Source organism: Anser cygnoides, chromosome 2 (genome assembly GCF_040182565.1).
Source record: "Anser cygnoides isolate HZ-2024a breed goose chromosome 2, Taihu_goose_T2T_genome, whole genome shotgun sequence".
Taxonomy (NCBI): domain Eukaryota; kingdom Metazoa; phylum Chordata; class Aves; order Anseriformes; family Anatidae; genus Anser; species Anser cygnoides.
In genome coordinates this window covers 2940872-3085050 of record NC_089874.1, presented here as the reverse complement: position 1 = coordinate 3085050, position 144179 = coordinate 2940872, and the positions used below count along the sequence as shown (strand labels likewise).

At 44.7% G+C, this 144179-nt stretch overlaps 1 protein-coding gene across 5 annotated transcripts; it reads right to left on the bottom strand.

Annotated features, from left to right (window-relative positions):
• Positions 1-28328: 28328 nt before the first annotated feature.
• On the bottom strand, positions 28329-122010 carry WNT3A (Wnt family member 3A). Of its 5 annotated transcripts, none has more exons than XM_013182511.3 (6): positions 112887-113061; positions 111126-111195; positions 110659-110781; positions 72743-72984; positions 40183-40448; positions 28329-36960 (listed from the first exon to the last, which is right to left on the bottom strand). In XM_013182511.3, the coding sequence occupies exons 1-6, from the start codon at positions 112909-112911 to the stop codon at positions 36481-36483; spliced, it is 1206 nt and encodes a 401-aa protein (XP_013037965.3). In that variant the 5' UTR covers positions 112912-113061; the 3' UTR covers positions 28329-36480. The 5 variants fall into 5 exon arrangements, with proteins under 5 accessions (XP_013037965.3, XP_047918402.2, XP_047918403.1 ...); XM_048062445.2 differs by having other exon boundaries at positions 111126-111209; positions 112887-113058; XM_048062446.2 differs by lacking the exon at positions 110659-110781.
• Between the last annotated feature and the right edge of the window lie 22169 nt (positions 122011-144179).

The following is a 144179-nucleotide window of genomic DNA, read 5'->3' as shown; positions in this document are numbered from 1 at the left end:
CAGATATTGATTAACACTCCAAGATGTGGGATGTCCACTGATGCTGCTATGGAGCTGAAAGGTCATGAGGTCTCCCCAGTCCTGTTCCATGAAACCCAGCATCCAGGATCTGAGTTTTCCTCCAGGCTCAAGGCTGCTCACAATCATTCAGCTGGGTCCTTTTGGTAAGAGCAGTCAGGGCTGGGGGGCACAGCATAGTGTAAGCTGCTATGGATGGAGTTAGGTAGGCCTAAGTGTAGGCCTCATTGTATCATAAGTATGTGCAAACTGGGAAACAGCCAGACTTTGCAAGGACAGTATTAGGCTGAAATGCTAAAAAACTCAGTGACTTGCAGCAATAAAAAAACAAGTTAATGAGAATAAGAAGCTGGAGATCCAACTAGCTCCAAGTAGGCCTGAAGCTTTAACCAAAAATACTTGCACAGAGGAGCTCTGACTAATGCTCAAGATGTTTGTGAAACTGAATGCGCACAATTGCTGCATGGCAAGTGTGCGTGTAGGAAGCGTGAGAACTTGTGTAACCAAACTAGAGGACATCTAATACAGTGGGGAAGGGCCTATTTTGTAGTTTAAGGAACCTACAGCTGGGAGAACTTGGCAGATTGGTGTTGGAGGGTTGCACTTACAGCTGTGTCTGTGAGAGGAGCAGAACTCCTACAATAAAATAAAGTTTTCTGTTTCAAGCCCTGTGGAGCTGTAGGCACCTTTTAAAGAAAGACACTGATGGAGCCACTTGTCACTTCAGTGGGAGCCTCTCTAGAGTGCATTACCTGCGTGTGTGTATCAGCTCTAGCACCTCCACCTGCCTAGGCCTTATTGGTCTCTGGTAGGATGAAAGGATCTATTGGAAATATCGCTCTGGACTGGTTGTACCAAGAGTGTGAAACTTTCCAGAATTCCGTGTGCCTATGGACCATGAGGTTTTTCCCTCTGGTATCAGACTTAGATGCATCCAAAGAGAACTGTGGCTCAATGGTGGGCAGGCTGTGGTGGGGAGCACCAAGGCCCCATGATGCAGCAATGGGTCAACAGCCGCTCCCATCTCTACCTGAAAAATCCTTGGGTGGAACCATACTTGAACTGCTCTGAGACACTGTTTTTTAAAGACCCTGGCTTATTTGAACCCTACAGTGAAGGAGAAGATTGAGGAAATACACTCTGGTCCCTGCTCCCTGCTCCTGGCCTGGTTGTTGCTGCCACCTCTCTTGGACGCTGGCCCATCCCAGCCAGGCACACCACACTCTGGAGTGGACAGACACCATGAGGGTGATGGACTGAACAACATCTTCATCTTCCAGCTCCTTTAGCCTGTCATTTTGCCTCTGCTAGGTGTAAGTATCACCAGGGATGGGCCTAGAAAGCTTTTCCTAGCAGCACAGAGAAATGTTTGTCCAGCATAATGCCCCATCTGCCTATTTACAAGTCCTGAATGCTATTCATATTCAGTCCTGTGTTTGTCTCAGGGCCATATACTTCATATACTGATAGTTTTATTACATTCCTGTGAACTGAGTTGTACAGAGAGCTATGTAAAAATGTGAGGGAAAGGAAGACAACAGGGTAAAATATGAATACCGAAGAATTTTGACTGGGGAACTGAACCTTATGGATGTTTGTTCCTCCTACTGTGGGCTCTGGTCAGAGCAGCTGACCGAATGGGGCACGTGGGTTTCTTTGGAATTCAGCTGGCACCTCCCCACCCCGAATCGTCATTCCATGCCAGACCAGCCAGATTGCCCAAACTAACCCTGAGCACGTCACAGGAGTGAATCAGTTGATATGACTTGATTATGACTGGGTAGATTACTCTGCTTTTTAAATTATTATTATTATTATTATTATTATTATTATTATTATTATTATTATTTTTCTTCTTGAACTCTTTGTTTTTAATATTAAACCAGTTTGCTGGTATCCTGTGATGACACAACCCTCTCTGTTGACTTTTTCTCTTAATTATACAGGGATTACTGTAGAATTAAAGGTGCATTTATAAGGCTTTTAGAAGGAGCCTACTCCCTGTCACTGGCCCTGAAGATGAACCAATATAGTGACTTTTATCTCCTTCCCAACCAATGCAACAAGCCTCTTTTCTCTCAAGCTTCTAAACCTGCCCATAAAATAACCCCCTGACCCCCCTCCTCCCTCCCTACACTCCTTCCTCCCGGTTTTCTTCCTGTAATAGGTCTGAAAAGGTTGAAAGGTGCTGAACTCTTGTGTGGGGAATTCAACTTTAAAGCCCCTGAACTTTTGGATTCCCTGAGGGGTGCAGGAGGAAGGAGGAGGAAGGGGTGGTGTCTTGTGCTTTAGCACCGTGACCTAACTGATACATCTCATGTACATGTCATGTCAAATGTCATCTCTAGGGCTGGGAGTACTCTGGATAACCTGTCTGGTCAGTAGGGGTGACTGAAAATACTTAGCTGCGAGCCATTGCTTTGAGAAAGCCTTGCTTTTTATACTTCCTTCACCATTTATTTATGGGTTGGGGATTTTTTTTTTCTCTCCTTGCAAAAAATCCATCAACTGTCTTTTCACAGGCTGCAGAACTTTGATGAGCAGCAAATGGCAGCTGCAAAATAAGAAAGAAGCAGTGAACTTCATTACCAGCAGTTTTGGGGGGCAGAAATCAGAAACAGTGCCCAAGAATGACAGCTGATGACAGCTCGGTCGCTTTTGCTTGGCTGGGGCTCATCAAAGAGGAAGACACTTGGCTGGGACCCCGCACAGGAGCTTCAACCCTGCTTCGTGAGAAGCCACGCAGCGGTACTAGCCACATGGCCATCTGCGCCTCTCACTCCCAGCCCTCCTCCCCGCTTCCCTCTGCCTTTTAGCCTCTTACCACCTTTCCCGAGGAAACTCCTGTTGATTTTCCAAAGGAAAGTGTTTAAAGGTGCCCTTGCTGCAGCTTTCCCAGGAGAGCGAGTGCTTCCTGCTCAAGGGCTCTTCGATCTGCTGGGGAAGCACCCAAAAAACAAGCAGTGGGGGATGAAAAACAGATTAATTCAGAGTAGAAATAAGGCAGAGTTGCCCCAGGAGGGTGTTTTTCAGACCACCTGCTTCTCTCTAGCAGCTCAGAAAAGCCTTGTCAGCTCAGATAAATGTCCAGTTTTTAAACAGGTGAGGTTTGGGATGTCCTTAAACAGACAGGTAAAAGATGCTGCAGTGAAGCCCAAGGACATCCAAAGACATAGCCTGACAGAGGGGTCCTTTGGCTTGTGTTGTGCTGGAGAGCAAAATAAATACACATTTCAGCCCCTCAGCCCCTTTCTGAACTTCATTGTTTTTTCTCTCAGCCATCACTGCCTGCTGAGTCCTCCTCTGCACCTATGGTGCAAACAATGGCAAAACAAATCAGTGCAAAGCAAGAATTATTTACTGAGAATCTTCCTACTGCCTTAGTTTCCTATTTACACTTCACGTGCCTCTTTCTTGTATTATTTTTATTTCCTTTTTTCTCTCTCTTTTTTTTTTTTTTTCCTTCCCCTAATGATAGTACCTTTAGGCCAAGTATCTTCACCTAGATCTATGTTCTGATGTATAACTCCTATTTAAGGCACCTAATTCCCATCTGCCCTTTGAGGGTCTGGAAATGTTTATGTGCCGGGTTGGCTTGTGCTCAGCATGGCCTGATCTTGCACAGGCAGGTCAGGAATACTGACACAGAAATAAATTTGGAGATGGGTATTACAGTCTTAGCATTGACTTTGCACCTTTCCAGGGGGAAATGCAGGTCTCCATCTCAGCAAAACTTTGCTGTGTCCTGACAGGCTGGCGGAATCAGGTGGTGGGGTTATTGCTACTAGCAGGTTGGCTAATATATATATATATATATTTGATCAGGGTGGTGGGAACTCAAACCTTGGAAATAACAAGCATGTGAACTTCAGCTCATGAGCTTAACCCCGCTAGAGCAAGGAGGTGGCCAACAGGGTTTTATCCTGCACCACTTTTCCTGAGAACAAGCAAGTTTTTACAAAACAGCCATCTGATCACTACTTCTACATGGCAGGGATTTCCAAGGCAAGACTTTCCCTTACTCAGTGCTGCCTTTTGCCCTTTTGCCAGCAGGATACGATTCATACTTGAGGTTTCAAGCAGGAACAAGAGGCTAGATTAAGCCTTCACAGCAACTCGGATTAAAAAAGTTTGTTTTGTTTTGTTTTAAAGCGTACATCTACATTGCAAGGGAATTCCCTCGGCTTTTGATAAATGCTTTGAACTCCCAGCTGTTCTTAGGGAGAGAAGAAACATCAAAGACATGTCTGCAAAGGCTGTTTATGTACCTGAGAGGAGCAGAGCTCCATTCTTCTCCCAGGGTACATCATGAGGCTGTGAGCCAAGTGCACCCAAGCACCTTCAGCCACTACAACGTGAATTTTCATATTAAGAAGGCGGTGTTGTTTCTGGGATTGCACAGAGCTACAGAGCAGGTCTTCAACCCCAGTCCCTGCTGGACATCTGAATAACAACCCCAGTAAACAGCTTTCCTGAGCATGCCCTGCTCGTTGAGAGGTCTACGTGTACAAATTGGGGTGGGTTTTGGTGAGTGACCTGCATGCAGAAGTCATGGCCTTGGTTAAAGAAGACCACAAGAGAAAGATGGGAACCACCTGGGTCACCTGGCTGTTGTGGCTTCTCCGGGGAACCCAGGAGAATTTTCTGTTTCCCGTGATGGACTGGCCTTTTTATCAGATTTACGGAAGATGTGAAGCACTATTCCTTTTATCACTGAACTTGAAAGCCCCACAACTCTGCCCCTGTTGTCTCAGATGCATGCAGGACCTCTGCTAGGTCCTTCCACAGACACTTGAATGTATAAATATTAATATTTTGAAATGCCACACAACAACCTTAAATTGCTGAGAAAGACAACCAAAGGATGGCTCTGAGTTTGGGGCAATACCTACGGGTGAAAATAACTCTACTTTCTGCCACAGATCTCTTGGATGGCCTTGGGCGGGTCACTTAAACTCAACCATTGATTTTAAACATTGGAGCTTGTTGGTTTCCTTGTCTCAGAGAGGCTGAATGGGAATAAGCAGGTGAGGCCAGAGGGTTCAGACAGGGAAGATGCTGGGCTGTGAGGGGGCTTGGGCTGGTGAGGAGCCATCTCACTGCTGCGTGAAGGCAGTGTTCCCCCTGCAGAGAGCTGGCCACAGCTCCCGAGCCTTTGGTCCTGTGTTTTTTTTGGGGAAGAAGAACTTATTTCTGCAGCTAGGGAAACAGAAGTGCATGATTTATCATGGGGAAAATCCACAGCTTCTCCTGCTGTTGCTTAAATAATTGCTAAGGCTGTCGTGGCACAAGGTAGGAATGAGTTAGAAAACGGCATCTATTTCTTTTGAAATCAGAGCTTCAGCAAATGCTTCCTGCGTGTTGTGACTGGAGAGATGAGCTGCCCTTTTTCATTTTTGGTTCCTTTCATTTTCTCCTTTTTATTTTTCTTCATTTCGTGAGAAGAAAGTGTTGCTTGCAGACAATTAAGAGAAATCAAACTAGGGGATATGATAGTTAAGGGATCTGATTATGCACGTGAATTACTTCCCAATTCCAGGGCTGAAGTGACTGGGGAAAGGAGGAAAGTGGACAAGCATGTGGGGCTTATTGGGAAAGGAAAGGTGTTCAGGGATCTGGAGCAGGTCTGGGGAGAGATGCTAATACTGGGTTGAGACCCTCTGCTCAAAGAGCCATTGCAGAGCCACCTTGGTGTTTCCTGACTCTTTTTCTTGTGCCCAGCCTCAGGGAGGGGAGTGCTGGGTAGAGTAGGGTTAATGCACAGCTTGGCAATGGGGTCTTGAGGAAAGCTTGGGGTGTGTTGAATTATTTTGCCCCTTTTCATAGGGAATGGAAGATGGAATGGTTGAAAATGAGGGGAAAGAGCAACAACCTTTGTGTTGGAAAAGGCTTAAAGACAAAAAATAAATTAAAAAGGCAAAAAAAAAAGCAAAGCAAAACAAAAGAAAAAAAACAGGTGAAATATTCTGACTTGGAAAGGGGTTGAGGACAGGGAAAAAGAGGAAGAATGCAAGAGGTAGGGGATCCAGCCACCTGGCAGGACTTCCCAAAGCCCCGGTGACCTCTGAGATGTGTATCCACACCTGTGCTGTGCTGATGGGTGCTGACACCCACAGACTGCAGCTCACGGCTGGGCAGCTATGCCCACCACCACTTAGCAGTAAAGAAAACAATTTTTTATTCTCCCTGCCAGAATGTCTGGGTTGGGCTGTCACCATCAGAGCAATTTTTCAGGAGCAGATGCACCAGGTGCAGTTCCTTATACCTTCCCCAATAAGGTTCTACCTAAATTTGGGGTGAAGAGGAAGGAGAAAGGGGTGGGAAAAGGGTGTCTGAGTTACTTGGGATGCCTGAGTCTTCACATAAAGCATATGAAGAACCCATGTGGATCCAGGAGGTTGGATCCCGGGTGGTGGATCTGACCTCCTGGGCTTTGTGCAAGGATACATTTGTAAATTTGATGTCTTTAAATGATACATGGGGTTGCTTCATTTAGCAAAAGTCCACCCCCAAAATAAGATAAAAAACACTAACAAGGACTGTGGCTTTGAGAAAAACAAAAGCAACGTTTGTAATCAGCTAAATGAGTGGAAAGAAAAAAGCTCGAAACTGGTGGATATAAGGTTGGTTAGTTTTTCCAACCATTTTAGACCTTCATTATTTTAAAAAATATTTGTTTAAAACTGAAAAAAAATATTTTTTATAACCAAAATGACATTGAGTCTTGTTAAAGATCAGAATCTATATCTCATTCATTGGAAATGCTGGAATGAAACATTTCCATTTTCCTGTGATCACCCACAAACAGATATTTTTTTCCATACAAAACATAATGAAAAAACAAACAAACAAACAACAACAACAAAACAACACACAAACAAACAGAAAACCCAGATATATTGACCCAACCTTGCGATGCATTTCAGGACCAGGGATACGGGTTGGAAAAGGATGTTGGCTGAAAAAAAATGAACTTTGCTGGGCTCTTGCTTTTGATGCAGGAATTACCGACTGTCTGCAGGAAAGCAAGAGGAATTTTGCTACAAAACTTTTGGGTTTGTTTTATTTGGGGACAGATATTTGGGACAGCTGGCTGCTGTGCTCGGACATCCCCAGCCCCTGCGCGGCATCCAGCGATGCCCGCCAACATCAAAGGCCGAATTATTCGCCCCGGAGTGTGACATTTGGGAGGAACAGCCCCAGCTTGGGAAAACAGCTCCAATAACCCCTGCCGCAGCGGTGGGCATGTATAGATATGCAGGAACGCGGTCCCACCGGGCTGCCCGTTATGGCCGTGGGGTTTTGTGCACGGGGTGGGATGCGGCACAGGGAGCTTATTGCCGTGAAAGCCACCCTGGCCCTTTTATATGGTCATTAGGAGACCTGAATGGGGGAAGCTGATGGGGCTTCTCACGCCTCCAGCCCAATCCAGCCAGCAGCCCCTCTCTCAAGTACCTGCTAACAGGTCGACTGCCTTTGGTCTCAGTCAGGTCCCAGCGGAGACCCAGCACCATTTCCTAGGCTAATAGGTGTGAGGGGAGCCAAGAATTTCACTCTTTTTTTTTTCGGTCTTTTCAAGGAAGGCTATAAACCTCTTGTGTTCCTCCTCCTTCTCTGGGTTTGTTTTTCTGCTTCCCCCCCACACACTTTTTTTTTTTTTTTTTTTTTTTTTTTCCCCCAGGTGGTGTTAAAAGCCAACAGGCTTCTTTATCTCCCGTTCTCTGGGGATGCTGGAGCAAATCCACATTGTGGGCAGTCTGGCCTCCTTTGGGTCTTCCCAGGTCCTCACAGGGACTTTCCCCACCTTTTACTACGGCAGATGATGCCCAGGCTTGGGACAGGGTCCCCGTTAGGACAATCCTCATTGTCCTTCGGGTTGCAGGAGGCTACTGTTGAACCACTGGTGGTTGGGAGGGAGGACTGGACTGGACTGGAGCCTAGTGCCTGGCTGTAAACTAAAGCAGCAAAACCAGGAGAGTGGACATCTGATGAGCAGCCTGGCATGGGGATGGTTCTGCTCTTCATCTGGTTATTCCCAAAGTGGTTGTGAGCTGTTTTCCCAGTGCATTAGGAGCAATGAGGACCCAGGCTCAAATTTGAGTGGCAGGGAGAAAAAATCCCTCTGTGGCACTTAGAAAACCTCAAAATGTCCTCCTAAGCAACTTTTGGAGACGTTTCCTACAGAAAGGCTTAGACCTTGTAGAAAAAAATCCAGTCAAAAACTGCTGAAGAACTTAAAAAATGTATAGTATCAGGGAAGCCTAAAGGAGTGCCTTTCTGACCTGGGTAAGGCAGGTCTCGTGACAGCAAGGGACACTCTGGGGTTGAATAAAAATATAAAAATAAACTCCTCTAACTGCATCTCTCCCCCAGAAGAGAAATAAGCACTTTCCATTTGCCCTTGGCTTCCCTCATCCATTTAGACTGGAAGATCCTTCAAAGGGCTTAGATGCTGCCTGGTTAGGGCCATGCAAGATAACACCTTTGGGAACATGAAGCCAGGGACACTGTCCCTTAAAAAAAAATCAGAAAAAAAGAGGGTGGATTCTTAGTGGGGCTTTTAAATACCATTTTCCAGCAGATATTAATGTTTTTCTTGCTTGCTGCCTGCAGAGCAGCAGATCTCACCCCGGTTTTGCTCCATGGACTGGGTTTTGTTCACCTCCGTGGAGGTGAATGGGATGGGTGGTGGCTGGGGAGCTCTTGGGGAGGCGCTGTCTGGGGTGCGGTCTGCAGGGGGTTAAATGTATTAGGGTGAATACCTGAGGAATTAATAATGATTTGCTGCTCATCGGGCAGCCTTCCTTGAGAAATGTAATGCAAGAAAAAACACGTTGGGAAATGCCAGAAAAATGCAGTGAAAGAAGGAGCTGTGTGTTTGGGGGGTGTGAAGAAGCAGCCGGGGATCTCGGCTGGGCTTGGCCAAGAAGTCTCAGTGCCTGCTGGATGGGGCCGCCCAGCACCCCCAAGGCCTGACTCTGCCCTCGGTGCTGGGAAGGAGAGGCACGACCGTGGTACAACAAGCATTCGTGCCAAGGATGGGTCATTGGCGTTCCCATCAGGGTGAAGGAGAACGATGCGAGCCCAATGCAAGCTGTGCACAGTCATCATGTAGCCTTCCCATCTGGGGAACTCCTCGCTGCAAGATGCTGCTGTGCTATTGGGGGGGGGGGGGGGGGGGGGGGGGGGTGAAAAAGAAGAAAAAAAAAAAAAAAAGAAAAAAAAAAGAAAAAAGAGGAAAAAAAGTAAAAATGAAAAGAAAAAAAAAAAAAGAAAAAAAAGCTTCAGAGAATTGATAAAAGCATCTGAAAATGGTGCAGTTTGACAACCCTTTGGTTTCCACCAGTCCCACATCGTCCTCCTCAGGCCAACTTGGGTCCCACCACTGACTTTCCCTAAGGTGGGGCTCTTGTTAGCTTGGGACCCGCTTGCTAACATATTTCAGCCCCAAAAGACAGGACACTTATCGTGCACTTCCCAATGGGTAACTTGTAATGGCAGAGGGGTCCAGAATTGCATGATTTTTTATTTTTCCTCCCTTTCTGGATTTTTTTGAGTACCTTCCCTGATGGCTAGGCAATCCAGCAACACCAGCACAACCTGCTGCTTGCCTCTTGCTCTCTTCTTCCTCTTCTTCTCCCATGTGAAATGTGAGATCTGTCTTGGGCAGGTTGGACACATCTGTCTGTCAGTGTTGAAGCATCCTCCTCGATAGGAGAATATCAGAATTAACTGAATTAACATCCAAGAACCTGAATTGACCTTCAAATGGAGAGATCAGACTTTAGCCCTTGGATTTGCAGAGCTGATATCCTTCCTATATGACTTTTCTTTCAACCACGGGTCCTGTGAGAGAAGCAGGGGGAAAAAAAGCCAGGACAATTTGTGTCCATTTACAGATCTGCGGTTCAGCACTCCAGCTCATTCTCTCCTTTCTAATTGCTACTTTCTTCTCTCTGTTGGCTCCTTTGTTTCTCTCCGCAAGCAGCCGCAGCTTTCCGATGGGCCATTCCTCCATGTGCTGCAATGCTAATTATTCCTTCTGCCCTAATTGGGTTTCACATATCACTCCTGGCCACACAGGCCACGCAGCGCACAGGCGCGCGCTCTGCATTCCCACGATAAAACCTCCCCACGGACACACATGGGATAACACAAAGCCACAGGATCCGGGCGCCCAAGAGCAAAGCCTGGTCTCCGTCGTGCTGCCGTCGCTTCATAATCATGCCATCTTAATTAGAGGGCTTCCTGGGCTAGAGATCTGGTGCACCAAATTTGTCCCGCTCACGCTGGACCTAGCGCTTTTTAAATTGCGGAGATCGCAGTGGTAGCCATGTCCACCGCTGCCTTTCTTGATGTTTATTGTGTCCAAAATACGTTAAGTGGAAAATGCTCAAAAAGGCTTTCCTGTTAATGAATGATTTGCAAAAATCTCCCTCTTCCAAAAGTGACCGATATTCAGTGCTGATGTCATGCAACAGCTCCCATTCAGCCAAGCTATTGAAACCAGTCCAAATTCCTGCAAACTGTTAAATCTTCTTTAATTTCTCCTCTTTGTGTGTATATAAGCTGTGGGGGTTTTGTTTGTTTGTTTATTTCCCTCTTGCGGAGAGTGAGTTTTAATTTCATTTGCATGTTGGGTTGCTGCTCTTTTTGTATTGCATTTAATATATTCAGAGTGTTTGGGGAGCTTGAGGTTTGGAGAGTGAGATTGTTTCCATTGGTGAATGTGGCTTTCAGAAGAGAAATGAAAAAGATGGGGAAAATAAATTCCACAAGTACCAGTCCAGAAAGCTTTTTTTCTGTATTTTTACCAGACAAAATCAGTAAAAAGCCTGTCTTTCCTTCTTTTTATTATTTTATTTAAAATTTATTTGCTGGACAGCATTGGCTTTGATAAAAATAATTGTTATGATGGCAAAAAAAAAAAAAAAAGAATAAAAATCGAAGGGTGAACGTGGACAGGTCCCAAGGAAAGATTAAGCACAAGAATGCATGAAGGCATGCAGATCCCATCCACAAATAGGTTGGAAAACCTGTGCAGAGGGGCTCGTGCAAAGCTCTCCTTGCAGAGCATCGAGTCTTGTGTGTCCGGATGGTTTTGCAAACAGGGGGCTATCCATGAGGCTGAGGGTGCATGGGACTGGGACACATCCGACTACCACGTTTTCTGACATATACAGCATTTTCTTTCTGATTCCTCCTTCCCTCTCCCCTCCCCAAATGTAGTGCTTTACAATGTGGCAATTCTAATTTCACCTTTTGCAGAATGAAATGAGCAATATTTTAACAGTGCTTTCCTGCAGTTTGAGGAAGGATGTGAGCATGTTGAGGATGCTCCTCTCTCCTAAAGAAGGACTTAGTTGGTTTTTTTTTTTTTTTGTTTTTGTTTTTTTCTTAAGGAAAAAAAAAAAAGCACCTACAGGAAGGCTCATTGCTGGGCAGGACGGGGCTGTTTGACCTAACTGTATCCGGCCACCCTGAGCTGGTGTAGTTAAAAGACACATCTTGCTCCCGCGGGAGTCTCTGCGATAGCATTTGGGAACGTGCAGCAAAATTCAGGCTTGTGGACAGCTACAAAACAAATGAGAAATATCCACAGAAGGAACCTTGAGGATTTTTTTTTTTTTTAATGTTTCTACCCCCCAAAAAAAGACCTGGGCGAAGAGCTCATCCACTACATGGCCACGGAGGACCGGAGGATGCTCGGGGCTGCCCGGCGCTGACACGGGACGAGGGCCAAATGCCTGCGTTCCCCACTGAGCCCCGGCCCCGCTCCGAGGTGAATTCCTGGGGACAATACGAGCCCCCCCCCCGGGGAGGATTGCGTCCCCTCCCCGCAACTTGTGTGTGTGGCACAATTAAGAATTGATATGCTCGATATGAATGGGGATGCTTCAAAAACGCCTGAATAGAGCCCCGAGCCCCCAAAAACATTGTTTCCAAAGTCCCCCACTCAGCCTGGGAGGGAAAGTTTGTGTATCAATCTAGTTTTATAATAGTGTAATTTAGTGTCTAGGCCCGGGCTCTGGTGGTGATATTGTGCTGGGATGAATGAGGCGGAGGGCTCCAGGCTGAGCAAGAGCTCGAGGACCCGGCTGCCTCTATTCAGGCCAAACTAATCGGCTTCAGCTCAGCTCTCCGCCAAAGCTCCCCTCTCAGTAGTGGGTTTTTCTCTGGGTTTTTGTTACTGTTTCTTAAAGAGCTCAGCTGGCTGCTGAGGCTGAAAAGAATCAAATTATTAAAGATTTTGTGGAAAATCCAGTGAGAATGGGCCCATGCAAGAATAATAGCATTGTGCCACCGTGGGCCATTCCCAGCTTCCAGTCGGGAGAAATTGTCAACTCTGTCTTTGTTTTCTTAACCCTTTCAATGGAAACAAAATAATATTTAGCTCAGCACAAAATACCTTCTTTTTCATTTCTAATCCTTTCAGTTTTTCTTTTTTTTTTTTTTTACCCTCCTCCTCTTCCTCCCTCCCTCTCTCTCTTCCCCTCTCCTTCGTTTTGCTGCCTTTCCTCTCAAATAAATTTATATACCCCATATATTTGCCTTTGCCTTGCCAGTTGGCCAAAGGGGCATCTGTTATTGGGAAAGCCCCTTCTCTTTTAAACAGGATGTAAAATGGGTGATTAAATCCTTTATTAACAGTCACCACAAGAAAAAGGGAAGAGGAACGGGAAATGTTTTCTTTCAAGCTTCTATCTTTAACATTTCTTAATGGTTATTAAATCATTAATATGTCTTTCAAGGGGCTGGCTGTACAGCATGTCATGTTTCTAGATGTCCATACATTTTAAATTCAGAAGAGTTTTTCATTGGGGTGTTGCAATGTGATCAAAGAACAAAAAGGAAACGTCTGTCTGTCTGTCTGTCCTCCATCCATCGGGGAGGCGCAGACAAGCAATTTAATCTCTCCCCTGCTCTTTTATTTAGGGGCTAAGCAGCTTTCCATTTTTGATTTTCTTGTCACTTTCTCTGCCGCGTGCGCCGATACTCTGTGTGTGGAGGAGCTGCATTGTGCCGGTGCCAGGAGGAGAAGCTCCCCGGCCGCGGTGGGGATGTTGGACCAGGTCTCGCCAGGCATGAGAAGCTTGGCTGCACCCTGGCTCTGCAGCCTGTGGTCGTACGTGCAACGAAGGCAGAGCTGTTGCCAGCTGCTCTCTTGGTGACTGAGCCCAAGAAGGAGGAGGAGAGAGAAAAAAATAATCAGAATAAACATTCTCCATACCAGCCTGCACCAGGTGACTCAAAACCCAAGGCTAGATATGCCCCAGTGTAAAAATTTGTTTTGAGATTCCAACAGTTAGGAGGAGGTGAACCGGACGAGGCTGTAACACACCCAATTATACATTGATAGCAAGCCTGGCATTAGGGTATGGGGGGAAAATTAAGGGACAAAAGGGTACTCACTGTTCTATTGTGGGAGATCCCCCTAATCAGGATATTCTGCCTCAACTTTGCTCCGCTCTAACCTATTGACAACAGAACTAGGTCATCCTGGTGAATAGGGTAGATTTTCTGCCGCCTCACTGTCTTTGAGGCTGGAAGGGATTGTGTGTTCAGTGTTACAAACAGACCTTCTGTCTTTATTTCCCGACCAGCAGCGCGCCGCTGAACAAGGAGAACTGGACCAGCCTTTTTCCCCCGTAACAAATGGAGGGTCCCATCCAAGCTGGCCTTGCCAGTTGGCTTTCGGACAGGGGAAGCTTATTCATGTTTTTAGCCCTCAGCCAAGTTCAGCCAGGAAGCCTGAGATGTTTTAAACTGGGGGGAGGGAGGGCGAGGGGATCCAGGGCTCACTTGCCAGCTAGGAGGAGGGAGGAGTTGCATTATTTTGGTATTTTCGTAAGTTGGGTCTTTTTTTTACACATTCCCAGGGATAGAGTTGTCTTTCTGTAGTGCTGGCATAAGGCTGGCTCGGGAAGGAGGTGCACAAGGGTTTTCTTTTTTTTTTTTTTTTTTTTTTTAATTCTCAAGAAGATAAGTCCACCCCTGCTTGCTTGAATCACCTGCAACGGTGGGAGAAGAATGAAGGATGTGCATTGAGGTTGCTCGTGGTGAGGGAACTCGTAGGTGAGTCACCATCAGTGTAGGTGGATATCACACTATGGTCCAAAACACTAAAATGTCTTGTGATGAGCCAGGCACTGAGAAACTGTTGACTTGCCCTCCTTTGGGGAAGATGCTTTTTCCCCATTGAACCCTAGGATGTTTCTTCTCCATCTGTCTTCACTTCAGAAAAGAACTGAGGAAAATCATCATGCTTTCCATCTGGATGATGATGTGGTGTCTTTGAAAAAAAAACACTTGCACCACCTTTGTTGCTCCTGGCTCTTTTTAAAGCATGAAAACACCCTCATATCTTTCAGGGTAGATAGTATGAATATTCTTGTCTAAGGAATATCATTACCCCATCCTAGAGAGCCCATAGACATTGGATCATGGACTTAAACCCACATTCCTAATTAGCCAAACCTGATCTACTTATTATGAACAAGAGGATGGCATCCTGGATCCTTCTCTCCCCATTTTCAGGCATGATACAGATATATCAGCTGAAACCTCCCTAACAACCACCTCACGTGGATATTCAGGAGAGCCTGTGACTGGTCATGTCCCACCATCAGGTGCCCCATGGCTTTCTCCACTGTGACTCCCACCACTGACCCCACAGCCACTCCTCTCTTCTTCTTTTGGGCATGTCAGAGTTCAGGATGGAGGGGAAACACCTGGATGGAGCTAAGCATGGATGACTGGTCAAACAGCGTTTGAAGAAGCAAAACCTTCTTGAGGACAGGCCTCATCCAGATGGCACCCAACCTTCCTTTTCACCAGCCTGGGGCTTAGATGAGGAGGGTCAGCAGAAGCAGGGATCCTTCTCAGTCTATCCTGTTTCTTGTGGTCATCTCTAACCATCCTCGTCTGTCTGCTGTTGGAGACTGGTTTTGGGGCTCTGCAGACTCTTGGTTTGATCCATTAGAGCTTTCCTTGAACTCTGGGATACTCATAGAGCTGCTACAGCTGGTGTTTAGAATATTGTAATACAGGAGACAATGTGTCCTAAACTTGGCTATATGCCTGGATTAGAAATTAAAGGCAAATAAGGCAACCTAAGCTCTGGAACTGCATCAAAGGCAAAACCAGTCTAAATGGGAAGGATCCAATTTCACAGTTAAGTTTGTTAAAAAGGTGGGTGGTTGTTGCCGGTGGTGCACACGTCCCTTTATTAACAATTTAAAAATGAAAGGTCCCTGCCTGGAGATAAGTGCAGGATCAGACCTTTTCCTGGCTGCCTTGCGACAAGTAATGCTCACTCATGCTAGGTTCCTACTAAAATTGACAGATCTACTCTCACGCAGAAGGACTGTCCTGGATAAATATAATATAGTGGCAAAGATGATGGGAAAATTACAAGGATAGCAATTAATGTTTGGTAGACTCAGCACAGCAGAAAATAACGGATAAATCTATCTCTTTCTCTTTCACTTGTGAGTAGTCTGCGAATGAATAATTCCTAATCAGAAATTATTCATCTGCTTGTTCACACAAACATATTTTTCATTATGAGTAACTTCTGAATTTCATTGTAATAAATTATACCTCAATATGAGCCTCTTGCACAGAGACTCTGCTCTCCCTGAAGCATGCACTGGAGCTTTTGCATCCTGGTTAAGGATGACAATTTGCAGAAGAGAATTTGATTGATTATTTTATTTTAGTTTATTTGGTAAAAATCAAAATGTCATCATTAAGGTGTAATTTGAGTTTGTAGGGCTTCCACTGTCACTGTTGTGATGTATATTTCACTTAAAGCTTGTTCTTTGAAATGTAAAAAACTGCTCTGTAAATCCTTAGAAAAAATAATAGTTTTATTCAAAAAGACTTTTTAAGATTGTTTGCAGTGTTCACTGGACATGAATTATAACAGGTTCCTCCTCTATCTACATCAACATCAGGATGAACAAATATGACTACAAATAAGCCCCTTGTACCACATTTTGTATATATCTTTGTGTGCAATGTAGAATTATCAATACCTTCTGGCTGATTTTTTTTTTCTTGCTTATGGTAGTTTGTGATTATACTGCAAACCTTTTGTGTCTGGACTTTCCTGATGTTTCCATTGTCAGCCATGTGATAAATGAGTTGAAAAGAAAGAAGAAAATCTTTTCCCTGGAATTCTAGTTCTCAGAACTAGGCTTGAGAACAACTCCCACAAGGACTTGGAAATCAGAAAATAAATGACATGAATCCAGCTTGAACTATTTCTAAAATCTCATGACTTTTAAATAGATCTTATAATTTTGGCGGGGAAATGATTGTAGAGGTTGGGCTGCTTGGCAAGTGCAGTACTGCGGTATGGTACATGAAATGGTCCTGTAAACAAAAGGAGGTAATTAAAATACATTTGCCAGAAAAGAGCCCAGATTTCCCATGCAACATGCAATACTCTCTACACAGCAGAGCTTTTCCTTTCTGTGCTCCCCTCAGCTCCTTGGTTTTATCATCTCTCAGTCAGAGGCAAGCAAGACAATAGACATTCTTTGAGAAATTCACTACAGGGGATATGAAGCTAAGGTCTGTGGTGCCAGTTTTACATCTCCTTAGGACTCGTCTTCGTGGCAAATGTGACCGGAATAGCTATTTTTGAATTAGCTTTCTATGGTGCCACTATTCAAGGGGAAAGAGATTTTATTCCAGATGAATTACCCTGTTTAGGAAAGCCCTTGTTATTTCGCCGTTAAAATGTGTATGTGTAGAACAGCACATGATAACGTACAGAAATTACTGATCTGATGAAGGTCAAGAGCAATGTGGCCATATTAATGCCATAGTCAGATTGTGCCCTTATCTGCAGCATCATGGTCATGCACCCAGAAATAATAAGGCATTCCTCATTAAAATGTAGTTGCCTAAAAGTAAGTCATGCAGTGTGGGCTGGCCACCTTGCCTCTCTCTACAGCTAATGGGGTGAGAGGGGCTCCTCCAGGCAGCTGTTAATCTCACCTGTTTTGGAGAGGTATCTTAGGGTGGGCAAACTGCTTTCTGTAGGCATTTGCCTCTCTGCTGATTAGAAAGGAAGCCAGAGCTTAATTTGAACACAGACTTGCAAGAATGGTGATGAAACAAATCCTTCTTCAGGAGACTTCTATTCTGAAACAGGGGGTGGGACTCATCCTACTGATTCAGATCAGGGGACATATCAACTTTTCAGGGGCAACACACCTAAGACTAAAACTGTTGCAGTACCTGTGATAAAGGCTTGAAATGCCAGCGAGCCCTCTGAATCCAAACTCTTTGCACCTTAGTTCAGTTGCATAGCTGAGCTTCTTAGAAATCGCCACCTTCTTGTATATTTCAGCACACATTTACTTCTTGGCAAGCAGTGCCTTGTGTGGCTCAGCTCCCTCCGCCTGCATCCCTTGTGTTAGGTTTAACATGTGTTTCAAAGGATCAATTGTTTTTTGGCTCCGGTTGGCAAATTTGCCTCCATTGCTTGCTAGTGACCTGCCTTCATAATCACCCATCCTAACCCTGGTGGATGTTATCCTTCTGTTTCATCAGTCACATGTGACCATGTGAGTGATAAAACAATACATCATCAGCAGCATCAGGAAGCATCTCTGAACCATGGAACCTTCATGTCACCTGCCCCAAAGGACAGCTGCTTACCTAGCTTCCACCACTTACGCAGAAAATGAGGAATCCTAACAGTTTGTGTTGGGGAACAGAGGGCGAGGGATGCCCTCTAGTTGGGCCCTCAACATTGTGGTGAAAGATGCTCTATAAATAAAAGGGAAAACCAACACTACAATAGGATATAGGGCACTCAGAGTTTGCCAGGAGGGGGAATATCTTACATAGGCCATCTGATACCCCTGGAGCAGAGAGAAGTGCTTCTGGGTACACAAGATCTTCTCCTCATCTAGATTAGTCAAAATTAGGAGAGATCAGACAAATTAAATAGGCAGATTAGATTGTGCCCTGTGGTGGTAAATGGTTTTCAGCCTCCAAGCTGTGACGTAGACAGAGCCTTATCTCATCAAGCTATGCTCAGAATGAAGCTTGGGGCCTTTTCGAGCTACAATTATTTGTACCAGCTCACCTTATTTGAGAAAAAGTTCCTAAGGATGTCAAAGGACATTTCCAGAGAGAAGGGTCTGCAAGGTCAGTCTGTTGCAAGACCCATTCCCTACACAATATGTGGATTAAATGTTTTTCCTTGTTGCTGAAAGGCATCTTACGAGGATTAGATTGAAAGACTGGCCCTTGGGATGAGGGGACTCAATCCTTGTGATGCAATTCCTTGTGTAACAGTGGGGAAGTTATCTGACGTGGGTTTCATCTCACATAACACTACCTGTCAAAAATTAATGTCTAATTCAAGACAGTCTTTCACCTTCTACAGCTAAAGAGATCTGGTTGTCCAGAAAGTGATTTATCGCACCCATCTCAGAGGCAGGGCAAGACTGTAAGCTCAAGGTCTGGCAAGTCAAAGTCTCATTTCAGCAGGCTTTGTAGAGTGAGATGTGCCCATCTGTCTCTCCTGAGGGCAGCAGGAGATTGATACCTAATTTTGAGAGGAGCAAACTCAGGTGAAATTACTCCTCTCAGTTTCTTTGTGCCTCTGCTCTTCATTTATAAAATAAAGAGCACTTCACTGCATCATAGAGAAGATGTGGGGATAAATATGTTAAAGACGATGAGGTGCTCATATGCTGTGGCCATAAAGCTGGACTAGCAGTGTAGGTTAATTATCCCATCTTCTGGTTTGCTGATCAGTGGGTAAAGGCATGCAGTTCAGAAAATGGGATGTATGCAACAAACCTCATCCCTATTCCTGTACGCTCAGTCGTCAAAATCAGATGTCACCACTGGGAGGCATCACTGGCAGGAGAGAGTTTCAGCCACTCTCATGAGTTAGACGGGTTGGTGAAGAAGCCAGCTTGGTCTGGGATGAGGAGGTGTTCCAGCTTGCCTGAACCAAAACTGACTTGGGGAATTTTTGTAGGCATTGCTTCACTATCAAGAGAAATAGCAGGGCAAAGTGGTTGAGAACTGTTGTCATGGTTTTACTGTTGATGCCTTGTGTGACCTCATGGGTAGGTTGGCCTGTCCTTGTGCTCTCACTGGGTCCTCTGCATGCTCAGCCCCTTTGGCTGAAGTGGAAGGGCTGTGCTAAAGTGTTTTAACAGAGCTAAGACAGTGAGGGCTGTTGGTCTTTGCTAGGTCTGAAAAATCATGTTAGAGATTAATAGAGATGAGGAGCTGCTCTACTTTGTCAACATGCATGGTGCATTGTCAAATTTATTTGCTGATGTACTGTCCAGGCACAGGTAAAGAGTGGATGAAATCTCCTGTTGCCTTGTTACTTGCTATTGCCCTCTGTTCATGGTCATCTGTGGTGGGGAGGACTTGCAAAAGGGAAATACTTGTTTACACAAAACAAGGTAATGATGACAAGAGGAGACAAAAAGTCTTTTCACTCTTTGAGAACTGGAGTTAGAGAAGGAATTTAACCTTCTCCTTTGACTGTATTTTCCTCAATGTGCCTTCCTGAATCTGCCTGAAGTAATCATCTAAAAGCCTTCTCTGGCATGGAAGGGTGAAGAGTACGTCACTACTGGAGCACTTTTGACAGTTGGTATTTACAGCCTACAACACCTATTACAAATCCTGTACCTTAGTGAATCCCATAGCAAAATGGGGATAGTGATAGTCATCCAGCTCTGTGCAATAGTTCAGTTCTTGGGATGCCAAGAACCATGGGAAGATCATATAATGTGGTGCTACAGAGCAAACAGAAGCTCATTTTGGTCATATTCTTCTCACCTTTTATTTTATCCCATGAGTAGACAATTGCAGACCAAATTCCTAAGCTGGTGAGTCTTCAGGCTTAGAGTCTGGGGGGGATTAACGATCAGTGAAGGTGCATCATCTCCAGCAATGTCTTGGGCCTAATACCTAAAGATCTTGAGAAGGTTTCTACATCAGTCCTGCAGTGGAGGATTAGGAGGAATTACTGACTGAGTGCCTCTTTTGGATTACTTTCTGGCTGCTGCTTTAAATGCTGTAGCTCTTCTTTTAAATCAGCTTTTGATTCGGAGTGTTGCATGCATTAACCGATCCCCTGCCTTGCTTGAACCTCCGCTGTAGAGTACAGAAGAGCTTCTTATGAAGACTGGTTGGAGAAAAAAATCCTTTTGCCAATGTTTTGTTAAGAAAAGAAGAAATCAAGACCTCACTGATCACCATGCTTTGGATGTTTTCAAGGTGAAATAAGAGAGAGCAGAGAGGGCTGGGGTGAGAGATACAGTCCTGAAGCCAGGACTGGAATTCGTAAGAATTTGCTTGTATTCCCTGATTCCCTGCAACTCCACGAGATAATTTTATTCTTCTGTAAATTGTTTTTCCATGGTTTATCCTTCCTATTTATGTTTCACATTTTGGCGGGGCAAAATACTTGTTATTAAATGCATGCCCAGTACCCAACAAGTGGTTTTGACATAATAAAAGTTAATAAAAAAAGCATTTTCTTGAGACTATTCTGGCAAAAAGACTCCTTAGTACCAACTACACCAAACAGCTTTGTTGCATTAACGGTGTGCAACATAGTTTTGAGATTTGAGCCCTTCTGTGTTTGCATAGTCCATAGCACAATGAAGACAATATAACTGTGGCATTCAAGCTCTATCTGAACAAAATGGTTGAACGCTGTGTCTGCTGTTGCAGTGTAGCGAACAATAGGGACCTGCTAGCTATTGTCTTCTACCAGGACAATGCTGACGCAACTGCTCACATGCAGTTCCCAGAATATTGATGTTTTTGCCCAAAGGGTAGGAAATAGAATCTTTAGAGCAAAAGGAATTGAATCTGATGATTATAAGAGGTTGTTTATACAAAAGTCTCAGACCTAGACTTGCCCCTGTTCAAATCTATTTTCTGCCATTGTTTCAGCAGAGTAAGAGGTGAGAACTGTGCTCAGTTCATTTCAGATCTGTCAGCAACTTCCAGTGAAATCCACTGTTCAAGATATCAAGAGATCTGCTGTCTTGTCAGACACATTTTTGACATGTTTTTGCCCCACTGAACAGAAGGCAGATTTGTTATTGAGTTGGGATATGTGATGGTGTGTGATAGTGCTGCAGGTGAACTGAGTGGCATGATATCTGAAGATACACATTCTTTTTGGGACACCCACCTAGCAAAGACAAGTCCCAAGAGGATGTGCTTACTTGCAGAAAATTATTCAGCCACCAGATGTCTCTCCATGCTCCCCTGGTGAACAAGGAAGACAATACTGGAACTCCAGTCATATAAGAAAATGTTTATTTATGGTTTTTAACTTTTCTTTCTTAAACATCTTCTGCCAGAAGTTGGCTTTTCACCACCTCAAGAGATACTCTGCTTCAGGGGTGGGTTTTGATGCATCTCCCTAGGTTGAGGGGACTGGAACATATATTCTCTGGAGCTTTGTGAATCAAAAATTTTTGTCTGCCCGTGGCTAAACATGACAGCAGTGTTGAAAGATTAGCAATAAGAAGGTCACTTAGGAGGTCAGAAGTAGAGGAGCTTTATGTGGACTTTAATGAGAGATTTTAAGAACAAAGACCACAAGTCATTTGGTAACCCAGAACCTCTAAATAAATATGAAATGGGAGGTACTGTAAAAGCACTGTCATTGCTCACAGTGTCTGAGATGGACTGGATGAGCAGCATGACATTTTAGAATATTCTAAATGAAGGGGGAAATTGCACTTTTCTGACACTAAGAGATCATAGACCAGGAATAAGTACACAGCCCCCTACATCCTCACAAGTTGTGAATGACTTTGTTCCCAAGGGGATATGTTATTTTATCTTCCTTGGTAGTCAGCCTACAGCAAGTTTTTTCTCTTTCTTCTTGGTGTGGTCCACTCCACCTACCCCAACATATTCCTGTTTGTCTTTGAAAACTGCAGTAGGAGTGGAATATGTGGCACTTGCAGACTCACAATTTGGATTTGCAACTAGCACCTGAATCTGTCGAGAATACCTCTCGTGGAAGTGAAAAGACAATGCTGCTTTTATGACTTTGGACCTGAAAGAGGAGTCCACTCACCACCTCTGGCATACTCTGAAAGACTCCTTGTGACAGGAAGGCTTAGCAAGACGAGCGCTGGGTTTGAACTACCTAGATTCCTTTCAACCGCAGAGTCAAAATCCGGCTGACTCAACTCAAACCTTTTGTGCTTCTTCAGCAGCTGAGTAGAGTCTGTTCAGAGCACTCCCATTAAGGATATATTGTTTCATGGTCTGGACAGACATTAAGGCCATTTGGGGGTCAGAAATGAAATTTGCTTTGGCATCTCCAGCTACAGGTTTCTCCCTAGTCAAAAGTGGACTTCACTCTGCATGTCCTGTGATTTTCAAGAGCTTTTCCTTCTTATGGGAAACATTGTAGATCTCTAAAATTCTCAAGGAAATCTATTGTTGGGCAAAGAGCTGGCATGTAAACCTGAGGGGTCCAAAATAAATTTGTGTATCAAAATTTAGTTACCCAATACAATGCTATTTTGAAAAATATATGCATTTTCTTTAGTGCTTAATATATATATATATATAACTTTTTCTATGTTCTACCTTCTCTCCACAGTTGAGATTCCTGCAAATTTGAGGTGAGGCTTACAGTTCTGGGAGAGTTTCACTTGCCCTAACTTAGGCTTCTAAAAGTTAGATGCCTAGGTCCAAGTTAGTCAGCCAAGGATTGCTTTGTAGTGAAGGGAGAAGAGAGTCACCCCTAGAGGGAGATTCATCTCACAGCAGACGTCTAAGGTTGGTCATGCGAATCATCGGCTGGACATGTCCTGATCTCTCCCTTGGCTGTAAAGAGCTGTTAAACTTTTAAACTGTTTAAAGTTAGGTGAAATGAACCCAGTCTTTAGGTTCTTTAGTCAGACTGAAAGAATAAATCACCTTTTTCCTGAAAGCCATTCCCCCCTGAATTGTAGGAAGAATATTACTGTCTCCCAAGTTTGTTTCATGGACATTTACATCTCAGTGAATATATGATCAGCTGAGTTGGATCAGACTGCAGGTTGTGTTGGCCCTGTCTCCTGTCTCTGACAGAGGCCAAGGGTAGTGCCTGGGGAAGAGCAGAAGAACAGGACAAACAGAGGGTGATACTTCCACTGGCATATGCCCAAGTTCCAGCAACCTCCTGCATAGAGATTTCTGATTGAGGAGTTACATCTGAGCTTAAAAAAATCCTCACGCACTTTTCCTCAATGAATTTTGTCTAGCTGCTTTTCAAACTCAAGAAAATTTAAATATCCACAGACCCCTGCAGCAGAGTTCCACTATGTCAAGCTATGAGGCATAGCGCCTTCTTCTGTTTCTTTTTGACCCTTTGATTGCAGTGGATGTCTCCTAGCTTTGTGAGAAATGGTGGGTAGATGTTCTATACTCACCGCTCAGACATATTATCTTCCCATGCCTGGCTGCTTCTAGGATTATTTTTTTTTTGCAGTTCGCACGCTATGACCTCTGCTTACAGGCAGTTCCCACCTTCTTTACGCCAGCAAGTTATAACCATGTGCTTGGTGAGCTAGCAGAACTCTAGCTTTTTTTATTGACTTGCACAAATTCCAAGCCTCAAGTGAAAAAAATAATTTCTTTGACATCGCATGTCTGATAACTCTTGCTAAAAGGTGGACCTCATTTTCCTCTAGTTAAGCCAATGTCACTGTTACTATCTTAATGTTATTTTCGCATTCAGATGGTTTAAAAGACATCTGCTTGATGGGTACGGCTTTGTGCTTTCCTTGGATATGGCTGTTGTGTGAACAGGCAAACTGGCTTAGGTAACCTACAGTAACGGCTAGGAGGTATTTTTATATGTCAGCGTCATTGATGGATGTAAACAGGGTTAGGTAAAAACTGATCACTTGGCCTTGGAAGTCCTTTAGAGCAAGGTCCATTTTCTCATCCTGTGTTTGTACATCTCCTAGCATGAGGGGTAGTCTTCAGGGGTGATGAGCACTGGAGACACCATCACAAGACAAGGAGTATGATTATGATTGAGACTATCATAATAACAATAACACCCAGATCTCATTGTGCTCTTCAGATATTGAACCCTCCTAATTAAAGGGGAGGAAAAAAATAGTTTAACAAAGTTGCTCAGCCAGCCTTTCAGTTGCAGTTTATTCCCTACGAATTTGGAGTGTCTGCTGCCTTTTAATGTGTAACCTTCCTCTTCCCTGCAGGAACAACATCTGCTGCTGAGACAAGGTGTGTCAAGCAGTCCCTGCCAGCCTGTAACAGCAGTTGGGCAGCCAGGGAACTTATTCAGAGCTATCGAGGACCACTCAATTATCATTCATTAACAAGTCTAAAGGTTAGCTCCTTGCCAGCCCTCCATGTGCCAAACTCCTCCTGGGTGATACGGCCAGCAAGGAGAGCTTGGGGGATAGTGTTCCCAGTCCGCATTTGAACCAGTAACAAGTGCGGTTATTGATTTAGCTGTTAGCATCAGCCAAAGTCTTTCACTTACCCGCTTGAGGGCTATTTACTTGTCCTGCCCACTCCACCTCGTTGAGACGCCCTACTGTCCCAACTGACAGGGCTGAAACCATGCTCGTGAGAAATCTGCAGAGTCCAGCCTGCTATTCTGGCCTGAATTAGTAATTGTGGAAGATAAAACCATCTGCTGGCTGTTTGAAGGTGCTGTGTGTCATTTCAGTCTACCTGTGAAGGTGATAAGTCTTTGTCAAAAAACCCACCCATCTTCATTCACACAAACTAGCCAAAGGCTACTGTGCAATCTCAGCTGTGAATTTGAGTCTAAAGAGTGTGTGGGACTTGAATTACTTCTTTATTCTTGAAAGCACTTGGAATTCAAGTGTATTGCTCACCAGCTACCAGTATGAGAAACAGAGCAACAATTTCAGAGGAAATATTTTTCTTCTGGAAAGCAGCAGTTTGTTGAAACCAGAGTTCCAGTAAGGTTGCTCAAGACAAGGCTGGAGCTATCAGTCACTCAGGAATGGCTGGTGACTCAGCTGGGGTACTGGCTCCATGTTCAAGTCTCTCTTCTGTCTAATGGGGAGGGGAGGCTTGCACGTGGATTTCCATATGCTGCCTGTTGTCCTTGCTGCGTGGCTGTTCTGGGATAGTTTTCTCACTGAAGCTATCCTGTTTTGCATAAAGACCTTGATATTCTCTGGATGAAAGACATTGCCTGCATAACCCAACAGCATTGACTAGGACAGAAAAAACAGGTTCAAGACCTCAGATGCTTGCATGAAAGATATTCTCACTACAACAAGGTGGCACCACCACTGTTTCCCACCATAATCTTGCATATCCCAGGAAAAAAAAAATAATCACAGGACTAGTTCATTTCTCAGATATCAACTGCTGGGTGAGAGACACTCAACATGGCCTTGCTGTGCCTCTTCCATGACAAAAGGGCACGCAGTTTAGGGTGTTAGCAGATGCAGAAACCAGGGAGGATAGAACAAGGCTTCAAATGGTCAGGCTCAGAGCACAGATCTATTTTAGATGACTCTTAAAATCTCCCTAACCCTGCTGTCCTTGCATGAAGCCAACTTGAAGAAAAACCGAGCTGACCTCTTCTTAACACTACCACCAAGTTCATTAGTTAACACTTCACCTGTTGACACTCGCAGGCAAATCCCAGACCGGATTGTAGCCCTGTGGAATGCAAATCTGGCTATGTGCCTCCAAATGACTGTACGATGAGGAAAAAAATTCCACACCTGCAAATAAAAGAGATCAGTAAGCAAATTCCAAAGCCAGGCTGGGTAGCAATGAGATGGCAAGGCTTTAAAACTACATTGGGGCACAGCTTCTTTCTTCATGGCCTGGTTAGCTACTGGTCAAGAATTGCTTTCAGCTGGTTTTAGCAGCTTCAAAGCATGCTGTGTTGTACAAGCAGGATTCAGCTTGCAGATTAAAACTTCTAAATTTAGGCAGAGACTCTAAACTCCCTTTACAACCAGTGGAGTCTGAAGTTTCAATGTGCTTTCCTAAACACAGGTGTCTGGTACCATCTAAGACAACTCCTGGGTCTGCACCTGCCAATCCAATAGGTATAGGTCTCTTAAGGGTCTGTAGCACTACCTGTGCCAAGCCCAGGTGATGTTGCAGATGCCATAAGTGATCTAGGGCAGCTTTCAGCCATTGTGCTGAAATTAAGCTTTCTCTAGGCTTTACAGACAAAAATAGAAACTTAAAGTTCACACTGGGGGACATTTGGCTCAATTCACTCGCCTGATCTTAATTGTCTGTTGCTTTTGGCACGTCTTGGGCTATCTGAGACATCTTCCTGGAGCTGCCAGACATGACATGGATCTGCAGGAGATCCACGGTGGTTCTGGGAGAGCACCTGGAGGACAGGCAGGATCCTCCAGATTGAAATGCCTACAGGGCATTGATATGCCTCTTTGTGGTTCTGTGGGCACCTACATTTTTGTGTTTGAGTCTGTGAGCTGAATCCCACTCCTTATAATCAGTGAAGCCTGTGTGGCAAGTCTGCAACTTTGTGGAGGCTTTGGATACCTTGGTCATATGCAGATTTGTCTGACTGGAGGTGGCTTGTTTCCACCAGACTGCTGCACAGGCACAAGGACACTGGAGGCTCTCAGAAGCCTTGGGCTCTGCATGTAAAGACCAATTTGCACATGTGCTATGGATCTGGCACATCCCAGACTTGTTTGAGTTACTTTTTGTATGTGACTGGGATGCCTGTGCATGGAGAGAAGTCAGGAGAGGTGGTGTGGTACTGCCAGTAATGAGGCATGGTTTGGCTTAGGAGGAGAAGTCTCACCAGTCTAATACTGACTCCTTGCTGGAAGCCAAACCTTCACCCAAGTTCATTCTGCTGTTTATCAAAAAATTGTCAAGATCTCAATTCTGCTATTTACAAGGAAGCTAGGTACCTAACTCCCCCTGTGCATCAGTCCTTATATTATCCTTGGGGATAGGGTCGGACCCCTGGCTTCGAGTATCAAAGAGCTGCCGCTTGGTAGTGGAACAGTTTTAGATGGCTTCTATGAGTTAGGCTGTCATGGCAAAGCCCTCTGACATGGCTAAATGTGACCATGGTTTGGCTGTGCTGCCCACCTGTGCAGAGGAAAGGGACTGTTCTGCAAAAGAGAGGACTTCCGCATTTCATCCCAAAAGGTGAAAATTCCAAGCCATGGAGCAGCAATGGGTTATTAACACCAGACTTTCTTCTTTAGTTCATAAAAGGGTCTGTAGGGGTTAAGAGCACATATGCCCCTCAAAGTAAGAATGACTGAGATGTCCACAAATTTCTTATTTTTTCCTATAGAAGCCAAAAGGGCTCTTGCTTGAACCAGGAGAAACAGGCAACACAGCTTGACAAACAAACTTATCTCAAGGGCTCTTTAATAAGAATGTTTATAATTTATTTCTGGAAAATATGCTGAGTCCGGTATGCTGAGAGCCCTCTGTGGTGTTTGACCTGTGTCATTTGAAACAAGGTATGGGTGTAGGTTTGGGGAGGATGTTATATCTGGGGCATCACAGTATGCTACTTTTCTCCCAGAACCTTCCAACCTTCCCATTGGAAAAGTTGTTTTTTTTACTTTTTTTCTTTTTTGTTTTGTTTAGTTTTGTTTTATTTGTTTGTTTGTAGATATGCTCATTTAGAATCGCTGTAGAAAAATAGACATCTTTGGAAGGTGATTTATACCATCTCAGCTCTATGCTTTACATAAACGGGATAAATCTCCAGATGTGCTCAACTCCCTCCTTTGCCTATAAAGGGGTCATCAAGGGCTGGTTTGAAGAAGATGTCTGGTCTGTGAGGGCTGAAGCTGGGTGGCTTGAATGTCTCTAGAGTAGTAGCAGTAGTTCACCATGCACCAGCTCTCAGCCATCAGTAACCCCGTGGTTGCTCTTTGTCCTTCCCATGTTTGAAGCCAAATGCATGTCTTTTGGCCACCTTTCTTCATGTTATACGTGGACTCCTGGAAGGAAACTGGCTCCCTGTCCCAGTGATGCTCATCTGAGAAATGGGCTCATGGCAGTTTGAGAGTACACGTTTTATTCTCAGCTGAATTGACATTTACCACACAGCAGGGCATGGGTTAAATGGCACCAAATCAGATGGCATCTCTTCTTCCAAAGAACATGGCTTCTGTCCTACATGGACAAGATGTATATATTTCTTTCCTACCTCTCCCCAATTGCATTTCAGCCTATGATATGGAATACCATCCCATCAGAACTGCAGAACGGTTGGAAAAATATCCAAACACAGATTAAAATTAATGCTTTTTTTTTTTTTTTAATTTTCATTATAAAGTTAACACATCTATCAAACTTAACTGGTAACAAAAAACAGTTACAAGACATTGCTAGTGTGCTGTCAGTAGAAAATAGGGTAAAAGCCAATGAGGTCACAAGCACAACAGCAGAGCAACAACACTGTCCCGATGAGTTATTTCCGCAAATATATTCTCTTACTAATATATACATTTATTCATAAAATAAATAATCATAAAAAAATCATCAGACTTAACAAAATACTGAGGAAAAAAAAGGTGACGATCCTACTTTGTACAATAGCTTTGGAATTTCAGGTTGTATCATACATGCATTCTGTACAAAGGGGTGCTCAGGTGGGGTAACGGCAGGGGCAGGTTGGGGAAGGGTTACAGACAATGACATAGCTCTGAACAGGGCAGTGTAATCAGGCAGACAGTCTGTGGGAAGGGAAAGCAATAGTGAAAAACCCACCCGCAAGAAGATACTTGTCCTTGACTTCTGGACAAGCATGTTTCGTACCATGGGGAAATCCCCTGTGGTACTATAGGGTTGTGTTTTATGCCTTCCACACCGCTAGTGGGCTTGTCAGGTAGTCCAAAGCAACGAGAAGTCCTGTTTGGGCAGGTTTTGGCCTGGGAGTGACAGAAATGATGCTGTAAGAGACAGAGATAGAGTGGGTCTCCACTGAGACGAAGAGGAGTAAGGCTGAGCTGCAGTCAGTAGGGGACAGGCAGGCAGTGGGGCAACTGGGTCTGGAGGAACACGCATTGGTGGGAATGGAGGCTTCAGTGGGGAGGATTTGATCACATACAGGAGGATTTGGGAGGTTTTGGGAGCCTGCCTCGGGAAGGCTTGGGCCTCTTGTGCTTTGCACGTGGTAGCAGCAGGTGGCAAGTGCATGTTGGGAAGGGTCCCTGACAAAACGGTGCCTTCCCTCAAAAACATGGGTGATACTCAGCTGCTTGCTAGCCTATGTAGCAGATGTGCCTTCAGGCTTTTTGGTAGAGTGGAATGAGTGGTGAGAAATAAATAAATGCTAATAAATAAGACGAAACTTGGAAAAAGAAAAGAAAATGAGGAAGGTATCTCCTCACACCTTCCCCACTCTCCATTTTCATGCACGGCTGTCCAAGACCTCCCTTGGTCCACAGAACATGTATAAATAGAGCAAGGTCTGCAGAGACAAAGTTAGGTGGAGAAGATGCTTGTGACTGTTGTGTCTCAGGAGCTTTCTCTATGTGGATGGTATTCACATAACAGCAAGATTTTGCCTGTAGATGACTTGGTGGGAGTTATCCATTTTCATTATGTGCTCACCAAGAGGAACAGCAGAGATGCTCCCTTGGGGTCAAACCCATCACATACCAGTCAGTAAGTTGGTTTCAAATAATTATTCTTCCAGAATACATCCACCTTCCCTTTGATATGCTTGTAAGTCTGGCATTATGGAAATGATGCCTCCTGATTTATGTCTAAGTGAGAGCAGAACTGGGCCTGCAGACAGATTTCCATCTTAGAGTCTCCAAAGACATGAGTGTTAGACACCTGGAGTGTGGTCCAGCTCAGAGATTAAGATACACAATTGTAGATGTCTGCATGCTTGTGTCTCCATGTGAGTTAGATGTCTAAACGCCCGTATCTGATGGAAATTGTCAGCACGATCAGTGGGGCCTAAAGAATGGTTCAGCTCGCTCTACAGCGGACACTTACATTTGGCCAGATGAAGTGCTCGCTAACCTCCATTGCCAATTCACTAGGAGATCAACTGAGTTGCTCATGCACACGCATCTAGTGCCATCTGGGATGCCCTGGGGTTTCTGAGACATCTGCATGTGGCTGGCAGATATGCCACAGGACTTAAAGGGAGACCACACTCTTCCAGAGCAGCTGCTAGAAGCCAGTGAGGTACCCTGGGGCATTCCAAATGACTCTAGATGCCTATCTTCAATGATTCAATTTAACCCTAGATGCTATGTTTAGGCAAATGGATCCCACCATCATTGCTTGCATGGAAGTTCAAGCACCGAGCTCACTTGTAGGTACCTACATTTAAGCCTCTCACTTTATGTCCTGAATCCCACCCCCTGATGCCTGGGAGCTAGATATAATGGCCTCATGTTTGTTCTTGAGAGAATCTCCCCCTCCAAGGTGGGGACGCATCAAAGATGTCTCTGGAAACTGCAGGGAAGGGGGAGCAGAATGACTTGCCCAAGTCCACACAGCCACCATCAGCGTCAGGAATGAGGGCTAAACACCCATTTCTCAAAAAGGAAGCCATAGAAGCCTCTGTTTCCAACACAATGGACACATCTGCACCCAGAAGTGGCTAACAGAGACCTGAGGCAGCAGGGTCCTGTCCCCTGGCTGAGCAGCGATGAAGTGCAGATCAGCAGCTTTTGTTGGAGCACACAGGAGAGGGCAGGGAACATGAGCACTGGGGGTTAAGCCATGAAGAAAAACAATTGAGCAAAAAGCAAGACAGATCCCACTGCTGCTGCCCCGTGAGATAAGGGAAATCTAGAAGAGAGACTTTCCCATACTAAGAAGTCCCTACCATAACAGCCAAGTTTCAGCTTGGAGGGAAGGTGGAGAACAGAAGAAATACAGCAATGAAGAAGAGATGGGACCTTCTCCCACCCAGCCCACTTTCTCTTCCATCGTCTAACACTCTCTCTACAGCTTTTCCCCAAATATCTGCCTGGACACATGACTGACAGACCCGGGCAAACCCCTCACCGTGCCATTGAGAGCAGAGCATCGCCTTCTCAGTAGCCTCAGCTCTCTGCAGGTCTCTGGCAGAGCCAGGAGTAATTTTCTGATGGGCAGCTGATACTGTTTGTGAGTTTTAACCAGGCACAATGGCTGGTGTCTGCAGACCAGTTTGATTTGCTGTCTTTTTGTGGCCCTGTATTATCTTCCTGAAGCTTACTGTTAAGGCATCAAGGGAAGGCTAGGGTAATTTCCATAGCACAGGGCCCAGAACTCGATTCACAACTCCCAGCTCCTGCCGTGTTCTCATGCTGTAACCCAGAATATCCCCTGGAACATCAAAACCCAGATTTTCTGCACTGAAACCTCCCCTTGAAGCTAAAAATTGACCCAGAGCTTATAGAATGAGGAAGTGTTTCTTCTGTATTTGAAATTAGGGGTGGGGAAATTACAAGCATATGAAAACACATGACAAATGTATTACAATCCATGGACATTTCTGTAGCAATAGAAATGAATGCACTGAAAACACCCAGAATATTTCAGATTGAATACCAGACAAAATTGCTCTATGAGGATTAGCTAACACAGAAATCCTGCAGTGCCCAGCTAAGACTACAGTACTTCTGTTTGCGGGGCTGGTGCGACTGGTGCAAACTTGGAGATTTTTGCACCAGGTTGCATTTTGTGATGTGGCTGTCCTTGCAGTGCCTTCCCAAGATTAAATCCTGACTGCTTTGGCTGTGCAAATAAAGCCCCTTGTAAGCAGTGGAGACAATTCTGGAGACTTCAAAAATATTTTGGAGAAGACAGTCAGTGCAATACATCAGGAGTCCAGTAACAGAAAAGTCATGCATTCCCCTCCCTGTGTTTTTATTTTCTCTGAGAAAGAGAAAACCCCAAATTCTAAAACTAAACCAAGACAACAAAAAGCTCCTAAACTTTCCATTTCTTTCACAGAAAGAAAAGAGGTGAGGCCAAATTCACCCCTTGCATATAACTCTGTTGACTTCAATGAGGTTGAATGCGGAACTGATGGGCCCATCAAACCCATCTGTTCAGCTAAAGGAAAAGTTGGATAGCAGCATGTAAAACGAATTAAATTATGTTCCTTTTTATTTTTATTTTTTACATCTATGTTACTTGGCTGGATGATACCCTTTCCCTTTTCCCTGGTACTGCCAGACACATCCCTGATACAAACCATCTGCTTGAGGACAAACCTCACCACATGTGAAGACTGAGGGAAAGGGTACCATGGAAAATAGAATATGAGTTGGAAATGAATGATCTTTTCCTTTTGTGGAAACTGCCACAACCTGATGTGGAGGGGAAGTTTTTACAGAAACCCACTGCCAGGCAATTGAACAATTCAACTGTCTACAACAGGCATCTTGTGTCCTTTTGGGTACCCATTGGTCTCTGACGTATCTGCCCAGATTTAGTACACATGACACAGGATTGTGGGAGTCCTATGACATTGAAGCAACAGCTGTATCCCAATGGGATATTTTAGGGCACCTCAAATGTCACTAGATGCTTGTATTATTGAGTGAAACCCAAAGTCCTCTCTGTGAGGAAGGCCCTACCATTCTGAAAGACTTGGAGAATCTGAGGCAGAAGAAGACTTTGGGTTGTATTTAGACCGTTCCCTAAATGAGGCCCACCGTAGCCGAGATGATGGACAGGGAGGGACAGTACCTCACCCTTCATTGACTTCGTCTTTAAGATTATTGCAGTGGGAACCCTGACATGAGACACCAAGAGTAGGCAGTGGAGTGGGATCTTAGCTTTTCAAACACGTTCCCTGAATTCATGTGTATAAACTAGCAATGCCCCAAGTGACTTCTCCAAAGCCGTGGGGCCAGACGCAGGCCTGGCATGAGTACTCAGCAGTCCCTTGCTCCCAGACTCCTGGCAGGCTCTCTCTTTCCCCTCCACATAAGTAGGTGGAGACAAACCAGGGACTAGGACCCTCAGATGTACCTGGGGTCATTAGCAGAATTCACACGTATTTTTCATTGACTTCTGTAGCAGCTGCTCAATCCCTTACACTATACAACCCCTTATTACTATTAGTAGATGACTAATTACATAATAACACCTAACAAATATGCATAGGTTTTGTTAAAAATCCCTTGAATGGGCTAGAAGTCTCCAAGCACTGAGCCTGACCCCAGTTTTGAATGAAGGAGTACAATTTCCAGCCCATTTCAGCTGATAATCAGATTGTAGCTTCACCTTCTTGACTCATGGTGGACTTCACATCATCAGACTGTACCCAGTCTGAAAGTTCATCATCTAGTATGAGCTCATCAGCTAAAGCTTTCCTCCAGGAAAGACAGAGGTTCATCCAGAAGGCAATTTACCAAACCTAGCTTAGATACCATCCTAGGCTATGATGAATCACCTTCTGCACTTATTTGTGTCTTGCCTTTGATCCTAGTACAAAAGTAGAGAGTAGAAATAAATTCTACTGCTGCAGTCAAAATCTATTTGTTCACCTTAAGAAGCAATTGCTCAGGAGATGCCTAGTTGTTGTTGTTTCCATGCTTCTCAAAGAGCTTCACATGCTAGTGATATTGAGCTTGGTTCTGGTGAAAATGCAGAAATTGTGAATGTTAGCATGCTGTGGATGGGTTGGGGTTAAAATTCAACTCCCGCATGCAAGGAAGCCAAATCCTTCAACCCATTTCTTCACTGGCATGTTGTAAAACAAGGAGTTTGAAATCACTCTGTTTAAAGATATCAGGGTAAAATTAGTTGCGGGTGTGGTCCTGCTGAAGTCAATGGACCGACACAGAACATGATCTGCAGTGATTTGCATCCTCACTCTTGGGGCAGAAATCACTGACACAAGTCCTTGGCACGACATGTCTAACATCTCTCACTGTGACTGCTAGCACTACATTATATTAAGTAAACCAGACTTAACTTCCCTTGTCTATTTTTTTTTCAGTTAATGCCTTCCACATTCTATGTCTTTTCCTTTAGTGTTTTTTTTCTTGACAGCTTGTGTTTGAATATTGGTTACTGTGGCAATTTTCCCCTGCAGTGGCCTCCTTCTCTATTTGCTCTAATGATCAGATTTTCCTTTTCACCAAGATAGTATTATAAAAATCAGCCATATTTCTATTCATTGGTTCATCTTTGTCTCAATTTTTAGTGACCTATTGCTTTCCATCAGCTGATGTGTGATCACCCACTGCACGCAATATTTACATGTACAGATCAATCGGTTTTCTCCCCATTTCTTTCTTTGTCTCTCTTGATCTTTCCTTCTCTCCTTCCCTCCCTCCTGTATCTCTCCTCTCATTTCATTGCAGCTTTTTTGCAGAGCATTAACAGAAGTGCCTCCATCAACACGCAAACCTTCCTTGTGTCCTTGGGCACAGCCCTGAGACATAGGGTGATGCATAAACTGTACCAGCCTAGGAGTAGTCCCGGGAGACGCCATGACTCATGGAGTCAACCCTTGGAGGCATCATTTCCCCTGTTTTCTCTCTGATGGGATTAAGTTCTATTCGATCCCTGTCTCTTCTGCATACTCTCTCTTGAGTATGACTGGGAATAAGCTGACTCGTTGGGAGAGAAGAGCCCTCTGATTTCTCTACACAGATATCCAGGTGTGAACTAGCTAACAACCATCATTACATTGCCATGCTCTCCATGAAAAGACTCTTATGGGTCTCTGGGAGTTAGATCACAACCCGTCTCCCTCTCTCAATGAAAAGAAAGAAAAAATGCCAGTCCTTAGTCCCTTTCCCAAGATAGGAACTCAAGGGTACGAGTAAGTCAAGGAGTTCGTAGGGCAACTGCATCAGAGGCTAAACAGGCTACCACTCCATGCTTGATTCACCACTCGTTTATGCCGGTATTGACCATGAATAACTCAAGCAAAGAGCAGAATTACAGTGCTGTAAATACCAAGGAGATGGGCTGAGATTCAGGCCTGATACCCACATGGCTGTAGGAAGCCCTGATGCCTGCAGAAGAAGTGAGAGGTGTTTCTGTAAACTGGCAATCCTGATCTGATATCTGAAGTAGAGCAGCGTGCAAAGAAGGGCAGTTGGAAGTGAACAGCGGAGACAGGGCAGCACTGCACAGTTGGGATTTGGCTCTGCGTCCAACCTCTGGGCTCATTCAGAGTCTGGATTCCATGCATTTTAATCTGGGCCACTTTTAGATATGGGAATGGCTGTAGAAATTAGGCGAGGAACCAAATTTGTCTAGAGTCTGAAACTGTTCCAACTTGCGGGGGGTGAGGGTTGGCTCACCATCACGTAAATTACTGGGTGACAAACAGTCCTTCAAAGTCATGTTCCTGACAGACTTGTGGTCTAAGGGTTTTGCTAAGTGCCCGGGGGAAGCCTGCATGGGGTGCGGAGGGTGGATGGACTAAGTGCACTTTCCACTGTTGGTGATGGTGTTCTGTAATGAGGTGGGAGGAATAAACACTTTCCCTCCTCCTCTACTGGAACAAGCTGGGGTGCTCAGGAGTCAGATATCTCACTCCCAGCTGCCCAAGGAGAATCACCCTGCACCGCTTGTTTTTTCCGAGGAAGACTCGTTGGCTGAGCCACAGCTGGAGCACCACGTCCATTATGGGACTGTCTCCTTCTCAATGCACAGATCGAGTCCTCTTCACTTCACTTACCAGGCACTGAAATTTTTTGTACCATGCACATCACCTGTGTGCCAACAGGGCATTTGCAGGAAACCATCAGCAGTCCTCTCTCTTTCTCTCCTTTTCCCTTTCCTTCTCCCTCCCTCCCACTCTATAGGTGTCACTGCATCCTATGTCGAATCTGGCAGAAGCTACTTTGCTAAAAAGTTCATGTGAAGAGCCTGTCCACTCTACAGCTCTATAATATATTGGTAGACTTCTCTGGTTCCAGGGCAAAAGCAAAGGAAAATTTGCATTTTTTTAAAAAAATCATTAACTTATCTGCTTTTATTTCTTTTGCTGCTGTTGTTGTTGCTCATATTATGCACAGAGTCTGGCCATTTGGGTATGTAGATAGATCTCAGAAAGCTTAGTGCTGTTGTCCAACACAGCCTCTCCCTGGCTGAGGGAAAAGGAGATACATAGGAAGATGCAAGTCTTTCAAAGGACACTTAATCACACAAGTCACTTCAAGTGGGCGAGAGCAGAGCAAATCCATGCTTTTGCTGATGCTCTTCTTTCCGGCTCTGTGTCGTCAGCTAGTTAAAAAGCCGCTGTCTCCTACAGGATGCATCATTGTGGCGTAACTTGTGTGACTGCCAGATGTACCTCGGGATAGCCCAGAAGTCATTAGACCTATTCTATCCAACCAGTTTTAGCCTTTATTTTTTTTTTTATTCTTTTAATATCAAAAAGTAGACTCCTCTCATGTCTGCAACCTCAGAGGAAGTAGGCTCAAATCTGTTTCTCCACTTGGAGCCCAGCAAAGGGTTTTGCCCAATTTATTTGCATGTGTGGACATCGTAGACTCGTATGCACTCCTGGCAACGGACATAGCAGCACCAGTGAAAGATACAGTGGCACTTCTCTTTCCGTTTCTCAGTCCTCGTGTTGTGCCCACGGCCGCAGCACAAAAGATCGCAACCATCAATCCCGTGGGAAGTGACATTACAGATCCTGTCACGGGTCCCGAAGGAACCTGTCTCAGGGTTGGGCTCACAAAAGTTTGGTGAGTTCTCGTAGTAAACCAGGTCCTTCTCAGTTGGAGCCTTGAAGAAGTTGTATTTGGGCCTGAGGGTCTCGACCCAGCCACGGGATTCCCGATGTTTTTCCACCACCATTTCAGAAGCACTATCGTACTTGTCCTTGAGGTAGTCACCGATGACCCTGAAGTCTGGCTGAGACCACCAGCAGGTCTTCACTTCGCAGCTGCCTGAGAGGCCATGACATTTGCACTTCAGATGCATGAGCTCAATGATAGACTGGAAAAGAGAAGGAGAGGAAAGGCAAAGAAGAGGGAAGACGTTAGTCTGTAATCAAAACACAAATCATTTTGCTATTTAGCCAGGATTTCCTAAAGAACTTGGAGTGTTTTCATTGTTATACTTGCACACTTGTGAACAAGAATCACCTTATCCCCCAGTCAGTGCAGTGCACAGATACTGGGTCTGAGGCAAATAAAACTTTCACAACTTTATTATTTTCAGTGGCTATCTCTGATTGCCACCCCAACTTTAAGCATCTATTGAGTGTTTTCACTAAGGGCTGAAGTGATCTGTACACTCTAATTTTTATCTTATTGATGTTCATGTGTGAGTATTACAGTATTGTCACCTAAGAATACAGTTCAGATGCATCTAGGCAGAAAAGCAAAGAACACAAAAACCTACTAAAACAAATGTTTTCATAAGTGGAATATATAGCTATTCCACTGGAAATTAAATAAATGAGAAATGGCCTGAGCATCCAGCCCAGAGTTCCATCTTTTATGTATGTTTTCACGTTTACTTAAGCAAACAATGTTCTAGCCTCTAGGCTATGTTCAGAAACCTGAAAAGTAATTTATTTTTTATTTTTAAGCCAAACGCACAATGTTTTTAAAAACATTTCAAAGAAAAATTAGGATCCCAAATTCTGATTTTGAAAGACTCAGACTTCAATATAAAGAACTGTCCTTGAGTAAATGGAAAGGTGATTGTTGAGCTTAGAGGTTTGCTGTGTGCTCTCACTACTCATGAAATTATTCTAAAGGTTTTTAGAGGTGTTGCCCTCCAGTATTCTGAGGTGGGAGACAAGCCTTATGCAACTTACTTGATAATCTGCATTTTCAGACTGATCAGCAAATTTCAGGGTACGTGAACAGACTAGTGCCAGCCTGAGTCCAAAAGATTTGCCATGAATCAGCACCTTGATGTTTACCAGGTGCTTTCCTGTGTTATTTACGGAGTATCACACGCCGCAAAGGAGGTTGTAATTAGCGATGAGAGAGAACCACAAAATGTTTGGTTCATATAATCATGCTGAACTTAATCAAAGCTTCTGGCCTGGTGGTAGGGTTTGAGTTCATAACATGAAACATTGCCTATGGCTCAGGTTTAGCTGGAAACACTTGAGCATGGAGGCCTGGAACAGCTACTCCATGAGTGCTGGCATGGTGAGAATGACAAACACTAGTGCTTTATAAAAGAAAGGATTTCAGATGGGACATTTGCTCCCTAATTTTTGAAATTTGTAAAATGTCCAAAAATAACCCAATGCCAACATCCTGTCTAAGCCTGAGATCACAGGGATGTTTGTTCACAGCTCAATTTTTCCAAGGATTCTCACTTTAAGGCAAATCCCTCCTTTCCACAGCTTCTCCACAGTCCTCTTTATCTCATTAGCTCTCCCAGTAACTACCACCAGCAATGAACTTTGAGGTACCTGGAATAATTTGGGCCATTGCTTGAGGAAACCACATTATTTCTTGTATTCATCTTCATTATGGACAAGTTTTGTTTCTGGTGGTATTTTATTTTGAAAGATTGTACTCCCTATTTCAGACCAGCTGTCCTGTGGTGTGAGGTGGGATAACAGCGGTTTGGCCACCTGAGGAGCTCACACTAAAGTCCTAGTAAGGACAGAGGTTTCCTAGCCCTGTGCAACTGTGCTTGCTTTGTTATGGTTCATGGCACAGTCCTCCTAGGCACATGTAAGGTCTGCTCCTGAGGGAACAAGACCACATTAACCTCTTTTGATTGCAGTGAGGTATCGTTTCTTCCACTGCAGGATGAACTAATTCAAGTTTACTGCATGAGGAAAAAAAGCAGTTATATTACAGGTGCTGTGGAATGGCCTCCATTAGCAAGAGCTTTGTGATTTAATTTCACAAATTGTTTCTCATAGATTAAGTTCTTCAGGCATTTATGGGGTATTCTTGAGATGAAAAAGAGAATGTCCTGTCATTGGGATTTTCCCACCTTACAAAGAAAATTCACTGCTTGTGGGTCAGTCACTGTGATGAGGACAAGACTTAGTACTTTCAGTTCCCTTATATACTTTTTGAGTCTATACTTATATGCTTTTTGAGTCTGAAGTGAAAACACATTAGTTGGCTTTGTGGTATGGTCAATGTTTAATCAGGAGGCATCAGAGTCACATTCTCACTCATTTTCTTTAAATACTCTCTGGGAAAGAAAGCATTGAGAAGAGGGGCGGTGGAAAATGCTTCCCTGCTCTACCTTACTCTCAAGTCTACAGGGCAGGGTGGTGGTCCCAGGGGAAAGGACCCCAAACCACTGGGCTCTCTGCAAGGGATCCTGCAGGATCTCACCCCATGGACACCAGTGATTCAGCTTTCTCCGTCCTAATGGGACTCTCTAGACAATGTGTCCAGAGTGGTACAAATACTGGGGACTTCTGGGGCACAAGCTGAGATGTCTGTAGATTTTATAGGTCCATAGTATAAAGCAATAGGTCTGCAGTTGTACATTTGGGTACCTAAATCTCACTTTAGACAGCAAAGTCCTTTCATAGGTAGGCCTGGTTGAACATTGTCTGCCTGACAGTTGCACTCAGACTTGGATTCAGTTGCCTAAACACAAGTACCTAATGCCATTTGTGAGCTCCATGGGTGTCCAAGGCATCAGATCAAGGCGGGCAGAGGACCTGCAGACCCACAGTCTTTCCCAGTAGCTACCCACAGACAAGCTGGATGCTTCAGAATACCTTTCTCAGGTTATACTTAAATGCCTTCACATAACCAGCTGAATCTTGCCCATAAACTGTGGTCCATCTCTCTTAATTTCAGATGCCTACAGTACGGACATCTCAGAGCTCTCCTTCCTGAAGCCAAGGGAGGGAGACAGGCATCATTCAGCTGAGATATTTCAAATGTCTACTTTCAGCTGAGATGAAATTCCACCCTAGCACTGCCTGTTTTCATCCATTCACTACAGAGACGTCTGTACAACTGACTCCAAGGTAGGCATTTACTCTGAGTGGGTGAATTTACTTTTAGCTTCCATAGACTAGGCATAGAGAACCATTGACCACCTCCCTGAAAGAACTTTTGTGGGGCTCATATCACCACTTCAGAATGTAAACCAACCCAGATTAGGTATGATTATTCCCTCAGTTCCCTCTGGATGTTCAGTGCAGGTTTCTAATGTGGCAGGTAAGAAATCAGTAAAGGAGATCGAGAAAGTGAAAATAAATGTCCTTACGGTCCTTCCAGCTTCGTTGTTGTGCCTGTTCATGGCTGACCGAGCATCTGGTCTGTTCTCCCGGGCATCAGCAAACTCCCGAGACACCATGCTCCCAAACTCCACGTCCTCGCTGCAGCCTCCCCATTTCCAGCCTTCCCCTGGAGAGCCTTTGTGGCGAGTGTCACAGCCGCAGATGGTGGCCGAGCCCTCGGCGCAGGATCTGGTCACTGCGAAAGCCACTCCAGCAGAGGCAATGGCATGGACAAAGGCTGATTCTCTGGTAGCTGTGAAAGAAAGAAATCAAGGAATAGTGGTCAGTGAAAGGGCTATGTGTGGCTGTGACCAGAGCTGTGAACGCCTTTTCTCGAGGGCATAGCAGAAGGCCAGGAAACTCTCCTCTGTGGTCCACAGATATTGCCTTATGGAAATGAGCTCCTGTGCAGAGAGGACCAGGCTTGATGCAAACTCACTGAGGTCAAACAATGCATTTTTGACTAAGATCTTAGGATGGGTCCACGGCAAGACAAAAAGCAGCGGAAAAATGAGTTTCACAGGGCATACAAACTATATTATACAGTCCTTTGCTGGCAATGCACCAAGTAGCCATACACAGAGCTGCAATGTTGGCTTCGGATGTGTAGAAGCTGGGCCATGAATGCATATCTGTGCTTAATGCCTGCAGTCACCCTTCATGGTGGGACCAGCACCCACTGACTGGGATTGCTGCTGACAGCTGGAAGGTGGAAAAATGTCAGGGTGCTTTGATACTTCTCTACCCTGACTGTTATGTAAACTAAATATTGTCCCCACACTCCACCTTCATTTTCCTAGCCTGGCAAGCTCACCCTGGGACAATGTTCAAAATATAGCAACTTGCTTGCACCAAAAGCTTGGTTCACTAGCCTAATGAAGACTGCTAAGGGGACTGAGAATGAACTTTCCTTTTCGGCCCATTGCCACAGATGTGGGATGGGATCAGCCAAAAGATTTCATAGTTAGGGACTGATGAGTCTTAGTCTCTGTGGAGACCTTCCTTCACAAACTTTTGTCATAGCTAGAGCTGGGAGGAGGAGGGCAGCTCAGTGTTAGTATGGCTTTCTTGGTTTCCAATGCTTTTTCCACAATGTGCTGAAATGAAAACCAAAATACTTTGAAAAATGGGAATATACAAAATTATCACCGTTTTTTTTTCTTCCAATTTTCATCTCATTCTGTTTCTTCACTCACTTGAAAATGACCTTGGAGTTCAACGCTACACCTCAGAAAACACCACTGCGATGTTTTTTGGCTTCAGCAAAATGACGTTTTTATCACAAAAATGGCTAGTCTCAAATCCTTGAGTTTGATATAGTTCTAAGGAGACAACTTTTCTGATAACTTGCCTACCTTAACCTCATATACCCTTACCCACAAGAGCTATAGGTCTTGCCTATAGACCAGGTAGCCAAGAAAGAGTGCTGTCTGACGCCTTTTGAATGATTAGGATAGTACAGTGAATGGACCCAAGAAGGCAGGTCAAGTTTTCAGCTGATGCAGCTTCACCAACTTCCACTGAGCTTTGCATCATCTTACGAGGTACCTCCATAAATCCTCTAAAACCTTCATTGGACCACATTTTGCTGATCTGAGCTTTCCCTGGGCATTTTGGCTTAATATTTACCTTCTAGATGCTTCCAGGTTTTACTAACACATGGACAATTTAATATGCCAAGCCCCAAATCCAACATGTTCTTGGGGGGAAATCAAAACTGCATGCTTGCAGAGAAGTCTCGGCTGGATTGAAGGCTTAAGCAAGACCTTTTGCAGTGCTTCTTTGCTTTGGGAAGACTACCAAACACAACAATATGCAAATCAAATAATGTGCATGAACTTACAAGCCGAAGGTATGAGCAATGTCCTGGAACACGATGTCAGTGCGCACCGTGAGGTTAGTAAGTCACTGAGGGCTGGAACCAAAAAAAGGAAAAGACAGGAACCCTCAGTTCCACAATGTGATTTTGAAAAATCCTTGTTCAGCATCTGTCCAGCCTCGAGGATCTCAGCTACCCACAGCTGTGACCGTACAGCTCCTGAGCTGTGTGAAAACTTGGCTTTTGAGTATGACTTGGCAAGTCCAGTTCTAACTGGACTGGGGACCTGGCTTCTTGCCCTTGCTAAAGCCCAGCTGGGATCCAGAAACCAGAACTCTGGGGTGGAGGTTTGACATGGTGTCTCTGAGGACACTGATGGCCAGTGCCTGGGTTTGTGAAAGACAAAGGCTTCTCATAGCATCCAGTCAGATAAGCTGGTGGGACGAATCCCATCACCCTCCAGCAGAGAGGTGGAGGATATAGCTACCAGGGAACAGCTGAAACACCTACTTCCTCCAACCGTGGCCTACCTCATCTTGAAAGCTTTTGATATGATGTTATACCACAGACAGGAGAGGAAGATGATATTTCACCCCTTCTGCCCGATAGCTGTGGTGGCTAAAGCACATTGTTTGTGCAGGCTAGCTCTCGTGGCTCGAGAATCACTCTTTTTCCTGTGCTCAGTGGGAGAGGCCTGATCCAGGCCTTTGGTTACTTGGGAAGGAGCTGCAGGCGCTGAACTGGTGTCTGCAAATCCCCTGGGCCTCACCATGCTAGGACTGAAAAGAAAGCAGCTGCAGTCACAGTGTTGGTACAGAAAGCCTTGTTCTGTGTGGGTTTGAGAGGGGTGGCCCTAGGTTAGGAGCCCACAGGTCCTGGATTCTACTCAGGCTTTGGCAGCAGCCATGGGCTCAGAACGGAGCAATGCAGAGGGTCTGCAGTACTTCTGCATTTATCAGGACTTGGGCATGGCTGAACATGGGGTTACAGGAGCACAGCTTTGGTTGTAGGTACCCAGTTCTGCCCAAATTGCAGGTCCGTTACCTCAGCTTTCCACTGGTGCTGACCCTTACAGAAAGCCTTCAACTCCAGGAGGGTATTGATAGGATTTGCCTTAAGAAGCGCCGATTATACTTGTCTCTCCTCTTCCCAGAAAGAGCCCAATGCCTTTTACAGCCTGTATATGCGGTAATCACTCCCCTGCTTTTGAAATGCAGCCACCCCTGGGGTGGAGTGCAGCCACCACTTAACAGCACACAACAGGAAGCAAATAGCATTGTATCTGATCGTAACTACCTGGGGAATGTAGGCAGGCAGAGCAAAGCTGAAATCTGGCCCCGGGCACTGGGGTTAGGAGTTTGTCTCTTGAGAAAGTTGCAGCCGATCTCTTAATGACTGCATGAAATTAGGGCACTGGGTTTACTTCTCCTACCCCTAACTTAAGGCAGCGAGTTCAATATTGACGCAGATGGAGGAGCGCCATTGCCTGAATCATGTCCTGCCACCTACCAAGTTATGGGACTGTCCTCCCATTACTAAGCAGACCTGACCCTGTTGAGCTCTGGAGAGCTCCCCAGGTTGTAGCCGGAGGCGGTGTGGCTGCAGGAATGGAGAAGGAGTGTATAGAGATACAGATAAGCAGAAGGAAAGCATGCACTTGTAATGGAAATGAGGGGTTATTAAGGTGCCATATAAAAATGCAAGAGACTTAGCAAAGATAACAGGAAAGTGCAGTATATTTGTCAGGTCGCCTCATTCCTCTCTGGGTGGTTCTGGTAGTAGGAGACAAGCATCTCGTTATGACTTGAAGAGAGCTTCTGGAAAGTCATCTGGCAAGAGAAGGTTAATAGGGACTAATACCTCACGGAGATGTTGACTTAAGAGCATTTTAACCATTTTGTTTTCAGTGCAGCACAAGGTCACCAAAGCTCTGGCTTCAGCTTGTTTAATTCCTGCCTGCTCTTGAGTTTCCCTGGAGGGCTTAGAGACTTGGATAGCTGTAAGGTGCCCCATTTTGGACCCTTTTAGACTGGGTTGCTGATTGGGGAAAAGAGTGATGAGGCTTACAGAGGGCCTTGTGGGATGCTTTACGTGTACCCCCACAAAGAGACCTCTCAAGTCACTGGTCACTTCTGGAAATTGCTTCCTAAGAAGCCCAGTCTATGAAGCTGAGAGTGAATGGTCCATGTAGAACACCTCTGACTGCCCTCTTTCAGGATGCAGAGAGAAATGGTTGGGCAGTTTCATTATGAGAATTCAGAGGTCTGAGGATGAGGTGAGCTAAGATTTGATTTCCTGCTTTCACACAACTTTCTTACATGACTTAGTCAGTCTGTGCTTCTGCTTCCTTATCCGTACACCTGAGAACAATCCTGCTTATCTCCCCAGAAGCCTGCAATGCTAAATTCAGTGATGTCTTCAGAATTGTGGGCAGAAGGTGTTGGAGCCAAACAAAGGGTCATCAAGATGTGGAGTGAGGAAGGCAAATGAATAACCACATAAATATTTGGACTGTCTATTATACGAAACCTGGTCTCATAGGTTCTGCCGCCCAGACAGTGACTTATTTTTCCTGAACCTTTCTCTCAGTGACTAAATGATTAACCCCAGGTCAGGCGGATATCCCAGATCTGAGGCAGGAAAGACTGTGATGAAGCAGAAGGTTGAACACAATGGTTCATTTTGTCTTAAAAAACCTACAGTCCATTTTTACCACCTTTGTACCGTAGCACTGAGCCCTGTTCTCCCTACTGTTGACACCCTAAATCTTTCCTTCCTCTCTGCACGGTTGTCTGGCGGTAACAGCAAGTTCCTGGGAGAGGGCAACACAACCACTGTCATATGTGTTAGGAGCTGAAGTTGCAAGTTCTGTGTCCTGGATCACAGCTTGAGGAGCTAGGCCATTTCTAAGAAAGGGGGCACTACTGCTTCTGCTGACTTCTCTTTAACAGAAAGCAATGAGATCTCTGTGATCTTAGAAAGAAAGACAAGAAAGGAAGGTGTCTTGCTTGAGGTGGTTCTGGGCTGCACATCTTGCAGGGAAGGAAGCAGGTCTCCGCAGCTTGGAGAACAGGTAGTCAAGCACTAGGGATGGACCCTGCTCCAAGGGCTTCCCACTCAGCACCTCACTTTTTGGGATGGTCTTCCTGAAGGTGCGGAAGCTCCTTAGCACCGGGAACATTCATGTCTCCAGGACAGCTGCTCACTGTGCTCTGGGGAGCTAAACCTCCCATGCCAGCAACTCTCTACTCCTCTTCTGGGACCTAGCCACCATGCCTTTTAAAATATGGCCCTTTGAGTGAAACACTGACCTGGTGCCTTTTTGGGATGAACGACCTATAAACAGCATGAAAAAGAATAGAATTGTCACAGATTGCCTCTGGAAATGTATGACAGTGAAGGAAAGAGTCTCTAGATCTTAGACACTCCTCCCAGCGATCATTAGTGTCCCTGCTCTTGAACAGAGGATCCTTCCCCTAGGCCCCCACCAGAAGAGGATCTGCAGTGGTGTGGCTGAATACCTTGAAGTTATGACACCATAGACTTAAGCGATCTTGGAAGAGTCCTTTAGTAAGCAGGGTAACATGGAGAAAAAGTGGCATCTGCTCTACTGACTGCAGGGAGGAGGCATGCTGCTTTCTCTCTGCTTTGTTTTTCAAAGCTAAAAGAGTAGAGAAAGCTACATGTTGTGTCAGCTATTTTAGACATCCAGGCAACTTGTTTCAGAAACCCATCTCTGAGGGGTGGAAAGTGTAAAGTGTTTCCAACATTTGTCTGGTAGGGCATGCACCCAGGGAGTGTGAGAAAGGGTTTATATTCCCTCCTTGGCCTGAGGGGATACAAACCCACAGCTCTCATGCTAGGATTTGCACAACAGTTGACACTACATTGACTCTGGATTAAAAAATTAATCTAAATAAGAGACTAGTGCTTCTGGTGTTTGGAGTCAGCACAGCCCCACCTCTTACACTGGGAGCCTGTGCTAATGGCTCCATCTCATTACTGTGGCTGGGGGTCCTTCTTGCAAGTTAGACATCACGGGGACTACAGAGGAGAAAAGAGTTGTCCAATGCAGGAAGACAGTGAGGAATTTGTGAAGTGAGCTTTGAGAGATTTGGAAGCCCAGTATTTGTCTCAAGCTAAGGTGGATTTTGTTTGGCTGTGGTAGCAAGAGGACTGTCCAGCTGCTGTCAACACACCATGGGTTCCTTCTCAAATCCATCAAGAGAGCAACCTTACCTAGAGGTGGGAGAAGAGCTGTGTCATTCCCTTGTGGAGAGCGTCACCCATAAACGCCTCGATGGTAAAAGCTAAACCAAAAGGGATTGAATAAATGGCCATGTTGTGCAACTTTGGATGGAGACAGAGGATGCCAGAAGAGATTAATACCAATGGATGTTTTGAATCTGGATGCAGGAGCTGAAGTACTGATGGAGTAAATGTCACTGCCTGTTACTTGTTTGCAACTACATTGAAGCCAAGGCTGGACATGGTCTCATCTCTGAATGAGATGAATTCTTCTCAGAGGTACTTTCAGCCAGATCCTCATCAGATATTAATAAGAAGGTGACACTCAGGAGAGCTGGGGTTTCTTTAGGCTCACATCAACAAATACAGCAATGCAGCTACCTTCTGAACAGCAGAAGTGAAATCCAACAGGACTGGTGAGCTCACAAGATCTGCAAAAACAGATGCAGAGATTGATATTGGCTTATACTAACATTAATGTCCTGCTTGCCCTGAAATCTGTGTGCAGAACAGGCAAGACCACCTGCAGCAATGCAGCCTTTCTTGCCCCATGTACCAGGAGAAAATTCTCCAGTCCTCTCAGCCCAGCCAGCCTCTGTGCAAAACCTGCCAACCAGCAGGTCCCTCCGAGCCAAGAACCAAGGGTTCAGGACGTGGGGATGATGTCCCCCACCTTATGATGCTCTCTTTGCACTAGACCAATCCCTTCCTCAAAGTCTGATAAGGAAAGACGTGAAGGGTCATATCTCAGATCATAGGACATGTTTTTCCCCAGGGAAAGGAGGAGGAAAGATGAAAAAAATGTTTGAAAGCTCTCTCTCTCTTTTTTTTTTTTAATGATGATGACAAAGAAGCAAATGGTTTGCCAATCAGAACTATTAAATATTGGCACTGCACCAGGTGAAAGCAGAGAACAGGGAACCCCTTGGCACATGTTGGCTGACAGATCCATCCATGCTGCCTGCTGCCCAAGTGCTAGAGGGGAACAAGCATTGTTCCCATAGTAAAGGAGGAGGAGGAGGATCACAGAGGTGTCACGGCTGCTGTGAGCCTGACATTGCTTGTGGGGAAAATACTGGGAACGTTGGAAACAAAATATTGGCTCTCACAGCCTCGGAGGCAGGCGAGCTTCAGTTTCACTACATTCCTCCCGATTGTAGCAATAGAGGATCCTATCTCAGATAAACCAACTGAAAGGGTTTTACATAAGCTGGATGGCTCAGCCTCAAGCTTCTTTTTGCTTTTCTCCAGAGAGGCCCCTGTTTCCAGCATTCATGTCCCCCAAAACAGTCATGCCAACCTCAACGCGTTGATGTCCTGCAACAGATTCTCCAGCCCTGCCACTGAAGTCTCTTCAATTATCCCCTTAACTGAAAGGGGATGCTTTTACCAAGCCTTCTGCTTGTTTTTCAAGATGCACCTTCCATCTTGAAAGGTGTTCAGCAAGCAAAGGCCTTGGACATTGGCCTTGGCTCAACACAAAGATTAGGGCGGAGGTTTAGGTTGGATATTAGGTGAAATTTCTTTGCTGAAAGGGTTGTGCAGCATTGGATTAGGTTGCTCAGGGAAGTGGTTGAATCACCGTCCCTGGAGGTCTTCAAGAAATGTGTTGATTTAGAACTTAGTAGCATGGTATAGTGGTGGACTTTAGTACTAGGTTGGACTAGATGATCTTAGAGGTCTTTTCCAACCTGAATGATTCTGATTTTATGATTCTATGATTATAAAAGCAGGGGGGCAAGCCAGGCTTTTTGGAGGGAGGGTGAAGCAGAGCACATTCCCAAATTCAACAGCATGTGCTGTATTCATACTGGCTAAACTTATACTGACTATAAAAGGTTTTTCAAAGTCAAAACAGTAGGAAGAGATCCTGAGCTTGCTTAAAGCTTTAATTTCTTTACTTGTTGTCCCTCCAAATCTAAGTGCCAAGTAGCCAAGTGCCTTGGTTCTGACTTTCTGCTTAATCACATCAGTGCCAGTCAGGAAGGTGGCTGTTGAAGTCCTTGTTGTTACTCTGAGATGGCTCTGGAGGCTTCAAGAAGACTACAGAAAGATCAGAGCCCTGTGACTGCATCACCGAGTAGGTTACAAATGCTGAACAAAGTCCCTCTCTGTACACAAGCAACTCTGTAACTTTTCCTCAGTTTCCTCATTTGCAAAAATATACAAAATTAATATCTCATGCCACATAATGAAATGCTCAGGGATTCATTCAAGTGGTGTTCTTTATTGGCTAACACCTCAGACCAGATCTGACAAACTGTCCATGTGAGACAGAAAGTTCAATTTATACCCTACAGCTGTATCGTTGAGTATCCTTTCAGCCTACAATATTACGGAGGAGAAGGGCAAAAGAGAAGACTTTTCTCTTCACCCTGCATGATGCCTGGTTACCCTAGGAGTGGTGCTCGTGCTTGGATCACTCCTCTTGCATAAGGCCTTGCAGGAAAACATCAGTACCTCAACCTGCCGGTGTGCTGAGCTGTGTAGGCCTTCTTATCAGCACCTTGTCTGGGCTTATAGCTGCTGCAGGTCTTGGCAGTAGCTCTAGGACTTTGCAGAGCAGCTCTGTGTTGCACAGGGATGATGTGTCTAGAGCCATGCAAACCCTTATCAGTCTTCTGCAGAAGAGCATGATTGCATGGGATCCCTTGGGCAAGAGGAATCTAAATGACAGCAGATCTAAAGGGATGCAGGAGGATCACCGAGTCCATTCCCCTACCATTTCTTTGTAAGATGACAGTCTCAGCATAGATTTACAGACTGATTTGAATGGTTTGGAGCCATATGCTGGTAAAATCCAAATACCTGCTGCATTTGTTAGGTTTATCTTGGGTCCCTTAGTTGTTAGCAGCATTTCCCAAGTGGGATTCTCTCTGAGTCTAGAGAAGGCTGCTTTGCAAAAACCCCAGTCCTTGGGGGCTGCAGGTAATCAAGACTTTCAGGTCTAACCTCAAAATGGGGTGAAAGAAATGCAGCTCTCCCATGCCGGGCTTTGGAGCACCCACGAGTGGAACAGATCCCACAGCCCATGCTGGGGATCTATGTGACACCACAGTATCTGCCCTTTTTCCCAAAAAGTCATGCCAACTCTATGCCCAGCTGATTCTGCGCCGTTTCTCATCAAAATCCAGCTCCAGGGTTTGTTTGACTTTTTTATCCTTTTAAAAATCAGGCCTCAAAATGCAAAGACTTATGCAAATGCGAAGCATAATAACAAGAAGCTAACCACACTTTTGCATATCTTAAAGGAAAGGTTAGGTTTGGGTCCCATCTGTGTTTTGAACGAAGTTCTGATTGAGTTCTTGTTTCCTCTGAACCAGCATGCTAGTGTCAACACATCCCTGGGAAGATGAAAGGCCCTAAAAAGACATTTGATCAGATTAGCTGTGATTCAGATCATTGGAGGGAAATTATTAAATGGGCAATTCCTGCCAGGGAACATGAAGGCGATACAGATAAGAGGGAACGCTGGATTGAAGGAGGTCGGATGAACACAGTTTGTAAAATCCTGAAGGCCAAGTTCCCCTAAAACATGTGAACAGTGTTTTTTTTTTTTTTTTTTTTTTTTTCCTGCTGGTTGCTTATGGCTGCCCTTGCACCCAGCACACTGGGGCTGCAACCTGCAATCCCAAACAGGTAGAGGCAGATCGTGGACAGCCCGGGAGCGGGGCTGGTGCGCGCTGCCCGCCTGAGCGGGTCGGGGTCTGGAATGCTCCCGACAATTAGCCGCTGTCAAAATAACCCCAGGTGATCACAGGTAACCAGACCCCCAAGATAGGCAAATCAGCAGGATGGCCTGGTATCAGTAAGCCACGTCTGATAGCTGCAAAGCAAACATCCCCTATCGCTCTCCCTATCGCCCTATCTCTCTGTCGATCTAATCGTTACTGTGTATGTCTCCCTACCTACCCTGCTCAACCCAAGCACATTTTATCTGTCTTTCTGTTGGCTTGGTCATGTGTGAAACGCTGGGCGGCTGATCCCCCCCACCTCCCTAGATGCCTTCTTCTGAATATTTCATCTCCGTCTCGAGTCCTGAAACAGCGCGCTCCTCTCAGCCCCTTGAATTACCCTGAGCACTTGTCTCCCCAAGGCCTGATGTCCCTGGAAGGCTTTAGACAAAAGGAAGCCGTGTGCCAATTGGGGGTTATTAGCAGAGATACACCTCGCTCATTGTGGCAGGACCGAGTCCTTAATGAAAGGGGAAGGCAGAAAAGGAGTGGGGAAGGACTGGGCTGAAATTCTCTGAGGCGCCTTCCAGGTTAAAGGGATCACCGGGGTCCCTCCTGGCCTGGAAAAAAAAAGGCAAGAAAAAAAGGCGAGCCCCAAAGACCACTATGCAAAACAGCCCCGCTGGTCAATAGGATATGGGGAAGAAAAAAAAAATAATTGTATTCTGTTATCAGAAGCAACATGGTCCAACAAAAGGATTGCCTTCGCCCACCTGAGAATGGAATGCGAGGCTCCATTTCGCTGCTCTGATCGTATTTGACAGCCCCCCTCGAGACTGCCTGGTTGGTATGGCAAATCGTCCTTATTACCTGCTGGGGTGAATGAATCCCCCTTTGTGCTGGCACTGTCACGCTGCATTAGGTTGACAATGGCCCCAGATATTTTATATGAAATTTGCCCTCACTTGTGATTAGCCAGCACCAACTAAGTCATAGCAACCTAGAACTATGCATTGGCCGGGCCCCGTTGTCGGCCGAAAGGGAAATCCCTATTCAAATGGTTTAATAAAACAATCTAAAGGGCGTGTGAATCGTGAAAAGCATTTTCACTTTTCTCTTTAGCTTAATCTCATGGTCGCTGGGATATTGTGCTCTGAGCAGACCCCAGCAGGGTGTGGGCTAAGGTCCCCCATCAACTTCTTTTACAGCCTCCTTTTCTGCGAGTTAATGATATACCGGTGTGATTGCCTCCCGCAGCAAGAAGAAACACGCATTTGATGAAAAGGATGGACCTCCTAACACATCCTAAATGGCAACAATTTCTCATCCAAAGGTCACAGGTCATAACCTGGATTTTGAATCACCACCCAGATCTTTTTCAAAGCCTTGCTAAAGCTGGGGGATTCTGCAAGGCCATTTTACACACAGACACACACACACAGAGACACCAAGTTATCTCTGGAGCTTCCCGCTCTGCTTGAGGCTTCAGCTTAGTGTTTGGAAACAATTGGATTTTCCCATTTTTTTTGCCTACAGTTTGCTGTCTTTCAAGTCCTCTCAAACCTGGATTGCAACACAGAGAAAAGTACAGGAAAGGGATGGGCAATGCAAGGTGCTTCCTAAGCAGCCCTGAGCTGCACCCGGAGCTTGAGCAGCACCCGGGATGCAAAAAGAGGAGGGGGAAGGAGAAGCGTAGGGTTCCCCTTTGTGCTTTAGCTCCTCTTTCTTGCCCTGGCTGGGGAGCAGACGAAGGCGTGGGGTCTCTGCAAGGCTGGGTGAGAGCTGTGTGCTCCTCTTAGCAGTCATCTAAACAGAGGAACGTGTTGCATCTGTGGAATGAGGCTGGAAATCCCCAGGGAAACAAGCTCCCTCATGAACCTCCCACAGCTGAGCATCTAAGCCCAGAGCCTAGGGATGCATGGAAACAAAAAGCAAAAGGAAAAACTTCACAGGAACTTGTTTTTTCCCCTTTTTTCTTTCCTCTATTTCCCCCCATCCCACCACGAAGCCCAGGGCTGGAGGGGGTTCCTCCGTTGGGCTATATTCTCCCTTGATTTTTCCCACCAGCGCTCAGCAAGAAAAGAGGAGCTGCAGCGAGCATAAAAAATAAGAACAGCCCATGCTCTCACCGGGGTCCCTTTTGGCTTTGGAAATCCATGTTAGCCTCTCCCAGAAGGTGTTCACACCAGCTGTGGTATGTTTCCACTGCAGCTATCCACCTAATTGTAAGCTATCTGGGGCAAGGAGTGATTTTGTTATTATGTGCTTGTACAGTATTTAGCACAATGGGTCCCTGATCTCTGCTTGGGGCCTCAGAGTCTACTGTAATACAAATAATTAACCATAATAGAGCTGGGCAAATATCTTAATAAAACCATGGAATCAATTTGAGGCAATTAAGCAATTTTTTTAGCTTGCAGAAGTTTTTGCTTTGCAGGCTCAATTTGGAGAAGGGAGTGGGTTTGGGTGCTGGTGGAACTGCAGGGGAGCTGCTCACCCCCCAGCAAGCTTTGGCAATCTTTTTTTTTTTTTTTTTTTTTTTTTTTTTTTTTTTTTTGTGGGTTTCAGTTTCACCCTGTTGGGGAGGCAGAAATGTTTTGTGCAGCTCCCAGAGCACAACAAAAGCCATTTTATAAATAGCTCGTGAGAGGAAGCATGGTTTGGAGGCCGGATCTGTGGTTCCTGAGGAATAAGGGTCTCAGTTTTAAAAAAAAAAACATGATTTCAGAGCAGCTCATGTGCCCTGCCCCTGCCTCAGTTGCCCACCTGTGAAATGGAGAGCAATCAGCCTCTTCCTGCTTTCTAATCCCAAGCACTTGAGGACACAGCTAGTTGTTGAAGCAATGGGGCTGCAACCCTATTTAGACAGAGAGGAATAAGAAAATTGCAAAGCCCGGGACACAGACTGGATGATTTACAAGCTATTATAAGCCAGGAGATAAGCTCTGGATGACAGATATTCTGATTATAGTTGAAGCTCTCGTACAATTTGCAAGCAGAAAAGGGAGCTAAATATATTGAACACTTGTCTAAAGTTGTATTCAGTCTGTACTTGTCCATCACAGGGGAGTGCATGTGAGGACATTAAGGCACGGAGCACATCTTCTGAGGGTGTGCAAATGAACAAATCTAGCAGCTCTCCCGGCCAGAGCAGTAACCTCAAGAATGGAACTACACTACCCTTCTCTGAAGGAAATAGCTGTGCTCCTCCATGAACACCTCTGCTGGCCAAGCAGGTGCAGACCTTGAACTTTGTCACCCACAAATCTTATGGCAATACACTGCTGTGCTATGGCAGTTTGGCTAAGAAAAGTCTGTGAAATATGATCATAGAATCCTAGAATCACAGAATCATTTAGGTTGGAAAAGACCTCTAAGATCATGTACTCCAACCTTTGACCTAGCACTGCCAAGTCCACCATTAAACCATGTCTCTAAACTCTTCATCTACACATTTTATGAAGACCTCCAGGGATGGTGACTCAAACACTTCCCTGGGCAGCCTGTTCTGATACTTCACAATCCTTTCAATGAAGAAATTTTTCCTAATATCCAACCTAAACCTCCTCTTGTGCAACTTAAGGACATTTCTTCTTCTCTTATCACTTGGCATTTGGGAGAAGAGACCGATCCCAAATTAACCTGGTCTTGGGCCTGGACACGGAGAAATGGGTCCTAGTACTTAAACAATGAAGAAAAAGATCTGCACCACAGTGCTTTCAAACTACAGCTCACCCTGTACTGTGCGCATGTCCTAATAATGGTTCATTTTAGCTGTTGTGAGAGTTAGCCTATTATTGCCCAGAGAAATTTTGGATACCTCATCCCTGGAGGTGTTCAAGACCAGGTTGGATGAGGCCCTGGGCAACCTGATCTAGTGGATGGCATCCCTGCCCATGGCAGGGGGGTGGAACTGGGTGATCTTTAAGGTCACTTCCATGATTCTATTCTGCTGAACTGAAAATGTCATCACATTGACTGGGGAAGCTGAGCAAGAACATGCAAGGATACTTGGCTAGGAGACCACCTGGCAATCTGACATATTCATCATAAAGCAAAGAACTCTTGGTGAATATAAGTGCACAGAAATGAGATAAATGGAAGTTCTTCTTCAGCTTCACTGTTGAGTGATAGGCAGGAGTTAGACAGTAATAATATCAAGAATAGAAACCTCATAGCTTGTATCTATTTGTGATTTAAACCACTGAAGCTCTCACACAAACAGTGTCTAGCTTGGCTCCACCAGTGTGAGTGGGCTACTTGTCACGGGCAGCTGTCCACCCACGCTCCTGTGCCTACAGTGAACATCCTGCCTGAACATCCAGCCTGGGTTGGGAGAATGGTGTGGGTTTTCTGATGCCCACCAAGAAGCTTGCAGAGATGACAATTTCTGTTCCTCACTGCGTCACACAGATATTTGAGCTGGTGACCCCAAAACAATTTCAGAATTGTGGACAGCTGTTGGTAGTGCCAAGCCTCAGTCTCTTGCTACATGATCCTTCCCATAATCAAAACTGTAGCAGAGTTGTTGCAGCATGAGATAACTACCTGACCTAAAAAAAAAAAAAAAAAAACCACACAAAAAAAACCCTGCTGTTGAAGCAAAGGATACCAAACACCTCCAGAAAACTCTTTCTCAACCATCATTTGTATTCATAAGACAAGCCAATTTCATTAATCTTGTGCTTACATTATTTTGCCCAGGTTTCTTAAGCTCAAATAACACCCACCTACCTAATTAGAGAGAAGCAGTTTTCTCGCCCAGCCCCGTGTCATACGCTTGCCAGCCCTCGTGGTGAGTGGAGCTGGAAGTGTGCAGACTACGGAGATGCTCTCTCCTATGGAGATGATCTCTTAGCCTGAACTGCACATGGGTTTTACCCTCCCAGGCAAGGAAAACGATGGGCACCCGGAGTGTGCATAACCGCCAGGTGGTGATGGAGGGCTCTTTGAAAAGGGTTGTGAGTGAGTGGGAAGAAGAGGCAGGTGCTGTGGGTTTGCTTTCACAGGAGAGATGTAGGGTTCCAGCTTCCACCTCTGTCTCTGGGTTTGTCTATGTTAACCCGTCTCAAGCCAAATGATAATATTTGCTTTGATGAAGCATTCTCTTCCTCGGGCTATACATCACTGCTATAGTTTCTTCTCTTTTGCATTGCAAGTCTGGTCCAGAACTTTGCCAAGCAAGAAAACTTGCAACTCCCAGCTTCTACTTCTTATCCTCATTGCTTTTAATTCACTGAGTGCCTGTTTGCTCATGTGTCACCCCTGCCTTCATATCTGACAACTGGTCACGATGTTATTCCAGATTTTGCATTATAAATGCTCCTGAAACTCTGCTACAGGTTGTCAAAGGGCATCCACACCCCACAGCTATGGGTGTGGGCACTCCAGAGCTGGTGGGAACGACACATGACCCCTCACCCAGCACATTAACTTGGATGGGAAGGAAGGGTGATGACCTGTTCTGCTTACATGGTCTTTGGTGACTTCAGTGGGAGCGGAAGGCATTTACCAAACTGCTGGAGGAACCCAGTACCTCAAGGGTTTACTGGCAATGCACATCGCTTTCATCCCTGCCTGTCTTGCAGCAACAAATCAAAGTCACGCATCCTGTGGCCTCTTGGGATGGGAGCTGCTAAAGATTCCTCTCTTTCTATTAAATGTAAGCTCCCTTGGTGGCAACGCTGCTGCCGCCCTATGTAATGAGTGGAGGTAGATGAGATGTGAAGTGTGAAAAAAATAAAAGAACAACCAAGAACCCTCAGGAAATGTCTTTGAAAATCAGTTACTGAATAAATCTGGTAAAGTAAAAAATACAGTTTGGCCATCAGCAAAACAATACAGGGCATGATTCTTCTCTTGGCCTGGTGTAAATCAGAGAAACCTTTACATAATATCATGGAAATGGCAGAAAAGTTAAGCCAATGTTATCGGGGGTGCCTCTTGTTATAGAAGTCATAACATTTTCTACAGAAAAGCTTATTTTTTCTACTGAGACACCTCACTTCCTGTAATTTTGCATGATGCTGATGTCTAGAATCCCCTGCTGAAGTCAGGTCTTTGCTCTGAAAGGCAGGCACCTTACAGTTAGACTGGCAGGCTCAGCCCTTGCTCCTGAAAACCTCAAAATCATCAAAATCAGACCTGGACCTTGCACCTCTCTGCCCAAAGGCAGGATCCAGTCTGCCTAAACTATCCCTGACAGATGTTTGTCTAACCTGTTCTCAAAAACCTCCCAGGTTGGAGCTCCCACCCCTTCCCCAGGCAATCTGTTCTTGTGCTTCGCTGCCCTCACCGTTAGACTGCTCTTCCCAAGGCTGAACCCCATCCCCGGCTTCGATTTCAGTGGACATGGAGGAGAACTCATCAAACTAACATGGGCAAAGCAAAGAAGTTGGAAATGGAAGAAAGAGAGGAAGAGGATGGGATGCTGTGAAGTTGTGCAGCATCGGTGGCAGAGCTGGGAGCAGAGCTCAGGTCTTTTCACTCTGTGACTTGTGCCTGAGTCACAGCGTAAGCGAGGGAGCCCTTACCTTATTAATCCCAGTGTGTTCCCCTCTTTTCTCCTGGCCTTTTCCTATGCTCCCTCTTCTCACTCGTTTCCGTCTCTCATGGTAATTTCCTTTGCCTTTCAGCATCTTACATGTGCCCTTGGAGGGAGAGGGTGTTGTAATGTACGCAGTCTTCAGCTGATTCATCCCTTTACTTACACATGACTAACACTCGTGCTATTTGTCTAACTATTTCAATTGATGCACATTTAATACGTAAAAATTTAATTAAAGTGTTATAAAAAAAAATCTGGGCCAATTTATTTTATTTTATTTTTTGTTTTAAATACCCAAAGGGGATATTCTAATTAGGGACTAGATGCCAGAAAACAGTGTCAGATTCCACCTCCCCTCTCCCCACCTCTAATCAAAGCAGTAGGTTTTGATATTATAAAGAAAAAGCCACCAAACCCACAACAATATTTACAGGCATTCGCTCTGCAGGTGCAGAGATCAATGCTGAGAGAAGCTGAGAACTTCCAGCTCTCGGTGGAAACCCATGGAAGTTGCTCCGTGTCTCTGAGGAGAAGCCAGCTATGTACCCAGAGCCAGCTCCTCACCTAATGGATCTGTGCTAGTGCTTTGATTGGAGAATTTGCTGAATCTTTCTAATCAGCTTGGTCCTGCAACCTTTAATCATGCAAATGGCTCACATCTTCAGTGCAGCTCCAGACTTGCCAGCAAAAAGGCTTGCTGCAGAACTGAGTATGGAAACGGGAACTGGGATTTGTGCTGGCACAACAAAGTTTCCGACGACTATGGGCCTGAAAATGCATCCTTCCAAGTGGATATGTCTCCAGAGTTAGCTGGGAGGTGTAAAAACTCTTGGGCTTGCATATTGCGTGGCCCAACAAGTCTCTTTAGTGGACAACGTAATTCAGGAGTCTAGCAGGTATATTAGTATTTCCTGCTTCCAGGTAGGCAGGGACAAGGCAAAAAAAAGAAGGCAAAAACTGGCCCAAATAGCACAGCAAAAGGCATCAGGATTTGCTTATCCTAAGAGGACCAACTCGGTTTGGGTCTTGGGAAAAGGCTGAGATCAAACCACTCAGTCTACAGTTTAGCATCATCCAGATCTGATTCACAGCCTTGTTCAGAAAATCCGGTCTCCAGCAATTTCATGTAACTGTGTAATAGAGGTTTAGTTCAAAAAGCCTGCCCAGGACAACTCCTCACAGGAAGGCTGGGTGTGCTGTGCTGTGCTCAGGGTGTGTGGTATAACAGCGTGGTATATCACCGTGGTATAACAGAGTGGTATAACAGCGGGGACACAAAACGCTGTGTGGCTCAGAAGGGGCTGCTACACCAGCCAGTGCCGGTGGTGGTCTGTGGCCTCTCTATCCCTTCCCAGCCTCGTGCTGTCCATCAAAAACCACAAAAACACCACCCAGAGCTCTCTAACAAACCTAAGACTTCCATCATGAAACAGCAAAGCCTCAAAAACAGCGAGAAATGTTCAGTCACTGACATCCCAAGCAGTCACCTTCACCCTGAGCCTTCATCTGCTCAGTGGATGACATCTGCCCACAGGTTTTTGAGACCTTTTCAAGGCTTCTCAGGACTTGTGGAAGTCTTGAAAGGCCTCACTGTCATTCCAGATGCAGAAATATCTCTTTTCCTCCAGCTGGAATGCAGGTTCCCTACCCACCCCGAGGAAGTCACTGCTGCCACGCTGAAAACGAGGCCTGTGGCAATGCCGTGTGTCACCACACATAAGGAGCAGTCCCCAAACCCTCTAGCAGCAGGCTGCGGATGAATCATGACATTCATTCCTCAGGGAGATCTCCAAGCCCATTTAACTCAATTAGTTCAGGCATTTTTATGAATTTGTTGCAAAGGCTCAGCCATTTGTGTCTCCAGAGAGAGATAGCAGGGCACCTGAAGTATGTGCCGGTACGTGATTTACCTCTGTGCCTTGCAGTACACACGTAGGAGCTGTTAGAAATGCTAATACAGGAACACAGGCCTCATCTTGAAATCTGAAGGGGGGATTACAGCCGATGAGTCCTCATTTACTTTTCCAGAAGACCAGCAGAGATAAATCTGGCTGCTCCTTTGCAGGGTGTTAAAGGGGGATTTCCTGGTGGGTGGGTCTCCTCAGTGGGGCATTATTGTATTGGCAGTGGGGCGGGAAGGAATGGATTAAGAAACTGGCGAGGGGATATGGAGCCTTTGCATGTGTTCACAATGGATGTGAGCTGGGGAGGGTGGAAAGCTGTCAGTGGCCTAAAGGAAATCAGGTCTGGGTCCTGGCTTAGGACTGACCACACGGTTGTTCCTCAGCTGAACGGTGCTCTTCAGAAATTCAGCTCCCATGCTGGGTCTGTCACTGGTCACCAGTGTTGTGGAGGCTGCTGGATGCCCTGCTGTGGGAGGAAGTCAGCCAGATGGAGATGCTGACGTTGGGTCACCCAGCATACTCTGTCCCATACTATCCAGCAGTGGAGCACTGCCAGTGCTGGAAATAAATGTTATCTGCTGCCCTTAAATCACTTCTGTTTCTCCCCATCCTCTTGCCTTTCTTGAACATGTGCACTTTTTCTGGTGTGTTTCTTGATTATGGTGTGGATTTTGGTATGCTTTTCTTCTAGTCAGTATATTTGGTATCCTGGGTAAGTATAAGCACTATGGGCAGCTCCATAAACTTTGGTGCTGATTTTAGGGGTTGGTGCAAGCCTGCAGAGAGCTCAGGGACTGAGAACAGAGCTGAGCAAAGCAGAGCTGAGAATAGGTTTCCACTCCTCCCTGGAGATGGGATCTCCTCTAGAGAGCAGAGATTTTGGTGAGGGCTCACAGGGATTCTTCAAGTTTCAGAGCCTGTATTTGCCCTCGTTTTAATGCTAAGTGCAACATGTCAGTCTCTGAAGCTCCAAGTCCTGTTCAGTAAATACATTTAACTTAAGAAGCAAAATGCCCACCCACCATTTGCAGATTCCTGTAGTAAGAAAAGCTTCTTAGAGATCAAGTATGAAAAGAAAGAGCTCTCATCCACTAAGCCGTACACACAGGAGGCACATACTTCACCCAGGCTGGCTAGTCTCAGTTAGCTAAGGTAGGTTAAAACAGTATTTAAGCCAAGGCAGTTTGGGTGAGTAACTTAAGTTCAAGGCAGTTTTGGATACTAGTCTGGCTGAGTAGCCAAAGTTCAAGCTGGCAGGGCAGGAGTGGCTGGCCAGCAGCTCCTGAATCACTTGCGGCTCTCCAAGATTTTGCATACGTTTTTTGCCCCAGCTACAACGTGTGGTTAGCAGCAGGGCTATGCTGTGTAGGGGCTAGAGAGCCCAGTATTGCCGTTAGCCTGGGATGTGGCTTGCGTGCCCAGGCCAGCTCCAGAGGAGCCACCGTCATCATCTGAGGTAGCCCTGGCGCAGCACTACCCTAGACTTCCTGATGTACGTCACACGCGGCTCACAGAGTGAAGAAGATCCGCTATCACGTGTTGGGATTCATCCCAAGCTGTCTGATCCCAATCAGGACCAAGCCTAGCTCTCCTGGCATTTTAAGCCAGGTTACCTGGTTCAGTTGCCCAGTCTGAATGAAGAACACCTTCCTCACTCTAGAAGGGCTGAGGGATTCAAAGAAAACTCTAAAACAGCAGTGGGCAAAATCCTCTTGAGAGGATGACAAAGCAGCAGTCAGCCCCACAGCCTCTCAAACAGCACAATACCCACCCCTAGCAAGAGAAGCCTGATATGCTTTCGGCTTTTGGTCAAACACAGTAGTGATCAACCTCATAAAATAGGCAAATATGTGCAGGTAATAATTCAGAGTGCTTGATGCAGTGATCTCACTGAGTTGCAACACTGATGATTACAGCTTCTCTGCCAGTGGAGCTGTAATGCTGATACATATATTTTTAAATTGCATCTTTCCTCCTCTGGCAACTGCCTAACTATTATTTTGCAGCCAACAACAGTTGTATGAGGCTCATGCCAGAGCTGTAATGGTGAGTGTGCTAGAACACAGTATCATCCATTTCTAAAATATCTACTGGGAAAGTCAGGTTAAGCACAGAGATATGTTGGGATCCCTTTAAAAAAGCACAAAGCAAACACTTTTCACTCTTCCTTCGCTGTGCTTTCTGAAAACACTGGCCTTATGTTAGGTTGTTTTAATGATTTTAGAGAAGTCACGGTAGCCTTAACATGAAAAATGAACAAAAATATTAATGACTGGTGGGACAAAAATTCTCTGAAGGTTAATGGTTGTAGGGTTGAAGTGACAGGGTTTTGGGGAGAGTTTTTAATTCTTACGTTTGATTATTAGCTCCTTTGTTTGGAGAAGCACAAGAAACATGGTCCTGGCTGAGCAGTTCAAAAGCTCCAGTGTCCATTTGCCGTCCTGAAAACCAGCACAAGAAGGCATGATGCCATTTGCTTGCTCAATGGAGCTACACAGTATTTTGTGATATGATATTTGTATTCTCTCAACTCTTTCCTGGTCCACAGGGACCAATAGCATGATATAGGGATGTGTTGGACCGAGGTTATAAATAATAAAGTCACACACAGAACTTTTCAAACCCTGTTATTTGTAGGCGTCTTGCTTTCAGTGAACACACTTGATGTGTTCAGGCACAAGTGACGTGTGCAGTAACTTCTGAGTGAGAAGACACTGTGCTCAGAAGAGCTAAATATAGAAAATATTCTTCATTTCAGATGTAATAAGTGCTACCGCTATTACAAATCACATCATAGTGCCGCTGTGTGGGGCAGTGACTGAACATCTATCAGAGACTGGATGTGCCCCACAGAGCTCCCACCTGCCCCTCTCAGGGCTCTCAGTTCCAGCTGTGGAACAGTCTATATCTGAAACGCAGTTAGGAAAGCAGACTGAAAATGCTGCATGAACACAAACATCTTTCTCTACCAAGAATCAACAGCACTAAAATACTTTGCCACCTTTTGTTACTTCTCCAAGAAGAATCTGTGCAATTTCCTGCTGGAGCATCTTCTTGGTGGAACTCTGTGTTTTATAACAGGGGAGAATAAGCCATGGATTTGGGGCCTATCTATTACAGCCCCAGTTTTACAGAGCTGTAAGGCTGCTTTATGAATTTAGGGGGTCCTTAGGAGAGCACTGCTGTTAATTCACTCCCAGTGAATTTGGATTTAGGCAGCTTGTCAGAATGAAGGAGTTATCTGAAGAGTATGTCATGCCTCAGGCTAGCAATGAGGGCCAAAAAATCAGATTTCCATACTATGGGAAATTCTAGTGGTGGTTTTATTTATTTTTTTATTTTGAGAGAGTGTTGAAAATCAGACAGAAAATATAACAGTCTGAATTTTTCCATGTGATAAAAGGCTGAAAAAAAATGGGCTCTTGAAGCATTTTATCTTGTTAATGTTGGAATTTTGTTTGACAAGATGAAATCATTCAGCTTCAATAATATCAAAACACTTCAATATTCTATAAAATATTAAATGTACAGCAATGTGCTTCTTTGATAATTTAATGACTTGCTATTTTGACATAAGATCATGTTCAAACCAAAAAGAAGTAAAATTAGTTCTGTTCAAGAACTCAGATGAAACTCTCTGAAATGTACAAAACAAAACAAGAAAGTCAAAGCCGTGCATTTTTGCCTTGAAATTTTTGGGGTTTTGCAAAACATCTTAATTTTTATGTAGCTGACTTTTCTGATGGAAAACTGGCCCAGTAAATAAACAAATACATCTGTGACAAGATATAATATCTCCTGTGCTGGATTCTGAGTGCCTAGCCTAAGGGGTCTCCAACTTTTTTATGTCTCCGGGTGAACAGAAATATCTCCTTGTGCCCTCCCCACCCATTCATACTCCCACAACATCCCTGTGGCAACAGCTTCCCTGGGAAAGTAGCATGATTAGGAAAGGATAAACCATAATTATTAGCTATCATTTAATGTGATTTAGCACCTGGAAATAATGGAAAGGAAATTGTGCCAGATGCTTAGTCAACAAACTGCAGCCTACCAGGAAACGTTCCGTGAAGCATTACTGCCCCGTCGATCAAACCTGAGAGCAACAGCTATAAGCAGCCCAATAAAACTACCCAAATTATGTTGCAAGAGCTGCAGGGCCCTGCGTATGACCTACTTTGGTATCACTCTCTTTGAAGTGTCCTGTCATTTCTGTGGTGTGCTCCGTGGGAAATGGAGATGATGAGGAGCAAGGACCTGCTTCACTGTCTGTATCAAATCCAAAACCAGAGACAGAACCAAAACTTTTCTGCCTTGTTCCCTGTCATTGGCCCAGGGTGAGTCTGGAGCAGACAGCCAAATAACACTTATGCTTTATAAACTGTTTTTTCTTCTCCAGAAGGGGCCAGGTGACCCTTTATGGGTCTCCCCAATATGAAATAAAAGGAGAAGATACTCTCCATTCCTGCACTCGTGACCTGTATTCATTGCTGAGTTCCACCTCAAGCCTTGTGGATGGCTCTGTATTGCCCAGGATATTTTGCTGGGCCCTGGATTTCTGGCTATGTTTTGCCTTCAGGTTCTACGGCCACCTACAGCTGAAGCTCCAGAGCCTCCCTGATGTTCACCATGCTGCCTTCTACTTCTTAAGGCCCTCCGTGCCTCCAGCTTCAGTCAAAACAAGGCCACGACAGCTTCCTTCAAGCTTTTCCCTAAAGCATATCCATATTATGTTCTATTTATAGTCCTCTTTTTTTGGCTCTCTTAGTGATCTGCAGTGAGCAGCACTCCCTAGAAGCACCTCAGTGAGCCATGGGAGCATGCTGAGGGTGAGCCGGAGATAGTACACTGGACACTTCCCTGCTTAATACCTTTGGGTCCACTTTACATAATCCTCAGGTACCTAAGCTTCACCCATTGCATGCTCTTTGTCCAAAAAAATGCCTCTTCTTTGTAGCACCCCTGCTCTCCTCTCATTCCTGCATTGTCCTCACTTCTCAGTCTTAAATCAACTGCACAGCAGCCCGTGCAATATGGCCCTAATTGCTCCTATGAGCACATCATTCACAGGTACAACTAAAATACGGAGTCATAACAGTCCCTTTTAACAATTCCCTCTCCCTGATGCCTGACCCTTGCCTCTTTGTTAATCCTATGCATCTTGGATGACAAGTCCTTCCTTTGAAGAATGTCCTCCCTGAAAGATGAGGCTGAGGGAGCAGGGAACCGCAGAAGTTAATCTATCAAGGAGCATCTAGCAGGCCTTTGCAGTGACCATGCTAACCTATCCCTTGCTGAGAAGTGCCTGGGCTTTCTCCTGCTCTGTAGCCCCTTGCACTGGATGTGCCAAGGAGGTTTGTGAAGTGTGTGTGAGTGGAAGACAGGCCATGGACACAACTGCGGTGCTCTGAGAAAGCCCTGACAGGCAGGCATTGCATCTGTTCCCCTGCCGTACAGAAAGGAGTGTGCAGGGCAGTGTTACATGTTGTTTTTCTCCTCTTGCTGCCCATCCATATCTGCTCATATAGAAACAGGAGGAAATGCTCTATAGGGATCTGACCTGATGATCCTGCAGCCCCTTCTGGACTTAAAACCCCTGCATCCATTCAGCACTGCCAGCTCATAACACATCTCCCAGGGTTAAAGAAAAAAAAAAAAATCCACATTCACTGGCTTGGCTCCCTCTTTGTCAGCAGACTTTGCTTGTTTTGGCTGTTTGGTACATATCAGCAGACACATGGCTAGCTCCTCAGCCAGAGAAAGCACCCTCGCGGACCTTAGCTCAGGACCCATCCCATGGCACCGTCGGGACACGGTGCTCGGGGTTGAAGCCCACCACATCCCCTTCCCCCTGTGCCTGCCGTGGTGGCCTCTGCGGGTGAAGACGACCGAGCCTCCGCCTCCCCCTTCTCCCTCCTGGCTCCCGTCCATGCGTGTGCGTGTCTGTGCCGCCCGTTGCGCGCGGAGGGCCCATTTGGGGTCGGGATTCTCGCAGGACAAAGGGATGCTAATCAGCTCCCTCTACTGTTGCCTTTTGTCTAGGACTAGCTCCCACGCTTGGACTTGGCACTCTGGGATGCGGCAGAGGGAGCTCCTTGTTGCAACCAGCCTGAGCCCAGTTGGGGAATGCAATGTACCCAGCAGGGAAAGGGGAAGGAGGGGGGAGGAAATAAATCTATAACTGCGCAGCCCGCTCGCTGCCAGCCCATCGCATTGTGCACGCCGCCTGAGGCAGAAGTTTCCAGTGCCTCCCGCCGCCGGGAGAGATGCCACCGGTTTTGTAGCCACAGGCTGTCTTGTTCCTGCTCCCCTCCCAGATCCCCCGTCTAATGTTTTAGTCGCCAGAAAAAATCTCCATGTCAGGGCTGACAGCTGAAGGCTGGTGGAGTGGGAGGTAGGAGGAAGCGCAGCGAGCAAACAGGATTGGCTCCTGGTGTTGCTGCTGTTTCACCATCAGCGCTCTCCCAAGTTTGCAGCCTCTGTCTGTTGGCTGCAGAAGGGAGCTGTTTATATAGGGCTGCAGAGGCACAAGAGCCAGATCTTTATCCCAGGATCACTTCACAGGTGGAGAGGTGATAAGGTCAGGACCTCTTGCTAAGAAACCCTAACTACACTTAAGCCCACCGAACACAGACCAAGGGCAGTCTCCAGCTGGCTCACCTATTCACATTGGGGTTGGAGAGACAAATGCAGCCAGACGTGATGATAACCGTAGTCTGCTGGGTGCTATCCTGTGGTACCAGATGGCTGCCCGGTGCTTGTCCTTGAACACCACTCAAGTCACAAAAGGCTGAAGTGATCCCTTCGGATGCTGACCAGGCCCTACCGGCAGCCCCAGCAGTAAGACAAGGACCTCCTTGGCCACGTCATGGGTATCCCGCTCCCAAAGGCCCTCATTAGTCCTTCACATTGTGTTAGTCCAACACATTGGCAAGTTCCCTTGGCATCTCCATTTGCTTTTATTGCAACTTTATTCTTGCCAAGGCTCTGTGGAAGCTGCTAATCTCCCAGTATGGACATGGGCTACAAATCAGAGGGTTGACTACCGCTCATACAGACCTCCCTAAAACCCAATTCCTCTCCAGAGCTGCTGCTGCTATTGAGCAAGTGAGAAAAGTCAGTTCAGAAATGCTGCAGCCATGGATATGAGCTGTTCTATACCTGTGGGCTGAAACATGGGATCAGGCAGTGCTATGATATACTGGCACTTATTACTGTCTTGTCTCCTGAAGTAATCCCCAGCTCCATGCTCAATTTATACTGACACTGAGCACAACTGATGCTTCTGTCCTGAGCCAGGAGCTGCCAGTCTTTTTCTCAGCAGCACTGGCAAATCTCTGGCCTACAGTATTTATGCATCTTGATGGCTGAGTGGAGCTTGCATAGTCACATTTTCAATCCTGATCCTTCCAGTTTCCTTCCCCATAGTTACAGGGTAGAGTTTGTAGATCTCCGTTGTTGATACCAGGGCAGCTGCCCAAATTGCCATTAGCGGAGAGGTAGACGGGGTGTGGTTGGAAATCAGATCCTCTTGGGAAGAGTTTCATGAGAGAGCAGAGAGTACCTCCTACATGTAACTAACCTCCTGGATGGATCAGTATCTTGTGGCTTTCTGCTCATGCCTTACTTTATTGCAGAAGTGGAGAAGTCTGATCTAGAGCAGGGGAAGGCGGGGGGGGGGGGGGTAAGTATTTGGCACAGAGACAACTGAGATGCCAGAATGCCATCAGGAAAATATGATGAGGTCTGCTAAACATCTTAATTTTAAATCATGCAAGACATTATGGGATGGGATTATGCCTGAAATAACAAGGGACTGCCTGTACTCAGTGGTCCAGGAGATCCTTTTCAGTGCCATGTTCTTACATTACTAAAATGGCCTCTCCAACACGGGCTGGATGTCAGGACTGCTTTCTAGCAGGAGAGAGGCAGGGGTGGGAGCTACTTGCCCCCAAAAGTGGGCCTCTAAGAAGTGCACATGGAAGTCTGAGCCTGTAGCCCTAGGCTCCCTCTATAGTCAATGGAGAGAAATAAACATCTTGGTATGATTCATGTTATCCTGAGATAGGTGTCTAAGATAGGTCAGATGAATAGCTTTCTGGAGATACCAACTGCTCTCCACTGACTACAAAGGGAGCCTGGGGTGACTAGCTCAGACTTCGACATCTAACTTTGGTAGATGAGATCAGCTCTGAGAGCCCGTGGAGTGGTATTGTTACGACACAACGAGAAAAAAAAATATGGAGACTTGTGTCTCCAAGGTATTATAACTGAATTTAGAAGTCTTGTTCTGTTCCTGCTAAACCTTGGGGAAGAACTCACATGGCACAAGTTGAGCTGTCTCCTCCACAGGGAGTAACAGGGACAAAAGAGTGAACACATAAACATAGCTACATCTTGGCATTCTTGAGAGAGAAGAGACATGGGGCTTATCTCCAGAAGATCAAGAATCCAAATTAAGCCTAGCTTCAAAGGTAACAGCAGCCAGCATCCCATAAAATACTAGATGTGACTTGAATCCCACATCCCTAATGAGCTAGACGAATGCCTGTTCTGCCCCTCATGTGGTCCATGGGAGCAGGAGTCTTCTCACCAGAGAGCCGGATTCCCTGGATTCCCTCCCTGGATTGATGGAGAGATGTAGAAACTTCAGGGTGTGAATAATTTCACTGTAGATGTCTACAGTGAGTCGAATGAATCATGCCCAGAGGACCCCAGCATCAGATGGAACTCCCTTGACCTGTCTCACTGTCTGACATAACGCACCCAACTTTGCTGACTCACGGCTCTTCTGCAGGCCTCAGTTTCAACCTTTTAATTTCTTGTGGTGGAGAGCAACGTCAGAAGTTCTCCCAAGCAACATGTTTAGCTTAGCAGGATATTGATGACTGACCTGTTTACGAAGTGTAAATCACAAAGAGAATGCCCTCTTCTAGGAGAGTTATCCTGAATCTAGCAAGGAAAAATATAGTGAGTGGTTGTCAACGCCAGGGTAGCATGCACATGAAATGAGGAAACTACTAAAAGGAGTGCTAGATCCTCTATCTCTTGGTGTTATGTCAAGACAAGACATCTTTTGGGAAGAGATGTCCCAGTCAAATTCAGATTTTGGTTTCGTTCCAGAAGTCTTGAGGTGAAATACTCCAGTCTGCATCTTGAAAGAAATTTGGATAGTCTGACGGTCCTGACAGGCCTTAAACATGCAATGAACGTGTTACTAAGGGAAGGAGGGAAATTGAAGGAGAGTAGAGGCATTTGGGATCCAGTAATTTCATATCTGTATCAATCACATGCTATTATTGCTGCCCCGTTCCTTTGCCAGATGTCCTTCAAGGAAATGATTTGCTATCGTTTTCTGAAGGACACTCTGCTGTATCTATAGGGCCGTGTCCTCTGCAGGGACATCATGAGGGGAGGTAACAGCAATTCTTCATGGTCGCCTTGGATGACATCCCATCCCACCTTGATTTGTGCTGGAAGGCAAGATATCTACCCAGCTAAAGCAATTCTGTGGTCTCAAATACACTGTATTTCATGCCATACCCATCCTGGTAACTGCTCAGGCAGGAGCTGTACCAAAAAGGTTGTCTCTTTGCTGGGCAGGAAGGGGGCTATGCCAGGAGGGCATGAACCTGGGCACTCCACCGCTTTTGTGGCTCTGGTCATTTCCATTCTCGCAGGGGTGATGGCCAACAATTATTTCCAGAATTAATTTATGTCCCCGAGCCTCCGCATCACCTATTAGACTCTCATTTGTCCAGCAGGGAATTTGATTTATGTCCTCAGAGGGCACATCCGACGGGCGCAGACGCTTGACAAAGCCACACGCCCTGGCTCATCCAAGCCCCATCGCATGCCGGCAAATGCCCCGACGTACGAAAAAAGGGACGGAGTGGCTTCCAAAGGTTGCATGAGTGTTAAACTCTAATAAACAAGCCCCGTCGGTGAAAGCTGAAAGAATCCGAGCCCTCCCCAACAAAGCATTTAATCCAGTTTGGCGTAACCTTTGACATTATTAGGGATCGCAGTGACCCTAATCCAATCAGATTGATTAACTAAAGCAGAGACCCCATAAGCTGACCCCCCTCTGGCCTCTGCTATTTAGCCCTGACCAAACAGTGGGAGAGACGTGCCGTATTTACACCACAATGGGTCCGCGCTGAGAACCTGTTTCATTACAGAGCGACTTAAACTCCCATTACTCCATCAATGTATCATTCTTCAATAGTTCATTAAAAGCTGCTCCTCCACAACGACGATTAACCATTTCTCAGCCCAACTGGCAGGTTTAGAGCCCCAGCCAGTCTTTAGCAGAAGGAGGTGGGAGTGAGTGAAAGAAATAGATAGACAAGGGCTCCCTTTTTAAATTTAAACGAACTGGGGGGCTTAAATAGTTTGAGGTAATTTACTTTTATTGAAAGGAGGAGGAGAGGGAGGAAACTTTTATTTTGACTTAATTATGTGCCGAGGTCCTTTAAAGAGACAGGGCCATGATAAGCTTTTATTGTGTTAGCTCTCTTGAGATTGGTTCATATTTCTGCCCAGAGGAGTTTCAAAGAGAGCTCGCACTGTGCGGAGAGGCTAGAAAATGCACCACAACTTGTCTTTAGTCCATAAATGTTAAAAATGTGGCAAATGACACAACTCCTAATAGCCACTTAATTTTGAGATGGAAAACTCCTTCTGGGTTGCGCAGTTCACTTTCTGTTGTTGGTGAAGGCATGTCCCTCGACTACATCCTCCAGAATCTTATCCTGTATATTTTTAAAGACAACTTAAAAATCTTTCCTTGATCTTTAGGGAACTGAAAGATATGGAAACTGCCTTACAAACTGCCACTCAGGTAAGCAGCTGGGCATGAGCTGTGGCTAATGTGATCTCTTAATATCACATGGCTGTGGCCACACTCTGCTCCACTACTTCACACAATACAGATGAAAAAACATTATGAGCCCCAAAGAAATAAATAAGAACGTATTTTTTTTCCTGTATAATTCATTCTGTTAGAAAATTTCATGTGCTTTTGTCTCCACAGTAGCTGAGATTTGAACTTCTGGGAGACCAGAAGCAATGTGAACTGTGGCCCCTTATATATGTTTGGTAGACAGACAGATCGGCTTAGGTAGGAGGGAGATCAGGCTCACTTCTCTTCCTATAAAGACATGCTGGTCTTTGAATTCCCAACAACTTAGGGTACCTGAGACACCTATTTCATAGCATTTTACAAGGAAGGCCCATATATATATATACACACTATGTATACTACTGTATATATATATATTATATATGTATATATATACACTATATATATACACTATAAGATATATAGTATTCCATTTTCCATTCCATTTGATTTTCCATTCCATTTTCCATGTTACAAGGAAGACTCATATATTTATACACTATATATACTACTATATATGTATACTATAAGATATATATATACTACCTATATAATACATATATGTATACATAGTTGTGACTAATACAGATGGGATTTCTTTCCACAGACAGGCTTGTGAGGAAAAAAGAGTCTGGTTCCAGATGAGATATCAGAATATGGCTCTTAAGGGGCCTGGTCTGGTGACAGCTTGGCACGGCTGAATCACAGCGCGAGCCTAGCCCTGAATTAGCAATGAGATGCCAAAGCAACACGGGCAGCCCAGACAGTGAGGCAGCCTCAGAGAGATTTGGGCCTAGGAAGTATTTCCTGAAGGCATTAAAATCAATCCTTTTCAATCAAAGAAGTCCAGATAGTCGTGCAAGGCAAAAGGGAATTGCTTTAGTGACTACGCTGGTGTGTGCTGAGGGAAGACAGGGCCCCTATTGACAGAGATGAGAGGCTGAAGTTGGATCTTGGGTGACTTAAAATTCAGGGCACAATACAGAGTTTTTCTTTTCTTTCTTTCTTTCTTTCTTTCTTTCTTTCTTTCTTTCTTTCTTTCTTTCTTTCTTTCTTTCTTTCTTTCTTTCTTTCTTTCTTTCTTTCTCTTTCTTTCTTTTTCTTTCTTTCTTTCTTTCTTTCTTTCTTTCTTTCTTTCTTTCTTTCTTTCTTTCTTTCTTTCTTTCTTTCTTTCTTTCTTTCTTTCTTTCTTTCTTTCTTTCTTTTCTTTCTTTCTTTTCCTTCCTTCCTTCCTTCCTTCCTTCCTTCCTTCCTTCCTTCCTTCCTTCCTCTCTCTCTCTCTTTCTTTCTCTCTTTCTCTCTTTCTCTCCTTCTCTCCTTCTCTCTCTCTCTTTCTTTTTTTTTCTTTCTCTCTCTCTCTTTCTCTCTCTCTCTTTCTCTCTCTCCCTTTCTTTCTCCCTTTCTCTTTCTTTTTCTTCCTCTCTTCCTCTCTTCCTCTCTTCCTCTCTTTCTCTCTTTCTCTCTTTCTCTCTTTCCCTCTTTCCCTCTCTCTTTTCTCTCTTTCTCTCTTTGTCTTTCTTTCTTTCTCTTTCTCTCTCTTTCATTCTCTTTCTCTCTTTCTCTTTCTCTCTCTCTTTCTTTCTCTCTTTCTCTCTCTCTTTCTCTTTTTCTTTTTTCTCCTTCTCTCTTTCTGGGTAGGAGCTCAAATATGTTCCTACCCTGGGGGATCTGCCGCACAAGAATGTGACTGAGCTGTTTTTTCTCCCCCCTCCTGCTGTAGGTGAAGCAAAACTGAAGGGTGGTTTGATTCTCCCTCAAGGAACAACATTCTTCAGTTATGAAATCGTCCCAGCCTTCTCTCCCTCTTTGAGCCTGGCTACTGAAAGCCTGCAGTCTCAAGCAGGGACAGACCATTCATGTTGACATGGTTGTGAGATAAGGCTTGTGGGATCGGGGCCCCTTTGGTCAGCCAGGAGGTGAAGATCTCTTTCCTCCTGCTGTCATTGCTACAGGAGACACCAAGTATCTAATCCAAGAGCTTCTGTAGTGCGAGGAGATCCACGTGTCCTTGAGGAGATCCAGCCTTGTGACAAAGCAAAGGCATTGATTTATCTGGTTCACTTACTCCCTGCGCCCAGTGGACGCTCTTGGGCGAGTTACCTTGGGCAAGTTGCCGATGGGAAAAATGTTTTGCTGTGCTGGCCTAATTCAAACGCTATAGTCACCCGGGAGTGATGCACCCACAATAGGTACTTTAATTACATGCCAAACATTGTGATATGACACCTTGATATGGCTGTAAGTGCAGCACACTGCGGCTCTTACAGGCGTAATTGTTTTGGGATGATCTCTCCCTGATAAACCCTGATGGTGACACCAGCATAAGCGCGGAGCCTCAGCTCCTAGCGGGGTAACGGTACCCACCCAGGGCTGAAATCACCTCTGCTGGGTGCGTGTGAGATGCCTGTTCTGGCTGGTGGAGGCCCCGCCATGATACAAATCAAGGCTTTGTTCTCTGCTGGCTGCCGCCATGCTCTCTGGCGTATTTTTAAAAATCCACGCAGGAAGAAATGCCCGAGCCTCTTCTGAGTCACACAGCAGGGGAAAAACAAATGAAAGCCTGTAAAATCCCCTCTTTCCTGACAGCGAATCCTGGAAGGACGTACCCTGAGATGAAGAGCTACATACACTGGATCAGAAGGGTTCCCTGAAACATATCCCGGATGCTCCCTCCTCTCCTTATACAAGATCAAATAGTGCTGCCTGTTATTCCAGAGAAAGTAATTCCAACTGCCAGACTATCAGGAATATATAACTGTTTCCCTTTTGCTAAACCAAGAGAAGAGAGGAAAATGGGAAAAAAAAAAAAAAGGGGGAAGGTTTTCCATTCCTCTTCTGGTGCTCTCCTATTCCTCTGTAGCTCTGCACAGGGCAACTGGATTTACCATCTCAGCAGGACCCAAATGCAAAGCAAGTCTGCCTCGTGGACAAACCCCTTTGTGCTCAAGGGAAAGACAGAGCCTGACCCAGCAATTCAGCAAGTTAGGATAAAATATTTCTAATAGTTCCCACTTACATCAGCTGGAGCTTATATCAGGGGGAGCTGGGTCAGAATTAGCTGCCTGAATTACTGTACTGTCTTAATTTGCCATGTTCAAAACCAATGAAAGCAGAACCATTAGCAGTAAGATTTCTGCAGGCCTTTGAACTTCATTGTATCCCATTACAGCACCAACACTGAAGGTGTCTGATAAGTCACACCCCTAGGAACCATCCCCAAAGGGACTGCATTCAGACGCTGCCATGCAGCCCATCATTTCCCCTCTGCAATCACTGGGAGAGATGAGAAAGTGGCATGAAGTGCCATGGGGTCAGAAAAGGACAGGCATTTGGGCATGTGTTTTACATGGAAATTGATCACACGTAAACAAGTTCGCAGCAGGTTTCTCAAAATTTTTGCTGCTACTCCACCATGGACACTGCTGTCACAAAACCCATAGCACCGGGCTCACCTTTATCTAGCACGGGCCCAAAGATGGCTAGGCTGTCATTGACAGTTGTGCAGTTCCACCTCCTCCCTCGAAATTGGTGCTGGCACTCCTGGATCCCAATCTTCACCCCTTCTGCTACGCTGGGCATGATCTCCACATAGTTCCGACAGAAGCGTAGCTGCTTGGGGACCAGTCCTGGGATGCTCCCGCAGAGGATGGGCTGAGTCCCCAGGGAGGAATACTGGTGACCAATTGCCAAGGACCTGGAAAAAGCACAAGGAAAAAGAGATGCTGTCAGACTGGCTTTCACCTTTTTACCTGAATCCAAGAATGGGAAGAGAAAACCAATATTTTCAGTTCCTCTGTGCATTCCCCTCTCCTGAAGACGTCCTTTCCACTGTCTTCTCTCCAAAACAACATAATCTCTCTGCTGAGGTTCTCTATAGGTCCAACAGGGCAAGAAACTCTACCTTTCTTATCTTCCTTCCCATTCCTTCATCCTGTCAAAGTTATCATTGAGCTTCTTCCCAGAGATTCTCATCTCATACAGTTAGTTTCTTTTGCAACCAGCAGATCAAACCATTTTTCTTTCTTTGAGAGCCACATGTACATGTACAACAGCAGGTGGGTTTTACAGGAAATTTGGGCAGCTGCAGAAGCCCAGGGATTAGAGAGTCAAAAGCACTTTCAGAGCTACACAAGGTAATAACACAAACTGTAGAAGATACCACGCTCCAGGTCTTTGGAAGGGAAACACGAAAAACTGATGATCACACAGTTCATCAGTGTGCCCTGTATGTTTGAACCTTATCAGGTAGCTTGTGTGCACTGAAACTGAATGTAAAAATTTGAGCAGATTGGACCACGAAAACTTTAAAAACCTGACTCTGAGCTAAATGCCATGGGAGCGCTACATAAACTCACTACACCATGACACTTTCATAAGGAGCTAAATTTCCTGTGCTGTAGAGAGATGGGAATGGAAATGTAGACCCAATGGAATGAAGGTAAGCTGAGAAAAAAACACTCCCATGGCTTAATAAGGGTCCAATATCAATGTTATTCCCCCGTGTGAAAAAAGGGGCTCATGTCAGTAGAGACATTCATACAAGTGTGCGTGCAAGTTTGGTGCCATGGCTGGCGTATTGGTAACCTCCCTAAAAATATGGTCTGGGAAAGATTTTGTACTCCTTAATAAAGTATTTCCAGTAACACCTGCTTCATTTGGGCATGTGCTTTGCAAAGATTTATGGTGGGGCTTTCTAATCAGTTTGAAGTGTTTAACAAATAAATTATTAAAATAACTGCCAGTGTCTTTCTGGATATTAGTTTAGCAGATTTTCACTTTACTCTCGCACCAATTTTAATCCGGGAAACTTCAAAAGCAGGGTTGTATTTTCACAAAACAATGCCAGCTTTGCTGTACTGACACAAGGATATGGAGATCCTACTTTGACCATCAGTCTGTGAATTGTTTTGGTTAAAATGTGGAGATTAAAATGAAAATTGAAAACAACAACCACAACAACAGCTTGAGTGCAGCTTCTGTGCTGAGCCAAATGGAAGCCTGCTGAAAGGAGTGTCCATGAACCATTTTGTTGGTTGAAGCCTTCGAGACAAACAAGTCAGCTATGCAGAGAGATCAGCAGATATGTAGCTAATTAGATAGATTTTTAAAGTGTTTTTACTGGTGCTTCTAATAATAACCTTGATTACTAAAAGTGAAGGGATTTTTACAGTATAATTTCCTTTTCTTCTAATTAAATCTCTTGATTGACTTTTCTGCTTGGAATTAATGACAAACAGAAACCTGCCTGGGCAGTGTGTATTTCTGTTTACATTCATTTTTGCTATGTGGTTTTCATTTGGGAACAGCCTGGTGTGTTTGTATTATCAACAGGCAGACAGGGAATATGTCTCCACTCTCTGTTGCTCTAAATAAAATAAATAAAATAAAATAAATAAAATAAAATATTACAAAAATATTTCGTTTTGGGGGGTTCACAAGAAAATTAGTTTGACATTATAGCTTTTCCAGACTTGGATAAAAATTGTTTGACATTGTCTGTCCTTTATACGGGAGAAGAGTATTTGCAGTCAGTAAGATGCCATCCTGGTGGGTACCCAGTCAAGAGAAGATAGAGGTGAAAAGGAAGTGGACATTTAGATTGTCAGGTACCAAGGCATTTTAGGCTCAACTCAGCAACTTTGCCAAGTGTGAATAGACTATGCTTCAGAAATTTGTCCTTTCCAGGCAGGTGAGATATCCCTCTGTCATGACATTCATTTCTCAATCCAAGATTTCCCTAGGTAAGACTCTGGCACTAAGATAATCAGCCTGGCCAAGATGGAGGCCTCCAAGACATTGCCGAGTAAATTAAATTTAGATGGACAAGGCAGGAGTTGCCTGAGAAAGTAAAGGATTTTCAACCGATTTCCTAAATTTAGGTGCCTCTTTCCACCTCAGCTGCATTATTAGCAGAAGATTAATCTCACCTAGCATTGACAGTTCTTCCTACCCCAGGACTGGAGTATGAGACAAGTATGAACTGCCATCCAGAAGTGCCTGTCTTTTTCCAGCAAGTTAAAAGGGTAAGGAAGGCAGCTTACATGGACTAGGAATTGTGTTCATCTCACCTGCCTTCTTATGTCTCAGCATGGACATCTCCATCTGATCTACACACCCCGGGCTGCTTTAGTAATCAGTTAGTGGAGGGAAACCGGCACTTCTAGGGCACAATTCATCTGCCCCATTTTAGATGTCTGCTTAGGATGAGGTGAATCATGGCCTTGCCAACACATTGACTGTGTTGACTAGACTATCAAGACACCCTGGGTGACTGGCTGAGTGGGATATGTCTGCACTGTAAGAGTCTCCAGATGACTCATGATAGCTAACATATGGGATGGCTAAGTTCCTTGAAAAAGTCCAGCCCAGGAAAGCTAAGAGCTGTGTTGAAGTCCATGCAAAGAGCTAAGCTGTAGGACGAAGACATGTTCCTGCAGGAGTGCTCAAGAGCAGACCAAGGAAAGGACCAAGCTAACTAGTTTTCCCTATCTTTGTGGCTTGATGGAGATTTTCTTGAGCTTTTGATTAATTCAGGGAACAACTAGTGGCCTAAAAAACACCAGTGAAGTGGAGCCCATGTCAGATGTTTTCACTGTGACTTTGCTGTGTACATTTTCATTTCACTGTTAAGCTACATACGAAACACTGGATCATAGTTCCTGGACTAAAGACACCTTCTAAAACATTGTTTCAGGCTTCATAGGATTTGGTTGGTGTGTTCCCTCTGTAGCCTTGTTGAGCATATGGAGTTTTAGAGTGCTACATCTCCAAATCAAACCCCATTCAGTCCCCAAACACATGTGAGATGAAGTATATCCAGAAGCTAAATTTAGACACTTTAAACTCAAAAGATACATGCTCCTTATCTCTATAAACACTGGGGAGAAACAGATGTTTTCACTGAAGCTTCCAGCCTCCAGAGAAGAGCATAAGCTTAGTTGCTCTGATTCATCTTCGAGAGAGTAATTCCTCCACTTACTATGGAGAGTCTAGGATGGCTGCTTCCAGTGCCTAAGGTTAACTTTGGTTAAAATATCTATAAAGCTTGTTCCCACATCAACCAAAGTCACCAATAACCTTCCCAAAGCTTTTGTAAGTGCCTCATTCAGTTCTTAACAAAGACAATATATCCACTGAGATAGAATCAACCTGTTGTTGGCTCCATATGTCATGTTGTGAAGCCAGGAGGACATTCTTCAGCTATTTCAAAAGGACCTGGATGAAACGTTAGGTTTCCAACTAAACTTAAATTTATGTGAACATCCAAACTCATTCCTCTCTCTACATTTTTGGGAAGTTACTGCAGTGGTACAGTGAAAACACCAGTTACAGGAAGAGGAGTTTATAGGTTGGTGCCCTCAACTATTCGTTTCCGTTGCTGGGAAGATCATCTAAGATTAAAAAAAATAAAAACATGTAGAAATACTTTTAATTGCTTTTCACACTGCTCCCTTCTCAATACAGTAGGGAAACAGTCACACCTTGCTTTGATCTGTGTTACAGTCTGGAAAGTTTAATCTGCAAAAGACAATCTCTAGCAAGAGTCTTGTTCTCAAGGCGTCATCAGGCACTGAGACAGTGAAATGTAAATTTGGCATTTCATGGAGGAGTGTGTAGTCACTTCATTTCCAGCTGAAGATACAGGGTGGAATCTCAACATCCCTCCATGTGCAGTGTCTCTGCACAGCTAAGTATAGTCCTCGTCCTAGCTCACTTGCGGACTCTGGAGTATGATAACATCAATCGGAGCACCCCCTTTTGGTCTCTACTTTGCTACCAGCATCCAGATGTAAACACTTTCTCCCTCTCTATGGTCAGTTCTTTGTTAGGAGAGCTACATTCTTTCAGCTTCCTGTCATTTTTATTGATCATGAGATATGGACCTTATGAACTTTCCACTCCACCCACCCCAAACAAAGAAACAAACAAAAAATCCACCACCACCACCACCAAAACCGTCAAACAAACAAACAAACAAAAAAAAAAACCAACAAAAAAACCCCACAACTAAAACTTTTAGAAAAGACTGGGAAAGCCTATGAAGATCAGAATCTCATTTCAGTGTTACTCAACATTCTGGTAGCTCTCATTGTTGATTCTTCTCATTGTTTCCAATGATCAAATCTGTCTTTTGCATTTTCCACTCTCCTGCGATTTGCTTCTGAACTGTTTTCCACGTGGTGGTTATTTTGAAAATGCCATGTCAAGAAATGGGCCAAGTGGTGAATATTGTGGTCTAACCAGTTATCATCAAATTTCTTAAGCACCAACGCTTTCTGAATGCATTGACACTGACCCGTTTTTTTTTTATTACTGAAGAATTCATGAAGCACCCAGTTTTAGAAAAAAGCTCATCCCCAGAACAGGACCTGCTTAAGTTTGACCCAAGGGAAAGGGTCAGAGACATTTTTTTTCAAACCAATTTGCTTTCTCTTGCCATTAGCTCAGGAGGAGCCATGAAAACACTATTCTGTATGTCCACAGCCAAAGTTCTTCGCTTATCTTTAAGCTTTGCATGCCCTGAAGTGTTTAATTCAACCTTCAGTGAGCATTTTTCTTTGCCAACACACCTAGAGAGCTCTTCATTTCCCTTATCTCAATCTATCTGCTCCTTCAGCAGAGCGGTTGTAGATAAGTACCCAGGCACCTTCTTAATAAATTACATGTACCCTCCCTCTTGGAATGGACACCCCAGCCAGTTTATGAGGAAGAAATATGCAGGAAATATATTCTCATAGGTTCTTCAGGAAAAAGGAGAAGGCTTCAGTTCTGGATGACCTTGCTGTACAGCACCACTTTACCGAGTTTTCAAGGTCACTACCTTCTCAGTATTGGCTGTCAAAAGTCCTTGAAACATCAGTTGCAGCATGTAGAGGCACGTACATTTACTTGCCTCTTCCTGAATTCTGTTATTCTTGAATTCTATAGGAGCTCTGTTTTGCTATTCACCTTGGAGAGGCCTTTTGCTGGCTCCAAGTGCTGCTGAGAGCTTCCTTAGTGGAGGTCCTTCTGGGGTTCCCGTCATAGGTAAAATAACTGTGTTTATTAATGCTGTACAGCAAGAGTGTAATGTCTGTGCAGTGACCCAACGTAAGATCCAGAGAGCACTTAACTCCCCCTGAATACTGAGAACTGAGCACCAGCAATGACACTGCTCCTTTTGTCTTACACAGATCCCAGGTGGCAGCCAGTCCCGGTGCAGAAATTATATAAAAAATGTCCATCGCCTTATACTAGCAGGGATTTATGTTCACTTGCAGATGCCATAGGTTTTCTTCCACCCTGCTCCCTTTGTATGGGCTCTCCTAACAGCAGGAGGTCATGCCTCCTCCAAATCCTTTCTCATAATCCATTCAGATTTCCAGAGATTCACCTCAGCCTCTTTTCCTTTCTCCCTCATTTTTGCTAACACCCCATGGCACCACATCTAATGATTTGGAGGTGAATCTCAGCCACACCGGGAAGAAGGGGAAAGGTTGTACAAAGCTTTCTATTTAAAACAATGAATATTTGCAATGCACTCAGCATCATGAGGCTAAAAGATTGAAATGAAGAAGGTGGTGGGAGAGGTATTCATAGGTCCTGTTAAGCTATAAAGAAAACCCAGCACGTTGTCTCACATTTGGTACTAAGCAAGAAGGGCTCACAGAAAATCTGCTTGCAGGTGGTGATTGGGCACAGCCCTTACTCCATCCTACAGCATCAGAATTAGGCCCACAGTGGTGCCCTAACCATAATCCCCCACATGTTGCTAAGGCTGAGAAACTCGAACTTAATGCATCTGAATATGCCTTCAAGCATTTTTGAGGACTGAGATACTAGGAGGCTGTGAAGTTTCCAAAAAATACTGCCAATGAAAGGCCAATGGCACACAAATATTCAAGAGAGTCATGGGGTAGGATCTGTAAGTCAGCCTTGATTCAGATCTCACAAACCCAGGATGCCACAGAGGGCTGGCAAGCATGACAGAAGAGCTCTAGTGCCCTCCAATATGCGTGGCTGGAAGCTGGGTTGGATACACCAGAGCATCTCAACCAGAGACAGGGACCAGGTGTAGGAGGTGTAGCTGAGCCTACTATGTCTTTTTTTCCACTCCTAATGCATACACCAATTCCCGCAAAACACTTCTGGAGATGTGAGTCACCAGCTCAAAGGTCATGTGCACATACAAACAGAAAAAATTAAGAGATCTGCTTAAAAATTAAGATATTTTCACACTAAGCCATCAATATTCTAGTTTTCTAAGAAAATGAAAATGAAGCCTGGAGAAATTTTATAGGAAAGCAAGGAAGGGAGGATGCCAAACCTCATCATTTTAAATGGGAAAAGAAATAATTCTGTTAGCTAATTTCCATCCTGGATGGATTTCCCTCCTGGATGGACTTTCTTCTAGGCAAGAACACAGTTCTGGACCCAAGCAATTAAAAATGTGAATTATAATGAAAAATTTAATTTTCGTTATTTTAAAATGTTTGGTTAAAATTTTCAAATTTGAAAACCACCTTGACATAGATGAATAAAGAAATTTATGAATGTCTGCAACATTGATTTCAGTGGTGTCTTCACCTTCTGGTCTCTGAGCACCTTTATATTGACAGAGTATTCCTAAGAGGTCCACAGAAAGATCTAAGAAACCTAAGCCAGCTGTTAGACAGCTAAAATTCACTGTGCACGTGTCTATCCTTCCATATTCTTATTTTTTATTTTTTTCCAGTCTGGAAAGAAAAAGACTGAAAACTACTGGATTAACTGTTTTTTTCACTTCTGTTGTTACTATACCTCTTCTTTCATCCTTAAATAGAGCACAAGAGCTATATTTATTTTATTATTTTTTTTTTCCAGTTCTAGCCCTGAAAGTATGTACATAATTGTACAGCTGGGTCTGATCCTGCAAACACGCAGGCATGGAGGTAACTTTTCTCCCATGAATAATTCCCTCACCCTTACCCTGCATTAATAATAATGATGGTGATGATGATGCAGCATTGTATTTCTCTTGCACCTTTCATCAGAGGATCTTGAAGCGTGGGACTCATCTCACCCGACTTTGACCATTTAAAAGTTAGGCATCTCGGCCAAGTTAGCTGTCTCCTAGAGTCCATAGAGCAAGATCAGCACCTCCAGAGGGCAATTCAGCCCATCCTAAGATAGGTACCTCAGATAGGTGGGCTGAATCACTGGAGATGCCTAGGAGGCAGGACTGGCTGTGGAAAAGCTTGGGTGATGAGCATAAACTAGACACCTTGTTTTTAGCAAGATAAAGTTAGAGACCAGGAATCTCACCCATTTTTGCTGAACCTCAGAAATGCCTGGAAGGCTGTTAAGAGGACACCAAGTCTTTGCTGAGTGATAGATGGCAGCTATCTCTAATGTGGAACACAACAACTTATTTATAACGTGCAGCAACAGTTTGGGTCTGGAACTGGAAAATAGCAGACTCAATGGCAACTTCAAGTGGATACTAAGAAAGCTGTGTGTAATTATCTGAGTTGAGGTTTGGCCAGGACAGTAAATTCCCACAGGAACTAAGGCACACCACAACACTCAGCACCTTCCACTCTGAGTGCAAGAGATGTTTCTTTGACTTTGTCTTCCCTTAGGATCTAGAGAATAGAAGAGAACAGGAGAGAATACGAGTATTAACAACCCAGTTCCTTGCAAAAAGTCTCAGGAACTCTTTAATTACCCTAGGCAATTAACTCCTCTGTTGTACATGTCATCTGAAAAACAACCCATCCAGAAGAATAATGGCCCCTCAAACCATGTTTTCAGGCCTGGCTCCAGGACATGGGGACCCTGATATTGGTTCCACAACACATCCCACATTTGGGGCTCCTCCCTGGAGGTCTCCCTGTTGAGATCTACCTCCATCCAGCTCCATTTATCTCAGAAGATTTGCCAGGATTGCAGTGCAGGGTATTAGAGATGTATAAGCCTTAACATTTTAATCTGCCACCTACACTGCAGTTTATGAGAGCTGTAAATCTCGTGGTTACAATGAACTCATCTAATGATATTGCTGATGGATAAATTTACCTGGGATGAGGAACAACAGTTACTTGCAAATGAAAGAAGAGTAATTTAAAGTTTCATGTAAACACCTTTGCTGCCTTACTTCTAGACTTCTCCCAGCCTAAACCCTATCAGGGTTTCATGACAAATGGAAAGTATGTATGCGTGTCTGTTTGCGATGCAATGACTGGCTGGCCTGAAAGAGAACCTGCCTATTTCTACCCAGCGTAACACTGATATATCCTGGGCACTGGGATAAAGTTTTACATGAAAAAAAGACCAGATTTTCTGGGTCAGGTGTGCTAAATTAGAGTAATGGAGGGAAGAGAGAAGGCAACATATTAGGCAAATACTTGAAAAATGCCTACAGTATTTAAGGAAATTTAGACTCCTACTATGAATTTCAATAGTAATTAGAAGTGTGGCTAGTCATCCCTCCGAGTTCCCCCCCTCCCCCAAAGCATCCTAACTTGAACCTTTTTTAAATGATCAACAATATAAATTATATGTTGTGGTTTCAAACCTCTCATTAATGCTCATCCCCCTGAATTGAGGTCTGTTCTGGGCTATGTCAGTGCTAAATACCTTGGAGGACTGGGCTCAAAGACCTCAGATGCTTGTGAAGATTGGATTTGGACTTCTAAATTGCTTAAGTGCTTAAGTGCTTGGGGGAATTTTATCCTGAAACTCCTTAGTGATGAAGCCAATTTTGAAATGAGAACCGTGGATGGAAAGCTCTGTCATTCTGGTGTTTAGGTAACCCTATATGAACAACACAATTTTTGCTGTCCTATCCACTTTTCTAATACACCGAGTTACTTTTATTTCTCACCCTTTCCTCCAAGGATGCCTTTTGAATATGCATTTGGCCACGCTGAACACACACGCACATACCCTCGCCCAGTTGTGCGCGCGCACACACGCACACGTCTGCGAGTTCCTTCTTTGGGTTTAACTGAGTCATCAGGCTCACCAAATGTGTGAACTCACGCTATAATGTTCTCCCAGAAAAATAACAAATTGATTTCATTTTTACAGGCTACAGCATGCTATATAATTGGAGACACTGCCTTGTCAACTCAGACCGGTCTGACCCGACCAGAGACATTGCTTACAGCTGTTTACGGAGCCATAAAGTTTCCTCCTCTTTGTTTTTCCTTCCTTTTGCACTCTCCCTCTCTTTCTCTCTCTCTCTCTCTTTTTTTTTTTTTTTTCTCTTTTCCCTTCTTCCTCTAATGAATCCTACAGCTACTTTTTGTTCTGGTCATAAAATACTGCTAAGGAAAATGCCAGGAAGCCTTGATTTAGAAAAGCACTTTAGTCTGTGCTTCAAGTTAACACTGTAATCAATGGGATTTAAGCATATATTTAAAACTGAGCACACATTTAAGCACTTTTACTGCACCAAGGCATAGAGTAAGGGACTTTCTGTTACACTTGAGTGTGCTTTTTTTTTTTTTTTCTTTAATTATCGATACTAAATTAGAGGTTTTGATTGAGCAATTTCAGGGACTGCTTCCTTTTTAGACCCACAGAAGAGCCCCAGTTGCATCAGGAATTTCGACACTTCTTATAGTCACTTCTAGTCACTGTGTCCAAGTTCTGAGGAAGAGCAGAAGACTGGCTCTCCTGGACTAGTTTACCTACTCTGCTGAGACTGCCAGTTAGAACCGGGTGCTTTTTTTTTCTTTTTTCTTTTTTTTTTTTTTTTTTTTTCTTTTTTTTTCTTTTAATGAATCCATTTCCCAATAAAAACATATGTACTTAAAATACAACCCTGAAATCTTCTGAGCACATCTATGTAGTTTGTCACATTTGCTAAGCGCTCAGGAAGTTACATTTTCCTGATCTTCTCTAAAAACATTTTTATAGGGTTTTGTTTGCATACAGTTGTACTTCGTGTAAAAAGCTCTTATGTTTCTTTTAAAATACTCAAAAACTTAAAACTAAACGAAATATTTTGATTTCTGTTGGAAAAGATCTAGATGCTAGTCTTGTTGTACTAACCATCAAAATTCCATACAACTACTTCACAATAAATTTTTGTTGTGCTTCCTTTCTCTTCCTTATCATCTGTTCATGATGGACTCATCACAGAATCTGTTCCTCCTTTGGTCTAAAATGTCACGAGACTCATTTCATTCAATACCTCTAATAATGACAAGCTCAACAACTGATCAATACAGAAATCAGCAGTTCCAAGGTCACAACATAGGTGTGAGTGCACTTTACACTCTCTTTGAGGGCCATTTCTGTACACAGGATAGAATTAGGACTAAGGAGAATACTGATCTGGATCTTGGTCCAAACATACATGGGAAAGGGCCATGAGAGCTGGACACTTCTTTCCTCAAAAAAATACATTGCAGCTTTCCAGGTCTGTATTTGTCTTTTTAGGACAAAATGGAAAACACCAGAAAGCAGAGACCTGAATTTTCCTTAACTCTATATTCAAAAGGCTGCAGCAAAAGACAATCCATTGTTAGATAACAGAGAATCTACACCATGAAGGCCATGACAAGCACCCCAATCTAAGGGAAGGTCAACCCTGGTTTAGAGCTCAACTCAACTCTTGCAAGACTCCAGAATTTCTAGCCATGAAACATAGCCTCTGATTATTTATTATTATTTATTTTTTTTTGCAAAGAAACTATTTTGCATTGGAAAAAATCCTCATGGCTCTTTGACATGTTTCAGCTAGATCTCAGTAAAATTAGGGAGGCACAGACTGATGAGTCGCTCAAAGGTACAGGAAAAATGCCAGTGTATGTCCTGGCATTTGTATATACTTTGAGAGAGAAAAATTCTCTCTCAAAGATCTTCTCTGGCAACAGAAAGAATAGCAAGAGTAATAAAACCTCATGCAGAGAAAGAAGAGAAGGATTTTGTTCACTTTGCAGAACTGACTTCTACCACTGCTTGTGGATAAAACTTGTCTGCTGAAATGAGTGTACTGGATCACCTTCATTTTCCCAAATTTATTCAGATGTGAATGGAACAGGCAGGGACATTTCAGTCATAAGGCATCTTAATTTTCTTGGTCTGGTAAACAAAGCACCCAAACTGTCTATGTTGATGCCAACAGCCCAACATTAAACCAAAGTTTTATAATCTTTTCTGAGATGGAAAGCCCTGTGTATATGCAATGTGAACCTAGTCATAAATAGCTTGCTTTTCTTGGCCATCTTCCTTGGACCCTTAAGAAGGAGGCCTCTCTCTCCAAGGGCCTCCAAATCTATCAGTCAAAAAAGGGTGATTTGAATGAAAAGCTCTTCCAATCTGTTGAGTGACTAAGCAACCGACCTGGCCTGGTTCTCTGTAATACATCTGGGCACAGAGGGCTGAGCTTTCTTCCCAAACTTGCTGGTGTTTGGTGTTCACACACCAGGAGCCACAGTTCAAAGAGCTTCTCCAAGTGACTCGGCAGACACGGTGCCATGATATTACTCAGAAAAACATAACTGTTCTCCATCCTAGTCAATTCCCAGCAGGACTTGTGACTCAGTGCCTGGCTGAAAGAAGGCTGGCAGCGGTCAGGCTGATGAATGAATGGGGAAGAAACTCAGGTGAGAGAGGAAGCGTGTAGGATGGGCAGGATTTAGAGGCGAGAAAGTGGATAGGGGAGAAACTAACCCAAAATCTCTGACTGGGAGGGTGAAATCAAATGCTGGGTGACAAGCAATGACCATAGCAGTGGGCTCATTTTCCCTGTCTGATAAAGGGAAAATTCCCCCTCAGTGCTTGGGGTCAGGAGCCTCCTGCAGAAGGACTCTCACAGGGAGGCATCGGCCAGGAGCACATCTGCAGACCTCTGCACAGCACCACTGCCATAATGATTTCTTTCGGAAAGTGGCTGGGGCAATACAGACAGGCTGCCAGATAGTGATCAGCTCGCGGAGGGGCGATCACTATTAGGCAAAGATACCAGCTTTGACATGCAGTGAGGGAAGCAGCCAAGAATTTGGGAAAGCAATCCCAGCTCTCTGCTGCATGTTCCCCTGCCAAGATACCTCCTATGTTTACTTTAGAAACCAGAGATGAGCCCTCCTCTTCGTAATAATAATAATAAAGCTGCAGGGTCACTCAGCTTAGCAGATGGATTCCTTCCAGCTTGGATTTCTCCTCGTTACCTGCAGAACCGAAGCAGTGATGTTGCTGGGGGATTATGCAATGCTATTAATTAGGTTTCACAGGAGATCTGAACAGTGACAATGGGAAGCTGTGGGAAGGAAGCTGCACTGGGGAAAATCAAATCGACCCACAGATCTCGTGTTGAACCTGTGGACATTGACCAGGTCTGAGGAGCCTCAGGGACCATAAAGCAGGAGCTTGTTGCTCTCCTCCATGCAACAGAAGCAGTTCTGTCTTGTCAAAGAGCTTCAGGAGCAACGAACAAGACTGCTCATTCCTCCACGTTCTGGCAGTCCCATGCTCATGGAGCAGAGCCTAAAAATCAGATGGTGCCTTCTGTAGAAGGGACAGAGACAGAAAGTGTGCAGGAATATTTCCTTCCATTTCTTTTCTGTTAGCACTGAATTGAAAGTTGAAGCTCTGGATGAGATTGTGCCCAAATCCTCAAAAGTCTAAATCCCCTAAAGCTTTCTGTGTGCATTTGCAATTTTCTTCTGTGATGCACAGAACACTAAACCTGCACCATGGTTGGTTTTTTTCCTTCCCATTGGAACAATCTTACACCTGATTTTTTTTCCTAGGAAAGGTAAAGTTAAAATATCTATTTCTTTAAGGTTTTATGTTTAACTTTTAAAACATTAAATGTTTTGTTGCAGTACAAGTAGCTTATTCTTTGCATTTTCTACAGTGCATTTTCAGCTTCTAGCCTTATAATTATTTACTGTCATCCTGCATGCATTAGAACATTGAAAAGTAGAAATCTAAAGGAGGTGTTTTGACTGGCCTGAAATATTTAGTTGAACAAATCACTCAGAATTGTAGTAACTCATTTTGGTTAAGAAATAAAGAAATGTCCAACTGTCCATGTTGCTTGGAAAATAAAAAGTTCAGTTTTCAAAGATTTTTACAAGAGTAACATATTAAGAGATACACAGATGTTACAACTATTACCTTAAAAGGCCCTGCACAACTCAGGGTTTTACTATTTGCTATGATGTATTGTGTACTATGCTCAATTAATTAACGGAACTCATTATCACTGAGGGCCAGAGCTTAGCAGGAATAAGAAGGGAGCAGCTATACTACATTATACAGGAATGTCTGGAGATTTGACAGCACAAAGATGCCTGGGTTTTAAGGGTTTCTACGCACTTCAGCTACAGGACATTAGCCGATTTGTAACTAATTCGGAGGGCAAAGAGAAAATTTTTTTTTTGGAAGGAACAGCCTCTTCCTTTACTGTTGGACTGCAAGGATGAACACAGCAATGGGAGCAAAACCATGAACATAAGCACATAAACATCCTTGATGCCACCATCAGACGTTTCTGCCTTCTGTTCCCTTCCCTTTCTGTACCCACGCAGAGACACACCTATTGACACATCCCTGTCCATGAAGGCATGATTTAAAAATCTCTCTTCTAGTGCACCCAAGCATTGCCAGAAACATTGACTGTCCCCAAGGAGATCTTTCTTACATATATATATACATATATATACATATACATATATATATATTTTCCTTCTAATATTAATGATGTTTGGAAATCAGAAGCTCAGAACAAGGTGGATTAAATGTCCAAAACCAGGGGAGACACTTCAAGATGTGGGAGGGTCAGTTTGGATGACTGCACATGGACATCTCATGCCCTTCCAGCTACCCATGGGGATCCTACCTGCCTCCCAGGTACCACAGCCTGGTGCCACCAAAGGGCAGGGGTGTTCTTCTGTAGGACATGGATGGTAGCTACCTTGGGCACTGCCAGGAGCCTATGGCAAACCAGAGTGCCTTGATGTGGATCACTAAGCTGCGTGGGGTTCACCTCAGTGCCATGGAGAAGTCTACAGTAGAGGCCTGAACTACCAACCTATGTTTCCCGCACATAGAGAAAAGGGCATAATTAGGACACGAGTCATCTGTCCTACTTTGGATGTTTGTTTCAAGCTGAAGTCATGTGCTGGACTCCGCTGGCTGTAAGAGTTGGAGCTTAGACGTGAATTACTGACACTGTGGGTATTTACTGAGGTGAATGCCACCTTGAATTCAGGGTAATGTGGTCAAGTCATAAACAGGGGGTTTGTATTCACCCACAACCAAACCCTTGGGCTGAGCAAAGACCTGGTTCTGGAGGTGATCCAGAGACTTGCTGAGAGGGGAAGCGGGTTTCCAGAGGGGTAGGAGGCCCCTCTGTGGGAAGTGTAATAAATACAGGAACAGGCATCCAAAGACAGCGATTCCCACTGCAGTCCAAGACAGGACTCTCACTGAGACTTGGAATTTTGAAGGTTCAGGACCATTCCCTTCACTGGTTACCATGCAAGACAGTCTTCCTGAACCAGTAGAGGGAAACTGGTGAGAGACAATCCCAAAGGTCTAGAATCTCTTCAGAAATTCTTAAAGAAAGAAATAACAAAGCAAACAATCAAAAAAAAAGAAAAAAAAAAACAAACAAAAAAACCAAACAGGCTCTTTCTCACAAGTTTCACTTCAACAGCCCAGTCATCTTACTGACTCACCAATTTATCTACTTTCCAGGCTAGACCACACATTTGCTCTTCTCTTCTATACCACTGGCCATCGCTTTTCAGGCACCAGATTCACCCCCAGCAAACCCAGGAACTTTTGTTCAGCTGAGTCACCTCCTCTAGTAGGGTACCCGGCCTTGACTCAAAGATATCCAGAGATGTGGAATCTACCATGTCCCCTGGCGATGTGCTCCAGTGGCTAACCACCTGCCCTGGTAAGAGCTGCTAGTGCTGCTGAAGCTAGCTGCTTGCGGCAGGGGTGGCAATTATGGACTGCGGTGTAGATGCTTGTGGAAGAGGAATATGTCTATCTATACATGGGTTCTGCAGGTGCTAATGTGACTCCTCTGAAATGGATCAGATGTGTACTTTGCCTAGAATAGGAGGCAAGAAAGGGAAAGCACTCTGTCTCCCCAACTCCTGTAATTTTTAATATGGGTTTGGTCTGCTTCCTTAAAAATAGTAATTAGAGGTTTCACCCACTCTTTGCAAGAGATACTTATTCCTTCTGCTGAAAATCAGTTTGCAAGCAAGCATGCTGGATCTCTCCTGGAAGTGCTTCTGCTGGGTGGTGAGGGTGATCTCACCAACTAGAGCAGGATTTGGTGGCAGGGAGGGAGGGGAAGATTGCAGGGTTTAAGGTGGCTGGCAGGGCAGGATGGGGGACCTACCTCCCCCCACCCCGATGCTGCTTTCCCCTCAGCTCCCTGCAACGCCAACCTCCTTTTGCTCTCTGAGCAGCAAGCTGCTGCTGCTTCTGGTGTTATTGACACATATTTCAAACAAGCCCGTGCAAGGGACTCGAGACACATTACATTGCACATGGTGCCCCGGGCCACAGATTCGCCTCCTTACACCGACAGCACGTTTTGCTTCATAAAGAATGTGCAGGCCTTCACCTCGAGCTATTTATCTGGTGTGCTCAGAAGAAACAAGGGAGAGGGAGAAAGCCTTACATGCCCACGTTGGCTGTTAACCCCGTGCTACGTACCCTGCAAGTGGCCAAAGACTGACCTCTCTCTGCATGAAGTCTAGGCCACCCTCTGCAGATGAACCTGGCCGGATGCCTGCAGTCCGTTCCCCTGCTTTCATGCACCTGCATTTAGGTAAAGTGGCTTCCTGCACCTCTTTGTAACTGCACCTAATTGTTCATACAGCCCCTAGTACGTGTTCCATCACAGAGTCATGGAGCAGGACTGGAGCTCCCAGCCTCCCATGACATCCCACACGGGAGAAAGAAGACTATCTGGTGAATAAAGCTGCTGATGCACACCTCTTTCCAGGATCAGGCTAATCTCTCCTTGCTGGTAGCAATAGATTTTTTTTTTTTTTTTGGTTTCTCTCAATCTTTCCATCATTGTTATTATAATGATAATTATGACTATTATGCCTTGAACTTGAGTCTAAGATTAGGGCTCCCATTGTGCTAAGAGCTTTATGGAGAAATGTCAAGGAGCTGATTCCAGCCATAGAAAGCTTATTGTCTGCATTCAGGCAGGACATGAAGGGGTGAATGAAAAAGAGAAAAGAGGCCAGGAATGAGGTAGGATGAGAGGCAGCAGTAAGTAGAAAATGAAGTTAGCAGTTAGCAGAATAGCAGGAGTCAGCACTGGTGTCTTGCCTAAGCAAACCCTGCTCTTTGTCTGTGTCCACACATGTCAAATCTCAGCAGGGAGAAGGGGAAAGCTCCCTTGAATTTCCCGGCTGCAGAAATATGGATATTTTGATGTGGCAGTGGGAGAAACTCCAGCAGCTGCAGGCAGGTCTGATGCTGCCATTGCTGTGTGGAGCTGCCTCTTCCTTGCACTGACAGAGCTCTGCTCCAAATATGTCAAATTCCCCCCCCCCCCCCCCCCCAACCCCCAAAATCCCTCCTTGGTGGCAAAATCAGGGTGGAAAGCATTCCACCACAAAGCCCACATTGCTCTTGCCTCGTTGGTGACCTTGGGAAGAGATACTTGCAGTCATGTCCCTTTTGGGGGCTGGAAGGCTGCCAGGGATCTGGGGTAAGGAGTTGCTAACATTGTGGCATACTAATAATTCTTCGCTTCACCCACCTTTTTTCCTGTCTCTTTAGATTAGATTTGAAATGCTGCAGGGCAGGGACTGTCTCTCACTGTATGTGCATAAGGTGCTTAGGACAATGAGCCTTTCGACTTCCTTGGAACTGGCAACTGCTAACGTATTGCAATTAATAAATAATTGCAAAGATCTTGAAAGGTGAGATGTGAAATGACAAAGATGGGCTGAGAGGGGCTGGGAGGGGGTCTGAAATTTTTTCAAAGCATTTTTTGTGGAAAATTGTAAAAAGTGCACACATATCCTTACTGCACACAGGAAAAAGGAATTAATCCATCTACCTTGACTGTGAGACATGAGCACTGAACTATGGCTTAGGACAGGAAAGGTAAAAGACAAGTCTGTCCAAGTGGAGTGGCATGAAAAGTTTAGGTAAAGAGAAGGTAATTCCCCAAAGTAAACACCTCTGCTCTTACCAAAAAGTGACAGTAGAGGTGAAATCTCATGGGAAGTTTTAAAAACCGTCCATCAGCTCATAGCTTAGGGCCCATGAATCTCAGACTGGCTTCGTTTTTACACACACTTAGGCACAATGTAAGAAGAGTGGGAAATTGGGACTATGGCAAATATAAATGAGGACTAAGTAAGGCAGATAAGTGATAAGGGAAGCTGAAGTCATCAGTGAATAATCCACAACTAGCAGTGTTAAGAACATGAGAAAGACCAGTAAGTAATTGTTTAATGTGTTATTAGGGAATATACAAATATATTCACACACTCACACTCATACATAAACATGCACTTATAGTCCCTAATAACGTATTAACCATATACGGATAAACAAGGAGATAAAGAATGGATATTTCTGGACAACTACTGCTAACATTTGTAATAAATCTCAAAGTGATGATGGAATACAAGAGAATGCCAAACAAGTTAGGAATCTACAGTATTGTTAGACAGAAAATGGTAACTGTAAATCTGTTATCTGGTCCAAAAAGGAATGGATGATCAAAGATTGAATCCACAGGGAATGAAAGAATTGTAATAAAAATAATGGTAGAAACCACAGTTATATGGAAAGTTAATTTCATGGAATTTTGAGATATGATTGTTAAACATAAGTGATAAATGTAACTCTGTTGATGTAATACTTTTGTCAGAATATAAAGAATATGAGTGAATAAAGAACTCAAAATGGTAATATGTAGGTTGAATATAGTGCATAATAAATATATGCACAGCTGACAGCTCTCTAGTATCATTCTGCTAGGCAATTATCATCAGGTGGGGCTGTTTCTAACACAAACTCTCTGAGATCATCTCAGTACTACTTAACTCTCTTACCAATGATCCAAAAAATCCTCCATAACATCATCACTGAAAAAATCTGTAGGATGCTAAAGCCCTGGGGGAGAAAGAGTGGGATTATATATATGGAGAGGGCAGCAGAACAAAATGAGAGATTAGGATGTGCCCACATGAAGCCACTGTTGTACCTCAAATGCCAAGTCAGGCTTGCAGAAGTGCTATAAACCGTGCTGAGACCCCAAGAGGATTCAGGGATTTCTGTGACTGTCCCCCCTGTTGTGAACGCTGAGTACAACAAGCTGGCTCAGAGAGTGGGGACAGAGGAGGAGAGTACAACCTCTGCATACAGCACTGGTGAGGACATTACCAAACTGCCATACCGACAGGTCCTGAAAAGCTGGAGAAATCCCAGGACTACCTCATTTTACTTTATAAGGGAACAAGAACTTATTGATCTGATTAAAAAGTCTTTCTTGCAGTCTGAGAACGCTGAAAAGGATAATTTCTGATGCCAGAAGTCTCTTTAATGTATCAGACAAAGCAGTAATGAGATTCATCTACCCAGAGTAGGAATTTGGCAACCCATGCTGGAGATACTTGAGCAAGTTTGTGCCAGCAAGATTAGTACCTTATGAAGGCTGATTGTTAATGGGTGTAGTGGATTCTTCATGGCTTTACCCCCTTTCTCAAGGAGGAAGAGCAAAACACCCTAAACAATCATGCAAGCGGGACTGAAATGTGGGATATGTATGCCCAAGTCACACAGGTTGTACTTAGATAATTTACTGCAGTGCCCTGCATGGACCAAATTTCATTACTATGGGATCTAAGTTTGAGAAAGCAATTATGAAGTTTGAGAGAGCAGGGGTGGATTCATACCATCTCCAGTCCAAAGCTGCTACGTCGTTCCTCCCTTTACAGACAATGAAGGAAGTGGACAAAAGATTGATGCTAGTCACATACAGGAGATGCTTTGAATATTACCTGAGCTTCTTTCTGGAAACTTAGAGATAACTAGCATTTTGACTCGAGTTATTCATTACTTTCTTGTTCTCAATTGCTACAGTATGCCTCTACAAGTTCTTCTGAGGTCTAAGAATAGTGGTCTGAATGCAGACTACAGAAATTTTAGAAAATGCCTCCCAGAACGTATTCCTAAATGCTGTAGCTCAAGCACAAGTTACTAGACCTGATGAAGGAGTGACCAGGTGTAACTCAGACATCATGGTCATAATGGTCCTGAAGAGACAGCATCATACTTTCTTTCCTTGAAGGCTTCCCACCCAAGTAGTGACTCAACCTCCTTATTGTTTTAGGTAAAGAAGTTGACGCGATCAGACCCAAGATGGTCCATGGCTTCAGGCCATAAAGTCCTCTATCACCAAGTGCTATAAAATTCTCTGATCAGAGGAACATTCACCACAAGCCCTCAAAGGGCTGAGCACCAAGATCTGCCTTAGACAATGGGATGTAATATATCTGCAACCATATAAATAGTTGGATGGGTGAGAGGTGGATAAGATCATGGCTTTACAATGCTGCTCCTCCTGCTTTCAACCCATCCCAGCATTGGTTGAAACCAGGATGTGGCAAGCCTTAAAGGGATTTTTATGCCTTGGAATTACTAGCCTTCTTCAGCCTTACAGGAATAAGGATGTTGATTCTCACCAGCAAATTGCTTCCACTCAACACTGACTTTCCTTGCTGATCCTTTTAACACCACCTTTTTGTTTAGAGCACCTAATCACTTATCAGCCAAGGCCGTAAACTAAAAACGCTGTTTGGAAACATCTCAGTTGTGGCCCCTTCTTTCCATTGTCCTGTGACATCCTGCCTTTTGCACCCCAGACTCTCCCTGCAGGTGATACTCTACTCAGTTTGGGTCACCGTTGTGAAAGACACCCAGTGCTAGCAGCAGCAGAAGAATCGCCCTGCTGCAATTTATATGCTGCTTGCTGTGACAGGACAGAATTGTGTCTTCGGTACCCAGAATTTGGTTGGCGCCAGAGCTCTGGGAACAGACTAAAAGGCGTGGGTTGTTTTTGAATGAATCATGTTTTTAATCATCAAACACTGCCAATCAGAACTGCAGCAGATTTTCTCCAGTTTTTTGTTTTACCTTAAGAGTGATAATTTCAGGCTCCCACCTCTGGATTAATCACAGATAGGAACTTCACAAGCACCACCTAATGAAGCCTTGTAACCCTCTTGTTTTAGATGGAGAATCTTCAACACCAAAAGATTACATGATTTATGAACCTGTCCGTAATGCAGCTGATATTAGATTTGAGATAGTAATCTTTCCAGAGTGCACACGGATCAATTATATCAGTAACTAACTTTAATTAGGAGGGAAGATAGCATGGACTGGGGACTCGGGTACTGTGGGTTCAATACCTCAGTGCACAAAATATTCTTTGCGGGACTTGAGGTAAATCAGGCATTTTGGTTTCCCTCAATTTCCCATCTGTAAAGTGGGAATAATATTACCATACCCATTCATGAAAATAGCCAGGTATTAAAGGAATTAAAGACAAAGGCCATTAACACTTACACGATGGGTTATTAATGAATGAGGTATATTGCAGTGGTAAACTGAGGCTCACAAAATTTTTTGTCAACTACAGAAACATAGCAACGTCACTGAATTTATTGTCTTCTGGAAGGTCTGGGATGATGCCTATCATGTCTCTACCTATAATCAGCTGTTTAACAGCATGGATGATACAGTATGCAAACCTGACTTCCCACTCAGATGAACTCATTGTAGTATCTATGAATATGACGTTGGGTGTGAGAGGCTTCATTTCTGTTTCTGCATAAGAATCCCCCTATCTTCTCAAAAAAGTTTTCTCCTTGCAATCTTCAGAGCAACACCAAATAGTTTTCTGCTGCTCCATTAAAGCCTTCTCTGACCACTGGTGTATTTTTTACTTTCAAGCATTCAACCCACTTAACTAGAGAGGCCAAATGGTGGGAAACTGGAAATTTCCTTCTCTGACTCCTAGGTAAATTAAATTTATTCCTGATTTACCAGACAACCCAGCCAGGCTATGGATCAGTGAAACACAGGCAAGTACGTAAAGACAGGATGTCTCAGGTGCTTAAACATGTGGTGAAGTGTTTGGCTGAACAAAAGTTTTCATGGGGATTAGACTTAGTGAAATAAAAATGAGTAAGCAACCCCATGCATGATCCAGGTTTTCCTGTTAGGTGCTGTAACATTGGACACTACCCAGAAGAAATTGCTATTGTTTGAAATCAAGACTTTCATAGTTTAAAAACATGAGAAATCTCCATTTTTTTTTTTTTAAATAATGAAAAAAAATGGCTTAAGTGAAATTTCCAATAAATCTATGTTCATCTCTGCTTTACTAACAGTAATTATTCACTTCACAGATTTAATTCAGAATTTGTTTACTGAGGGTATTGTTTCTTCCTATCAGTTACTAAACTGGCAAATATATTTGAGGTTGCTTTAGCAGTCCTAGACTAAAGGAGGCACATCATGTACTTCTATTAGATTTAATAGAAGGTTTAATCCATAGCCTGATCCATGTAGTCCAACTGATGAGTAGTGTCTAAACTGTAACTTGATTTATTTTAAAGCACACATATATAAGGAACCTACTGGGGCAGTCAAGTCAAGAAACTTAATTCTGGGGAATGCCAATCTTGAGGTTGTCTTTTCTGCTGTTTCGTCTCTTTTTTTTTTTTTCTCTTTTTTTTTTTTCTCTTTTTTTTTTTTCCCCCCCTTTTTTTTTTTCACAAAAAAAAAACAGCTGAGGAATCATGTGGTCAGACTGTCCCTTGGGAGAAAGGCTGGATTCTGGTGGCCCCAACTGTCTCATGCACTGCCCCAGGAGAAACAAGTCCAGAGCAGGCTGTTCTCATCTTACCCAAGGGAGCCAGGAGCTCAGCTCCCAAAGAATTGAAATTCAAAGTTATTTTGCATGTTCCCTTCTTTGTATGAGCATCACTTCAATCTGCTTTTAGTGAAAGCAATATTTCATGGCTAGAGTTGGCTTCAGAGCTTTGCCAGGGTTTTGGACAAAATAAAGCAGGATCTGGTTATTTTTTTGCATGCCGAGTCTCATTGCATGGGTTCTGCCCATTGCATGGGTTCTGCCCATTCAAGTTCTCTTGGGTACCTACACAGTGCAGACAAGATCAACCTAGTGCTCTATCAAGATTTAGGGATTTGATCAAAGTGAGGAGATAAGAATCACAAAGACCCACTTTATGGCTCTATTACTGATAAGGTGACAGAGCAGGGACTAATCTAGATGATAGAATAATTGATAATAACCTTGGAGCTTCTCGGAGATGTTTAATGGCCCAAGAATCTGGGGAATGCAGGTGCATGGCAGAATTCCTTCCATACGCCTAACACAATCTCTACCTTGGGCTGTGAGAGGAGGCATTAAGTCAGTTAGATTGGATTGATAGGTCAGTACTGAGCAAAAGGATTACTTCAGACCCAAATGATGGGTGTCTGAGGTCTTGTCTCTTGGTGCATCCCAGATCCTGGAATAAAACATTGCAAAGGTGCGGAAGAAATGTATATGTGTTGGATAATTCGGCATCTGGGAGACAATCCAAATTCACTAGGCAAATCTGCTTACATGAGCTAGGAACCTGCATGTCACGCCTCAGCCTGGAATCAATCATATTTCAGTAGCTCTGGTAAAATATGCAGTCCCTTCCAGCTGAGACAAGTTCAGCACAGCTCGACCAACGGGGTGGAGGCTCCATTTTTGACTCATCTAATAGAGTTACTGCCTAAAGACCATGAGGGTCTCCATGCAATCTGCACATGAGCCATGAAGTCCAGCCAATGCTGGGAGAAGGGGTGGGGAGGATCTGTTCTTGTACTTGGCCGCCAGCGGGGTGGGAAGTGTGAAATTCTGCTCCCAAGCTTGCCTCAGCTGGAAGGAACTCACTGCAGACATAATTCATCCAGACTCTGTCCTCTGCAGCTTTCTGTATAAATCTCATCCCAAGGCATTTTGGAGCAGTACATAACGTAACATGACAACACTGCTGAAATCCAGTGATCTCTATCAGCACTGAGGGAAGACAGATCCTCAGGTGGTGTCAAACAGGAGCAGCACTCCTGGACTCTCAGAAAATGAGGACATCAGGTCTCATAAAAGACATTTAGCACCGAGTCTGTCTCTTAAGACACTTACACTATTACAACTGTGCTGAGAAAACCCTTCCTCCTTCTACCAGATGCATACCTGTGCATTTACACAGTGGTCTAAGCACTGATGGCAACGCCACAGCTTCCAGGATATTGGAACTTCAGCACAGACTTGGGAAACCTAAAGATAAGTTTGCAAGTTACATATGCCCTTCATCTGTCTACCTCATTGTCAATATTTGAATTGTGCTTCTTTGCCCATATATATGCATTCCTTTGGCCATTTTAAGTGAGTTGTGAGAAGCCTCTTCTTTAAAGCTAACTCTCTGATTGCATGAGTATGCTGGTTGCCCAGCTTTTCATCAGGGTGCTAAAGAAAGAAGCAACACAGTGCTTAAATGGTGTTGATCCTGAGGGTCTATTTACACCTGCTTTAGATGCAGCCCTTGCACACACCATAAGATGGGGAAGTTGAGAAAATGACCATCTCATACTGAGGGTGAAACCCAAAAGAGGAGAGTATATAGGTCCTACTTTAACAAGGAGCAGGAGATCCCTCCTTCACTTCATATTCACTTATGAAAATACAAAGTAAAGCATTGACCTCAGTATCTCTGACAAATTAAAGCCTATTCTCATGTACTCTGTAACTTCCCAAATGCCCATCTGCTGTTCAGGTTCATTCTGCCTAACTTAATGTTTGCCATCCAAAGAGCGGATGTCTAGTCTCAACTAATCAGCCAGTTCTTGCTAGATTTGATGGAAGGAAAGGAACTTCCAGGAGGCAATTCAACCTACCATATCTGAGTTATTATAACATAAATCAGAAAAATCCTATTTGTGGAATACAGTTACTTATCAGGTGCATGAATAACACCACGAAGGCATACAAATCTGCTCACAGCACATTACTGGAATCAGTGGGAAATTATGAGTTTACATAGCTTGTTGTTATTTGGTACACAAAATAAATGATTGGCAATTGTATCATTTTATATCTAAATAAGTGAATGTCCAAGTCCTCAGGTTGAGTACACAGATTAATGTGTAGGGAGTCCACACAGTCATATCCTGAATTCCAGTTCTTTATCAGCCTCTTCTATGTCTTAGGATATCTGGAAAAGCACCACTAGTTAGTGGAGCTATATTGATTTACACCAACTGAAGATAAGCCCTCACTAAATTGCACAAAAAAATTGCTTATTTACCCTGGAACCACCCAGCCTCTTCATAAAATGGAGATCTCCTGTGCAACTTCTCCATGGTCTTGCCGTGGTCGATGCTGGCTAAATCACATTTTGATACTTCCACCATTTAAAAAAACTCTACATTCTGACATTCTAGGAAATCAGACAAGTTGTTTTCCCTGATATTTAATTGATATTTCTTTCTTTCCTATACCCAGTTATGTCCACTGGTACCCTGTGGAACGATTCCTCGTCACTTTCCTTTACTATATACACCTGACAAAAGTTTGAGAGCTATTATCATGTCATTATTTGGCCTGGAGTAGTGCTTGCTAATCTTTGCTCATCAGCATCAGTCCTTCCAGCCCTCTGGCTCTTTGAACACCCTCCAGTCTGTCAAGATCTTCCTGGCATGAGCAGGGGATGAAATACAGCAGTCCAGGTGCGTGCACTCTGGAGCCATATCACCATATCAACTCAATTCAAGGGCTCAGTGCACTGGATCATGCGGATTCTTTTTTCCTGTCACCTTGCATTTCACATTTGGGATGAAGGATGCATGTCTGTACATAGCTGATCTATTCACTCGTGTCTGTGTGAAGTTGTGCATGTTGACATGGCAACACTTTTCATAAATGTAGAGGTAGGGGCTCTACCTCCCTCTGTTTACTCACCAAGGTGACGAGAAGCAAGGTATTGGCACACAGTGAATGAGATCAAGTAATTGACAAGTTCCTGCCTGCCAGCAGAGCTGCTGCAACTGTCCATGCAAGTGTTCTTAGCCTACATCAACCGGGAGGGGGGACTTAAAAGCTTAAGTCTCTTCCTTTCAACTTGAAATTAGAATAAGTTGACCTCACGTGTACCAGGAGGTGCTGCAGTGCTACTGATGGCTGGTAACTTGTTGAACCACAGCAACTATACTGCATTGTCACCTGAAGATAATGCTCTTTTTTTTTTTTTTTTTTAATAATAAATGATGTTAAATGCTCTGATAACCCACCTATCTTTAATTTTAGTGCAGCTGTTGTGGCAGTAAATTCAAGATTATCCCATGCAACACCATAGCTTATCCTTCTAGATAAGACTAACTGATTTTAAAATACTTCAACAGTAATCAGACACAGGTCTAAACCAGTAATACTGGGTGACTCTTCAAAGTCAAAAGAATTTAGAGTGAATTTAAAATTGGTGACTAGTTCTAGATTACTAGTTTCTGGTAACTGCAGTCTTACTTCGTCACCACACATCTGCACACACTGGTAGTATGAACTTCCACTTGCCTGAACCTGATCCAAAGGAACTGAACCAAAACACAGGAATATGGTAAATTCTTCCCTCTTGTATTTCTTCCCACTGATTCCATGATCAGTGAATTCCCAGGACATCCTGCTATAGCCAAAGGCTCCATGTCCAGGCTAGCAGAATTCTCGACTATCATTACCATTACCAGGATAAATGTTCATTGCTGTACATAACTTAGATAACATTGTTTTACATAATATTGCCTTCAGTTGGGAAACAGACATTCTGTTTTTTTTTTGGGGGGGGGGGGGGGGGGGGGGAGAAATTGTATGTGCTTGCTTGAATTCTCAGGGAGGAATTCTATTGCTTAAGCATAGGTGTGTTGAGTACCTTTTGAGGTACTTTACATATCCACCTGGCTCCAGCCTGCCTTTCTGAAGCATGTGGATACCTCAGATGACACAGAGCATACCAAATGGCACTACAGACTTCTGTGTACATAGTTATATTGAACATTCAATCTCCACTGACTGTAGTGGGAGTCAGACAATGAGATTAGGCACTAATGTCTATATTGTAGAAACCCAAGTTAAAATACCTGGATATGAAAGTCAGGAATGAATTCAATTGCCTAAATAATTCCACAGCATAGACCCTACGTGAGAAACCTATACAAGGATTGCAGATATAACATGGGAACTATCGCAGGCCTGTATCTTTCTGAAGCAGCGTGTGAACCCCAGGGAAAGCTCAAATGGCTTTAGATATACCTGTATTCAGACAAGTATCAAACTCTCAGTGAAGATTATTACAGTTCAATTTGAAAATTCACTACATGAAGCATAGGGCTAATCTTTTTTTTTTTTTTTTTTTTTTTTCTGTGCTGAGGATTGTACCAGAAATAAGGAATCACTCAACTGAGATTACAAAAAGGGCTATCTGTGTTAGGAGAAGGAAACCTGCAGTGTTATGCAAGCTATCAAAAGATACTGATTTAAAAATTTGTTTGGTTGGTTCATTATGTCTACGACATTCAACCTCTCTGTTCATATCTTGAGGGCTCAGCTACCCAGCTACCTTGGAATTTGACCAATTCTCCTATTATTTTGGCTCAAGTGAAGACAGGAATTGCATTCTGCAGGAAATCTCCTGTTCTCTGAGTCATCATCTACGTCTATAGAACAGGTATTGAAATCACTAATGATTTACCTACATGAGAAGTCATTGCATAGCAACCTGGATTTTAAGTATGTTAAGTACTACCCATTTCTCACTAAACCTGAAATATAGATGATCAAAAGGACATACATTTGAATAATCTACATTAAATTGTTTCAAAAGTAACTTATTCTCCTTTGAAAAGGGGCAAGTCAGGTTTAGGGTTCAATTCATCTGAGACAGCACAGTTTCTGAAACATGCTTATGGGACTGGCAGTTATGAAGCAGGACCTTTGGGAGACCTGAGCCCTTTTGGAGGGGCAGGTGGAGACCCTTTGGATGCCACTGGACCCTTAAATGCCTGCAAAAAAATTACACTGGGAGGTGGGCTTCACTTTTTGAGCTGATGACCTCAGCAATGTAGAGGTCTACCTCAAGTCATCCAGATTTCCTTTTCAGCAATAAAGAGAAATACACCCTTTTAGAGAACAGCTCAGTAGGCTTTTTTAAAAATATCTTTATGATGAGAAAAATTCTTCGTACCATCCATTTCTCCTCTCTATTGACAGTGAAGGAGTCAGAAGGAGATGTCTGTTGCAGATGTCTGAACAAGGATGTCCTAGAGTGCCTCCTGAAGGAGTCAGTGCATAGACATTGCTGCATGATAAATCCAGATCTCTGCTTAGGGCTCAATCTCATGGTCAAGCTAGTCAAGCTCAAATTACAACATGCTAGTTGACCCACAGCAATCCTACATATGTGGATTCCTAGCCTACAGCAAATGGTAGCGAATGTGATTTAAATTAACCCTTTTTTATTGTGGGTAAGCAAAGTCTAATTACCTCACTTGCTGCAGGCTAGCAGTGAGCACACAGACAGTTACCAAGGGTCAGCTGATGTGTGGTAACTTGTTACACCGCAGAAACTTGATCATGAGTTTAATTTGCTATAGCTTCCACACACAGGCAAACCTTTAGACCTGGATTCTAATTTCTGCTAGAGCCTCGGGCAGTACAAAATTGACTAAAAGTTGTATTAAGGAGAGGGAGCAGTCACACTGATACCCCTCTCAGCTGGGAAGTACTGCGACACGGTGGGCATGAGAAAATGTTCCTCAAAATCTTCTGTTTTGCTCAAATGGAAGTATCTAACAATGGCAAAAGTCAAAAATAAAAATAAATAAATAAAAAAACCCCCAACAAATCCTGAATGCCTGTCCAGATTAAAACACCAAGAGATACTTGTGTCACATAGCTAGAAATCTCATTCATTAGAGGCAGCCAGCATCCACAGTAAAACATCTATCTGTAACTAATAGAAAACAATAAAATGCACAAATTTCCTACAAATTAGTTATAAATAACCTAATAGTACTCTTGCTTCTGAGCCAGGAGAATAGGAAGTAAAGGTCACCAATGTCCTTAGTCATTGCTGCAGTGATAGTCCTGCTAGCTCCAAGTCAGAAATGCCACTTCTTTACTGTTTGCTGTTAGAAACAACATCTTTCAAGAGAAACACTAACCATTTTACCCCATCTCATCTAAGTTGTCTGCAGCCAAGGTAGAAGACAGACACATTCAATGGCAATCTCAACGTAAGGAGAGACCTGCTCAGCTCACCAAGCCCAGGACAGATTATGGGGCCTGGAATAAACTCCAGCAGACCTGAAGCATGGTGATGGTGACTAATTCCCTACTGATAACATTCATCAAGGGAAAGAATGGGTTCTCCCTCCTTCTTGACAGCTTCATATCACAACTGAAAGCTTTTCCTGTAAATGCCTTTCCATCCAATACAACTTGTTTGGATGAGTAGTGAAAAATATGAAGTCCTCCTCATCATCTTAATGAGAGCCCACAGAGCCTTGTATTCCAGACCCATTCTCAAGTGGGTTGAAAAATCAGTCACCTAATGCTGAAGTTTCTCAGGATGGGACTCAGTTCACAGACTGAAACATACACACTTAGATGTCTGCATACAAAAATGCCAAGTCCAATAGGCTTAATTCTGGCTTTGCTGAATGCATTGCACGCAGAGTTTTTTGCAAATGTACCTTATTTATCCAGGACTGCAGGGGTCCCCAGTCACCTCTGGGACCAAGCTCTCAGTATTTGCAAGAAAACTCTGGAAATGCTGGACCTGTGTTATGCTAAAGAGCTGAGCTGTCTGCTCTCACCTTTCCCTCTGACTTCCTAAGCAGCAACGCATACGTGTGGACTGCACTATACAAACAACTGAAAGTTTCTTAAAAGGTAGGTGAAATACAGTGCAAAGCCCAAGAAATAAGTGAAGGGAAAGGTGTTCAGACATCATGGAATTAGAGGAAAATAGGTGAATGTTTCAAGGTGAGAAAAATTAGGTCAATTTTGTTTAAATTTTGCAAAGTTGAGGCTTTGCATTTACTTAGAAATTAAATCTTAACTCTTTTGCTTCACACTATGAATGGGAGAATCATAAAAAAAATTGCCATAGGACTGTGAAGGTCAGTGTAGATCAAGCCCATATTCTGCAAAGCCATGTTAGTTGCGATGACACCTCTCATTTGCTCAGGATGTTCTGAGGAAACCTCACAGTTTCCATGTGGCCTCGACCGAATGCATATCCACAAAAAACTAATGAAAAGCCAAGGTTTATGCTTATGAAATCAGTCGAGAGACACAGACTTTCTCACTGTAGAGGTTTGAAGCAAAACAAGAAGGAAGCTTCCAGAGATTCATAGCTTGGTTAAAAACTTCCCTGGAGTCAGGGTTGCTGTAGAGTTGGCACAATTAGAGTTTGAAAAGACATGTAGGTACTAGTAAACTTCTCAAGACATAACACTGTGCAAGCAGCTTCCGTAGCTTCCTTAGCCACAATGACCTCATGTTTCATCTCTGCACTGTAATTGCATTGGTGTGATATTTGTCAGCTGTGGTCCCCATCCTCTAGGCTATTCAGCTGTGCCAGGTCACACCATTTCAGCTTTAAACAGGTTCTCAAGGCTGCAGGACTTCAACAGATTTGCCAAAACCTCTCCATTCACCAGGGCTGAATTCTCACACATTCTCATGGCAGAAACCAATGCTCATGCCAAAGCTGGTTGCCTTGAACAGATTTGATTTCACCTCTCTTTAGCCATCTAAAATTTAGGAATCCAGTTGATGATATCATCTAAGACCTGTCTGTCATCATTACAGAGAGATCAGTGCCTTGGAAGGGTAAGTTGCTCTGTCGTAAGATAGGTGTCTTGGACAGGTGGGCTGACTTGCCTTCTGGACGATTTAGTCCCTACAAAGTAAACTTACACGAAAGCTACAAACTGGTTGTTTAATTTTGAAATGGCAGAAGTTTGTTGAAATTAACTCTACACCTCTGTGCTCTATATGTTTCTATTTCCACTACAAAGATAATACCGTCCCCACTACAGCCCTAAACGAATTAGCACTTTGCACACCAGGCTGGTAACAATGTTTCAGGTCTACAGAAACATGGAAATTACCATACTTGAGGCCAGTAACCTTTCTGAGAGAGGCCAGATCCAGCTGCCCTAGAAGAAAATGTAAGTACCCTGCACAGGACATTGGTGGAATATTATTTCCTTGCATGAATCTCATTCTGATCTTCCATAGCCAGAAGTCACCTTAAACCCAGAAATAAAAGGTTTTAGTTCTCTCTCTCTAAATAAATAAATAAATAAATAAATAATTGTTGTCAGTCCTGAATATCAGCAATATCTCTGTAAATATTCTCTTGAAAAAATCTCTTGAAAAGTCCTCTTGAATCTTAAGTTTTTGGACTGATTAACATCCTCTTGTTTACCACAAAGCTAAAATCTGGCAGATTCTGCTTCTACCTCGGACAGATTATAAAGCTCACTTTCCCTGGGAAAGGAGTTCATTTTCAATTCTTTCCAAGAATAGACCTGCCTTCCCATTCAGTTTTCATTTTTTAATGTCAGGCTTTCTCTTTCCTGAAAGTAACTTCACAAAGCAGTACCTAGTTAAGTTTCTGTATGCACCTAAATTGGAAGAATTCTGCTCTTTGCACCAGAGAGGATTTGGGTCTTTTACCTCCTATATTGGTCAATATCACCAAGGATGTTCAAGGACCACACAAGCACTTAAGACTTCTCATCAGCCACTCTTAAAAAAGGCATAAAAACCTTCTGGACACCAACTGGCATCACATCAATGACATCTGTCGGGCGTTCAGGCACTCAGTCATACCTCCCAACTTTAGCTGTCTAAACGCTGTGTGTTTAGGCTGTTTCTAGAGTGGATGGAGAAAGATAGGCAACTCCAGACAGTGATTCATCACATCCACCAAAGATACCTATCTCAGGAAGGATGAATCTCCCTCAGAAGATGCCCATCTTTCTAGAGGGAGGTAAGATGATTTGCTCAGATATTTAAGCATTACATAGCTAAAATTAAGTAAGTGAATTCCATCCACAGAGGTCTGTTAGGGGAGTGTGCTGTTCACCCAATGGAGAGTATGGATACAACTCTTTGTGTGCTTGGAAGCAGAAGGTGTCCTCATACTTTCTCAGCAAGCCCTATTTTCAAACAAGGGTGTCCCATGCTGGTGGAATGCTACCTCAAAGATGAATCGAAACTTCCTAATTTAACTTGAAAGGAGATGCCTCAAGACAGCTTGAGTCAGCCTGCCTTTGGGGTCATCATGAGACAAGGTCCCACCCTATAAGCAAGTGTTTTTTGACTGGAATTTTGGGACCAGTTCATGGAACATTTTAAGGGTATTTTCTCTTGTTCCCTCAGTTGTACCCATGCACGGTTATACTCAGCCTGCTCTCAAGCCCTGCTATATATCTCTGTAACCTTGTAAGTCTCCCAGACCAGTATGCCAGTGACTGAAATCAAGGTCTTCTCTTTGGAGCTGCTGCTATCCTTTGTGGCAATTTCCCAGACCTTTGGGAAGTGCATGAAAAAGTGCTGAGCTCCCACTGACCTCAAGGCAACCTGCAAGCTCTGCTCATCTCCCAACCACAACACCTTTTCTTCACAGGGCTAAATAGTGTTTTATAAGCCTAGCTTCATATCTCCACATGTTCAAACTTCTTCAGGGCTCAGGGGCTGGCTGTGAGAAATGGGGATATTAACATTATGTCAGTGCCCAGAAGGTCTCTGACTATGAGGCAGGCAGAGCTCGTGAGGCGTCAGTAGACTATCTGCCCGTGTTGGTTAAAGCTGGCTGCAGGGCTCTCAGGTGGAGCTACTCTTTGCCAAAAGAGTGCAACGGATTCAAACTCGGCAAATCATTTCTGGCAAACCAAAAATACATTAAAATAATTACAAATGGAAATGTCGAAATGGAAGATTTGGGGGTTTGGTAAAACAGAAGAATTTGATTTATTTATTTATTTATTTATTTTCCAGGATGAATTCTCAAGGGTGCTGAGATTGACACAGAACCAAGTTATTGGGAATCAAAGCAGGCTGTAAGCTATGTGAACATCTATGCGAATGTTCTTACCCCCTGGTATATATGAACCACCTTGCGCTTATTGCAGGGTAAGAACATTCACACGGGCAGTTACCACAGAAAAACTGGCATCTCATTAGATCACACCCTAACTTACCTCGTGGTAATTTGTTCATGTGCCCATCCCCTAAGGTGCCATTCCCAAAGTGAAGTTAGAGGACGCAATGTCCCCTTTATACTCATAGTCAGCAGCTTAGTGGTTAGGGCACTCATCTACAGTATGGGAAAATGAGCTTCGTAAGTTTCCTCTGCTTGATTTGAAGCAGGATTTTGAACCCAAGTTTCTTAAATCTCAGTAGCACGCTCTAGCCAACAGATTATTCTGTTCCACAGAGCTACCAAATCAATTATTCACATTGATTGAGTCTTGGCCAACAATGGAGACTCAGCCAGAGACCTGTGGAGCTCAGAGCAGGAGCTCTCAGCTTAACACCCATAGTATATGAGACCTGGGTGCAGACCAGGACAGGTACTATATAGAAGGATTCTGAAAATGCTGAAGCCCTTTAGGTTACACACAAAAGTTCTTGCAATGCTGCCTTTGCATGCCCCAAAACCCCGTCCAGCTCTTAGCCAAGTTTTGCTACATGTTGTCAGATATATACAAGCCTTAACTGGGATCCTTCTCTCTCCTGCAATGGGATAGGAGATGGGACTGAGAGATATGCCTATAATTTACATACATTATTAATGTATGTCCCTGATAACATGTATAATAATGTGCTATGTATCAGCCCAACACAGGAACGATTCTCCTTGCTCTCGGGCTTGATCTCAACCTGTGTGACCCAGCTTGGTGCCTGTGCATAGAAAATGAACCAAAATGCTCAGATATTTAGGATAAATACAAGGCTAAGCAGCACCCCCCTGGCCCAGAATCAAAGTATGATGCAATTTGCAGGATTAAGACATAAATGAGTTAAGAGCCTAAGACACAAGACAAAAAGATTGCTCCAAAGTCTGTTAAAGAGAAGACATGATTTCCCTTGAGTTCAACGTGTCTTTGGATTGGAAGCTAAGACTAGGGAGAGGGACATATGCATGTATTTTTATATATATACATATGTATGTAATATATATTATACCTGTGTATACCTGTTCTGACCAAAAAAATAAAAATCCTCCAAGTAGTTGTTAACTGGACTTTCTGGGAGATGTCACCGCTAATACCTTCCCACCAGAGAGGTGGGTGAATCTCTGTGGCTGTCCTGCTCCTGTGCTCACAACACACGATCTGGCTGTTCACTTCACACAAACTCTTTTAGAATTTCACTACTGTATCCTCTGACCCTGTGTGGTCAGGTTCCTCCTTGGAAAGAGACAAGTGGTACATGCTGTCCTGCTGTGGGGGACCAGAGGTGGCTGGGAAGCATGGGACTTCAAAAAGTGGAACCCTCCACTCTCCTTGAACCTTATGAGAAAGTTCCTTCACTTCATCTCTTCCTCAGTCATATGGTGTAAGACATCTATTGAGAAACTGATGGTATAACCCACTTCATTTTCTCCTTCCTCCCCAAAACTGCACGGTCAAAATGAGAAGGAAAGGAGAAGATGGATGGATGAAAAAAAAAATACAGAGCAAAGAATCATTCTGCGGGCAGTAAAACATAAGAGCATTGACTTCTCTGTCTGCCTGTCTGGATGTCCAGGGAAAATTGCATGCACACATGTATGCATACATACTCACAGACATGAGCATGCACACACATTGCAGCCTCTCCCTCTGCAAGTCACATCTCTCCTCCTGCTAGCTGCTCATTTCTCTGAGACTCGTACTTATCCAGTATCTCCTAGAACCTCTGCCAAGCAAAGCTCACTTGGCTGATGGGTTCAAGTGACATTAGGGGGACAAGCAGACAGGCAGGAGGACTGCTTAACCCTTGACTCCTGTAGAAACCAGTTGTAAGAGATGGAGCAGAGGAACAAGGTGTCTGAGAGCCCTTCCATGAGTCCCTCCCTGATCCCAGCCTGCCAGCCCTTCCAGCACCATGAAGTTCATGCCCTGAAGGATGTCAGTCCCCTTGCACAAGTTCTCCCATTACGATTACAATTCTGCATTTTAAACAAACTTTGGAAGGGCCTGAATTTCACAGAGGAAGGGGCCAACATTGACTGAAAAGCACACAAATTACACCTGAGGTGTCTATTCTCTCGTAATATTAATAATAAAGTCTAACTTAGCATAGTAGTGCCCAAGGCTAAGATCATGCCTAACTTAAAAAACAGACAGTTTTAATAGCAAAACCTATACACAGACCTGAAATGTAGGCAGTTTACAGGGATGTTCACAACACTTCTATCACTATTCCATTATATCGATGCCACCATATCCTTTTGGGATCAAAGAAAATCCCAGGTATCTTTTCTGACATCTTTAAGATAAAGGAAATTTAAGATAAGCCAAACTCTTCTGCATTCACAGTAACAAAAACAGTCTGGGAATTTGAGTTCTAGACCGCAGAAGTGTGCGAAGAAATTTGTACAGATCTCCTTAGCAAGGTCAGCAGAACCATAGAAATCTCAAACTCTCTTAAAAAGTGCATGTAATCTCTCTCTCTCTTTTTTTTTTTCCTAATAAAACTTTAGTAATTTTCCATGTTCTCAAGATGGAGGGTTCATGTGTTTAAGCTCTTACAAATATGACACTCTCTAATGCATTTAAAAGGAAAATATGTTAAGAAAATCAAAGTCAGTTCCTAATCACCAGGTATCCACAGGCTCGGGAGAAGGCAACATTAGCTGATGACTTGTAGTCATTTCAGAATTGGGATTGGCCTTGAGGATAGTATCTGTCACAGTACCTCCAGGTGGCAATTCTTTACCGGTTCCAAATGTCAGTCCAAATGACTATGTCTCTGACCTATGTCTTTGACCGATGATACTTCTGCAAGAGTGCCTTTTTTGAATCAGCTCTTGCCTCATAAGCTAACACCACAGAAACCCCAAAAGGACAGAATTTAACACAAACACAAACTCCTTGTCCATGGGGGCCCACAGCAGTGGTCCATAGGAATTGAGAATGATGGATCTTGGGCATTTGGCCTAACCATATTCATTTAAAATCAGGCTCTCGGGTATTCATCTTGGTTCTCTTGATCACCGACATAGAGACTGGCTGCTACAGAGAGTCATTGCATCCTAAGATTGGCATCACAGATAGGTCTGATGAGTCATGGTGAGGAAGTGTCAGTTTTCATTCATTGACTAGAGAGGGAACCTAGATGACTACTTCAGATGAGATGTCCAGCTCTGAGATGGAGTATGACGAATCCTGCTCAGGATGGCTGCAGTGTGTAAGCATTGTGTACATCTCTACAGTACTGTGAACAAACCTAAGCTCTTCGCTCATGGTCTCTGTTGTACTGACTCACGAGTGTCCAGCTGTCCTGGCTGTTATCCTCACTCCAATGTTTTTGGAAACAGTGAGTCAAAGGCAAGTCCAGCACAGCTCCTCTTCTTCCCATACCTCAGGCTTTGCTCAATGACCCCATGCTGTACATTGAAATGGGATATGTGCAGCCTGCCTCTGCTAGAGACTATAGGAAATGGCCTTTTTTTTTTTTTTTTTTTCTCCTCCAGCTTATTCTCATCCATCCAGGTCACCAAGCTATTGGTTTAAGCTTGTGTAGTGCAGAGAAGGAATATGACCAGAGATCTCATGTCCTAAGGACGTGCTTTATCCCCAGGGTCATATTTTTCCCCTGGTTTATCACAGCCTACAACTCATTAGATATTCAAGGTCTTCCATGCTGTCCTAACCTTCTTGTACTAAAGATGGCAAAACTGGGCTCTTCCATGCCAGGATTGAAAGAGAAGCCTGTACTAGCTTGCATTCAGTCTGTTCCTGGAAATAGAGTGCAGGTCAGAATTTCTCAAATTATTCCGGATGAGTACCAATGTCAGAGGCAATAGGAACTACCACTAGCAGCACTGTTGGTGGCAGACACAACAGCTAGGTTAGCTGAGATGTGTTTGCGGCTGTAAATATATGCCAGACTATATAACCCTTGAATTAGTTTCCATACCACAGTTTGGAGAGTCTTCTGGTAGACATTGCAGTTTACTTGTAATTTCAGTGGAGTTGTTAGAAAACTGTGCTGACAAAACACTGCCTTATTTTATGACTGAGCTTGAACATTTCCTTCACCAGGGACTGAGACTATACATTGCATCAGCAGGACAGATGGACTCACTGCTCGTTTCTATCACAGACTTCCCATATGCCTGTGGGCAAGTTGCACCAAGGGTTTCAGCAGCCACTGAATTAGCATTTCCCTGTCTGATTCCCAATCTTCTGCTAATGTGTCTTATCTATTCTCTTTCAAGTCAGTTGTTTGCCCCATCTGTCTGGACCATATTACTCTTTCAGGCAAAAACTCATTCCCACTGCGCCCTTGGTCTCCTGTTGTTAGTGACTTCTAAGTTTTGCAATCAAACTGCTAATATCCATGACCTGTCTTGTTAGAAAAACACTGTGATCCAGCAAGCTCCTTCCTCATCCAGTTGATATTATTGTTAGTAATGACTCAGTGCTAACTACCTCTTACATCCACTGCTTCTTTACAACTGTGATTTAGGTACATTTAATCCAGCCTGTGGCACGTGAGGATGGATGAGATGATTTCTTGTTTGAATGAGTTAATGATGGTACAAGTTGTGTCTATTATTGCAAACCCATGGTAGGATGCATCTCAACTAACCTAAGGTGCCTAATAATTAGTTAAATCTCTGTTGCTCACCCTCTGTTCTCTCTATGGCATGTGATGCTCATGTTGCAGCAAAACAGATTCAGATCTTGGCAATCAGGCAGCCACTTTCTCTCTCTAGAGATTTACACTGTTTGTAAATGAGAGTGTATCAAGGCCTTGAAAAATATCAATACACTTTGTTCTAGCCAGATGGTAAATGGGCTAGGCTGGACTGGCCTTCCTAGTCCCTCAGAAGGCAGGATCCCTTACTACTAGAGAAGAAAAGAAAAAAAAAAAAAGAGAGAGAAAAAAAAGGAGAAACAAAAAGAGAGAAAAAAAAAGACTATATCAGCACAAAGCACACACATCAAAACACCTTTAGACCATATTCCTAGCATCTGCACATCAGAAAGCAATGTTTCCAGAGACTCCAGAATGGCTCTTGACCACCACTACAAAACCAACCTACAAGGACAGGCAGCATCCCTATGGTATGCAGGGTCAAGTGAAGCTCTCCTGGTCTGGATTGGTAAGGTAAAGTCATTCACAACAAATGCATCAGGTCTGCTTTTCCCACTGAAGAACATGCTGGAAAAATAAGAAATTCTTTCATTTCTTCATAAGAAATTATTTCAAATGCCCTTCCAACATATGGGAATTTTTCTCAGCTCTTTTGTACATATGTGGAACGCAACACCAGGACTTCAGGTGACAGATTTTTAAAGATATTTTAGTCTCTAAAGATGTAAAGAAATGCCTACTGGGATTTTCAAAAGGCTCTGCTAATGGAAGCATCCTCTTAATAATCTACAGGGCAAGGTGGATCATTAATTGCCTAGATGCTCCTAGCTTTTTGGAGTGTATTGAAAGGGAAAAAAAAAAAAAAAAAGGATCTGAATTCATCTATCCAAAATGAGATATGTTTGTCTGACCTTGTCATCCAGGATCCTATTGCAGGCAATGGTGAGAAAACTGGCACAGCTGGGGAGTGATTCATCCCATCTGAAAGAAAATGTCTAACATACCTCAGATGAGTTGCATCTTATTTCTAGCCAATAACTCTAAAGAAGACTTGGCTAGAGACTGCTGACGTGGAAAGATGGTTCTCCCTCCAGAAGGGATAGGAATCAGATCTGGATCCCCCAGAAACCAACATTAACCAGATTTTAGGCCTCTAAAGGAGCCATGGGTCTCCCAGTAAATTCTCCAAACCTCATCTGACACCCGGTGGTATTTCCCTACTCTTCACTAGGCTTTGGAGAAGACCTTGCCTGTCCAGCAAGAGCTTAAACTGCCCCGCTTCTTCACAGTTACTATAGTCTTGTAAAAAAATGGAAATGCTCCCTTAAGCCTGTGAGGATTTCGAGATGCTTTCTGTCATGCCACACAACACCGTCTAGCAACAGGCTCTATTGTTGTTCTTCTGGGGGCAGAGGGACAAATTGAATAGTAGGCTTGGCAACTGTTCAAGGAGTTTCATTCCTGCCTTCCCACCCCTTAGCAGATATCTCTATTAGACAAGGTGCACTCTTCTGGTAGCAGAAGAAAGCCCTGCTCTGCTCAGTGCTGCTTGGCTTCGTCTCACAAGTTTGGCTACAGCAGAGTTGGTTTCTGCCTTTTCTCAATGCTCTGTCCCACAGTGGGAATTCTGCCAAATAACAGCAAATTCCTTGGAAGCCTGAGTGTGCCAAACCTCTGCCATCAAAACCTGCATCTTCCAAAAGGGATGTAGAGGGAATATGAAACTAGAAAAGCAGAATTTGGAGACATATACTGGAAAAGAGAAAGGATTTTATTTCAGGGAACTGAAAGTAAAACAAAGTCAGAGAAACTCTTTGAAATGCAGATATAATTCTTGAATCTTTAGGAGTGACGATGTCCTCTGCTAAGTCACCCGTCATGATGGGGAAGCAAGAAAGCTATTTTGAGTATTATTTTGTAAGTTTTGAGTTGGTTTTCTATTACAAGCTTGTATCAATGACTTGTGGATGTGGTTGGAGGATGGTGGGAGACTGTGTTTGGCAGCTGAGGATAAGGAGGATGAGGAAGATATATTTGTGCTCTGGAGTGTGCTGGATTAGAGGAAGAGTTAAATGTGTTACAGAGAAAGCTGCAAAACTCTCAAGCTGCTTAGGCTTTCAGCAATGATGCTGAGACATGACAAAATAGAAGATGGTGTGAATTTGCTGAGGAGAGGGGTGGTTTAGAGAATTTTAGCACATTTAGATGGATGGCATGTAGTGACAGCTAGGAAATAGGTAAATGAGCAAACTCTCAAAATGCAATCCCTGTCTTGGGAATAATCTGACAAAACCTGTATGCCAGTGGTGGAGATGTCTCTGAGCTGACTGCCTCAGCTCCTCCATAGTCACAGAGGGCTTAACCATCAGAAAGTGCCCATTTCTCCCCATCAACAAATGGACCCAAGAGCACCTGTCTTGGATGGAGACATCTAAACTACAGAAATATAATGGGTAAAATGAATTCCACCCTGAGGCCTCACACATTTTTTTGCAGATGCGCATCAAGAGACACTGAGATTGTTTAGGGGTTTCTTGACCAGTTTCCATCTGATGCTCGAAAAGAAGCATGTCATCAGTGGACCTTATATGATCCCCACCAGGCCAGTGAGGACAGCCAGGTTGCCATCAGGCATCTTAACTGGCAGTAGATGTCTACCTATGCATGCTCACCTGATGGAAATCCAGGTATCTTCATTTTGAAATTAGTTGCCTTTCCTGCAAGATGCGCTTAAACTGAACACCAGGATTGATGCACGGGGACAAAGTGAGCTTACGTAACTTGTAATAGACTCGAGGTCAGGCCAGAAATGTGGGGTTCTCCCATGATGCAAGCTCAAGGAGTGCCTGAGGCACTCTATGAGCCCCCTAGGCAAACCTGACTTCCCCAATGAAAAGAAGTGGCAACCCCCAATGGCTGGGCCTGTGATGTGAGGCCTGTGATGTGAGAGGGGACCCAGCCCCACATTATGACATGACCTTGCTGGTGATGCTATAATTCTGTGATTCTATGATGCTGTACCTCAGGGTGTGGAAAGATGCAATGAGAGTAAAGCATTTTACATCAGTATGATGTAGGAAGTGGAAAAAGCATGTTGGAAAGGTAACAGCATCCCTGCTAAGAATTATCACTATACCATAAAAAGCATAACTGACTCATATTGACACCAGAACAGAAACTGATGGGGAGACCAAAGGCACCTTGAACTCCTTTGATGGCCCAGGCTCTACAAATGCAAAGTGCTCTCTGGGTATCAGCAGCACCCAAGTGGGAAGGGGACTGCGAATATGCAGGTGACAAGCAAGGAAGAGACAAACAACGTCTTTGTGATGCGTAACGCTCTCCCCTGGTTTAAAGGCCATTTTTAAAAGCAGTGCCCTATGTTAAGAGTTCAGAACAAGGGAGTTAATGTATTGGTTCTCTTTCCCCTCCCCTTGCTTTTTGCAAGCACTGGTAGAATTTGGAGTGAGCTGGTGATCTGCTGAATTTTTACATGTTGTGCTAAGATTATAATAGGATTCAGAGAAAACCTTGACACTTTTAAAGAGACAGAAGGGAAGAAAATCATTATAAGTGACCCAGGCTAAACAGAAACATTTAGCACAGACAGCATCAGGACACAGTGTGGCTTTTCTGCAAGACTCACCCTGGGCCTAACACAGCAAAGCCCTGGTATGCAATGGGGGGCTCCTTACAGACTTCCCTGGGTGCTCACCTCCCTTCAGGATGAAGCCCCACTGAATCTTATGGACCCTGGGCCCCCATTTGGTCGTGTCAGCAAAGTAGAGCTGAGTTCAGTGAGATGGGATGGGAACAGCTCTTGCTGCAGCCTTGGGGCTGTGCCCCATCAGGTCTTACGTGAGCACGTGGATGAGACATGCATGCTCAGGCCCATACTCCTCCCTCTCTTATTTCTTCTTCCTATACACTATATTTCATTTTTTTTTTCCCTGGCACTGTCACCTTGGCAGCAGCCCCACCTGACTGGGCAGAAAGCACCAAGCTCCACATCACCCGAAGACATCGGATGCCGATTCTGGGCCTAGAAACCTCTTCTCTGTCTTTGCAGTGAAGGTCTCCAGACCTCCTGCACGCTTCTCCTCTCCTCTTCCAGGGTCTATAGTGTTTCTTTTGGGAACCAGAGCAAGCACATGAGCCCAGTTCTGCTCCAGCAAGGAAATTTTGACATGGATTTTGGTGGAAGCAAGACTGGTCCACCCCTGCTCACAGAAGGCCCTGGGGATGGGACTGTGTGCTCAGCACAGTCACTGCATAAAACCCAGCTGTCCAAACGGAGCGCTTGTGACTCAGAGCCCGGAGGATTCCCCCTGTGACACACTTGTGCAATGCTTGTTAAATGCTGTCATTATGCCCAATAAAGCCCTTTGAAATGTGGCTAGGTTATTTGAATCATGCTCTCGAGGAACGCAAGCATGGGCTCCTTTCCCCAAGGAGGGCCGGTGCTGAATGAGGGGGAAGCGTGTGCTTTGACACATGGTTGTCTTGTTGGGCTTTTCTCACCCTCCTGCAAATGCAAAGCAAGAACATCTGCTCTTGGAGAGGTCTAGCACAGAACATCATCCTTCCTCTGCTGCTTTGATAAGCGGCAAAGCACCGGTGGTGCAGTAAGAGGTGCACAGACTGAGCCCTTGGCTCATCCCAGCTGTAGGAAGAGGGTTGTGAGGAGGAAGGGCATCCCATGGGTTTGGGATGGAGACACCAGCTCTGTTTCTCTTGGTACTTCCAGGGTAAGAACAGCAATCTATAGTTTTTCTTTCCTAAGAGACACCACAGATTCAAAGCAAAAGCCAAGGTTCCTCCAGCATGACCCTTTAGAGGGAGCAGTTAAAATGAATTTTTTTATTTTTTTTTTTCAAATAAAGCAGGGGCAATGGATATTTCCCGGGCCTAGCTTTACAGCTGAGTATGGAAAAAGAAATGCCATGTGCACAGGTGAAAAGTTCCATCAAAGCAGCACAGGAGCTCAGAGAGGAGAATAAGACCCACCTATTTCATTAACGTCTGCCTCCCTGAAGCAATCACCTCTTTATCCTGCCTAGTGCTGTGCACTGCAATAGCACCCATGGACATGGAACCTGTGTAGAAAGGTCTTTAGAAAGAAGAAGAAAAGACCTGCCTTCTCTTGGTGAACCAGAAAACCAAGTGTCTTGGTGCTACAACCAGCCGTACTGCAGGGCTCATCGTATGGCCCAGGACAAGGCCTTTAAAGTCTTCTACCTCCGCTTATCCATCTGTAAAATGGGAATAAAAATCATCGTCCTCCTTTCTGGGTACTTAACAGTGCTTAAGCCATGTTAGTAAGTGCTCCATGGTTTTCAGGTGAGATGTCTTAGAGGTGTTCAAAGGTATGCAAAGGTATGTTTTGCCTCTGGAGCTATCTGAAAAGAGCTGAGTAGCAAAATAATTCACTTTTCTTTATTCTTTGTTAGAAAAGGCTTGTTTGTTTGAGCCAATGCTTTGGTTCAATTCTCTGAATATCAAGTTGCCGGGTTTTAGGTTGCCAACTAATAAAATCCTCTTACAATGAAAACAAATAATTAAATAATTAAATAAAAATCAATGAGTGTATCAGAACAACATTGTTTACTAAAATTAGACTAAAATCTGAGTAGATAAGGGCTCTCATTTAGCACACTCTGTGCTCTCTGGGAGTATCTCAGCCATCCCCATATTTGAAACAGGGGTAACACTCTTGTTAAACACTCTTGCAAAGTTTACTGTTCTTGCCATGACAGAGACTTGTATGACCTCGGTCCAGCCACTCAGTCTCATTGCACAATTCCTCCATCCCTGGACTGTGCTAGAGACAACATTAGAGTCTGCTTCTCCAGTACCACCATGAAAAAATGGAGATGGTAAGATATTTGCTTTACACTTTGCACAATACATGCCAAGTATAGACCCCACAAGAGGTCCTACTGCTTATGCTGATGCAGCATGGTCCCCTCACCCAGCAGCCCTCTATCCCCATTGCAGCTTGTGTGCAATTGCCCACGCTGTGCTGAGGAAAATCCAAGCTGGTGGGAGACTTGGTATTTGAGAGCAGGCTAAAGCATCCTTCTGCGATTACACACTGCCTGGCAAAACAAGGCCATGTAAGATAGTGTTGTAACATAGATATTATATATATAAAGGTAATTCCCAAGCCTTGGGGCAAGGGTGGGAGAGGGCTGCATGTACAGGGATTGCACCGCATACAGCTGAAGTGCAGCCACCTCTGCAGAGGAGCATGACAGCTGCTTAACATCATACTGCAAACAGTAGCAGAGGAAATTAAGATGAATGCTATTGCCTCAGAAATGTCAAAATCCCCAGCTCAGGTTAGTCAAGCAGGGGAGGAACAGGTACATGTAATTCGTGTTTTTGAGCTCTAGAGATTGCTTTAGGAGCTCTGATGTCAACGTGCATGGCTCACACTGTCCCTTGGGTGACCTTCCATGGCTCTGCCTTCCTCCTGGCTAACGAGGAAGGATCACCTCTCACTTAACCTACACACTCGCTGCCAAACCTAAGCTTTGGTTTCTCAAGTGCAGAGCCTGCCAAGACTCAGCTTGGTTCTCTAGAATTTGCAACGAAAGGAGAATCGGGTTTCTCATGGGCTCCAGAACCCCGCTTGGCTTTCATCTACCCCAGTGCAAATCAGGGGCTGTTCCCCCCACCCCAAGGTGCACAGATGCCATGAGACACCTGAACCATGGCACAGGCCAGGACTTCATCTGCACATGGCTTTTATTGCAGTGATGCCATCAAACTCTGACAGGGACACATTCAGCTGTTGAACCTGCATACTGCTGGAGTAATGCCTCTGGGTCACTTGTCTTTCTATTAGCAAGGCTGTCATCCCACCCTGCTCCCATGCACTTACATTTCCTGAATCACAAGAAATTGGGATGGATAGATCCAGTAGATCACTTTTTCCAGCGTTTGTGGGCTGTAAAGTGGCTACTGCAGAACATCAACAACTTTGGCCAAACTCATCCCACATGGATGATTCAACCAATAGTGCTTCTGTTACTAGTCTCGGAGAACAAACAGTAAGAACCTAAAATCAGTGCAAAACAAGGTCATAGACAGGAAAATATTTCTAACACACACTCTTCACAGCCCTTTCCTGATGCTGGCCTGGCATCTTCAGTGACACTGCTTTTACTCTGCCACCAGCAGTTATTGCTCATCTCGTTACCCAGTTTGTAATGGGGCCAATCTCATCCCTCCCCACTTAGGATGTGACACAGGTCTTACAGAGAGCAGCAGATTGGACGGGAGCTCCACCAGCTCTCACTCTTCAAGCCCTCATGTTACTTTTTCCTTTCCTTGTGCCACTTCTGACATGGAGCACCTGCAGTGCACCTTGACCAGACCACACCGCATCATCTGCATCCTACCAAACCTTCAGGTATGGGTGCAAGAGCAGCATAAACCACAGCGACTACTTCTACATCAAGTCACACAGGAGCAGCTATGTCTTCTGCCCGTTTCCACCACATCCTGTCCTTCTCCACATTGCACAACCCATTGGGGTGAAGCAGACAAGCCATGAGGGGTGAGGGTGGCCCCTCATGCCCAGCTGGGTCCCTTAGGGACAAGGGAAGGGATTTCACCTGCTTCCGTGCAGCCTTGCTCCAGTGCAGAGTAGCCAGGCATCAGCCCAAGATCAAGACCTTGCAGCTGGCTCTCAGGACTGGATCTCACGTGCTGCTACACTTTCCTTGGCTACCCCCAGCTGGGAAACATCACACAAGGCTCCTTGGGGACCAGTGGGACAGAGGAAGGGATACACATCACTGACCAAAAGGGTGTTGCCACACAAAGCCCCCAACAGTGACCATCTCCTCCGCCAAGGTGTCCCCCTCCAGCCCTTCCCCAGGCACGTGCTGTAACCACTCAGTATGCACCAAGCTGCCTCGCACCCCAGGAAGAACAAGATCTGAGAAGCCAGCTGGCAGGTTCCTGCCGTGGTGGTGAGGTCTGCCCATATTTCTGATTCTGCTCAGCCACCTCCTCCCACAGGCACCACCTCCCAGGCTGTGTGGGGACAGATCCCCAGCACCGCAGCTCATCTTTTAGTGCTGGTTTTTCTTCCTAAATCAAACCCTTCTCCCTCCTGAACCACTTCTACACTCCCTGACTATCCTCAGACCAAGTCCGGCATCATGCCACTGATTAAAAAATAAAATAAAATGTTTTTCCACTGCGTGTGCAACGAGGACAACCAGCCAAGGCAGTGCAAGTTAGCTGGGAAAAGTTGTAATTCTGTTCATGCTGCCAGCATGACACTGCTTGTGCCCCATACCCCAACAGGACAGGAGACATCTAATCCCCTCTGCTCATGAATTCTGCTTTTGGTTTTCCTAATTTTCCTTCATTCACTCACTCTGGTCTCTCTTTTATTTAAAAAATAAACAAAAAAAAGAAAACAAATGAACAGCACTAACATTTGGAAAAAAAAATATATATATAATATATATTTGCTGCTAATCTGGCCCACTGGATGCAGAAGAGCCTGCTGCTGCTACCAGTGCCTGCTTTAGGTTGCAGGGTGCAATGCTGCGCTGTACTGGGGAAGGTCCCGTGGGGTTACTGTGCCGCAATAAATCACACCAACTTGTCCCTGCGGACTTGCCACATCGGTCCCAATAGGAACCAGCACCCTCTTCTCTTATTAGTTTAAATAATTATTTTCAAAGCCTATTTCATCCCTTTCTGTAAATTCTTTATTTGGAGATTTTTGTCTCCAAGACTCTCCCTTCACTTTTCCCCCCATTGCTGCTGAAAGGATGAGGACAGAGCACAAGAGCTCCGGGGGATCTTTCATTATTTTTTTCTCCATGTTTTCTTTACCGTTATTCTATTTTTTATTTATTTTTATTTTTATTTTTATTTTTTTTTTTTTTAACTTACCATGCATCTGGGGCTGTGCAGAGCCCACCCAGCACTGCACAGCTCGATTTTAAACAGGTGCCCCTATGCCATGGTGGGAACAGCAACTCAAAGAGCACAGCCAAGCCAGGCGCTCTGTGTGGAGGCAATTACAGTAACAGATACATGCCCACTTGCTCACCCTGACAAATACGCACTTGGTGTTTCCCCTAATTTCTTTCCTTTGGGAGAATAATTAACCAAGCCCTGCAGGAAAGTATCGTTTCTTAGTCCCTGCTTTTGCTCAGATTGTCTCAAAGCTGAAAGCAGAGTAGGTATCTATAGCTCTGTGTGCATTAGGGGGAGTTTACGTTTTAATTAGAAACTATTATTCATGGGGGGGCACAATTTGTGTATGGTAAATTACAGATTTGTTGCTCCAAGCAGTCAAGCAACTATGAGCAGACGTTCAGGAGGCTTTAAACAGGGAGGTTTGGGATGAGATGTTTGTTGCTTGCACTATCCGACTAAAAAATTTCTGGCCCTGCCTCCCTCCCTGCAGTCTGAAAAAAAAAAAAAAAAAAAAAAGAACAAAATAAAATTAAAATAAAATAAAGAAGTGTGATTGATTTGCTAAATTGTCTAGTTCGGGAGCAAGCTGTCCTTGCAGAGCGTGATCTGGCCAGGAAAAAAGAAGCTGCACTGCCGTGGTTGTGGTCTCCGAGGGACCCCCGTGCTGCCCTTGTGGCCTCCGGGTGTCCAGGGCTCCGGCCAGGGGGTGCCTCTGGGTTTATATCTTGCTTAGGGATAAATAAAGAGGGAAAGGGATGTGTACGGGGAAGGGGGGGGGATTTAGGCAGCACACGTAACAGCACCCGGCTTCTCCTCCGGCTCCCCCACCCCAATCAAAACCTCCTTTGCATTTCCATGGCCTAAGGGGGCTCGCTCTCTTTGCAAAATAAACGTCTAAAACCGCTGGTTGGCACCAAGGGAAAGAGGGAAAGGGGGAAAAAGAGGAAAATAAAATCCAAAAAAGCATTTCCCCCCGACATCCCTGGGACACCTGCAGCCCCGGCTGGAAGCTGAGCTGCCCTCCCCAGCGCCGGGCACCTCTGTGGGTCGGGGGCGCGGAGCCGCCCTGCCCTCCTCTCCCCTCGGTGGGTGACAAGGGAATATTTATGTTGGTATTGGAGGAATGCGCTTCCTTCTCCAATCAGGAATGCAAGCGGAGTTTCTAATTATAAGTTAGATCGTGGCTGGGAATAAAAGATTGCTTTTTAATGACTCCCGTCCAGGTGCTCTTGCTGCCTGTCTTCCCAAGCGCGCATTTGCATTTTATTGCCTTTCTCCCATCCCAACGAATTCCCTGCTTTCAGACATACCTGACATAGTTGGAGAGGCTGCCTTCAACACCCTCACCTCTGCACCGCCGGGCAGCGCGGAGCGGGCCCCCAGCTCCTCCGCCACCCTGCTGTTGCCACCTGCACCCCGCTCCCCCTTCCCGGCCGGGGGCCGTGCACTTTTCCAACGATAATACATATTTTTAGCATTTTTTTTTTTTTTAGGGGGGTGGTTGGGGTGATTATTCACAGCACCGCCCCGGCACCCCCGCAGCAAGCGACTCCTTCTCCGAGATTTGGGGAGCCTCCGCTCCGAAGCCTTGGGGTGTCCCCGCAGCCTTGGAGTGTCCCCAGCGGTCCCCGCGGTGGGGTGTCCCCGCGGTCCTGGGGTGTCCCTACAGCTCTCGGGTGTCCCCGCAGCCCTGGGGTGCCCCCGTTCCTCCTGCACCGCTCCGCACCAGCCGGAGAAGCGCGGAGCTGGAGCCTTCCTAGGGCTTCCCTCAGCCCAATTACCTCCGCGGGGTAATTAGAGCAGATCGTGCAGTTACATGCCTTTGCCCAGCACCATTTGCTTGTTGTGGGGGAGAGCGAAAAGCCTCTTAAAGGCGTAGGGGGAGAGCGCGGAGAAGCAGCGGCGGCCCGGCCCCAAATGCGCGGAGCTTGGGGGCGCGCAGGGGTCCGCGCATCCCCGGGCGCATCTCCCCCGGCCCCTGCTCTGCCCCTGCACAGCCAGCCCAGGTTGCTCTGCCTCGCCTCACCTCCCTGCTCTTTCTTCCCTCGCACACTCTCCTTCCCTAAATATTCCTCAAAGCGAAGGGGAAAAAAAAATTAAAAAAAAAAAAAAATGTTTTCATCCTTTTTCCCCCTCCTTCCTTCCACCTGACTAGCTCGAAATCACCTTGAAATGCTCATGTCAACTTGTATCATTATCTCTTTAATTCAGGCAGTGCCTTTTGTTCTTCACAGGAGAGGATCAAAGCACTTTAAAAAAAATAATAACTTTCCGATCGCTCTCGCTCGCTCTCTCTCTTTTACAGTAGGAGAAGGAGAGATCAGGTATAACCCAGTCAAAATAAACAAAGTGAATGCATAAATAAAAGAGGTGAAATGCAGGTTCTAAGAACTTGCTGGCGCTGGAACAATCCCACCTCTTTAGCTGAGTGGCAACGAAAGGAGAATTTCAAGTCATCTTAAGCGCAGGGGTTGCAGAGAAAACAGAGGAGGGGAAAAATAAATGAAAATGAGAGGAAAAAAAAAAAGAATAAAACTTACCACCAGATTGGGTAACTTGACAGAGCCTGACTCAACCCACAAAGAAACAGGAAATATCCAAAAGAGGCCATTGATGAAAAGTTGTCTTTCTTTTTTTTTTTTTTTTAACCAGAGTTGCCAAAACCTTCCTTTCTTCTGAGGCAGGATGATTATTTTAATAATAATAATAACAATAATTTAAAAAAAAAAAGTCAAATGAAGTGAACTCAACCCGACCAGGTAAATCCTCTCTTGCTTCCTCTACTACTCTCAAGGAAAAAAAAAAAATCTCAGAGAGGTAAAAAACTCTTCTCTCAGCCAAGACACTGAAGGCAAATATTAAAAAAAAAAAAAAAAAAAAAAAAAAAAGTTTGAAGTAGCTCTCTTAAAAAGGACCCAATCAGCACTTATTGCCAAAGGGAGAATTCTGATGCTTTGGCTTGTTCTGTCAATCAGGAGCGCGAAGTCAGGAATGAGCTAATTGCAAGGAGATAGTGTTTTAATACTCATTAGGGGGCACGTTGGCCCACAAGCCAAGGGATAAAATGTAGTTTTAAAAAGGGGAAGGAAGATTTAGGGGGTTTAAATAGACAGGGGGGACCCCTGTGGATTTGGGTAGCTATAACAACCTGCCCGGATTTCACTCCCTGGGTCGAAGCTACTAAAATGCAAAAAAAAAAAAAAAAAAAAAAGTGTGAAGTTTTTTTTTTTCTTTAAATTATTATTTTCTCAATCTGCTCCTTCTTGCCATTCAGCCGTCTTCTCAAATCCCCTTTTCCTCACAGTGATGGTCGGGATGCATTTGAAGTAACTTTCTAGAAACTTTTGGTTGGCTCCTTTTTTCTTTTTTTCCTCCTTTTTTCATTAAAAAGAAAAAGAGGGCTTACACCCAGACATGCACACACGCACACCGCCACGCATCCCCTGCAGCCACGCAGCCCCCGTCTCCACCAGTCCAACCAGCCAGAGATCCAAGGGCTCCAGTGAAGATATCTGCTAAGAAATCAACTTCTTCCATGCAAATCTCACCAAGGCTCATCCAGATCATCTCCATTTGCGGGAGTCCCAGCCCGGACCTTGCAAACGCGCTGCTGCAAACGACTTCATCCACCAGATCCACCCCACGGGGCACTAGTAATTGATCTCTTTTTTAATTTCTCTCTCTACATATTGCAACAATTTCTCTCCTTTCAGTGGCGGTGGTGGGGGGTGAGTCGGGGTGGATCGCATGGTTCCAAAATCGGCAGGTTTTCAGCGGGGTGGAAATAAGAAAAGCGACCATAATTAGTATTATTATAAAGATGTAGCTCCTCGAGCCTGGGTGCACGGGTAGATTTGCTGCTCCTCTGGAACATATTGTTTGAAGCTTGCTGTGTCCGTGAGCAAGTGTCACCCAGCTGACAGGCTTTCCCCTTACCCTGGGTCGTTTGAAAGGGGGCTGGAGAAGAGAAACCGAGGGGATGGAGGCGCTGGACGAGCCTGGAGATATTTTCTCCCCAGAATAACAACAACGATTCTGTTTCACGTGATTTTTTTTTTCTTTGGTTGTTGTGGCTGCTGCCTGTTGGGTGTTTGCTTTTTTTTTTTTTTTTAATTATTATTATTAAGCAGAGAGAACTGGGTGCAATTTTATTTATTTATTTGACTTTATTTCATTTTATCTGTGAATCAGAAAATTTCTGTGGCTCACACGGAACAAAGAGAGGTACGGTTTTTAATGACTTTGTTGGAGGAAGGCTTGTAACCCTGCATTTGCTCAAATCAAAATGCGTTTTCTTTCTCATTAAGAACTGCATATATATTTTCCCTTAGTAGGGAATATTCCTATTTACACACACAGAGCTTTATATGCATATATATAAAGATATGTTTGTGTTTAGCTAGATGGAGAGATATATTCATTCTAGTGAAATTATACTGGAAATGCAGTTCATTCGGGGATATTTAAATCATTGGGAATTTGGCAGGGGTCGGGCCCTGATTATTTTCTTTAGGGTTGGATGACAAGTGATTGCAAATGTGAGCGCTGGCAAGTGCTCTGAGATCTAATCGCCCCATGTAGCCGAGCTCCAGTCGACCTGAGCAGCTCCTCGCTGCTTCCAGAGGAGGAATTGATGCTCTCCCTGCCTCTCCCGGCAGATCCCCGTGGTGTTGATGCCGCAGTTGTACCGAGGGCATGAAATCGCCCCCCTCCATCAGCAGCTCCCCTCCCCAGAGCAGCCAGAGAGGCTGGAGAGGGAGAATGGAGTTTCATTGCATAAGGTAGGATGAGGAAGAAAGGAGGAGGGTGGTGGTGGTGGTGTGTGAAAAATCATCTTAAGGACTTTCCCTCTGTATTAGAGAAAATCCCATCCAATTATAGCATTACTGGAAAGAACCAAACGCTGAGACTTTCAAAGGAGGGGATTTCTCTGTCTTTTCAAGTGAAATTGCTCACACTGCAGACGGGAACACACACACACACACACACACACACACACGCACACGCACATGCAGACCCTGAGACACCAGCCCAGGCGCGGGGGTCCCGGCGAGGCGCAAAGCGGGGAGGGGGCGGGAGGCAGGGGCAGGACACCCGGCCCTCCTGGGGGGGTCCAGCTAATCTCCCCTCCTTTTGTTCCTGGGGAGAGCTTTAAACATCCCCCAGAGCTGCTGCCCCTCCCACCAGGAAGCACCAGGCAACTTCACCTGGAGGTACAAATTCAGCCACTCTCCCTTTTCCTCTTAGGCAGCAGCTGCTGGCTGGGGAGGATGGAGATAATCCACTTTGTCGTAGGCGCACACGCAGGCAGGCAGGAGCGTATCGATTCCTTCGGCTGGCAGCACTGCTACTTGCTCTGATGCCAACGGCTTTCATTTAACTGATTAAAAGGCAGTCGGGAGTATGGTAGCTGTTCCCAGGGCTTGGGACACTACTATATATTGGTTATCTATGATCAACGCTACCTTTGAACCAGTACCCTTTAAGGGGAATATTTTGCAGGCTGTTAGAGTCAGGAGTAAGGCTGCCACGGGCTGTAAGCATGTGGGACTGCTCACATTTGGTTGCTCAAATCAGCAACGTTTTCTCCCAGCAGTTGGTTTCAGGGCCTTTTGTCAGACCCTGGCTAAGCTCACCCATGTTGGTCTGCTGGGCTCCAGCCTTTTCACACCTCTCCCAAACATTTGGACCAGCCTTCAGACACATGTGTCACGATGGGCAGGATCAGGCCATCAGTTGGGTGACCGCAGCATCGCCTTGTCTTCTTTACTCTTGGCATTGCTCATTGGTGCCTGTGGAGAAGTTTTGAGTGGAGGGTTGTGGATCCTTAGTGGTAGACACCAAGTCTTAGTCCTGGTGGAGCTGAGACCTGCCTTGCACAGACCTGCCACGGTGCCCAGCCTTACACCAGCAAAACTATCACCAGTTTTGCTTCCTGACTTCCCAGGGAAGTGAAGATCCATCACCCTGACCATGAAATGGGAGGATAAAACCTTGACCATGCTTGCAGCTGTGGCACTGAATCCTCTAGCCCATAAGCCTGCTGCAAAAGGGGATGGGTATCTTCAGTTGAAGAGCTGGCATGGGGAAAAGGGGACGGGAGGACATGAAGCTGTCCCCAAAGTCAGGGGTTGGAGTGCCTTATGAAGCCATGGCAAGCTGCTCTGGCCTTGCTTACTCACGGGGATAGCCCAGCTGGCATCTTCAGGGCCCACTTGAGTGTGAAAATAGAGCTGCATTTAGAAACATGACTGCTTCGCTCTGCAGTTAGTCACAAGTGGGAACAGCTGTGCTCTTCTGTGTTCAAAAAAAGGCATGTCCACGGTGCTTCCACCCCAAAGACATCTATGTAAAGAAATCAGCGGTAAGGAGAGGAGGTTTGGAGGGATCCAGGCAGACGGGAAGGCGGGCAGAATGTTGCAGCACAGTCCTCAAATGTCTTAAATGCCCTGTGTGTTACTTGTCTTGCTATTCATCCCCTTCTTCCCTCTTCCCTACATGGAGAAGATTTGTTAGGGCTGCAAATGGGAGAGGTTATCTTCACTGGGAGCAAACACAGAGCCAAGGAAGGCTTCTCTTAAGGAGGGAGGCTTTGCTTATTTTTGGTGGAGGACAGAAGTGCATTCTTGCCCTTCCCTCTTTGATTTTTGAATTTCCACTTGTAAAATCTGATTCATAATCTGCTTTTGCAAACTGCCTCTGTGGATAGTTCTTGCGGGGAGATAGCAGGCTGTCCCATTTTCGGTTAAATCACTGGCTGCCCCAAACAACCCTCTCTGGACAAAGCGGTCCCCATGGTTGGCTATAACCACTGAAGCAGCTTTAGAAAGCTGTGGCCTGTTTTTTCTTCCACAACAAGAGTCCCATGATGCAGAACCTTGCTGTAATAGAAGAACCAGTAAATCGCCACCAGGCAGCTTTGTCCCCCAGCCTAAAACCAGCCCTGGTGAGGGTCCCTAATAGTTGTTGTTTTTTTTTCAAATTCATGCTGCCCTCTGTGATAGAGATTGGGAACCCACCCATAGGACTGCTTCCTTCCCTTTCTCTTCCCAGACACAACTATCAAAACATGCTGTAAAGACTAAACCTTCTCCCTCCATTGATGAACAGGAAATATCATATAAGTGTTGGGATCCTGGAAGCCTGGATGCTGTGTTCCTGGAGGCCCAGCTTTTTCATGGGCCTGCTGACTTGTGATAAATCATTCGCTTCCCTATGTCACTTTCCCTCTATGTCTTTAAGGTCCTTAAATGCTGAGTTCTTCCATCATCTGTGTCATCTGTACATTTTGACCAGGAGTCACAGCAATGCAAATAGGGACAAGGTAGGTTAGTTAATATTGATCTCATCAGATTTGAAGAAGGAGGCAGAAGATGGATAAGAGCTGGCTTACAGTGTGATTCAGTGGCAGAACTAGTGAAAGAATGCATTTTGCTGCTGGATTCATGACCCCATTTCGAGACAGATCTCTCTATGACCAGCTGGATTTACTGTAGAAACTTCAAGGTGGCTGCTGCCCAGAAGTGAAGGTTGGTCTAATGTTAGAGAGGGAGAGGATATCTAGAATTGTGCCAAATATACTAACAGCATGGGTTCCACCTCACCTGACTGTAGCTTTCTGAATCCTGCTTAGATAACCTTGGGTGCTTCATGGTCAATGGAGCAACAGAGACCTCAGCCCACCGATAATGGTAGTCAATGGTAGGTGTGGTGAATTACTTCTGGAAATACATTGCTCTCTCTTTGGTATCTAGTTTCAACTTTGTGCCTAATCTCCAGGTGGTTGAAGTTAAGTGAGATGCCACAGGCTATTGCCTCTTCTCTGGGCTCTGAAGAGGCACTGATAGCAGTGAACAGACCAGGAGCACATTCAGGGTGGGATTCTCAGCTCTGGAGGCTGCAAGTTGTCCCCATCTACAGGTGGAGAGCATACATCTGGCAATGCCTAAAACATCTTTGGCTATGGCTGCCATCTGGACAGGTTATTCTGTGCCAATGGCAGACTGGGAGGTTGGGTGTTCCTGGTTTTCCATCAAAGCATTTCTATACAAAGGTGTTGATGATGCTGTCTTCTAATCACAGTGCTCATGAGAGACGTGCAGGATGGTTGAAAGCATAAGGTGCAGAACTGGTATGTCCCTGAGATGATGGGAAGGATTAGGTATAGGGCATGGTTTTCTGCTTAATGGAAGCAGAGCACCCAAAAAGCTGCAATGCACCGTGCCAGACCTTCTGCAGAGTGCAGCAGATCTGTCCTGGCTGATGCTCCTTCCCTTTGGACTTTTATATAAGGAGCTTCTGTCACCTTACCTTGGGTGAAGAAAAATGTTATTTGGAAGAGGTTTCCTCTCTCATGTCCTGTGTGCCTCCAGGTGTACCTGCTGGCACTCATGCTGACTCTGTTTCTTCTGTGCCAGACTCTGAAGAGCATCAAGGAGCTCCTTCAGAAAGGCAGTAGGTGGCAAGGCCAGGCCTCGGGTTGGTGATGGGGGCTCTGCTCTTACCTTTGCCACCATTCTGTGAGGTCATTTTTTTCAAACAATTCCACTGGCACATGTCACCTCCCAAGGGGGTTTGTGTCCCTGAGGTGGTCGCTTTAGGACAGGAGAGCTCTCCTGCTAGGGCTGAGTGAGGGGGAGGCTCAGGGTGGAACTCGAGGCTCCCTGACACCTTCCCCTACTCCCTTCCTGCATCTCCTGTCCCTCAAATGGCTGTCCCCTGGCTGTCTGGGATCAGGCAGCCACCTGCAGGGCCTCCCTGCAGGAGATGTAGGCTTCTCACCGGCGTGGCTTTGGCCCACCTAGTGGTACTGCAGGAGAACAAACCTGCTGAGAAAACAAGAGGGCGCAAAAATGCAGCTGCTGCACGGGGCTCTGTGGGTCTCCTTTCCCCACCTCAGAAGTGTCTGAAGAGCCCGAAGTGGTGAGGGGCCTGTCCCCATGCCCTTGGTGGGCTGTCTTTGTGATGGGCCTGGTGGGCAGAAGGCACGAAGGTCTTGCTTTGGAAGGCAGGAGGATGAGCTGTGGGGTTTTTCCCTTCTCCAGCCTCTTCCCTTCAGTTCTCAGGAGGGATTGGGGCTCTGGGACAGTGCCACCAAGCTGTTATTTCTTGTCACCTCCAACTTGGTGGCATCGGCTGGGTGGGGATGCCAACACCCCCAGCCCTGGCCTTCTGCCCCACTGAAAAGTAGGTAGTGCAGCAGGGAAAATGTCTTGTGAGAGTGATGGTAGCTGTTAGAAATAGCATGGGCTGCGCCCAGATCTCCCCTGATAGACGGCAACAGAAGGGAACAAACCATGTATTCAGGTCTCTGTCGATATTTGATTTATCAGACAGCAGTAGCAGCCAAGAAATTAGTGCCTTGTCTCATTTCAGATAATCATTTCATTTTGTTGCCACTTCCTCCTAAACCTGCCAAGTTTGTCACCTTTAACCATCTCCTCCAGAGCCTCTCACAGCCCCTCTGGGTTGCACAAGAGCAGTCAGAGCTCTGCTTGCCAGGTCCATCCATGACAGAGAGGAAGACTCCTGCAGACAGCCTCCACCAGCAAAGGCTCTCGGTGGAGATTGTCCTCTGAGAAATGAGTGCTGTGAAGGATGGGTTGGGATCTTCCTTACGGGATGCGGTTTGGAGAAAAGCAATTTGTTTTGAAAGCAAGCTGCCCACTTGAAGGCAACCTTAACTCCTCGAGTACCTAAGGAGCAGTCCTGCATTTCCGTCACATTGCAAACTTCAGATTCATAGAGGAAAGAATCACAAACAGTGACTGAAGAATCTGGTCAGTGAAAGTTTGCCCTTAAGGAATTGAATTCAATAAATGTATACATAACCCGAGCCCTGAGCGTGTAACGTGTGTTTACTTATGTGGAATTTCTCTAGGCCGGATTCAGATAAAAGACTAATAATCAACAGTGGAAGCTGATAATCTCTGAGGGCCCGAACCTGCTATTATGTGTACAAATAACCATTCATAGGGCGATGCAGGCTTAGACGCTAATAACTGAACACAACGAAATCGTTCCAAGAGAGTAATAGTAATAAACCACATTCAGTGACAGAACATTTTGGGGTCTTGGGGTGGAGTGGAGTGGTCCTGCTTCCCTTTCTGGAGGCATCCATCTCCCCAAGTCTCAGCATCTAAGAAGGGGACCACAACTTGTTAATAGAACTTACCCAAAGGGAGCTTGTGCCTGTGGAAGTGAAGTGTCTTTCAAGGGTAAAATCAAATGTCCTTTGGGTGTCCTTGTTTCCTGCAGCCACCATTCGTTAACTACAGAGACAGCCTAGACAGCTACCTTCAGATACGTGCCCAAACGTAGAAAGCTAAAGTCAAGCAAAGTGGTTCTCACAGTTAACAATCAGTACTGCAATAAGCGTTACTACAAATGCAGTAATAGATCTCTCAGAGGGAAGCCATAGGAGCAGAGCAGGGCTTTTGGGGAAGTTTCCCTCCAAAACCAATGAAAACTAAGTGTTTGTGAAACAGAAAGATCAATAAAAGAAACAGTTAGTTACGAAAGCATCAAAACATTGAAGTTGTAATTTTCTAATAGCACCCCTACAAACCATTCAAACAACCTCTTTTCACAGGGCTAAGACACACTCCTCACTCCCGCCACAGGTGAAAATAAAAAAAAGAAACTAAAATTGAAAACAGAGTTTCTTCCCTTTTTGAATTCACTCCTAACACCACTCTTTGAAACCCAATGATGTTATCCATCCAGATGAAGTCTTTTGCTCCCAAATCAATACACATTGTAAACAGGCATTACTCTATGCTGCTGAGAAGCAACGGACTGAAAAACTACCCAAACTGGAGTGTCTCCTCTTCGGGCCCAGAGCAAAGCTAATTAAGATACATTAAAAGCAGTAACTGGGAACCTAGAATACAATGTGAAATCGTAGGAGCATCTGCTGGACTGGCACTCATGTTACTGCCCAGTATTGCATAGAGACCTTGTTGAGGTCTCCAAATCCTTTTTTCAACGCGTTTTATAAGTGAAGAACATCAAGGTTGTTAGATTATCTGCTTGTTTGGAATTGAGTTTATTTTAAATCAGCTTGATATGAAACGTCATGAATGCAAAGTTGTCATGAAAATGATTAGCTGCATTGCACTGGTTACCAGACCTCTGCAGAGTGTGGGAGGGGAGGATATGGGGCTGAGGAGTGGGGCCAGAGCTTCATCATGTGGTGGGAAATAATGAAATAAGCAACAATCTTTCTCAGGAATGCCAAAAATCAGTTTCATTGGCAACAGGTAGATAGAGAAATTGCCTGGGATTGTTGCAGTAAGACACATGGATGCCACAAGAAAAAACATTCTTGCAAATTGACAGGGAGAAAAGATCTGCCTGAGCCCAGGGAAGGAAAAAAAAATAAAAATAACAGGCTGATTTGGCTGAGCAAGTTAAAAAAAAAAAAGGCAAAAATAAAAAGCACCAAAACCCCCTAAAACCCCACCAAGGTGCTAAAACCTCAGCCAAGTGAAGTGTTGACAAGGGATGCAAGTTGATAAATAAACAGAAAGGAGCTCTCCCTTGCAAAGTCTGAATGACAAAGAGAGCAAACCAGGCGCTGGAGAGTGTCTCCTACCATTTTCATCACAAAAGCTGATGGTGGGGGGGAGGTTTTAACACGGCAACAAGTCTGACTTTCTCTCTCTTTCTCCCTCCTTTCTTTTTTTCCTCTCTCTTATAAACAGAGAGGACAAGAGGTCATATCCCCAGGGCTTAAAGAGACACTTCTTCCCCTTCGAGGGAGGGTGGATGTTCTTTCAGCCTGTTTACAAATTAGTCAAAGTTATGATGTCTTAATGTAGTTGCTGGGTGGCCACCTGTCCCGGACTGTCTCCTGGTGCGTTTACTCCATGTGCAGGAGTGACACCTGCAGATGGTTTCTTGCCCAGAGTCCATGGCTACCTATCAATATAGGGTAAAGTGCCAGGAGTTGGAGCTGTGGTGAGATGCTTGCTCCCATTTTGTTCTGGCATAAGCATTAGTGATGACTGGAGATCGGTGCATGGGTCTGCAAAGCCCGTGGGATGTTTTAGGTGAGGAAGGGCTGTGGTCGTGGCTGGGGTGGTGGTGTGCTGGGGGCTGTATGGACCCCAGCAGCAACACAGGTGGGGATTTTTGCAGGGCAATGTACAGGAGTAAAAGCAGGGACTGCATCGCTCTGTTTTTCTCTCAGCTTCTTGTTTGCAGGATGAGGATCAAGCCTGTATCCTCCCATTCTTCACACCACTCTGAAAGGTTGTTTCCAAGCCCTGGACATGACGTGAAGTGGCTTAAGCAACCAGTAGTTCAGTGGGAAATGGTCCTAGTGATGCTTGCTGTCTGCTGAGCCTTCCCACTTCCTATGTGGGCTCTCAGGTGGCTAATAAAGGTTGAGCTCTCATTGCAGCCCGTTTCTCCCAGGGGGAAAGGAGGGGAAACACAGTAATAAGGTCTTTCTTCCCTACCTGTACACTTATTTTCATACAACTTAATCTCCCTGAAACTTTTATCTTTCTGCCAAATTTGACTGGGATTGGCCGAGGGGTTCAGGAGTTGGAGGGGAGGAAATGAGTGGATAGAGACATACAACATAATCAGTTAAACCAAGTTTCCCAAGGAAACCAGACTTCAAATGCATTGCAGCCCTTTGCAAGTCTTGCAGGAGCACTTACAAACCCCAGTCATGAGCCAGAACCCCCCAGTGCCAGGCACTGTATGAACATATTCCTCAACACAATCCTTTCCCCAGGCCAGTGCTCAGGAGTTTAAAACAAGGAGTTGAAGGCACGTAAGGTTGGCAAGCACCAGCTTTTCAATATGAATGTAGAGCAACTCCCTTAATGTGGGTTGTATTTGGCTGGATTCAACAAGAGAGCAGAGACGGGCCCTGCTGGAGTTGTTTTTTTCATGGGAATGGCAGCGAAATCGCAGAGCTTGGAGAACTTTGCCTCCTAACAGCCCTCCTTGGCTTCAATCCTACCCAGAAATCCCATTGGCTCTATGGAGTAAGAAGGGTGTAAAAACTGCAGGGCTTGGCCCCATTGGCAGCTGTGCAATTTTTTTTTTCCTCCAAGAAAAAGGGTTTATATTCTTTCTCTGCAGCCACATCAGGTAGAAAAAGTAGCTAGGTCTCCACAGGGTGCTGGGTCACCCATGTGCCATTGCCCTTCTGGAGTCACACCAGGGATGAGCTGGTCCAGTATCTGGACGAATGCCCTTACCTATAAGCATGTGCTAAAATCTGGAACCTGCTCTGGTTCCACTACACGTCATTTCTCTTTTTAGGGAGCTGTGGAGCTCCCACTGGTTCCTCAGAGCCCTGACTTATTGGCTTCATGTGGGACTTCCCAGGGACCAGTGGACGGGAGGGAGAGGTACTTTGTGGTCGTGTCCCTGTGGTAGGTGAGGTCTGTATAGTTTTGGGGAGATTTGGTTTGGTTTAGAAGTCACGGCTTTCCTGGAAGCATTTGGCCTATAATTTCCCAACACTACAGTTCCCAGAAAAGAAAATGTTCTGCTCCTAGCTCTGGGACATGGTGGCAATATTGCATTGCATCAGAACCTGCCTGGAGAAGCACCAGAGAGGCCTGAGATCTTCAGCTACCACCTAGAAAGGTCCTGCAGATGGTTCATGACTGCCACGTCCTCTCTTGAGATCCTTCCTCATCCTCTCCTCACCTTTTCTCTCCCTTAGTGGACTCCTCAGAGCTAAAGCCGCACAAGTCTGAGCCTGCAAATTCAGAAGACATCGAGCAATAAACCATTGGCACTTCAGACATCAGGAGTCAGCTCTTTCTGCCTCTGTTTCCTCCTCCCAAACCCCGTAAGGTTTGAAGGAATCAAAGGCATTTGGAGTCATGATTTTTTTTTCTAGTTTCTGAACTTTCATAAAAAGTGGGAAAGATGGTTTATGAAATACTTTGCACATCAAGAAACTTAGTGTATGTTTGCACAAAATGACATGGCTCCAGAAGCCAGTCTATTGAGAAGAAAATAATAAAAAAAATCCCCACTAAGGTCTGAGATATTTGCTAACTTAATTTAGAGATGTAGATACTTGGAGTAGTGCAAGAGATGGAGAAAGTCACAACTATATTTAGAAGAGGTAGGCAGGACTGGTCATAAAGAAAACAAAATTTTGGAAGTATTTTTATTTTTGAAGAAAATTCTATTTGATTACAGCTCCTATCATTTCTTTGCAGTTCTAAGTGATGTTTTTATGCAGAGGTGGGGGTGGGAGGCAACTGGAACAAGACCCCGCTGGCCAGCTCAGTGTGGCCAGTTAAGGAAAGGTGGGGAGGGAGCCGCTGGTGGGAGAGGACAAGCAGTGTCCAAACTGGCTTTCAGCCATACCACTGGTCCAAAATGCTGACATTTTCTGCACTGTCTTGAAACATGACAAACTCTGGAGCTCCCTCGGATACAAGGGACAGTGAGTTTTAGGATGGTTGACACAATGAAGCTAAGCAGCTGGAAAATGCCCTGAAGCAAAGGACCCACTGGCCTTGTTTAAAGCCACCGAGGGCATTTCACAGTGTAAGGTTACAGCTGAAGAATGGGCATAGGCAGCTTCTTAAGTGAGAGTTAGGTGGCAAAAGGTTAACACCTTCCTCCTTTACCAGTACAGGGGTTGCAGGAAAGTAGAGGTCTCTTGGACTTGTGTGGGCTTGGAAATGTGTCATTGCCTTGGATAGTTGGACGAAATATGCTCTCATGAGCTTTGCACCATCAGACACCACAGCTCTTCATTTGAACCTACTTTAAACTCATCCTTTTAGAGTTTGATTGATAACCTTAATGCTGCTGTCCATCATGAACAGCATGACGGAGGGGGCCAACATGGCTTAGTTCCTGCAGTTATTCAGTGGTGGCATCCTTGAACAGATGCAACACCACATCAGCCGACAAGGGATAAAAAAAAGCATTTTCAGGCTTTCTGCATCATCCTGGATGTAAAGTAGTGGCCTGTCACTCCCTTTAGACTGGCGGTTACTACGACATCATGGACCATGAAATATGGGATAGATTTCTCAGGATCCAGGAGGAGCTTTGCTCATGGAGAAACTATGTAGCAGCTCAGCCTGGAAGAAAAATCTAGTAAAATCAGAAAGAAAATGCTGAACTCCACTGAGGGAGATGGAAAATGAAGAGACAGGAAGAACACGAAAGAGGAAAGGTAAAAACATCTGGGCAGGAGAGAAAACACTATTTGCTGTTAAAGGAGAAGAAGAAGGAGGAGGAACCGTCTAAGTCAAAATTTTTTATTTAAATATAGGTTATGGATGTGGCAAGAAAGTATTAAAAATCTACTGACAGTTTAGTCTAAATGGGGTTTGATGGACATTAAGAAAGAGAGGAAATTAGCTTGCAGGCTGGTGAACAGCACCCAAAGCAAGTAGCAGGTGATGCTGCCTTTTAAGAACCTAGACTCATGGCCACCACACAGGTCATCTCCATGGACTGTCACCGCTCTGAAGAAAGCTGTCCTAGAAGGAGAGATGTTTATGCAGGAAAGATTTAAAAAATATAAATAAATAAATAAAAAATAAAGAAACAGTAGAAAAACAGAGAAAGAGAATCAGAATATATCTAGGAAGGAAGCAAAAGTGATATTTGAAGCACTCATGTTCTAGTTACCCCCTGTCAAAATTAAAAAAAAAGAATGAAAGAGAGAGAAAAAGAGGTGCAGATTAAAAATATCAGGGTTTCATTGCCAAGAAGTGGTGAGTAAGAGATGTACAACATAATGAACAGGATAGGAATCAGTCAAGAAGCTATAATTTGTTCTGACTCATGATACCAACCCAATGGAACTAAAAGCAACAAAATTAAAACCAGTAAATGCAGATGCATTTACATGCATTTAAATGCAGATACATTGCTAGTGATTAAACTGAGGAACTCACTGCCACAAGACAGCACAGGTATTTAGCAGGATTAAAATAAAATTAAAAAAAAAAAAATCATTTCTGAGCAGAAATGAAAAAGCAGTTTTATACTCTGATAAGTCAAATAATTCCAGATTAAGTTTTGAAGAAATGTTGTATTAACATCCCTAGCACAGCTCAGAGTCTCTGTTTTGGGCCTTGCTAGAGCCTTCTCAAGGATTTTTAGCTGTGGCTTCTATTGGATATAGTTTCTTGCAACTGTGAGGTTTCTTTGTGGTTCCCAAAGTGATGGCACTTGATCACAGACACAGTTTAAATGGAGATGAGTTTGCAAATAAATTTCTCTTTCATTCCCCTACACTCACCAGTACATGTACATTCATTGAATACATAGGATAATTGTAGAATATTAGTGGATATTATGTCCAAAATTAAAAATTCCCATTGTAGACGAGTTCCTGTTGTCCTATGTCCATCTGCAATGTCAATATTTTAATCAGCTAAAAAATTGACAAAGCCAAATCAATCAATCCCATTTGTGTTTGTTTTTAAGAATTGTATTCCTTGGTCAGATTTGGAGAAGAAAATATGCTACTGTCTTGACAATCACAGTGAGACACATCTTGAGAAGCAATTTTTCTTATTATTAGAGTAGGCCCCTAAAGTTCCAGACACAATGACAGCCTTACTCTGTGGGACACCTAACGTGTGTTTTTGTAATAGTTATTTGGATTCTGATGACTTTTTAAAACTTGGATTGTTTCATGTTTCTCAAGAACAAATGGAGAATGAAATATATTTTCCTTAACCATACAAAAAAAAAATATTTTGAAGATGCACTTTTCATTCCCCAGTGTTTTCTGCATGGCACTGACCACCTCCATGGGCTCATGGTGCTCATGTGGTCGGTCCCCTGGAAGAGCAGAGGGCAGTGCCATCACTTGGGGAGCAGACCCCTTCTTCCCCCACCTTCTCTCCGTCTGTCAGGGCCCTTTAGACAACACTATGGACAACATTTTCTGTCCTCCTGGCCCCTTGCTCCATCAGGGGCACGGTGATGTCCACCTGAAGTCATTGAAGAAAGCCACCCCTTGTAGAGCTGGAAAAAACCTGTGAAGACCACCAGGCTGAGTACTAAGCTGGGAAGGAACATGCATCTCCACCCATGCTCTGTATTCAGACAGAAAGGCAAAATGTCACGTTCAGATGTGGCTTCAACATCTCAGAGCCAGCTCTTCAGAGATGTCAGAGCAGTGGTTAACCAACGAGAGATAGGTTCCTCCGTGTCCTGAGGCCCAGATTCTCAAAGGTTTCCTTATTTCACCCAAGGCTTTTCTACCTCAGGAGATAAATATAAGTGGTGAAAATGCAACCATTGGGCCAACCATAATTGATCAGATTAGTTGCCTACTTCATTTAATAGCTAACTACAAACTGTGCCCAATTAAGTGTTCTCCTTGGGAATGATCTTGTGGGAGATCACTCACATGCAGAAGTAATGAGTTGCTTTCTGCCCTGGAATGGGAACACTTTTCTCCTTGTCACAATGCTGGTTTTATTTATTATTTATTTCATTATTTATTTTATTTTATTTTATTTTATTTTATTTTATTTTATTTTAATTTTATTTTATTTTATTTTATTTTATTTTATTTTATTATTACATTTCATTTCATTTCATTTCATTTCATTTCATTTCATTTCATTTCAATTCAATTTATTTTATTTTAATTTCATTGTATTGCATTGCACTGCATTGCATTTGCTGTTACACCTCCTATGCTTTTGTAACGAGCAGAAATGTGTAATCCATTTTGGTATTGGAATAAATTATTGGCTGTCATCTTGCCTCAGTATCTTGTAGTGCTGACTTCCAATGGTGAAAAAATCCCCTTACAGGCTTCAGAAATGTAGGTGCATTTTAAAGAGTGCCTGGATCAGCACTGCAAACTTTTTGCCAATGATTCCCAAATTGTTATCCATAACCATGTCCAGAATATGCCTATAATGCAGGATTTATGGAGGGAAAGAAGGGTCACCATCGAAATACTCTGCTCAATCCTTGTAAGGCAAGGACCGAGGGATTCCCAGCGTGGTTTTTGGGCAGCACCAGCAGTTGGGACACTGACCAAAATTTGCTCTTAGCCTCTGAAGGAGCTTCACTGCCTCGCTGAGTAGGTTTTCCCGCTGGGTTGCCAGTCATCGTCCGTCTCCGCACCCCACCGAAATGTCCTCGCTGAGAAGGGTTTCTCCAAGTTGCTGTGATTTCTTCTCACCCTCAGATGCCCCTCAGAGCTCAAGATTTGCCAAATGTTAACAGTCACTGCCATCTAGTGACCGTGACGGAGCTCACAGCGTCTGGAAATCTGGCTTCTTTAGGGTCCATCTCAAGGGATGTGGGAACGGAGGACACCATTGTGCCTCAAAGACCCTAATCCTAGGTACTTTAGAGTATCATCTGGAGCAAGTGTTTCACTGTCCATTGGTTTGCCTTTTCTTGGGCAGGTAGGAAGGGAACAGGAGCTTCACCAAAGCATCCTTAAGGGTAGAGTCTGTGGGGTTAGTAGCCCAGATCCTCAGGAAAAACTGGGCTGAGATTCAACTCTTCAGATTCTAGTGTGACAAAATATATGAGCACATCTGAATGGCCCCTGCAAGACCCTCTGTAGGAAGCAATGTGCGTTTCTGAGCTGAGATTTGTCCCACTGGTTGTAGTTGTCTGCCACTGGGTGACTGAATCATGCCCTGCACTTCAGCAGCAGCACGGACTCGCTCTCTACCAATGCTCAGAAATGTCTGGATGCTTATGCAGTCAATATCTGCGCTCAGCTGGAGGTGTCTTATCCATAGAGAGGGTGTTTTAGTGGATGTGGGCACCTATTGCCTGTTCAGCTCCTACAGTTGTCCTTGAGCTACGAGTTAGTAACATAGGTTGCATCCAATGGTTTCAATTAGTAGACCGTTAAAGTCATTAAATTAATTGATAGCTCTGCCTTCTGCAGTGTAAGCAGGACCCACGGCTAGGAAGGACTGTGATTTGAAGGGGCTCTTTCCCAGCTGTTCATCCTCAGCATCTCGTGAGATGTGTTCCTTTAGGATGGTCCCAAGCCACTTCCCAGAACCAAATTTCTGTCTCATTCTCAAAACCCTGTGGGACACTGGGTTAGCAAAATGGAACCAAAAGTGCTACCACATCCTGGCTCGTTCATGGTGAAAGCTGAAGTGAGTCTGTGTTAATCTGCCTCCATTGCATTGTCTCTGAGAAGCCAAAAACTGAGCTAGCATCTCATGGTATAATCATATAATACTGCACAGATGAGGAAAAGGGCTGAATTTCCAGCTCTTCTGGGCAGGGATAAGCTTTTATTCTACACAAATGCGCGTTAAAAACCAGTGTTCTGCATTGACCATCAGGCAATGACCAGGCTGTGTGCTGCCTGCCTGCTGGAGCTGGGCTGGGAAAGGTCTCATCTGCCAGAAGATGGCAGTGGTTTGCCAGAAGATGGCACTGGTTCTCCATGGAGCACGGTGTGGGAACAGGTGCATCGCCCCCATACCAGCAGCTTGTGCTCCTCAGCTTGGGGTAAAGCCCCTCTTCAGGGTGTTCCCAGGGACCTTGTGGGTTGCTGCTTGTTAGAAACGTAAATGTAGCTTTGTCCCCACCTAGCTGGAGCCCAGGTTCTGGAGATCCACGTCTCCAACATAAGAAATGCCTTGCATCCCAGATCCATTCTTTGCAGATAGTCCCAAAATCTAGACAAAGGACAATTACGCTGGGGTGAGCATGAGAAAAGCAGGAGACTAAGGACTGTTATCCAGTGATAGCTGAGCATTTCAGTTTGGTTTGACCATCTCTGTGCTTGGGATCTATTCTGTGGCCAATAGATGGGGCCATTTTCCCACCTACCACCTTCATGTTCACCAGAGAAGGTTCGCCCAGTACTCACAGATGTGGTTCCTGAGTACCTGGCATGAAGGCTTCGCATGAGTGTGGTTATGAAATGCAGTCATGGGGGAAGGTCTGTGCTTAGAGTCTCCTTCATACCTTTGCAAAAGACCAGAAGACAGGCAGGAGCAAATCTGTTGCTGCACTTCTTTTCCGTTGTAAAAGCCTCTTGGATCTCCTCCCAGTATAGTCTGGAGCTACCTGAGGGCAGCACTGGTTCCTCAGGCTGAGGCTTTCCTGTGTCCCCAGGAGTGAACAGCACTGAGCTTTCCCCAGCACTTTCCACACCCCCCAGTGCCAAGGGTGACCCATTCGTTTCCCTGAACTCTTCACCTTCAGAGATACTACAGCTCTGGTCTGTGCCCCGAGAAAATTAAGCTATTAATACTTGGGTGACTCAAGGCACTTGGAAGAGGTCATCAGCTGCTCTTCCTCTCTGCATCGGTGAATCACAGGACTCCCAGAGCAGCATCCAAGAGCAGCAGTGGATCTGTCAGAATGGTGGAAGATCCCAGTTCTCCCACCTCTGGGGGAAATAGAGAAACACTCGTTGGAGAGGAAGGCAGGAACTCCTCTTTTGTTCCAGTTTCAGCAGTCATTTTCACTCCCATGGGCACTAAGACCTCAACACGCAGAAAGCTGAAATAAAGACACCCACAGCAGATTTTTCCTGCTGATTAACTGCCCTTAGACATGAAGTGGCCAAGTTGAAAAGAGTGGTGCTCTGACTTGCTTCGGCCTGCTAGCTACCATTTGCTGGGTGGATTTCATTGTCTGAACTTTTGAATTATTGCTTATGTCCTATGAAAAAAAGACATCAAAGAATATCCCTGTCAGCCTCACTTTTAATCTGGGGCATGTCTAAGTCACCCAGCCATAATTCAGCATAGGTGACCACTTGTCCTATAATTTTGCAAGGCTACAGCCAGTCACAGTTGGGGAGGTGCTTCTGTTTCCAGCCTTGTGTCCGCTAACAACATCACTCTTGGTCAGAAATCATCACAAGACAGGGGTGTATGGCTCTGGTGTCCATCAGAAAGGAAAGTTCATCAGGACAATATGGTCCAGGACATCTCCATTGGCTACAGAGCAACGGGGTGGTGTCGCTTGAGAGCTAACACCAGGCTTCCATTCATCAAGTGCAGGACTCTAAAATGATTTTGAATCGCTTAGTCCATGCAGTTTAACTCTCACTAATAATATTTTCAATGTGACTTTGCTCAGACCTGCACAGACACCAATCCTGCCCTAAAACATCCAGACACATATAACCAAGAGGAGAAAAGATTTACACCATTTGGGAATGCATCATTCATATATGTGCCAGATGCAGATCAGACATCCCATCAACGTCTCTGTGAACTTATGCACACCACAGACTTAGTTAAATGCTCAGCTGAGGGATCCTCCCTTCCTAGAGGACTACAGTGCATTTGTTTCTCCAGAGCAGGGAAAGGTGAAGTTTCAATGGGCCCCTTCCACCATCTGGAAATAAAAGTCTTCCTGGCTGCCAAAAATAAGGAGAAACCTATTCTCACTCTCTGGATATTTAAGTCTTGGGTTTCTCAGGGTGAAAATACCCATTTTTTTCACTGCAATTAATGCTGTTGTATCCTAGTTCTTCTCTTCCATGTTCTGCATCCTCTCTCAAGGCCAATTAGTTCATCCTGAAGCCTCTTCCCAGGCTTTAGGCTCCTGTTGTCCAGGACTACAGGACTAGATCCTTTCAGCACGAAGGCTGCCCTCAGCAGCTAAACCTTCATTCCTTGTAACAGCTGGACCTGCCAGTCCCAGATTTGCTGTAACTTGCAATTGCACGAGCCCTTACACATTTCAGGATGGCTTTGCTTCAAGACAGGACCTGAAGAAGGATGGACTAGGTCCAGCCTGTGCGAAAAGTGCCAGCAAACCTTGGCGAACTCACACATACCTCTGAGGATTTGAGGCAGGTGGGTAAAACACAAGAGAATTGCTTTTACCTGCCCAGCAGCAAGGGCCGGCAGAAACACGCATTTGGAGGCTGCACATGCCTTTGACTTTTTAAAATGCCATGGTGAAGGGAACGAAAGGCACACAGATACTTTTTTTTTTCTTTTTTTTTTTTTTTTTCTTTTGGCAGGAAGCCACTGCTGCACCCTCTCCCTGAACATGGGGTAGCAAAGACTTAGCAGGACACTCATTCCAGCCCCTTTCTGCCACCGTCGTGGTGGAAACCCTACCATAGCCCCATTCAAACCAGGCCAAGCTCCCTATGAATTGTGGGATGTCAGAATAATTTGGATTGGGAAAGGTCTCAGGAGGTGTCTGGTCGAGTGAGGGGTGAGGAGAGATGTGGGGAGATGGCTGGGAGGCACTTGTTTGTCGTGGAGGTGAGATGCAGAAAGAATGTAGGGTTGGAGAAAAGAATACCTGGGCTGATAAAAAGGTTAAGAAGGGGATTAAGAGAGGCTTATGCAAGCTGATCATGGTGATCTTTGTGTTTTCCATCCACATTGCTGTTTGCCTGGCTCCAGCTGACATTAACCATCAACATTGTGCTTAGGAACCACGAAATCTCTCAGCAGATAACCCGGAGGAGACTCTTGGCACACGGCCGATGGACTGCGGTGTTCTGAGCCTTGCCATGGCTCATCCACACAAATCACAAGCCTGAAAGTGTGGTCACGGAGTGGCCAAATGCTGAAGTGGGTGCCGACAACTGACTTGGTCTCACTCCTGGTTGATGCTGTAGGTGTGGTCTGTCACTTTGGCCACCGGGAAATCAGCATCGTCCATGTGCAAGGCACCCCGACGTGACAAGGCTGCATTTCAACCCAATGGTTTTATTCCCCGCAGCCCAACACCCCTCTGAGCATGAGGAACCACCCCGGGAGCACTGTGCTGGGACTGCTGGTAAATCAGGGGTGCAATGGCATGTTTGGGAGTGGATGCTTCATTGGTTAGTCCCTGAACTATGGCCTAATATGTGTGAACGTTGACAATGATTTACAGGCCAGGAGCGCTTTGCATGCTCACACACACACACTCGCAGGTGCTGAAATGTCCCATGTGTGCTGACAGCTCTCCATCCTGGCACGGGACAGGCAGGCTCTGCCTCTTCAGTGCCACCAGCTGTGCAGGGCAAGGGGGACAAGCAGATTGCTTCCCTCTTGCTCTGCTTTGAGGTTTGTCAGCAGGGCAGGGGAGGGGATGGCAGGCAGGTAACGGGGAGCAGGCTGCAGGAGGAACTTGGGGTGAGCCCTGCACCCCAGAGAGAGGCCACCACATTACATATGTAATCCCACAGTCATAAACGCCATGTCCCCTTCTGAATTCATGGACCAGGATGGCTGGATGCTGATGGTGTTTACCCCAAATCCTGAAGCCATCTCAAGAACCCTGTGGCAAAATCTCTGCCACTAAGTAGAATGAGCTGGAGTGGGTAGTCTTCATCTAAAGGCAGGCAGAGTGGCGCAAAACACAGCCTGATACCTGCATGGCATCCACCCTCCGAACAGGGTGGCTGCCCCAAGCTGATCAGACCCGGGGAAACTACATTTTCCCTCCAAGTTGTCTGGAAGTTAAAAGTCCCCATCAATTGCATACTGGTATATATACACATATATAATCTGATCCCTTTCTCATTTACGTGCACTATTTTTACACAAAAATGAAAAGCTTGGGCAAATGTTTCTGGGCAAAGCACCTGACCTGTGACTCGTACACATGGTCGCGTGCTGTGGTGTGACTATTTCTGAGCAACACACAGAAACAGGACTGAGTGTTCAGTGCCTGCAGGGCACACCGCTGAACATTTTCCTACTAGCTCATCCTTGGAAATCCAGCACTGGTCTACGAAAGATGGACAGGAAAAGTAAACTGGAGATAAAGTAAACTGGAAATTAGTGATCAGGGCTCCCATAACATCCCTGGCAGGAAGGATGCAAATGCAGAACCACAAGGAGGCTGTTTTGTGGCTCCTTCCAAGGTCAAAATTTGCTTCTCACACCAGGTCAAAGGTGAGGACGTTAGGCAGTGATGTGCAAGTTACGTGCCACTTGTGGAAAAAAGCATCCCCAAAAAAGGCGGCGATGAATCCAGTGAATTTAAGTGATATTTCCTTGCATTCAGGCAATTCCACTCGGCTCCATCGGGTCCGGCACGTGAGCAGAAGATAAGCAGTCGCTGCGTGTTTGCCCAGATCAGCTGGTGATTGCCCGTGTCCTTCATGACGGTGGCAAATGCCATGGTATCTGAGTCCCTGAGCTGACATCAATCCCTGGCAGGAGCAAGAGACCCAGAGACACCAGCACGTGGATGGCTAAAGCACTCCACAGTCCCCAGTGACCAGATCTCCGCTGGTTATAATGGGAGCTCAGATATCCACTCAGATGGAGACCTCAAAGCTTGATTCAATTGTCTTGATGTGGGAATCTGCTGCTATCTGAGGACCCCCAGGGCATTCGGGACATCTTGAGGACGCAGGGATGTTCGGATGCCTGCATTCAGATGGAGTGGCAGCTGGAGGCTGGTGGGATATGATGCAGGACATCTTAGGTGGCAGCACGTATTTATGATTAGGCAACTGAACTGTGCCTCGAGATGCACATAGCAAAATTCAGGCTCTTTTGTGAATAACCAAATCCAGCCTCTACTGCTCCTGCAAGGTAGAGGTTAATCCAAAAGCATCCTATTGTCAGCAGGGCCTTAACCAGCAGTGGCAAATGTCAGAAGACCAGCCAAGCTGGTGAATATCTGGTAACCGGGGGCTGGAGGCAGGTCTCCACCATCAGCATCATTTTGTTGGCTACAAGCTCTGTGACCAGCAGTCAGCTACGAATGAGCTGTGCTGGGCTGTAGCCAGCCTTGCCTCTGGCCATGCAGATCCAGAGCTCACGTGGAGCACTTAGGAAGAAGGTGTAAAGTAAAATGGTTTGCTATGGGAAAGTGGCTGACGTTCAGAAGGGGAATCACCGAAAACCAACATCCAGGTAGCTTTACCCACAAGCTTTTTTTTTTTTTTTTTTTTTTACAGCAATGACATTAACATTGTAAAGAGAAATCACACTGTAAAGAAATGGAAGTTTGAACTATGGTTTTGTTTTTCCTATTTTGTTTGTTTGTTTGTTTGTTTTTAGCAGACAGTTACAGTGACAAACACCTTGCATCTGTAAGAAGGAGAAATGTGGGTGAGGAGAGAC

Coding starts and splice junctions, on each gene's coding strand:
- WNT3A (XM_013182511.3), bottom strand. CDS start 112,911: ATGAAGATACCTGGATTTCCATCAG. Junction 110,782..111,125: donor ATAGGATCCTGGATGACAAG/GTCAGACAAACA, acceptor TTATTTTTCCAG/CATGTTCTTCAGTGGGAAAA. Junction 36,961..40,182: donor ACAACGAAGCTGGAAGGACC/GTAAGGACATTT, acceptor TCTCTTTTCCAG/TCTATCATTGAGCTCATGCA.